Source organism: Acomys russatus, chromosome 6 (assembly GCF_903995435.1).
Source record: "Acomys russatus chromosome 6, mAcoRus1.1, whole genome shotgun sequence".
In the NCBI taxonomy this organism is placed as follows: domain Eukaryota; kingdom Metazoa; phylum Chordata; class Mammalia; order Rodentia; family Muridae; genus Acomys; species Acomys russatus.
In genome coordinates this window covers 79535509-79679687 of record NC_067142.1, presented here as the reverse complement: position 1 = coordinate 79679687, position 144179 = coordinate 79535509, and the positions used below count along the sequence as shown (strand labels likewise).

Below are 144179 nucleotides of genomic sequence, written 5' to 3'. Positions count from 1 at the left end.
GAGGACAGAGCAGCACAGGAGGAGCCAGCTCTGCTCTTCCCCACAATGAAAAAGGAGTGAAGGGCAGCATGGCATGGTCTTTGTGCCCTAGCAATGCATTCGTGAACAAGGAGATGATAGAAAGCCCTCTTGATCAAGATGGTGCTAACGTTCGCCTTCGCTTACTACACCAAGGTATGTGGCTCTTCCCCAAATTTCTAATAGATGAATCTTCTCTTTACAATCCACTCATTGCCCTTGTGTTAGCCATAGCAGCTTAATCATTTGTGAAGAATGAAACGGCCCTCTCTGCAGCAGCCCTCACGGCAGTCACTCCGGTAAACAGTCCACAACCATTTGTATTATTCCTTATGGGATCATGGGTTCAAAGTAATAAAATCTGGAAATATTTTACTAAAATGCTGCTACAGGCCTTTCTCCTTTTGCGTCGCAGTTGTCTCCACCCACCACCACATCTTGCATGGGAAGAAGTTTTTATGACAACCCACAAAGTGAACAAGCCAATTATCGCCATCAGTAGAATGCAAATGATCCCGTGGCCTCATTTCTCTACCTTATTGCCTGCTTGGCTAATGCCTCTCATCCCAGCTACACTCGTGCAAAATCCTCCCTTCCTGGCTGAGACCACCCCGCAGCTGCATGAGGGAAGGCTGACCACGCATTGGTCAGTGGAGAACAGGAAAAAGACACCTTTCTCTGAGGCAGATGATATCTTCAACATCCATGGCTGTGAGAGACCGGGAAAAGAATGCAAGCGCATGCGCATGTATGAATAGGTGTCTATGTAGAGGAACATGTGTGTGCAGGTATGTATACACAGTCATGCAGAGGCCAGAGGTCAACCTTGGGAGTCAATTGCTCTTCACTTCACTTTTTTTTTTTTTTCTTTTTAAAATGGGGTCAAACTATGTAGACCTAGTTGTCACGAAACTCACTCTTTAGCCCAGACTGGCCTCAAACTCAGAGATCCTCCTGCTTCTGCCTCCCAAGTGCTGGGGTTAATGGGATCTGCCACCACACCCGAACCCCCTCATTTTTTTTGAGATGGTCTTTCACTGAGTCTAGAGTTTGCTGAATCAGCAGGGCTGGCTAGCGAGCAAGACCGAGAACTGCCCCTGTCTCTGTCTCCCCAGCTTTGGGATTATGGGCGGTTTTAGGATCTGTTGGGGTAGAGCCCACAGCCTCACGCTTGTGTAGTTAGCACCTTACTGAGCTACATTCCCCTATTTTATGTGCATGGGTGTTAGCATGCATGTATGTGCACCGTATGGCTCTGGACTTACAGGTGTTTGTGAGCCACTACATGGGTGCTAGGAACCAAACTCAGGCCCTCAGCAAGAAAGGTAAATGCTCTTAACCACTGAGCCCACTCTCCAAGACCTCCCCTCCCTGCCCTGGGCCACGGTTTTGGAGGGTTTTTTTTTCCTTCATTTTTATCTGCATTGAGTATTTTGCCTGCATGTATATCTGTGCACTGTGTGCAAGCCTAGTGCCCAAGGTCAGAAGATGGCACCAGATCCCCTGGAACTAGAGTTACAAATGGTTATGAACTGCAGTGCAGTTCCCAAGTCCTCTGGAAGAGCAGCTAATGCTTTTAACTGCTGAGCCATCTCTCTAGCCCAGTGTGCGTTTTTATAGCTTTCTTCAATGCTACATGCACACTGGTGCCTATTGGGTTTGTTTTTTTGTTTTTCCTAACCCTTCTGTAGTAGTCACCGGCCTTGAAATTTTATAGATGCCCCACCCCACCCTCCACCCAAGACAAAAACAAAACCCTGAGAATAACAGAAAGCGGAGAGACTCACACGAGCTGAAACCAAGGAGGAGCCTTTGTATTTTGTCTGTAATTTGAACTTAACTAATTTCCCAAGTACTCATAACAGCTCCACACATTTCTGATTGCTCAGTTCCTCCTGGGCTTCTGTCACACATGTGCTGCGGTCTTGTAGCACAGGCGCTATCTCTTTGCACAGAGAAGAGTGGGTTAGTGGACAGCACACACTGCCAAAGTCAACCTATTAAGTTAGTCGTGCCCCTCTGGATTTAGCTCACTGGACCTACATGTCTATTTCTGAGTGTTTAAAAACTGGTGTGCAAAAGGTTCCTACCTCTAACAGTGTTGAGAACAAGGAGTGTTAATATGTGCGAAACACCACAGGAAATGTTCAATATTAATTCACATAACCAAAATCTTTTTGGGGAGCCGGAGGAGGCTGGGCAGATGGCTCAGTGCACAAGCCGGGGGGGGGGGGGGGGGGGGGGTGGAGGGGGTCCTGAATTTGATTCCTAGAATCCATGTGAAAAGCAGGATGGAGGCGAGTTCATTTGCAAGCTATCCAGTGGCAAAGATAGAGACAGCAGATGAGACGCCCAAGAATGGTTCTTTGACTTGCACACACACATACAGATGCACACAAACTGTTTAAGAGAAGCTGGGAATTCAGTGTCAACATCTAGCCTCTACTTATGCACAAGCAGCCACATACTCAGAAAGCTGAGTTAAGAGGACCCTAAGTTCAAACGTAGCCTGGAAACATCAAAAACCTGGTTTTTAGCGTGTGCGCGTGCACATACACACACACACACACACACACACACACACACACATACACGGACACTAGTGGTCTTCAGAACAGACTGTAAAGTTCCCAGTGCAAAGGACGTAGGAGAAACAAACAGAGGGAAGCTACAGGGAGTGCAGTTGTAAGAACAGATCCAAAACACTCATCACAAAGCCACAGCTGTACAAACAGAGGCCCCGGCAGAGAAACACAATAGTCAAGAAGAAGAAGACCAAGAAACTCTTGTTTAGACCACTGGCTCCCTAGGAGGGAAGGAGGGAGGGAGGGAGGGAGAGAGAGGGGGAGGAGCCTATGGACATAATCTTATGGCAGACCTCTTCCCTCAAAAGCACAGGATCCTAGGTTCAGTTGTCAGCCCTGAAAATAAATTAAACCAGGGGTCATTGCGAGTTCAAGGCCAACCTGAGTTGTACGATGAGATCCTATCCTCCCACATACTTGGGGGCTGGGTTGGGGGGGTGGCTACAGAGTGAGAGATATATTAAATAGGCAAAATAAATCTAAGGCTCTGCACTTATTAAGAGATTATAGAAATGCATGAGCATCCTTCATAGAATGCACATTCACTACTACTCTAATTTTGTTGTGTTGTGGAATTTTATGTGAAAGTGCTTATCTGAGTCTGATTCTCCCTATAAAATGGAACTCCTGCCTGCCTGCCTCCCTGTGTCAGAGTTTAAAATTAGGCCCCCCACCCACCCTATCCCTACCCCATTCCCCACCCTACTGATCCACAAAAATACATTTGCTCATTCTCAAAACTCAAACAGAGACATGATTCTGCATGGAACATGTATGAATACCAATTAAAACATTGTGACTATGGAAAGAGTCACACGAAGCATAGAAAACAAGCCAAAATCTTGCACTCCCTAAGGTCACTATCGGCTGCTATAATTCCATAAATAGGCTGGTGCTTGTTAATGAAAATCAGAATGCTATGCACTATTTTAGCTTCAAATAATATATCACTTTTAGAAATATCTTTAACACTGGCTGACAGAGTTTTAAGAATCTAGCTGCTGACATTCACAGAATAGCTATATTAGTCAGCTTTCTGTCAGAATAACAAAATACCTGAGACATTTACGTTATCACAGAAAAAGGTTGGCTTTAGTGATGAGTGTGACATAAAACAAAGTATACACCTCACAAGCTAGGGATCAGAAAGAGGAAAAGGCCAGGCTCTCAGAAGCCCCTCCAAGGGCCTCTCCCAAAAGCCTCACATTCGGCTCTGGCGCTTGGGGCTCTTACATCGTCTGTAAGGCCTCACTGAAGACCGGTCTGTGGACGCAGGAGCCCACTTTCAAACCACAGCCTGACGAGATCAAGGCTTGCAGGCCGAGGTTGAGATTTGTTTATCTTGCTCTTTTATTTTTTATTACAAGACAGCTATTCTAGTCAAGGTGCATTAAAGCAAGAAGAAACCTCCCTTCCTCCCTCCCATTTTGTGTGTGTGTGTGTGTGTCCCCGTCCATCCGTCCATCTGTCTGTCCATCCATCCATCCATCTATCTGTCTGTCTGTCTGTCGGATTGTCTGTCTACCTGCCTACCTGCCTGTGTAAACAAAAGCCTTTCCCAAACTTTCTCTCCCAAGCTAGAAAAGTCCCAGGTGCTGCTGGAAAGGTGAGCATCTGCATTTCCCACAGGAGCCAGGTGAGAAAGAGGGACGTGGGGCAGGGGTGGGTAAACCTGTGGTTAACCCAATGGCAAATGTGGACGCAGTTCCTATTTCTGCTATTTTCTTTTTCATTTAGCCAAGAGTTGCCATTTTAAACATGCTTTTAATTTAAGGTCACATGGTAAATAGTAATTGGTGTTTATTCTGTGGAAGCCACACCCCATTTTTCACCTTTTTTTATGTCATTCATTCATAAAACAGTTACTCTCCCCCAAACACTGGAGTTGGATTTCTACAAACTACTTAAAACTTAATGGAGGAGGGAGAGGTCTTAAAAATCACTTAGAACAGTTGAATTGGGGCTGGCAAGATGTCTGAGTAGGTGAAGGTGATTGCTGCCAAGGTTGACAGGCCAAGTTCCATTCCAGGGGACCAACAAGTTGTCCTCTGATTTCCATGTGTGTGAAAACACACACACACACACACACACACACACACAGAGAGAGAGAGAGAGAGAGAGAGAGAGAGAGAGAGAGAGAGAGAGAGAGAGAGAGAAATAATAATACATTTCATAATTTTAACTAAAATTTTTTTTACTTAAGTTTAAGGAAAGATAAAATGGAAAATATCTGATAAATATTATATATCCTCTAAAATAAACCTGAAAACAAAAAGCAAAATACAGACAACAATAACAATAGCCAAAGGGGACCACAGTGCTGAAGGTGCCAGTACTCCGCTCAGGATGTCATCACTCCCCGGCTGGAGGATGTCGCATGCTCTCCAGTTTTACAAGCATGTCCTCTCCACACTGCCGTACATTTTCCCCCGACACAAATATGGTTCTCCCACAGTAAGACTTGAGAGTGGGGTGAGCTGTAATGGCACACAGAGTTGGGAGGCTGAGGCAGGAGACCACCCTGGGCTGCACAGTCAGACCATCTGGAAACTAACTGTAGGTATTGAGTATTGACTGGGTGATGGTAAGAGGCTGATATGTAAGCTTCGGTTACCACAGCTGTCTCCTGTGAGTCTATTCCAGAGCCTTCATCGTGCTCCTGTCAGGTGAACTAGCATCCATGAAGTCCCAAGGACAAGGGTCAACTAAATTCCGTCCTTGCTTTCTCGTCCTAAAGCTGGCCTTGGAAGGGCCTCCATCCCCGCCCTGTTTCCATCTCTTCTCCTTCTAAGGCCTCCTCTACATCTCTCCCACAGGGGCCAGCACACAATGTGCACTTCCTAGACTCTAAAGTCCCCTAAGAATCAACAAATCAATCTTTCATAACTTATACCATATGAACTTGCAGTTCAGGACAGATTGACAGACTGACAGATCTCCAAATGCTCAGAGATGCTCACGATAAGAGGAAAGATGGTGTCTGTAGCCTAGACGTGTCCTACAGCTCACTTGCCAAAGCCAGGCTGAAGTTCCCCCAAGCCGTCCCCATTCCTCAGGGAGGAGCTTGCTCCATGTCATCTTAAAGTCAAGGGGGTTTGCTTGCCCAGCAATTCACAACGCAAGCCCTCTTTTACGACAAGGCAATTATGGATTCTAATGAACACTGTTTTGATAAGGATAATTAATCGGCTCTCATACTTAAATACTAATTACCAACCCATGATTCTGCAAAGTCATTCTCTCTGATTTCCTGAGCTTTAGCCTACGTCTTCCACCTTAACTTTCCATTTCATGAGCTTCTTCACCTTTCTCCCGCCTCATACAAAAAATGCAACTCTCCTCTCTAAGAGAATAAAAGGGAGCTTATTTTGGAGCCAAAGATGAATGACCATGGCCCCAGAACACAAAGTCCAGGTGTGCTGGCTGGTTTTATGTCAACTTCACACAAGCAAGCTAGAGTCATTTATAAAGAGGGAGCCTCAAATAAGAAAATACCCCCACCAGATTGGCCTACAGGCAAGCCTGTGATGTATTTTCTTGATTGAATACTGATATAGGAGGGCCCATGGTGGGTGGTGCCACCTCTGGGCTGGTGATCTTGGGTTTTATAAGGAAGCAGACACCAAGCCATGAGGAGCAAGCCAGTAAGCAGCACCCCTCCGTGGCCTCAGCATCAGCTCCTGCCTCCAGGTTCCTGCACTGAGTTTGCTCAGTGATGGACTGTTATCTGGAAGGGTAAGATAAAATAAACGCTTTCCAGGGCTGGGGATTTAACTCAGTGGTAAAGCGCTTGCCTAGCAAGCACAAGGCCCTGAGTTCGGTTCTCAGTTCTGGGAGGGAAAAAAAGACAAAATAACAAAAAGACCAAAATAAATAAATAAATAAATAAATAAATAAACAAACTCTTTCCTTCCTAAGTTGCTCTTGGTCACCGTATTTTTATTATCACATTAGAAACTCTAAGACACCTGGTTATCCTAAATGCCATGTCCCAATGTGGGAACAATTTCATCGCATTTTCAGAGTTAATAGAACAAAGAAAGTTACAAAGTTGGCCATGGTTGCAAGCACAGTGGTGGACTCAACAGGTACATATGCTACAGCAGAACAAGAGCCTCTGGTGTAGGCCACAGATGATCTGATGGGCTGGCGCAAGCCAGGGGCTCCATTTCACACTCCAGAAAGGCTTTCAGCTCATAGTCACAACAAGGTTAGATGACACAGGTGGGCAATCGATAGCTATTTGGAGGATAAACAAAGTTCAAGCCAGTTTGGCTCTGGACCGCAGCATTCCAGCTCTCTGTGGTCACCATAGTGTTCATCCAGACAGCCTTATAGACTCTTTGCACAGTTGTGTCTTTTTTCTGGGAACTTCAGTTCACCTCCCCCGCCCCCAGTGGCTTTTCTTTTTCCATGTTATAATTTCTCAAAGCCTGTGTGCTGAAGAGAGAATGCTATAAGAAGAGGTCTACCAACCCAATTCCCCCATCCCACCACACACCGGCACTCCCTGACCTTCCTGTGAAGGCTCAGAGGACATCTCTGCGCCAATTGGTGTTATTATTATTAGGATGTTGTCTCTGTTCTCAAAACATATGCTATTTACTTAAAGAGAGGAAATAACCCAGTGGCCTAGGAGTAGCAGTAAGCACCCTTGGCGTGAAAACAGGGAAGTGCAAGATCAAAGCTGATGCTATTAACTTCTCCTGAGCTCACATAAATAGCACATACTTGAATTAAGAAGCAGAGGGAGGAAAAAAGTGTAAAGAAAAAGTACTTTAGTTGGCATTAAGAAAAAAACCCACACATACATAAGTCCAGGTAATTTTTAAAGGCGGTAGAGTACATCAACAGAAGGGCAGCTACCTAATTGGTATTTCTGAAAAATGAAATATTATCTAAGTGTTAACAAAAACAGGTCCTGTCTTGAAAATGCCCAGAAGGTCCTGCTAACTTATTTGAAAATCGAGCCGGAAAGCAAAATATACATGATGCTTGCATTAAACTGTTTCCCTCTGCTGTTTGGAATCTTCTGAAATGCTTTGCACATGCTTTATTTTGTTCTATTGGATTTAGTAAGAAATGTAAAAAACACATTAAGAAAGGCTTTAAAAAGAATGGAGAGAGAGAGAGAAAAGAGAAGAGAAGAGAAGAGAAGAGAAGAGAAGAGAAGAGAAAAGACAGCAGGAGACAGCACCAACCTCCAAAACAGAACAAAGGACACTCTTATCAAATGAGCAACGGTGATGAAAACATCTGTTTCAAACTTGATGGCTTGAAAGGGATGGGGTTGTGGCAGCCTGTGCCTGGACAGATGCAAAGAGGAGATAGGACACGTACTCCGCCACACACACACACACACTGTTACCTCGAGGGAGCCCCCGCTATCTCAGTGAGCATGACTCTGGACATAAGGGGAGCCCCCTATGCATGACTGTGTCAAAAGACAAAAAACCAGAATGAAGCAAACAAGGAGGGAAGAGGTCAGCCTGCACCTTGCAGTCTGCAGCCATGCTTTCACTCAGGGGTGGACACCAGAGCTCCTGGGGGTTGAATGGGTCTGACTTCCTCCCAGCTGTGTGAGTGCCTCCACAGTGAGGAGCCCCGGCCATGACTCGTTCTGGCTTCTCCTATGTCAAACAGCCATGATGGTGTCCGCAATGGAAGGTTGAGGCATCAGGAGAAGTGAGAACAAAGGGAAAAAAATAACCTTCCGAGTCTGCCAGGTTAAAACAGTTAAAGCCCTCTTTGTTTGCAGGCTTGTTTTTTTGGTGTTTGAAACAAGGTCTCACTATGTAGCCCAGGCTGTCCTGAAACTCTATATCCTCCTGTCTCAGACTTCTAAGTACTGAATTTACAGCTATCCGCTACCATGCCTGGCTTTGATGTTATTCTTTCAATAGTTCCATAGGAGAAAGAACAGGACCATGCATTTGACCTAAGTCCTAAAAACAAACAAACAAACAAACAAGAAAAAAACCAGACAGCGGGAGTCAGAACCCAACAGAGGTGCTCAGCAAGCTCACGGTGCCTACCTATCTCTGACACTGCCAGGTACACTATCTCACTTAACTCACACAGTACCCTGTCATCTCTCCCGGCATGGAGGATATGATGTGCCAAAGTCACAAACTTCTAAGTGGTTTTTGAGCCAGGATTAAAATCTCATCACCTGCTTCACTAAAATGGACTAATGTAAATTGGCATAGGTGGCTCCGCCCTTTCTGTGAGTTTGGGGCCATAAACAATGTCTACCACTCCTCCTGACTGGAAAACCTGAGGTGCTGTTCCACCAAGGTTCCTTCTGGGCAACTAACGAGTAGCCACGGGGCTTCCTTACCGAGCACAGGGGAGAGGTCACTTACAGGAGTGTGGGTGCTCCACCGAAAAAGGTCAAGCTTGAAAGTCTTTAGGTGGCAAGGATGATTGCATTCCCTGTAGGCACATAAAAGAAGCTCCCTCCCTCAGTCATTCCCACCTACAGTCTCTAGCCCCTCCCCCAGACTCCTGAGGTGGCCAAGTACACTTAGGGTAGAATTGCTTGTAGCTGGGAGGCAGAGTGGCTGGGTACCCAGGTGTAGGTTCCACGGCCCTCCCACCGAGTCCGTCTATGAGGCAAGTAACCATCAAAGCCAGCTGTGATGACCATAACCCAGCAGAACTCCTGAAGATGGAGGCAGTGTGGCTCTGAGGATCATCCCATACAACAGTCTGGTGTGCACAGAGTGTTATAGCAGCCAGAGACCCATAGTGAGACTCTCTGTCTAAGATAAAAAAAATAACTAAGTAAAGACCACGGAAGATAGAACTAGTGACCGTGACAACAAAGGGCAAGGCACAAATTCAGGCTATAATCATTCGTGAACACAAAACAGAGCCCATGTCACCACCGGACACCAACCCGATCATGAAAAACGTGAGTGGCCACTGCCTCCAGCTGAGACTTGAGCATTTCCCTAGGCCCCCAGCTCTCCCCTTCCCAACATTTTCAGGCTTATTAACGCCCAGTCATAGAAATGGCCCCAATTGGGGCAGCATCCAAGCCAGAGCAAAGACCTGCTGTCAAGAAGCCTGGCTCACATCACCCCGCAGGAGCATGAACCCCACAACCATCCTCTGGGTTCCCTCTTGCGAAGCTGCCTCATCCTTAAGTGCTGAAACTGAACCCCAATTGTTTGACCCAGGCATGTTCCTGGTCTCTGCCTAGGACATACTAGTGAGTGCAAATTTCCATACTAAAAGCAAAAGCCACACCACAAATATTAAATAAACACCTCTCCTCCCAAAAACACTGTCCTACTTTCTTTCTGAGTGACTTTGAGGACCTGATTATGGCCGTGACTTCGCAACCCTCTGGTAGGATCCTCTTCCAGGGGCAGTTTTCTGACAGTGATAAGAGACTTGCCTGTTATCATGACCCTCAGCAGCCTGGACGGAGGCCCCACTCTTGAATGTTCCTCAGCCCCAGCTCTGGCCTCCTCTCTGGAAAAACTGAGCAGAAAAGTCTGAGTCCCATGCAAGTGTACTTTTTGTGGAGTCTTCTGGCTCTAGACTGGCGACCCTTCTTCTGTCCCTGACACATGTGGCTTTGTGGTGAAAATGTAAAAGTAACTTTTATTTGCCTGACTAACTTTACCTAGTCCTGGAAGCTTCTAGCCTCCATACACTCTAATCTAGGCCTAGAATGTTTTCAGCCTCTGAGACTCACCCTCTTACTCTTACTCAGCCTCTTACCCTTTCTAGTCCTTTCTGAACCTTGACTGGTTGGTTCAACTCAGCTGTTCTGTTTCAAACTCCTCTCTCCAAGCTGATTGATCCAAACTGGCTTCACTGACTGAGTTGCTCTGCTTGACCTCAAACTCTAGCAACCTGTTCTAATTCCTTCTAATAACCTGTCCTTCTATTCTCTGGCTCATTCTGTCTTCACCTGTGTCCTCACCTTGTTCTCTCTTTAACTTGTCTCTGTAAAACTTTCCTGGTAAAGCTGCCTCTGAATTCCACAGACTAAACTACCAAGACCTCAACTCCACTTCACTGCCTCTCAACTCACTCTCCATCAAATTGCCTTGACAGCAGAGACTAGAACGTCAGAGATCTGCATGCAACTGTGACCTGACTGCTGAGATTAAAGGTGTGTACCACCACACCTGAAACCTAAGATTTTTCCTTACTTGAAATTTGTTCTATTCCAGGCTGGCCTCTGTCTGTCCTTGTCTGCACTTCAGCTGGATCCCACGGACCTAGAAGGTCTTTAAATGTGATCTCTTGCCAGAGAAGCGGGGTTCTGAACTAAAATCCCTCTACATGAAAACAGGAGAAGGAAAAGATCCTGCTTCTTGCCTCATACCAGACAAGATATGGCTCAGCTTCCACACACAGGGCAGGGCTTGAGCAGGGGAGTGAGGCCTAATTCTGTAGTCCACAGCAGGGTCAAGGTAAGAGCTGACATAGAGGAGGAAGAGATAGACAAGAGGAAGCCCCAGAGAGGAAACAATGGGGGAAATATAATTGGCAAACACACATCCAGTAAAAATAAGTGTGCATGGCTCCACGTGTGTGCAGTGCCTGTGGAAACCAGAATAGCTCAGGTCTCCAGAGCTGAAGTTACAGGAGGTTGTGGGCCTCCACATGGGTGCTGGCAACCAAACCCTGCCTGTCTTCAGGAGCAGCAAGTGCTCTTAATTGCTGAGCCATCTCTCCAGCCCTGGTAAATGTAATTGAAAAGATGAAATGTCTTTTTGGCATGCAGGCCACAGTATCACACCTACTCCCCACCCCTCACTCCACGTTAAATACACTTAAATAGTCACCCTCCCACACACCAGATCTCTCAGGTGTCCCTGTGTGGTGTTTATCAGCTGCAGGGAAAGAAGGGGCTCAGCGCCAAGGACAGAAAGCCAGCTTTAAAGTCAATGTGAATATCTGGCTTCAGAATGGCTGTGAGCAGCTGGAGTGCAGAACTTGGTCACCCGTGAATAGAGCTCAGAGTGTCAGGCAAGGGTGGGGTAGGCTCACGTCAGGCAAGATGCTTAGAAGAATGCAGACTGTAGTGTATGCAAGTATGTGTTCTGTGTTTGTGTGTGTGTGTGTGTGTGTGTGTGTGTGTGTGCGCGCGCGCATGCGCACGTGTGTGTTTAGACCATCAGTCAATGTCAGGTGTCTTCCTCGACGATTCTCTGGTTTTTGAGACATGGTCTTCCACTTGGGAAAATCTTCCTTCCGAAGCCCATATGTCAATGCAAACTGGTACAAACTGGAAGGTGCTAGAAATATTAAGAGATGGGACCTACAAGGAGATCTCCCATCTCTGGGATAAGCTATTAAAGCAAAGAGTGAGAAAATGGCTCTTTTCCCTGCTTTTTTACTTCCCAGCTATGAGGTGAGAAGCTGCTTGGCTCCATCACAGGCTCCATCATGATGAACTGTTCCCTTCACAGGCTCCATCATGATGCCCTGTTTATCCTTCATAGGCTCCATTATGATGTCCTGTTTCCTTCACAGACTCCATCATGATGTATTGTTCCTTCACAGGCTCCATCATGATGCACTGTTTCATTCACAGGCTCCATCATGATGCACTGTTTCATTCACAGGCTCCATCATGATGCACTATTCTCTTCACAGGCTCCATCATGATGCACTGTTCCCTTCACAGGCTCCATCATGATGTCCTGTTTCCTTCACAGGCTCCATTATGATGTCCTGTTTCCTTCACAGGCTCCATCATGATGCACTGTTCCCTTCACAGGCTCCATCATGATGCACTGTTCCCTTCACAGGCTCCATCATGATGCACTGTTCCCTTCCCAGGCTCCATCATGATGCACTGTTCCCTTCACAGGCTCCATCATGATGCACTGTTTCCTCCACAGGCTCCATCATGGTGCGCTGTTCCCTTCACAGGCTCCATCATGATGCACTGTTTCCTTCATAGGCTCCATCATAGTGTACTGTTCCCTTCACAGGCTCCATCATGATGCACTGTTTCCTTCACAGGATCCATCATGATGTCCTGTTTCATTCACAGGATCCCATCAAGCAGCATGGTCAACTGTTCATGAACTAGAACCTCCAAAACTCTGAGCCAAAATGATACACAGTCTCCCCATACATTGATTATCTCAGGTACTAGTTACAGTTGCAGAAAACTAATAGATGGGCTGTAAGAGATGATGGGGAGCTGCAATCACAATCAACCAGCTAGGACCCACTTTTACTAAGTAACGAATTAGCCACATAGGACAAAGACTCCAGAAATTCATCTGCTTTGAGTTGTCTGTTTAATTTCCACAAACAGCTGACTGGCATTTCTAGTTTCCAAAACATTTCATTTGCAGCACCATTGAACATTTTCACCTGCAACAGGTAGGTATATGTACATCCACTGTGGGGGATTCTTATGCATTTAACAAGAAGTTATTGAAACTCTTTACCTTAAAGTTTTAACAACAATCCAGCCCCCAAATGTAATGGTTACCCTTTGGTAATCTTGCTCTTGAGAACAGAAGAGCATTTTTAAGCAACAAAACTCCACAATAATGTAACAGAACCTCGGGCCTCCAGGAAAGGATGGCTCTCCATTGACAATCATCTTGGATAGCACTCACTGCAATTCAGAGGTCCAGTGTCTCTGGACTAAAGGCATCAGCCCCACTAGAAGGCACCAGCCCCACTTAGCTAAGACAATTCCATGTAAGTATGAAAAGCCCGGGGTGGGGGTGGTTAGAAAAACTGGAAGTGTTGGAAAGTAATATATCTGTTTGAAATTCTAAGAACATTTTATACATTGAGGATTTGGGTCTGACACAGGTTCTGTTTAAAAAACTTCCTGGTGTGATAACCTTGTTCCCGTTTGTGGTCACTTGACTGCATATAAACTCAAAAGCACAAAAAGGTGACAGGAGATCAGGCAAGGACAGAGCTGTACAGAAGCACACCATCAATGATTACTAACTGAATTCAAAACCCAAATTTAAAAATGTAGCCAACCTGAAATCTCATGTATAAAGGCTTGACTCAGACCCACCCTGTGGGCTAGGATAACTTGACCTCCTGCCTTGGGTTACTACTGCTTGGCTGCAGGGCCAGTTCAGTGGTCAAGTGGATGCCTGGGCAGCAAGGGTCTGGCTTTGGGCCTCAGCACGACAAACGAAAGACTTTTTAAAGACACTGCTTGTAAACAGTAAATCCTGATCCAAGGGTGGTGCTGAGTGCCTGTAAGCCTGGGGCTGCAAAATGGAGCGGTCCAGACCAGACTGGGAGAGGAAGGGTATGAATCCTGCAGAATGGATGGACTTGGGCTTGGGCTTGGGGAGAGTTCCATCAATAATGTCTCAATGTGGTTACGGCTGGTAGGTTAGAAGTAGAGAGGGATGCAAAACTTCTCCCCACGGAACACACGGCAATTTCTAGAAGGTTGGGGAGATGATTTGGGATTTGTGACTAGAAACCAAGAATGTTACTAAATAGGCTGTCATTCGTAATATGGCCTGGACACACCCAGCTCAGAGTGCCAACATGTCAAAATGGAGACATTCCTGATTAACACTCACTCCATTGAAACTTGGAGTCCCTAAGTATGTCAAGAAACATCCTCATTTTAAAAGCTAAGATTAGAAGTTGGGAAATGAAGCAGAGCAATCGCTTCCTGTAACTAGTGCTAGAAGAAAGTGAAGTGTCCACAGAACAACAAAGACAGGAGGGCGTGGAAAGCCCTAGAAGGATGGAGGACAAGTCCACATGCAGGACCCCTAAGCCTGACCTACCCCATGGAGGGTGGAATGCGTGTTAGGAAAATGAGTCCCAGGGTCAGAGACGTAGCTTAATAGCAGAACATAAGCCTAACAACCCTGAAGGCTCTGGAGCTGATCACCCGGGGTTCAGGGGGAAAACACAGAAGGCAAGCAGGAGGGAAGGGAGGGCAGGAGGGAGGGCAGGAGGGAGGGTAGGAGGGAGAGCTAAGGGGTGGGAGTTCTAGAATAAACCCAGGCATGCAGGACATCAGGTGAGGGTCACAAAGCTCAAAGAAACTGTGTTGTCTTGTCCACCAGTGCACAGCTGACGTAGGGAGGGAAAATAGGCTCTCCCTTCAGAGAATTCAAAACAAGACAATCAACTTTGGCTGTCTTCAAAAAGCCACATTTCATACTGGCTGCTGTCTATACTTCACTTTACAAGTGTCAATCAAGAGGTTAGATTTCTGAGGTTAGATTTAATTATATTGGAATTAAATGTATTTTCTTCTCAGAAAAAAAAAAAGACTTCAGAAATGAAAGAATGTTATTTACATGCAAACTAAAATACACTCCTTTAGCTAGTAGTAAGAAAACTGTAAAATTATTTTTTTTTCCTTTGAGAATAAGACAGAGTGATATGAATTGAGATTTGGAATTTAGAGACAAATTTCTACTTTGGCTTCAACTAAGACATGAAACAGTGCTTCTGTGGAGGAGCCTGCTCAGGGGTCAACGCCGCACTGTGTTTCCTGGTGAGTCCTCTGCTCTCTGTGAGTCTACATCAGAGGCTTGATGCCCAAAGTAGAGGCTTTGTCTCTGCTCCTCCTCCAGCTTATAAACAACACAGAATCCATCACAATAATCTAGGAATTAGAAGGTTTTAGATACTTTCTATTTACTAATAGGTGGCTGATTCAGATCTAACCAACTTCTAAGGAACAAAGAATTTCCCATACTCCCAATCGCAGCTACCCATCAGCCTCCAAATTTAAGACTAATATTTTTAAAAGCAGACAAACAGACAAACAAACAAAAAACCCCTGAGTCTCACTATTTTGCCTGGGCTAGTGTTGACCGCCTAGGCTCAAGTGACTCTTCTCCCTCAGCCTCCAGAGTAGCTGCGACTACAGGCATGTGGCACCATGCCCAATAAAAGCATTTTCTTTGAAGTGATGCTAGCACTAACAAATGTGGTGGCCTTCTCTGTGACCGTCCAACACTTCTGACGAATCCTTTCTCAATAGGATCAAAACCTATAGTCTAGGACAAGATCACTTTCAGGCAGCCTTGGAATTTGTCAAACAAGATGCCAGCTCCATCAGTCAGGTGCCCCCATGTCATACCCATGAGGCTTTGATTTAAACAGGGATATTCAAACAAGGGGTAAAACACATCACAGACATTTCTGTACTTTCTCCTACCAATACAGTTCAGTTCTGTGTCTGAATCAGGACATGATTTCTTTAAACTCGTTAACATGGGTCACCAACATAAAACTCTAAGAGCCTCCAAACACACTAAAATCAGCAACCAAATTACTTTTCATTTCTCGTTTGGATATCAACTTTTCCATCCAGTTATTTCTTGGCATCTACAACAAGTACTTTAAAATATGCCTAATTAAAGCAAAGGCAGACTAGCTTATTTTTTGTGTGTGCCAGGAATGAGTATTCTCCTGTCCCCAGAATATTCATTTCCCCCCTCATCAATGCTACACAGATCAATGTGATCATAAAGAGAAGACCTCGAGGAAATCCGGACAAGAAAATCCCTATCAGAACTATATGCAGCAACAATCCTATCTGGAGACTCTCAGAGATGGGAAACAGTAAGAAAGGAGAAGCGATACACCACAGCTGCAGGTAAGCTCCCAGCCGGAAGTAAACATCCACCTGACCCCTCATAAAACAAAGAGTTTCCAATTTTCCCCTGCACCCTACAAAGTCTACCCCCTCTAACACTTTGAGAGCATTTCCTGCCTTAAGCAGCATTCTGGTTTTCCACCTTAATAGCTATGCATTTTGCATGCGTTTATTGGGTGTCCGTGTCTCATTGGTTTAAGAACGGACTTTGCAATATAGAACTCTGCAGAGCTACAAACAGCTGACGTCCATCTTTTATGATGAGGGGAAGAGAGGAAGCCATACTTGATTTGCTTTAATTTTTTTTTTCTACCCACTTGGGCTTTGAGCTCCTTTGAGAGTTGGCTAGAAGTTCTGATGGGTTTAAAAACAAGGACCACAGGGTTCATCTCGGTAGCACAGCTGTTCCTTGGCTCGCACGAGCCCCGTGTTCAGTTCCCCAGCACCGCAAGACAGACAAGGCTGCCTTTGAGTCCTGTGTCACAGTGGCTGAGTGCCAGCCTTCAGCACTCCTGATATATACACTAGGACAGTCTGCTTTAGGAAATTCATATCACAGAGAAGCGTGTGATGCCCAGAGTAACGGAAAGGGGTTATCCATCACATGAAGACCAGCAGGCTTGTTTCACTAGAATCCCAAACAGCTGATCCCTACAGACAGGGCGAACACCCACAAAACTCCTCCCACAAGCAGAGCCGGTGACACCACAGTGCCTTCCAGACATGTGTGAGACCCCACTAAAAATGAGTGCTGTTTTCATGATGTTGTCCCTCCCAAGTCTTGCTAAGAGTCTGTCCCTGCTCCCTCTGACATCCATCCAAAGCCATATCAATGGCCACTTCCGGAGCATCCCCTGTGCTTCGGTAAGTCTCTAGAGGGGGCCCACCATTGTGCTCTGCACAACCATTGACGAGAGCCAGCGGCAGTGACCCCGGGGGACAGCACAGCTTCTTAGCGCAGCTCTGGGAGATACAGGCGGCACTGCAAGTCGGCAAGAAGTCCTTCTGCTCCGGGGTTTCCCTTAAGTCCAGTGTTTCAAACTGGATGGTCACATTGTGGACTCCAGCATGGTGGAAGATCTCTCGGATTTTTCTGCTGGCATCCTGGTACCCAACGTCCTTCTGGCATTTGATGTGCAGGGTGGCGATGACCTTCCCAGTTATCAGTTCCCAGACGTGCACTTCGTGCACACTGCTGATTCCAGGTACAGTAGAGAGCTTGCCCACTACAACAGACAGGAGTAAACAACAGCCAACAGTGAGTGCAGGAATGGAAACTTGGAACCAAGAGAGGGACCTGTGTGCCTAGTCATGACCACCAAGGCTGCATGTTTACCAAGGTCATCAGGAGAAAGAATGGTCCCCCAACCATCCATTTTCCCATAAGCAGCCTTTCCTCTGATTTTCTAAACCACAAAGTGTTAGCCTATTACAAGTAGCTCAAGAGCCTAAAGCAGAAAGGTTGCAAGTGCAAGACCAGTTCAAGAAAGTTCTAAAGCAGCCTGGGTTACCCGTGGACTGTCTGTTCCAGTCTGCCTGATCTATATAGCAAGTTCCATGCCAGTCAGGACAGCGTAGGGAGACCCTTTCTCAGATAGGTAGATAGATAGATAGATAGATAGATAGATAGATAGATAGATAGATAGATAAAATAGATAAGACCAAGAAGAGAGGCAAGCAGATGGTAGATAGGTAGAGAGATGACGATGATAGATAAACTGATGAGAGGTAGATAGATGGATGATTGATAAATCAAGTTAGATTAGTAGATGGATCAGACAGATGGGATAGTTTAGCAACATGGATCAAAAGCACTTACCAGAAGTGCTACTTCTAGGGATACATTCAAAGTGCCTCTGAGGCACATAACTGACGTGAGAGTCTGGCTTCTCTCTGAGCAAAGCAAATGAGATGGCTTCTCCCCAGACACAGGAGCGGCCTTTTAACACTGCCTCTTTACAGTGAGTGTAATGTGCCACTAACTTCCCAGCTTGTGAATGTCACTAACTAGAAGGCATCACCTAGACCACAAATGAATGGCTTGTCTTTTTAAGGGGGAAAGAGGAGTACAAAAATCAAGGTCTTAAAAAAAAAAATCAAGGTCTTGCAGAGTGACCTTAGTAGAGTTAAAATATACCTTTTTCATGAGGTCAAATAGCCCAAAAGTGGGGTTTGCCCAAGCTTTACATTCTCAAGAAGGGGCAAGTGATTAAGACCTTTGGTTCTTGGAGGTATGAGTCTCCATGGCACACTGCACACCACCCAATGCATGCCTCCATCACACAATGCTCTGTGTGCGTCAGAGCACACCAATCAAATAGTGCTGTGATCCTGACCCTTAGACGGCACAATGGAAAATCGTTAGTGGTCCCCATCCACACATAATCCACTTACTCAGATCTTCCATGTTGACTCCCTTGGGGACCATCTGCAGTAGGATGACAGCAGTTTCTTTGATCAGTGGAAAGGCAGATGACAAAATAATGATGACCATGACAACAGTCAAACTGGGGTCAATGTAGCATTGCCAGTTACATGGGTCTTCAGGTCTCAAGGGTTGTACATAGAATATGATGGCCGTGATGACCACAATTACGGACCCCAAGGCATCTCCCATCACATGCAAAAGGACACCTGCCAGGAAGGAAGACAGACCAATAAAGCCGAGAGCCGAGTGTGGGAACCACATGATGAGCGGTGATCCAGACTTCCAAGCCCATACCATTCACTGCTGTTCTTTGTTACAACACCTAACAGGTCAGAATTTTTCAAAACAAGACCAGTATGGGACGTATGCCCATAATCTTGGCATTTGAGAGGCTGAGACAGGAGGACAGCCTAAGCTACACAGAGACCATCTTAAAACAAACAAAATAGCAATAGCAACCACTCAGAAAGCAAATCTCAGGCCAGAGCAAACTTGATGGCTCAAGCAAGTGGGGGCACCTACCACCAAGCCTGGCAGCCTGGGGTCGATTCTCGGGTCAGAGGTAGAGTAATATGACTGACTCCTGCAAGATGGCATCTGTCCTGTACGTACACACACACACACACACACACACACACACAGTAATGAAAATTATTTTTAAGGGCAAATGTTATGATTATATTTTAATTTCAAATTTTAAAAATATTTTAAAAAGAAAAAAAAATCTAACAAAAATCTCAGACCGGCTACCCAGAACCCAGGAAGAATGGCCTTGGAAGACCTGGGCTAGCTGTCACCTACTATGTCACCGTCCGATACTGCCACATCACTATCGCCTACTCCCCATCAAAGGGCGTCATAAACAGCTGAACAAATGTGTTATTCTTTCAGACAAGCACCTGTACATCGAGTTATTTTGATCTTTTGTTTCATTTGTAGTTGAGATAAAGTCTCATTGTGTAGCCCAGGCTGCACTCAGACTCCAAATCTTAGCCAGCTTCAGCATCCCAGTGCTGGGGTTGCAGACATGCACCACCATGCCTGGCTTCAAAGTTTGTGTCTTTATTATACACGTGATCAGGTGTGGGGCGGGGCTCCCCTTCAGAGTCCCTGATGAGCTCAGCATGATGGAGGTCCCGTCATCTTTTATTGCTCTTTTTATGGTTGCAGTGCCAGGGGTCAGAGCCCGCAGCTCATGCATGCCAGGCAAGCATTCTGCCACCAGACTGCAGCTTCAGACAGAACTGGGACCCACCCAGAGTTGGTCTCTTGGTTCTCTGACTTCCCACTACCCCAGGCCACGCCCCTTCTCCTTCTCATTGGATCGTCATTATCTCCGTGGCTCTAGTATAAGAAGGCCTGAAGAGCAGGATTCTGCTGAAGTTTCCTCTGCACAAAAAGCCATTTGTCACAATCACATAAAAATTAAAACTCTACATTTAAGATTAAAGCTGTAGATTCTAAAAGTCGTTAGTCAATTAATTTCAGAAAAGATTCAACCCTCAGCAAAGATCTAGAGGCTGGGCTGTAGCTATACACTAAAATTAGAAAGTAGTAAATTCAGTGGAATCTGGTCAGAGGAATTAAAAATGTAGACACAAAGTATTTGCATTCTGGAAAGGAACACCAGAATCCTGCAACAGCCCCGGCAGCAACAGTAGCAGCAGCATCTGTTAGAAACAGTCTCATCACATGGTCATCACATGACCCTGCACACCCTACAAAATCACACTAATCAGGAGCTTCCAGTCATCGTGTCCATAAGCGGACAGCCTGTGGCGCTGGCTCGGAGGGAAAGGCCCTTGCTGCAAAGCCCGACGACTGCAGCTTGATCCCTGAGACCCGCACGGTACAAAGAGGAAGAGACCTGACTCCTGCAAGTTGTCCTCTGACACATGTACACATGCGATAAATATAATTTTTTTTAAATATTTTTATTTAATTTTTAATTTGTGTGCATTGGTGTGAGGGTGTCAGATCTTAGAGTTACAGACAGTTGTGAGCTGCCATGTGGGTGCTGGGAATTGAACCCGGGTCCTTTGGAAGAGCAGGCAGTGCTCTTAACCACTGAGCCATCTCTCCAGCCCCTGACAAATGTAATTTTTAAAAGATCACCTGTAACTGGCCATGGTGGTACCCACCTACCATCAAACTACTCAGAAGGCTGAGGCAGGAGGATGGAAAATTCAGGGCCAACTTGGGCAACAAAGAGACTTCTTGGCCTCCTTAGTCCATCTCAGAAAAAAACACAAACAAACAACAAACATTTGAAAAACTATGAAACTGCCTGGGCCTTTAAGACTGAGTATCCAAAAGCCACCCAGCATTTCCTACTCCACAGAAGCAGTGAGTGACATTCCAGGAGAGTGGTAGAGGCAGGAAGGAGGTGTGCCAGGCCAAACAGTGGGCACAGAGTATTTGACCCAAAATGTGTGTGTGTGATGGAGCATGCCTTTAACTCCAGCAGTTTGGAGGCAGAGGCAGATGGAGGCAGAAGAAGATCTCTGTGAGTTATAGGCCAGCCAGGGTTACGTAATAAGACCCAGTCTAAAATAAAAAATAAGAACGCTCGATTTCTGTTATATATGCTTAGAAATGTGGAGAGCAAAACCAACCAGCAATGCCACAGAGAGCACTACGGAGCCTGAGCATTTGCATGGGGGCTCTCATCAGGGAACATGAACTTCTAGGGCTCATGGTGGGATTCAAACACCCTCCAGTACACCCACCCCAACCCCACCCCCACCTCCACCAACCCAGTCCTCATGGGAAGGAGGGAGCCAAACTTGAAGAAAACCATCTTTCAGAAGAGACAGAAACAGCAGAACGCACAGTGCAGGAATGAGCCATATGTCCAACAGTGCTAACAGAAGCCAAAGGAAAAGGGAGAGGCAGAAGGGAGGGGGGAGGGGGGAGCCCCACACCCCAAGGCGCACCTGAGACTCCGTCTCCACCCTACAGATGAGGGAATCGAGGCACTGAGTGGCTAAGTGACTTGCCCAAGATCACACAGCCATCAAATCCAAGTGGGCACTAGAACAAGATTGCCCCGGTGATCTGAATGCAAATAGAAGGTGTTAAAGGATTGCTCTAGCGCCAACTCAGGAGGCAGGGGGTACACAACTGTACTCCCAGCACTCAGGGAGACAGAGGCAGGAGGATCACTGTGAGTTCAAGGTCTATAAAATGAGTTCCAGGACAGCCAAGGCTACACAGAGAAACAAAAACAAAAACAAAAAAAAAAGAAAAAAAAAAAAAAAAGAAAGGGGGGGGGATCCTTCTAGAAGAAAACACATGGTTAATGAGGATCTGCTTAGTCACCCCAGGTATCCAAAAACTTGACTCAGTAGAATTGACAGTGATTCCAATTGCTAACTGCTCACCCCTGGACAACACTGAAGGGTCTGACCTAGAAGGCGGTTGAAATGAGCGGCTCACACTTCCAGCCTTTTACAGAGTGCTTAGTCACAGCAACAGGACACTGACTGAATCAATATATATGCATGAGACAGTCCCTCTTTTCAGCACTTTCTCTGGTTCTCCCCAGCCTGTTTCCAGGCACTGGAGACAAATGAAGAACCTTCTCAGGACTTGTCCTACCCACCTGTTCCCCTGACAGGAGCTAAGGAAGCCTTTGCTTTCTTGGGGACAGTACCCAGTGCTGCTGACCAAACAGGAAAACCTACTATCTCATCTGCACCCTTGGTATCCCTGTCTCAGGGCTCCTAGCCTCACTTGAGTCTAATGGGGGGTCACACCCTGCACTTCCTAGAGGCAGGCAGTGGTGTCTCAAAGACACACAGCTAGAGGGGAAAACCAGAGAAGTGGCTTGGGCCTATAATCCCAGTCTAAGGATGACCTCCGCTAGCTTCAGACTAACCTGGGCTACAGAGGGCGAGCATCTTAGAACAGAGACAGAATGATAGAGAAAGTTGGGGGCCAGAGAGTCTGAATAGAGAGCCGCTTGATTCTGTCCAAAGCTCCCGTTCCCATGCCAGGTTTCCTCTGTTTGGCCACTAAGAATCTCCACAACAGTGGCTCCCACACTTCTCTTCCCCACAGTCTACACTAAAGGCTTTGCTTTCCATCCCAGCACACACAGAGATACAAGTTGAAGGAAAACTGAACCCCGCCCTTAAGATTTTTTTTTTTTTTCTTTTCTATTCTGTTCCATTAGGTCCTAGTGATATTAAACTCTGCTAAGCAGAATTTAGGGCCTAGGCCAGCATGAACTTCAGCTGAAAAAACGCTGTGGGTGGGGTGAAGATTATGAGTGTACAGTGCCCATGTAGGGGGCATGAAGCCATAGGTTCAAGCCCCAGCACCCCTAATACAACATAACTGCTGAAACCACTAACACACCAAACCCACCCCTTATCTCTCCAAATATATATAACATGTGTCTTCAGTGCTGGAGAGGACAGAACTCAGGAGCTTTCTAGGCAAACACTAACTCTATCAGAGAGGCACTCCAGATGCTAACACCTTGAAATGTAAAATCCCAGTGTGTCTCTTAGTCAAAGAGAAAGTGCAGAAGGGGAGATGGGGCATTACCCTGAGGACCCCCGCTCTTTGCTAAGATAGTTTTGTTTTGTCTCATCTTAACTGATAAAAACTGAAGGCTGGGTGTGGTGGCACATGCCTTTAATCCCAGCATATATATTCATATATATATTGAACATGAACACACTCCCTGTGCTATTCTGATACAGGTGCATATAATGCAATATTAAGTCAAAGATCTACACCCTTGAGCCCTTCTTTCTCGTGTTTAAAACAAAACAAACTCGGAGTCTTTTCTTCTGGCTCTTTTGAAATGTACAGTACCTGCCTAACGTCACGGTCACCCACTGAGTGCAGTCACAAAGCCAAATCCTGAGCTAAGTATGGTAGTGACTATGTCAGGGAGGAGGAGGTCCTGAGGGTCTCTGAGGAGCAGACCGAGAGCAGGAGGCAGCCCCGGGGAGAATATGTGCCACACAGGCAGGGGTCCAGGGAGGCTGAGAGTAGAAGATGCCTTTAGGGGAAGACAAAGCAGCCTCAGACCCTGATGCTAGGCCTGTGAGCCTCAAAGCCTATGAGAGAAAAGTCTCATGCATAAGATAAGGCTGATGATCCATACCTCACTTCCCTCAGAAACTGGTCCCCATGGTGTATGTGTGAGACAAAGGCTCAGGTCCCGCTAAGCACTGACCTGGAGGTGAAAGGAATAACTGCAGAGTCCTCTGTTCACACCAGCGTGCACAGGAGCCTCACCAAAGCACTGGGAGGTGAACGCCATTGCAGGAGGCTGGTGGTGAAGGCACTTAGCCAGAGTCACCAAACTAGGAGAGGCAAAGCCTGGGACTGCCTGAGCAGCGGGTCCACCCCTCTCACATGTCCAGCTGAGCAGTGCATCCACCGTGCTCACCTGGGCAGCTGTGTTGGGATATGGGAAAGAGAGGATAGGGCTGGGGTGGGGAGCAGGCGCTGGGGTGGGGGAGTAATGTGTAGGAAAAAGTGCTGCAAAAGCTTTGATTTCCAAAGATGATCCTGTGAGGTGTCCTGAGAGACACAGGTCTCCCCAGATGCCTCAGTCTCCTGATCAGTTGCAGTGCTGCCCACAAGGGTTACTTTGCAAAGGCAGGAGACCTCTGTGCTTGACCCTCACATGCTGACATTCAATTAAAAACAACCACTGTCCCCTGGAACTGGCATATACCAATACTGTCAATTGGACCTAAATTGAAACCCAGTATGGAACCCCAGCCTTCAATGCCACTGACTTAGTGTGAAAACATTGCCACATTCACAAGGCACTGGGAAAGGATGAGAGCTTCTCTCTGGGGAAAATCGAACAACTGTGAAGAAATATCTCATCAGAGGAGATGTCTTTTCAAGTGAAGGCACACTGCCATTCCTCTGTTTATGTGATGCTGCTGACCACATCTTAATGCAGCATCCTTGATCCTATTAGGAAAACTCAGCCACCACAGAGAACTTCAGAAGGGTGTGTCCCCCCTGCTCTTTGCATAAAAGATGAACCCTGTCTCGTATCCCTATTACAATAAGAGGAGTGGTGAGCTTGAAGAAATGGCTTTGGGGCTGGGGCAGTGGTCCCCTGGTTAAGGTACTTGCCACATGTCTTAGTTTGCTTTCTACTGCTGTGACAAAGACTAAAAGCAGCTTGGTCCATCGCTAAGGGAAATAAGGGCAGGAGCTGATGCAGAGGAATACTGCTGACTTTCTCCTCATGGCTTCTTATAGCCCACGGTAAACTGGGCCCCAGTACATATCGTCAACCAAGAAAATATAGTACAGGGTTGCCCACAGGAGGGGAGGAGGGGGAGGAATTTTCTCAGTCAAGGTCTTCTCTTCCCAAATAACTCCAGCTTGTGTCAAATTGACATTAAAAACTAGCCAGCACACCATGCTAGTCAAAGCTGAGATACTCATAAGCCATGTTGTAGCAAACCTGTAATTCCAGGCTGGGAAGGCACACACAGGGACTCCCCAGAGCAAGCAGGCTAGCAAGTCTACGTGTATGGATGACCTCTGGGTTTGACTCAGAGACCCTGCCTCAATGGCCAGGATGAAGGAGCAATCTAGGATGATTCTGAACATCCTTCTTCAGCTTCCATATGCAGATGCCCCCACACATGTGCGCCCACACACATGCAAGCATGCAGACACTTGCGCACAACACAAACACAGAGTGCGCCCACACACATGCAAGCATGCAGACACTTGCGCACAACACAAACACAGATGTTCACTCACACAGATATACACATGTGTACACACATGCACAACACACACATGTACACATACACACAGAAATAATAAATTAATAAATAACTTTTTCTCAGGAAACTCCATCAGAGATAATTCCTTTGCAGATACTTGGAAGGAACCTACAGACATTAAGACGCAGCCGTTCAGTGGGAAATGCCCACTGGAGAAGCAAGCCAGCATCCATTCTGGAAGCCAGAGGCATGTGTGACCACAAAAAGAGCCATACCTGTGAAAAGAGAGCTGAGACTACAGCCCACCTCCACCACACTCTCGGAGTATGTCCCCGCATCTGCAGAGGGGAGGAACTGTCCATTTTCCCCAAGATCTTTCTCCATCTAATTCTCTGGTCCTTCCCCTGAGTCGTGGCTCCAGGAGAAAGGCTCTGACTAGCCACAAGCATCCTCAAGAGAGACAACAGGGTGGATAAATACTAGATAAAGATAGATAAATGCTAAGTGGATTGGCTGGTTGGTAATTAATAGACACGGATGATTGATTGAAGGGGAGAAACAGAGAGAGAAGAGGAGGAGGAGACATGTGTGTGTATCTAAGCCTCGAGAAGAAAGATGAATTAAAAGGATTTTTTCTTATAGAGAATCTCAAAAAATACTATCACAATATTTAGAAAGGTAAACTTCCTTACTGAATTGCATTTATTTATTTTTTTCTTTTAGAATTTTAGGGCCTCACATGTCACTGCTATATTCTGTATCTTTCCTAAAGGTCCCTTCTGGTGATCAGATGTGAAACTCTTAAGGAAAAAAAGGAAGGAGAGAGGGAGGGAGGGAGGGAGGGAGGGACAGATGGAAGGAAGGAAGAAGAGAGAGATGGAGAGAGGGAGGAAGGAAGGGAGAGAGAAAGGGGGAGGGAGGAAGGAAGGAAGGAAGGAAGGAAAGCAAGTAAGCTGGAAATTAACTAAGCTAAAATCACTCTACAGTAAAAATACCTAACCAAAAGCTATAACAGAGAAATGCTCGCTACAGGAGTGTCCAATGCGAGAGATACTGGACAGTGCTCAACACTGCTGACTTTAGATGTGGGGTAAGAAGGGGGATCCTTAGTGCCTTTCATAGGCTCATCAGAACCCCTACTTTGAGCCTAGAAGTAAGAGTTTTAATCAGGTTATAGTCTCTTTCTCAGCAAATTCCCACCACGAATAACTGTAGCAATAAAGACATTGGATGGTTGGGTAGTGGGCCGCCTTGTTTTCTTCCACCTTTAGCAAAATCAGTCAACACCAAGCACAGTGGGGAGAAAGAAGGACTGTCACAAGTTCAAGGTCGGCCTGTGCTAAATATTGATTATCAGGCCAGCCATGGCTACAGAAGAGGACCCTGTCTCAAAACAAATCATAACCAGCTAAAATAAACTGTAATGGGCCTTTAGGTATGGGCCAATGGTATAGCATGTATTTAGCATGCACAAGGACCTGGGTTCCATCCCCAGCATCATACACACACACACACACACACACACACACACACACACACACTTCATAAAATAAATAAGATGCATTGCATGTCAGTAATCATGAAAATAGAAAGTCTAGAAAGTCAAGTATTATAGTAATGTGACCTTAATAAGTGGAGATCAGACTAGCTTGGCACTGAGTTGTAGAGTTCATGAGAACATGACACATATGTGGATATGAGAAGAACATGACACATATGTGGATATGAGAAGAACATGACACATATGTGGATATGAGGAGAATATGACACATATGTGAAGATCAGGAGAACATGATATTGATGTGTGGACACCAGGAGACATGACACTCACATGTGGACGACACTCACATGTGGACGACACTCACATGTGGACGACACTCACATGTGGACACCAGGAGGCATGACACTCACATGTGGACACCAGGAGACATGACACTCACATGTGGACACCAGGAGGCATGACACTCACATGTGGACACCAGGAGGCATGACACTCACATGTGGACACCAGGAGACATGACACTCACATGTGGACACCAGGAGGCATGACACTCACATGTGGACACCAGGAGACATGACACATGTGGACACCAGGAGATATAACACTGATGTGTGGAGACCAGCAGAACATGTCATTCATATGTGGACACAGGAGACATGACACTGATGTGTGGAGATCAGACCAGCCTGGCACGGAGTTATAGAGTATGTATGTAGGGATCAGGAAAACTTGGTACATATGTGGATTTGAAGAGACACTGACACATATGTGGAGGTCAGTAGAACATGGTATTGGTATGCATGGATCAGAACACGGCACTCGTATACAGAGCTCAAGAAAACATTTCACTGATAATGTGAAGAGCAGAAGATTATGACAATGATGTGCAGATCTCAGGAGAACATGCCACATGTGGATATGAGAATAGAATGACACATATGTGGGAGTCAGGAGAACATGGCATTGGTCTGTGAGGCTCTGAGAAACATGATACACATGTTAGAAGAACGCGGCTTTGATATATGAAGCTCTGAAGAACATTTCACTGATAATGCAGAAGTCAGGAGGCCACGAACATAGTTGGTACTCAGTTGACTGCAGTACTCATATGTTGGACTTAGGAGAACATGATATGAACATATAGTGATACATTTGCAGCAATCATGTGGTTATGGTACTGTTAGGTGATGCTCAGGAGAACCCTGACACATGTGTGTAACTCAGAAGAACATGGCGCTGATCTGAGCAGCCCAGGGGCAGGCAGCTGTAACATGGCTAAATTAGAGCCAAGATAAATCATTAGCAACTACTTCTCCCTCGGAATCAATGCAATGATTAGGCAAGAGAAGAGGGTCATAGTCTGCAGGTAACCGACCTGCTTCCCAGCACCGCTGCCTTAGTAAAAGCCAAGCAGCAGTCCTGCGAGCAAGCTAACCCGGGCACGAGCCTACCTCTGATATTCAGTGCTTCCGACTTCTTCTCCTTTTTCATCCTGTCTTCTGGTTCGTTTTGGGTGTTCAGGGAATCACCTGCATTCAAAGAAGAAACCTTGTGTTGTGTATAAGTTCTACAAACAAAAAGAACCAATGAACTCACAATGCAGTTCTGTTATTTTCAATTCCTCTTAGCATATGGGAGTCCCCACCTCTCCCGCAGTCAGTCAGCCCAGACACATGCCTTTTAACCCAGAGGAAGCCAGTTAACCCTTGGACTTCACACACACACACACACACACACACACACACACACACACACACACACACACACCTTTCAAACTTAAAACAGGACAAGTACAAGGCTACACCTATCCCCCAAATCCTCAATACCTAAGGGGCAGAGGAAAGTCTTGACACTAATGTGTCTGTCTGTCTGTCAGGGCAGGATACAAGTCCAGGTAGCCCCAGGGGAGGGGAGGGAAAGGGAACGCTCTCTGTTGCCCAATAGTAAGAATTGATTTCCAGGATCAATACTGCCACAAGGAGAGGGGAGGGTAAGGACTGCAGGGTCAAGGAAGAAAGAAGGGAGGGGAAAGTGTGTGTAGGGGGAAGACAAGGAAGGAAGGAGGGACAGAAGTTAGAAGAGAGACAAAACAGGCTTCGAAGAGGATTTTTAAAAAATCAGTCAGGAAACAAAACGAAAATGAGGGAGTGTGTGAGTAAGAGGGGCCCAATGCCTGGAGAAGGGAGGAGAAAGGCCCGAGGGAAGGACAAAGCGGTCCGGGTCGGAAGGATGCAACTGAAAGGCACCTGCTACATTCGAGAACACAGTCGCGCCCTCCTGCTGCTTTCTTCCAGCCGAGCCCCCCCGGAGAGTCACTGCTGTGTCGGATCCCCGGCCCGAGGCTGGCGCGGCCCCTTGGGGACTCCCCAGAGGGCCACAAGGGTCTCCCTGGTGCGGCGGCTGCGAAGGGCGGGTCCGGCGACCTCTCGCGCAGCGGGAGAAGCAAGCTCCAAAGTCCTGGAAGATGAGCAGCCCCACCACGTTGACTGCCAGCCCCAGGGCGCCCACGATGAGCACCAGCTCGGGGTCATCGATGCGCTCGGGCCGCGCGAGGCGCAACACGGCCTCCACGAAGATGGTAAAGCAGAGCGCGGTGAGGAAGACTGCATTGCTGAGCGCGCCCACTACCTCGGCCCGCGCATAGCCGTAGGTGGCGCCGGAGCCTCGGGCACCGCGCCGCGCGATATAGCCGGAGCCCAGGCCCACGCACAACGAGATCAGGTCAGACAGCATGTTGAACGAGTCCGAGAGCAGCGCGATGGAGTTGCCCAGGTAACCAGACACCAGCTCAGCCACGAAGAAGGCCGCGGTGAGCACCAGCATGAATAGCAGCCGGCACGTTTTGCCGGAGTAGCGGCCCATCTCTTCAGCCCACTGTATCCCGCAACAGGTTGGGGGTCTGGAGCCTACCTCCCGCCGCAGGCCCGCCCTGACCCGCCGGGGCCTTTTGTGCGGCCAGCTCTCGCACGCAGGGCCAGAGTCTGCAGGAGTGGCCCCGGTATCGCAAAGGCCACCTCCCGGGGACCCTGCCCCTCCTCCCTCGCTTCCCAAGCCTGACTTGGCAGGTGGCCACAGGCCAGTGTCTCCTTCTAGGTCTGGCCAGGAGAGGGAAGCTGCTGGGAGGAGAGGCACATCGGGATGCCAGTCATCTTAAATCCCCACCTCCACCCTCTTAGAGAGGGATGTACCCGAGGGTCCCAGCTCCTCCTGCTCCACCCCTCCCCTACCCCTAGGCTACAACAGATCTGTGAATGCCGCTGATAAGGACCTGGGCTGTATTGGGAGTGCGCACCCCTGCCTACGTGCGGATATGCGTGTTGCAGGGCAGATTCCATATGAGCTGGAGCCAACTGCCCTTAAAGGTGTTTCCTGCTTTTCCTTTGCTTAAATGGTATCTCATTCGTCCCTTTAAGCCCAGACCCGAGCCTTACCATCTCTTCTTCACAAAGAGAGTGAATTCTTTCTGTTACTCCCTCACAGCACAGTAGCTCTACAGAAGAGCCTTAGGCAGGCTAGCCAGGGCGCACACTGCTGTAAGGCTAAGCATAGTGCACTGGTGCTGCACCCCAAGGCTGGGGTACTTTGTGGTAGACACAAAATATCTATCTACCTTGGCCAACCAAGAAGCCAGGCTTGGTCTCCTTTCACAATCTGTCGGAGAGAATTTCTACTGGCCCCATAGATGACCTGATACTCTTAGTTTAATCGATTGACCCAAATGGTTTTTTCAAAACAGGCTGAGCCCTAAGAGACTCTCACTCAAAGAGAACTGGTCCTGCGCAGCAGCCCCTTCAGAAAGGGTATTTGTTGGTGGTCACTTCAGTGGAGTATGGAATGTGGAGCGCTGTGCCTCACTCCCATCTCAGTTTATGAAGAGTCTGAAGGCAAAGGCTCCATCCGTGTCTCGCCATAGGCTTTAACCACCTCCACCAAGTAAATGGTGGTGTAACTATTCAGTCTCGACTGTTTTAGAACATTAGCTTGTGACTGGAATCTATTACCAAGACATCCAGCTTTAAAAATAATTTGGATTAAATTTGTTCTTGCCAATCCCATACACGCATATAATGTACTCTAATTATTCTCAATCCCCATTCTTTTATGCCCTGAGAAGCTCTCCTCTTCCCTCTGAGCTCTGCCCGCCAAATCATGTCCTTTTGTTTAGTTTTCTATTACATGCATTTATTGGGGAAGGGGTGTTAAGTGTGTGTATGGCCTGCATGCTGTATGGCTTGCTAGCTGAGGTCGAAGGACAACTTTGGGGCATTCCCTCACCCACCATGGTTGTCTCTGGGATTACACTCAGACCATCAAGCTTGGTGCCAAACACTTTCATCTGTTGAATCACCTTTCCAATCTCCCCCCCCCAACCCCCCAATCCCCCCACTTCTTTTGGTTTTGTTTTGTGACCTACTGTGTTTAACCAGGGCTGCCTATTTAACATTCTACTTTCTAGCCCCACTCATTGTCTTCATCATGAAGTATGCCTCCATTTTTTTCATAGTCTCTGAAAGTCCCTTTCAGTGGTATTAAATCTTTGATCTGGTCCTATCTTATTACTGGATAACCCCCCCCCCAAATGCAAGGAGCTTATTAATACTCCCTTTTCAGTCAGGCAGATGGCTCATGCCTGTAACTCCAACACTTGTAGGCAGGTCTATGGGGGGAAGGGAGGAGGAGAAAAAGAGAGAGCCTTAAATAAATAAATAAATAAATAAATAAATAAATAAATCCAGGATAAATATCCTTACACTGAAAACTTGAGGAAATTCTCTAAAAAATAATAAGTTATAAATTATATAATAGAACTAAGAAGATAAAAATGAAAAATTTAAGGGACACAGGCTTGGACAAATTCCTTAATTGCATGGGTCTATTTTTATTACTGCAGAGGGGAGTGATGATTGAATAGCAAGCAAAATTAGTGTGTGAAGTGCTTGTAACAGTGCCTAGTATACAGTAAGCACTCAACGAATGCTGTAATTATGGTGTGATTAGCAGTCGTGCGGTACACATGTAATAGAGTCACCACTAGTCAACAGATAAAATGCTAATATACATCAGAGATGAATCCAAGTACAATTCCCAGTATATTGCTTGTATTGTCTTAAAAATATGGAACCTCTAAAATATTTGATACGTGACAGCAAGAGTGGGGCTGGGAGTATAGCTCAGTGGTAGAGCACTGGACTAGCACATGCAAGGCCCTGGGTTCAAGTCCAGACATTGCAAGAAAATAATAAAAAGGAAACTGACAGGAGTGAGGCCTGGCAAAGCCAACGTGTTCCTTCCTTGCTAATTGTGTTTCTTACTCATTCACAGCTGAGAAAACCCAGAAATCAGCAGAAACATATCACTTGTGCATCCTGGTTAGTCATTCTCCCAGCCAAGGGCAGATAAGATTTGGGTTGCTGGCCCAAGAGCAATACAGTAGAAACTAGAAAGCCAGAGGCCGAGGACCAGGAGTTGTCACAGGTGTCTCATGTCCCTGTCCCCAGCCAGTTCCTGCCCACAAGGAAAGGTAAGTGTTCCAGACACTGCCAACAAAATGCTCTATAGGAAAGTGGGATATATATATATATGGCTGTGTGTGTGTGTGTGTGTGTGTGTGTGTGTGTTATGCACATGTTATGTTTGAATAGTATTGCCCATGTACACTCATGTGGTTGACTGTCTTTTTCAATCAGTTCCAATTTTGGGGGGCTAGGAGTAGGGAGAGAGCACAGCCTCTCAGTGAACCCAAAACTTCCTGATTAGCCAGGCTGGCTGGCCAGGAGCTTCAGAGACACTCTCAGCCCCACCCCCACCCCCTTCTTCAGCATGGAGATCACATGTGCCCAGCAATTCATAGTCACTGGCATCAAACTTGGATCCTCACAGCAAGCACATCGCTGCCTGGATCATATCCCCAGCCCCGATAAACATGTTTTGACTAACTTATATGATATGCCTGTCTAAGTGACCTGACAGACACACAGGCTGTCTTTACAATGTGTATTTCAACAGCTTTGTGTTTATTGAGCTACTGTTTGGAGTCCTGACAGAGTACTTTATAGGCATTATTTCATTCTACGCCCCCCCCCCAGTATCCTCATGCAGTATTTTGAACATATTAAATCATGTTTTATTGCTGAAATTTTTGAAGGCTGGAGACTTTAACCCACAAAGCCAAGAACCACACAATTGGAAAATGGCAGTTGCTAGCTCTGGCTTAGGCATAGAGTGTCCAAAGCTTATTTTCTTCTCTTATACCAAACTGATCTTTTTTTACAAAATAATTTTGTTCCAATCAAACAGCATTAACTTTGTTTGTTTTCATTTTGTGATGGTTCTTGCTGTGTAGCCTAGACTGGCTTCAAACTCAATTTTCCTGTCTTCACCTCCCAGCACTTCCTGATGGCCCGAAACTTGATGCAGTATAGTTCATAAACTTGGGGGTTACTATACTCAAAATTCTTTCTACATTGGCATGTTGTTTTTATATTTCAGTTTTTCAGATGTGACTTTAACAATTAATAAGTCAGCTAATAAGATAGATCAGCAGGAAAAGGAATTTGGCACCAAGAGCCCAGGCTCTCTGGAAGAGCAGACGCCGATGCTCACTGAGCTATCTCAATCCCCTGGGTTCATCTATTTTTGCGACAGGGTTTCCCTATGCAGCCTAGCCTGGCTTCAAACATTGATCTTCCCGCCTTCACCTCTTCCAGGCAGGGATTTCTGGCATGTAGCATAATACCCAGCATACTGTTCTGTTTGATAGTTACTTTAATAGCTAAGACAATGAGCTGGGCAATGGTGGCACACACCTTTAGTCCCAGCACTTGGGAGGCAGAGGCAGGCGGATCTCTGTGAGTTCAAGGCCAGCTTGGTCTACAAAGCAAGTCCAGGACAGCCAAGGCTATCATAGAGAAACCCTGTCTCAAAAAACAAAAACAAAAACAACAAACAAACAAAAAAGCTAAGACAATGAAAATGTGGTTAGATACCTTGGACTGTGTGTGTGATGATAATTATGACCAGATCATGGGCATGTCATGGAGGGCTTTGTGTGCCATGCTAAAGAATCTGAAATATACCATGAAGGCCACAGGGAGCTGGCAATGAGGAGTGAACCCAGGAAGAGCACACCTGGTTAACTTTCAATAAGATGTGAAAGGGAGAGGGAGAGGTGACTGAAAGTGGGAAGCCAGAAGAAACAACTTCACAGCAAAGCAGACAATGGAGGACAAATAGAAGAGGCTGGAGAATACAGTACACGGGGCTTAAGGAGTGGGGTGGTGGATTGTAAGGCACAGCGAGGCTGACACCAAGGACTCAGTGACTGGTGGTGCCCAGAAAAAGAGGTACCCAGAGGGAGGACTTCAGAGACAGGCCCCTCGGCACCCATCCAATCTATTTCCACCAAGAATCGGGACCTTACAATGTCTCTTCTGGGATCTCCCTTTCAGACTTGCCTCCTCACAAAGACCTGAACTCTTAGAGAGGGAAAATAGCTGAAGCAAGCTGCGTCCTTGGGTATTAAGGAGGGGGTCTGGGAGTGGGCAGATGAGATTAATTCTCCACCACACTCTGATGAAGGCAGATGAAGAGGAGTATACAGAGCCCACAGAAGCCTGTGGGGATGGAGACGATAGGCAGGAACAAGGCAGGACCAATATAAGCATAAGCCACATAGTAGTTTTGACAGGTCACAGCAGCTCACTGCTTATAGAAGAATGGCTATTTTAATAGTCTTTCTCTCCTTCTAAGACTTATTATTATTGTTGTTGTTGTTAATTGCTTCAATTTTAGCTATAATGGAAGTGAAAAGGTAAGTCCAGAAACATCCAACAAATTGAGCTAGAGGAAAACTTAGCTTTCCTGGGCCTAGAGAAATGCAAACAAGAAAAAGAAGTGTGCTCATCTCTGAAAATTCTTTGAAGGGAATTTTATCAGGTCAGCCTGGGGACCAGAGAATCTTTTAGAGAAAGAAAGGAAAGACTTCAGAGAGCATTCTGAATTGCAGCTCCTCCTCTACCCCATAAGAGAGAACCAGCCTCAGGAAGTGATCAGGAGTCACCCCCCTAAAGGTGTGGATGCTAGCTAAATAAACACAGTTGGGGCATGGCTCCAGTACCCTGTGCCTGTCCCCTCACTGCCGTGGGTAGATCTACACTGTGTGTGCATAGATCCTTTAGTTCAAGCATCTTCCAGCCAGAGAGAAACACTCAAGGAACTTCAGCTGTGGAGTCTGCAATCCCCGAGGCATTCAAGACCATAAGCTCCTGGACTTGGACAATTGCTATGCCCAGGGGGCTGTCAGGAATCTGTAGCATGGATGAGTACAGTTTGTGCGAGGTCATGATGTGACCAATGTCCACAGGGGAAGTTTGCAGAATGGTTTTTGAAGATGGCTCCTTTCGGCCATCTCTTCCACACAGCGGCTTCATGTTCCTCCACCCAGATACGGGGTTTAGGAGTTCAACACTCTCTCATGCCATCACCACAGCCTCAGGTACGGAAAGACAACAATGCTTCAATTTGTGCTCACTTGTGCTTGGAATTCTAGGCCATGCCTCGCCACGCCCCGAGGCTGCTCTAGGTGAGGATCCATGTGGAGATCATCTTTGCTAGGCTGTCTGGTCAGTCCTGAACGGCGGACCTACCAGCTCAGGTACCAGAGGTAAAGTGACTGCAACCTCCAGCCACAGAGCATCCTTAGTCCACCAGGCCTTAGGGGAGACCTCAGACATTGTGTACAAGCCAGCTGTTTGTACTGTGTTCTTTCCAAACCCCAAACTACAGAATCTCTGAGTATAAATTTGAGGTGTTTTGTTAGACATAGTAACTGGGAGAGTCATCTGGCCACTAAACAGGGGCATCTGTGGAACTTGGAACTACTTAAGGAAATTTCCATAACATATTCAAGGTACAGCAAACAAAACAAAACAGAACCAAGATTATCAGGGCGCATACAGGAAAGAATGATTGGGATCCAGGCAGGGCAATGATCGTTTGAATCAGGCCTAGGGTAGATGATGGTTTAGCTAGAAAATGCCTATTGAGTGAGAATATCTCGCTCAGGGGTGAAAGCTGACAGGATTTGTTTGGACAGCAGCTGCTTTTGGCCAACCAGTAAGACACGGACTTCATTCCTCTCCCTGTGATTAGAAAACAACAAAATCTATGTTTGAAAAACAAAAGTCTGACCCAGAAAACAACAAAGAAGAGGCAGACGGTCCAATAAAAGCTGCAGCCTTCCATATGGTGGAGCAGGAAGGAGGCCAAGTGCAGAGCTTAATTAAACTCCTGGCCACTAGCACCCAGCGGAGACTTTGGGAGAGCATAGGCAGGGCGCAGGCAGAGCCTGTTGCCAACCACAGGACAGACACGCAGTGCTGAAAAGCTATGCAGAGACAGTTTGGAGAAGTACAAGTGGCAACCAAGCTTTAAAGGTCCCAGACAGCTTTTCTCCTCACATGATGCTGAGCGCCTAACACTGAAACTGTTTGTGTGTGTGTGTGTGTGTGTGTGTGTGTGTGTGTGTGTGTGTGTGTTGGTAGGTAGAGGGGGAACCACTTCCTAAAGAAGTAGACAAACAGGACCCACAGGTTCTGAAGGAGAGGCAGATGAAGCGGACAGAGAGAGGCACAGGAGTACAAAGTAGAAGAGAAACTCAATATTCCATCCTCCCTCCATTTCTTGTTTTCGTTCTTGTGTTCTTCTTCCCCTTCCCTTCTTCTTCCACCTTCTCCCTTCCTAACTTCCTTCCTCCATTCCTTTTCTCTCTTTCACTTCCCCTTCCTGTCCCTCTTTCCTTCTTCTCTCATTGTGTGGGAAAGTTCCAGTTACACAGACGACTTAAGTACAACTCTCTGGAAAAGATCTGGGTCACATGGAGGAAATCTCTGTACAGCACCATGAGCTAACATCTGCCAGAACTGAATACTATGCAGGCCTAGTCCTTGACCAGTTCTGGCTCACATAAAACATGAGAAAACTGATTGTCTAGAGAGAGGAAAACACACACACACCTCCAATTTATAGACAAAGGCAAAGCCAGAGAGCACATTTCCTCACAGGCTGGCTGAATTGCGCTTGTATGCATGCACATGCACCTCACACATGCAGGTGCATATGACTAGAGGTCAGGGAAGATGACATTTTCCTGATCTATCATGTTCAGCTGTATTCCCTAGAGACAAGGTTTCTCTGAATCTGGGGCTAGGCTAGGTGCCAGCAACCCAGTGTCTCCAGTTGTCCTGTCTTTGGCGATCCCACAGGGTGTGGGGCAGCCTTGCCTGGTGGCCGTTGGTATGCCTGCTAGGGATTCCAGGGTCCTCCTGCTTGAGCACTGCACTTGCCTTACCTGCCGAATTGGCTCCCCAGGCCCAACACTGCCAAGTTTCTAAAATGATCCTTGTCAGCAGCCCCGAGCATCTGGCTTGCAGGAAATGCTAAACTCTGAGAAACTAAGTTTATCTATAATAAATTATCTCCCTTTAGGTCACTTCGCCAAACCTTATGACCTCAGGAGAAAAATGTGGTGGAAAATTCTTTTTAAAAAAAGTACGTGGGAATTGCGTTCGCAGCCGCCGCCGCCGCTCTCTAACGCCAGCGCCGCCTCTCGCTTGCCGAGCTCCAGTCGAGGGAGAAGGGGCGGGGGTAAGTAAAGAGGTGCCCTTACCATGGCTCGTACAAAGCAGACTGCCCGCAAATCCACCGGTGGCAAAGCACCCAGGAAACAACTGGCTACAAAAGCCGCTCGCAAGAGTGCGCCCTCTACTGGAGGGGTGGAGAAACCTCATCGTTACAGGCCTGGTACTGTGGCACTCCGAGAATTCAGACGCTATCAGAAGTCCACTGAACTTCTCATTCGCAAGCTCTCCTTCCAGCGTCTGGTGCGAGAAATTGCTCAGGACTTCAAAAACAGATCTGCGCTTCCAGAGTGCAGCTATTGGTGCTTTGCAGGAGGCAAGTGAGGCCTATCTGGTTGGCCTTTTTGAAGACACCAACCTGTGTGCTATCCATGCCAAACGTGTAACAATTATGCCAAAAGATACCCAGCTAGCACGCCGCATACGCGGAGAACGTGCTTAAGAGTCCACTATGAGGGGAAACATTTCATTCTCAAAAAAATATTTTTTTTCCTCTTCCTGTTATCAGTAGTTCTGAATGTTAGATATTTTTTCCATGGGGTCAAAAGGTACCTAAGTATATGATTGTGAGTGGAAAAATAGGGGACAGAAATCAGGTATTGGCAGTTTTCCATTTTCATTTGTGTGAATTTTTAATATAAATGCAAGATGTAAAGCATTAATGCAAGCCAAATGTTTCAGTGAACACATTTCAACAGTTCAACTTTATAACAATTATAAGTAAATCTGTTAAAAATTTCTGGACAATGCCAGCATTTGGATTTTTTAAAAATAAGTAAATTTCTTATTGACAGCAACTAAATGGTGTTTGTAGATTTTTATCATACAGCAGATCCCATCCATTCACTATACTTTTCTGAGTTGTCCTACATGCAAGTACATGTTTTTAATGTTGTCTGTCTTCTGTGCTGTTCCTGTAAGTTTGCTATTAAAATACATTAAACTATTAAAAAAAAAAAAGTACGTGGAGGCAGGTGTAGTGACACACACTTGTAATCCCAGCACTCAGGAGGCAGAGGCAGGAGGATCTCTGTGAGTCTGAGGCCAGTCTGGCCTACAAAGTGAATCCAGGACAGCCAAAGCTACACAAAGAAACCCTGTCTGGAAAAACAAAAACAAAACAAAACAACAACAACAAACCCCAAAACAACCACAACAAACCAACAAAAACTCTGAAGCCAGGATCTGGTGAAATGGTTCAACAGTGAAGAGGACTTGCTGCTCTTGCAGAGAACCCAAGTTTAATTTCCAGCATCCACATGGTGGTTCACAACTATCTATAAATCCAGTTCAATGAGATCCAATGGCCTCTTCTAGACTCTGAGGACACCAGGAAGGCACATAATGCAGATGTACATGCAAAACACCATATACACAAATTAAAATAAATTTTAAAAGCCAAAACTAAAGTAAAATTAGAAATCTAGAATGGTAAGCTGAGGCTGGAGTCTGACTTCAAAATACCTATATCAGTGCAATAAAGAAAAACATTTCACCTCTTAGTTTTGACAGCCACAGTTATACGCAGCATAAAAGATTAAGATGCATGAAGGTAGAGAGTTGCTGGGTCTCTCAATAGGAAATTCAAACTCCAACACAACCATCAAATATAGAGAATACCACTACGCTGTAAGGGCACATCTGGGATATTTGTATATATTAGCCTTTGTTGTTGGCAGAGAGAAAAATATCTGCCCGGGAGCTGAAGGTGATGTGGGAGTGTGGGCAAAATGTCTACTGTAGACAAAGTGACATTAACAAGCAATAGTGGGCAAATAGTGTTTAAGTGTATCCTAGCAAGTTTTGCACAAAGAACTTTTTGGGTTTTGATTTGGGTGTTTTGAGGCAGGCCCTAAGTGTCCTGGAACCCACTATGTAGACCAGACTGCCTCTGCCTCTGCCTCACAAGCTCTGGGACCAAATGTGTGTTTGCACTTGTACCTGCATAGAGCTCGAAAGATAGCTCAGCAAGTTAAAGGACAGGCTGCTCTCCCACGGGACCCTAGTTCAATCCCCATCATCACATGGCTACTCTCACCTCTGTAGTTGCAGTCCCAGGGGATCCAATGCTCTCTTCTGGCCTCTATGGGCACTAGACGTGCAGGAGAGACACATGTATACACACAGGCAAAACCCTTCTCTGTAATTTTTTAAACTAAATAAAAATATGCACAATCGTTTTAAAACTCTTTTTAAAATATGCTTATATTCTACACTTCAACAAAAACAAAGTCTCAGAAAGAATTTCACTGAACATTAATTTACAATAAAATTAATTTACAATTAAAAAAGCATATAAGCTCTCTGTGGTACCACACACCTATAGTTCTCTCAGGAAGCACAGAAAGTCACAAGTTCCAGGCCAGCCTGGGTTACACCAGCAAACCTTGCCTCAAAAACAGAAAGTCAGAAAGCAATACAGTTAGAAGACCAAACACAGTCAACAGCACAATCAGATGTGCAAGAATCTCAGGTGCCGAGGCACAAAGGGACTAGGTATAAAAAAAAGTATATGCTTCTTAGAAAGGAAAAAATCTTGTATATGTGAAGCCATGGATTTCACCCCCCCCCAAAAAAAAAAAAAAAAAAAAACAAAGAGGAAAAGATAAAAAAGATGAATAAACAAGTGGTTAAAATTAAAGCTCCTCCCAGCCAGGTGGCAGTGTTGAGGTCCTAATGAGAGGACTGGACTCCTGCCCCTGACAACTCACAGAAGCCCAGGGACAAACCTTGGACTTCTGCCACCAACTGGCAGCAACAGCATTTGTCACTAGCCTGTCAGGGAAGACAGCCAGAATCTCACAGCTCCTAAACGCCAGGATCCAACGTGAAATCTTTCTTCCTACCAAACACTGGGGAAATTGCAGCATGAATGTAAAAGACACTAAATCTGACGTGACAGAAGTGTTAGAACTCTCTGGTTGTTTAAATTAGTCAATCATAGCAATGCGTTGGCAGGTAATTATGGACACACTTGAAAGAAAGGGAAAGAAACCCTCAGCAGGAATACAAGGTATAAAAAGAAGCAGAAGGCCGAGGAGGCTAGCTCTCCCAACAAGTGTGGGGACTGGAGCTTCAGCGCAGACCCCATGTAAAAAGTCAGGTGTCCTGGAACACTTATAATCTGGATGCTGGCTTGGCAGAGACAGGAGGACCCTCACATTCTCTGGCCAGCCTAGAATACTCGGTAAACTCCAGACCAGTGAAAGACACTGTCTCAAAGCTACAAGATGGACAGAGCCTGGGGAACTATACTAGAGGGTGACCTCTGGCCTCCGCACACAAACACACATGTGCACCTGAACATGTGTACACACACAACACAAACACAAAGTTTAAAAAAAAATAAAACAGAAACCTTAACACTAAGAAACAAAACAAAGCAAATACCAGCTCAATGGATGGGCTCAACAGCAGAATGAGGTATCACCAAATTTGAAGATAAAATCGTAGAAAGAGTCCTACCTGAGCATTAGAAAATAGAAAATGGGGGGGGGGGGGGAGGAATGGGAGGATACAAGGGATGGGATAAACATTGAGATGTAACAAGAATAAATTAATAAAAAATAAAAAAATTTAAAAAAAAAGAAAATAGAAAATGGGGAGGGAGGGAGAAGAGAGGAAGAGAGGGTGGGACAGAGAAAGGGGGAAGGAAAGAGAGGGAGGGAGGGAGGCAAAGACCAGAGCATGGGAGTGAAAACTATAAAATAAAGGTGTGTTTAGCTTCACTCCCACTAGAAGCTCACAGACATTTAGACAGTGACACCTAAAGCAACTACTAGCAGAACTACATACCAGATCCTCAAAAATACAGCAGGCAACTCAAGGACAAAACTCTGAAAACATTTTTAAAAAGCAAAGAAGGACCACAGAGGAAAAAAATTAAAAGACTAAAAACCCAGCAATTGAAAATATCCAACGTGAGCCTTCGCCTCTGACAATTTCATTGAATGTAAGTGGTTTAATACACAATGAAAACTAGCTGAATGGCCAAGAGTACTCAACTGATTTATATGAAGGCCACTGGCCACTGATGTCTGAGCAACTTTAGTGGATCTTAAGAGCATTGTCCTGAAAGAAAAAAAAAATGCCACTTTCGAAGGCTGCATGGGGTTCCCAGCGTATTAACAGAGCATTCTTAAAATTAGGTGACTACCAAAATGGAGGTCAAGTTAACGGTTTCCATGGCAGGGAGGTGGAGTGAAGGTAGGAGAGGTGGGTGTGGCTGCTGAACAGCAGCAGTCCAGCTGTTTGGGGGCTGTAACAGTCCTAGATTGCTGCACCCCATCAGCATCCACACATGTTCTGTATGGTTTCTAGGAGAGGTGAGGGGTCTGCATTGATCAAAATACATCGGATAGCAAACAATTATAAGAACACTGGCCAAGGATGACTTGTCCACATGGTGAGCTTACTGATTTTTTCTTTCCTCCTTGTTGCTTGTATTTGCCTTTAGCCTAGAGTAACCTCAAGCTCACCATCCTCCTGCCCCTTCCTCTCGAGTGTGCTGTCATGTTTGGCTCTGCTCTTACCACTATCTCATTTATACTGTTTTCTTGAACAACCACTGCAACCTGGCACCACCACCACCACCCTTCACTGAGTGCTCTATAAATTTACGGCTAAGCACTTTGCATTTGTGATACAATTTTGTCTTCACAGCATCCATGAGGTGGGGATGTCCCACAGTAGGGGTAAAAGAACTGAGGTCTAAGAAACTTTCGGGACACTCAGCTTGGAGCTAGGATTCAACTCCCTGTATAACCCAACTGTCCTTTCCCAGTGTTCTTCTGTGACTGCTGCCAACTAGCTTTACACGCCTGCAATTAGTTCCCTTTGTTTCAGCCTTTCCTTTGGAACCTACATGAAAAACGAGAACAGAGAATGCTCTCTCTAGTTACTTGTTCTGCAAAGCACATTTCTCCAACTGCAGGTGCATGAGCTGTGTAAGTACACACTCATGGTGCCCACAAACTCTTCATTATCATTCAATTCAGATAACAGAGAATTTTCCACACACTAGAGTGACATATCCAAGAATGTGGAGCCAGGCTCCTGTTTCCCTTCCTTTTTGATGAATTTGAGCTCACATTTGAAAAGACCAACTTCCTAATCTTCCTTACATCTTTGCTACTCACCCCTGCAACTGCTCCAGAACCCTTTAATGGACAGAAGGGGAGATGAGAGGTTAGCCACATGTCAGAAACAGAGAAAGGGATGCTGAGAATTTCACCAGCATCTGGTGTGAGACAAGGAGAGCACTAGGGTGTGTGCTCACACCTGCCACTGGATCTTCAAATGAGAGTGGACTTCTCCAAACTTGTGAACATAAACAGGCAAGAGACTGATTGCTTCTAGGACCTTAAACCCCATGCTCCATAAAATAGCTGCTGAATGCCCAGCACTGCTCCCCAGGAGTGCTTCCCTTTCCAGCTTGAAGTACCAGGTTCTCCGAGTACGCACTTTTTTCTTTCCTTTTTTGTTTCTATTTCTACAACATTTACAATATAGCTCAAGATGGCCTTGAACTCACGCTCCTCCTGCTTCGGCTTCCTAAGTGCCGAGAGTACAGGGTGAGCCACCACATGCAGCATGTGAAGCTTCTTGTGTCTAACTTACTCCATAGTATTTGCTATCCAGGGAAAAGCAGGAAAGTTCTTCCTTGCTTCCCCTAAACCCAGAGCCTGACTTCCCTCTCAAGAAAGGAATCCTGTTTGCTTCCATTATTGACCGCCCGTGGGAAAGTAATAGGGCCCATCTAGAAGTTGTATAAGCAACAGATCAGAAGAACATTGAAACCTCCTGCCAAGACTGCCTTTGAGAGGCACCGTGCAGCCACTGCCTATGCTGCATGTGGATCAAAGAAAGTGTCATGCCAGGGACCAAAGCCAGGGAAGGGAAGACAAGGAGTTGGGGGTGGGGGAGGGGGTGCTGGGGGGCGGGGGAGAGAAGAGAGAACAATTTGGAATCAAAACAAAATTAAATAATTATCAAGGAAAGATATTTGTCAGAAAATAAATACTCTACACATATATAAAATTTATATATTTTTTCTGTAAGTAGTTTATAATGTGAGGTCTACACCTGTACCCTAGCCCCTGAGGTGGAAAGAAGCGGAACAGACAAGTTTGAACTGTGGAGTAAGACCCCCTCAAAAAGAAGAGGACGAGGCGAGGGAGGGCAGAACAGAGAGAGGAAGGAGGGAGGAGCTCGAGGCATGGGGAAGCCTTAGAGCAAGGAGTGATGTGTGGCCCTCACTGACACGAAACAGCATGTGAAGGACTTCAGGAGCTGCTGGAGCTATTTTTACCCAAAATGAAAGGCAGAGTGAAAATACAAACTTAAGGGAAAGGCAAACAAACTAAGCTTAAAGTCCAAAATGTTGATGGCTTTATGCATGAGGGTGGCTAGGGACACCGAGCAAAGGGTGAAGAGGTGAGGCCAGTATGCGGATCTAGACCTGAGGAGACCCAGTGTCACCTCCCTGGCTTCCTCATTCCTGCACCCCCCCCCCCACTTCCTTCCCCGATTCTTTCCGCTTTCTTCTTTTTTCTAATCATACTGGGATTATAGCTATGTACCACTATTCCTAGCTTGCAAGTTGCCTTTTTAAAGAGTTAAATTTTAATCATATATTTTTTCATTCATTTTAATTGGGTCAGGGTCTGCATCTGTAGCTCAGGCTTTGCATACTTAACATTTCTGCCTGAGCCTCTTGAATGTGTGGGGTACTCAGCCACACACTTCTCAGCTTCGAGTGTTCTATTGAAAGGTGTGTGTACCCGCGGAAGCTAGCTCTCTATACCCCAGACTGGGACTGAACATGACACTGACTCACATGGGCCTTTATTTTGAGCTAAATTAATTGTCCCGTTTACTTTCTAGTACTGGAGCTTATAGTACTCTAGATCTTTTCTAAGATCAGACTCGCCACTTAAGTCCCCCTCTGTAGTCCAGGCTGTCCTGAAATGTATGTAGCCTGGGCTGCTCTCCAAATTCACTATCCTCCTGCTGCAGCCTCTCTACTGCAAGTTTTGCAGGCATGTGCTTCTAGCCCTCTCTAGCTCAGACTCCACAAAAGGATTCCTAGATTCTGTTCACAATCAGCTCTAAAGCACACATAGAATTTTCTTCCCTTACCTGACATGGTAGTAAGCACTTGGCTGACTGAAGGAGCAGGATCACAAGTTCGAGGCCAACTTGGGCTATGTAGCCAGGTACTGTCTAAAACTTATAAAGACTTTTTCTCACCTTATAATTTATAACTCTTGTTATTTAATATGGATGAATTAATCATTGCCCTTCTTAAAATATGAGCCAACTGATACTGGGCTAATAGTTTATAAAATTGCATTAAAATGTGGCTTCCCAACACTGATAAATGCAGGCTTCTTTATGTCAATGGCAACAAACCCAGGAGGTACCCTAAAGCAAACTGGCAGGTTCCAACACTGAAATCGTAACAGAAGATTAAGTTAACACAAAAGCTAACAGAATCAGAACGATCTCAATGTCTGTGGCTCTTATGCCAGCACCGGGCTTTAGTGTTCAGCCTAGAATATGCTCATCAGAAGACAACATGGAACGAAGCCCCACGAAACTCCAGGGCCGAGTACTGCAGCAAGCCTCTGACTAGCGTCTTAGGGCAGACACACACTGGAGCATACCATTCCCAAGCGAGAGCTAAGCCAGTTAGCTAAAACCAATTTGGTTTGTAGAGTAGAACTGCATCTGTGTGTGCCAGTTTTCATACGGTCTGAGCCTCCTGTTCCTGCTATATTGTATTCCAGAATAAAAGCAAATTTAGAACTGCTAGCAATAGCTAGCTTGATGACGGTTGGATTCCCCTGCCAACACTAACAGCCTTCATGCCTTACATTTGCATACCAGATATGTACATGCCAGACCCTTAGGTGGCAGTTTCCATGTGGTGTTTAATATAGCCAAGACATACGGTCTCAAGTTAACTGATTGTCTTTTAAAAGAGATGAGCCCTGGCTGATTTTCAACATTAAAGTGGATATAGATCTAGACTCCATATTTGTTCACCTCTATAGTCAGCAACAACACAGGCGCCCTCAGAACAGGCACTCGGTCAACAGAGATGGCAAAAGGACTTAGCAACTCTCTTTAGCAGAAACGGTAGAACTCCACTGAAGAATGCAGTTACAGGAAGAGCCTCCCGAACTATTATATAATGTGACCAAAAAATAATTAGCCTTTAGCCCAGTGCTAAAACATGTAGCTTTTTTTTTTTTTTTTTTTTTTTTTTTTGGTAGAACCTTCTATTTCCATATGGCAGATGGGAAAACAATCACAGTTAAGACTCTTCCCACTGCCCTGTGCTGGACCCTGCCAATCTGCTCTGCCCACAATATAGAACCACTGAGAATCTCTCTCTCTCTCTCTCTCTCTCTCTCTCTCTCTCTCTCTCTCTCTCTCTCTCACACACACACACACACACACACACACACCCTCTCATAAGAATAAAGAAACATGGTTCCACTTAATAAAAGTGTACTCCTTATGCTCTTCCAAGAGTTAGTTTGATCTTGTGACAGATAATCCAGCTAACTTGGTACCTCCTCTTAAAGTTGTTTCAAGATTTAAAAGTATTTTCCAGTCTTCTCAAGAACAAATGTTCATAACCACAAGCAAATGTTTCTTCTTACAAATGAAATTTTCTACACAGACCTGTTCCTCTCCTTGCATTCTGTCACATCCGTCTAACATGCTCCTAACTTGCTGTCTGACACCTTGGCTTTTCTGAGTGGGTTAGAAACCCAGCATTTTAAAAACACGTTTAATGGAGACATTGACATATTAACATTATATTCAAACCTAGCCATGTCGCAGCTGGATGGCCCAAGTTGAGTCACATAGGGAGGCTCTTCAGTTGCTCTGTGGTCCCTCTCCACCTGTCTGAACACATGTTTATTTTCTGTGAGTAAAAATTAAGGAGCCACATCTAAAGCATGTAGTTCACAAGGAACTTCGGACTGAACGCAATCCTATCGTAAAGTCACAGGAAAAAGAGGCTTGCATAAAGGAAGGCCTCCGCTAACAGCGCCTTTAGAGGCCCCTCAAAGGGGGAAAGCACCTGCCAGACTCAACAGACTTGCCGCTGCATCTGCAGGGAGGTATTTACCTGCTTCGGTGTCTCTCTGGGGCCTGGGGCCTGAGCAGTAACAGCAATCTAAGAAGATGACATAGTTAAGGACATTGAAGATCAGCCCGATGACTCCAGCACTGAGAACCAGCAGGGGTTCTTCTGTCTTCTGAGGGCTGATGTACCTTTTGATGGCTTCTACCAGGATGCTGAACATCAGGGCCACTGCAAAAATGGAATTGCCAAACGCCCCTACGACATCTGCCCGGAGAAAGCCGTATGTGCTCTTCCTGTGCTGCCTGATATTGCTGGCCCTGACGCCAAACAGCCCGATGATCATTGACAACAAGTGGGAGAGAACGGCGAAGGCATCGGAGGCCAGGGAGAGGGAGTTGCCTATGTGTGCGACCACTAGCTCCAGCACGAAGAGGACGACGCTGACTATGCACATGAGGATCAGACGGAAGCTTCGGCCCGAGTATCGCCCCATGGCTGTGGCAGCTTCTCTTCCTCAGGAAGGCAAGAGCTCCTAGCACAGATTTAGAGATTACAACTCCTGGATAACTCTCTCCTTCAGCCTTTCATATTTGGAAATCACCTTTTATAGGCTTCTATAAAGCCATAAAGCAGTTTAAAGGGCAATTAAGCAAGAGATGTCACGTGAGCCTGGGTTTGTGGAAATGGGAGCCACTGGCTTCAGGTGTAGCCTTGAGAATTGTTTGTTTGGATGAGCTTAATGAAAGGTCTTCCTGTCTTTCCTTTCTGTAGGAGCTACAGCCACAGCCTTTCCAGCTTTCTGGCAGCATGCAGTGATGGCTTTAAAAAGGTAAGCCACTTGGCATCAGTGGCCATGTCGTGTCTCCTAGGTGTGTAGTTCTGAATGCAATCTGTGTGAAATGTAACGCTAGGGTTGTCAATCCAGAGCTATACCAAGTAAAAGGCCATTCCCATTGCTTTGCCCACTGGCCTTTCTCACATTTCAAACCTGCGGTACCTATTTAACATATCAAAGTAGACCTGGCCACCAGGTTCTCCCGGCATCCCTCAGACCCTGTTAAGGGAGGGGTCCTCCTGGCCACTACCCTGAACTCTGCAGTCCTGGAGGTTGGTCTATTCCTCCCTATATAATACAACCATTTTGGTTACCCATTCTTTTGGACTCCTTTGGGTGTCCTGGATGTTGCACCCGGTTCTCCTCTCCACATGGCCCAGCTCAGTCTGGTCATGTCCATTTTAGGCTCTCCCAGATGTCTCTGCCCTGCCCCTGGCTTCGCTCTCCCACACATCTATAACAAATTCTCACAATACTTAGGAATAGTCGTGTGTGTGTGTGTGTGTGTGTGCGCGCGCGCGCGCGCGCGCACACCCTTTCTGTTAACCCCCAAGTAAGTTACCTTACTTCCAACAGTCTTCATAGGAAAGGCAAGAAAATCACCCCAATGGTCAGGAAAGGTTCAGACCTTCAAAACCGGAGGAGCTAGAGACACATGTTTCAATAAGAAAGTCAAGTAATGACTTAACTGATCCAGCACGTTTGGATTCTCACTTCTAAAAAGCTTATACCTTAGGAACCTGCAGCATCTTAAAGTTTATCAGCATCTAAAGTGACAGTGGCCTATTTTTGGAATAGCCACCTACTATTCAGCCTTTTAAAATTAAAATGTTGTTTTAGTTGCATTTATTGAATGGGGGGCTAGCTGGGCCCATGCAGAGGTCAGAGGACTATTTGTGGGAAGTCTGCTCTCTCCTGCTACCATACAGGTTCTGCTAATCATCTTTAGACAGTAGGAGGGGCAAGCTAAGAGCAAAGGTTGTCTGAAAATGAAAAGGTAGCAGTGTCTGGCTCCCTAGTCATTCTTGAAGCTACTATGCAGGGTACCATTGGCTGTGACAGATGACTAATAACCAGGAGTGATTTTTTTTTTTCACAGCTGGTCAACATATGGTCAACATACCTTCTCAGCTGTTTCACTAAACATTCTTCTGTACTCAATTCCAGATTCAAATCTGTGCAATGAGTTGCTACTGCTGTCCAGTTCCCCCAAAGCCTTCATGCATGTGATCTAGAACCACCATAAATGCCTACAACACAGGTGCTGAGTGGGCCCTTGGATGAGGGCCAACAATATGTCTGCCTTGTCTTCTGCTTTTTGTGACTTTAGCTCATGTAGTCTGTCTCTAAATTCATGAGTTCCACATCTAAAGATTCAACCACCTTCAGGTTAAAAATAACTGAAAGCTGGGCACTGGTGGCACACACCTTTAATCCCAGCACTCAGGAAGCAGATGCAGGTAGACAGCTTAAGAACTGCATTTGAACTGAACTTAATGTAGCAACTATTTACACAGCACTGGATGTTGCAGATGACCTGGAGAGAATTTCAAAGTGTATGCCAGGAGTTCAGACTGCATGTGAATATTCTGCCATCTGTATAAGGGACCTAAACATTGGTGGGCTTTGGTGATGGGGTCATAGGACCAAATCCTCCATAGATATCAAGGGACGGCTATGTCTGGCTTCTGGCTGTCAATTTAAAGCAAATAGTTCTTACACCTTCTTAAGAAGCAGCAGCAAGCCAGGTGCACGCCTTTAATTCCAGCTCTCAGGAGGCAGAGGCAGGTGGATCACCATGAGTTTGAGGCCAGCCTGGTCTACAATGGGAGTCCAGGACAGCCAAGGCTACACAGAGAAACTCTGTCTCAAAAAAAAAAAAACAAACAAACAACCAAACAAAACAAAAAACCCAAACCAACCAAACAAAGCAGCAGCAGCACTTCTCGGTTTGGTAGCTTTATGATGAGGTCAGGCTAGCTTCCAGCCCACTGCAGAGCCCACGCTGACCTCAAAGTCATGATCTTCCTGCCTGAGGCTCCAGTAGTAGGGTCTCCAACAGGGTCATGCCTGGCAGATTAGTGCTCTGCAAGATATGAAGTCTGAAAAGGTTTTCATATTTGGCTGATCCCAAGTTTTAGAAACAAGCCAGTTTATCCGAGATGTCATTTTAGTAAACAATATCTTACCGTAACTAGAGTTACTTTAAAGGACGACTTTGGAAAGGGGGCACTAAACTCCAGGCTTTTCAGTGTTAGTTCTACTCATCAGAAGCTTAATAATAAGTAAATAAGAATAATGGGTTGAAGCTTTTGTGGTGGGTTGATGTTCTCCTTCCACTAGGAGTCCTGTCTAGTTAGAAGGTGGCCTGTTCCGTCTCCAGGACGCCTGCTCCTAGGAGTCTCAGCTAGAGGTACCCTCGCACCCTCCCAGGAGCCTACCCTGTCATAGGTCTCAAGCCTGTCTCAGAGATGTCCCCGCCCATGGTTTCTCTTCTCTCTGCTGGCCCTCTGCCCCTCTCCTCCACTCTCCCCAGGTCTGATACCAACCTTCATTTCTCTCCCCTACCCTGTTCCCTCTCAATCACTTCCACTGTCTATTCTATTTCCCTTTCTGAATTAGATTTAAGCATCCTCCCTTGGATACACTTACCCTGCCTACAAAATGTGCAGGGGATATCTGAGAGGCTCCACCTAACAGCTGTTCAAAACAGATGCTGAGACCCACAGCCAAGCACTGGACAGAGCACAGGAGTCTTGTGGAAGAGTAGGAGATAGGACAGAAGAACCAGGAGGAGACAAGAGCTCCACAAGACCAACAGAGCCAACTAACCACGGCCAGGGGGGCTTGTGGAGACTGAAGCACCAACCAAGGACCATGCATGGACTGGACAGGGCAGCTCAGGCGTTATGTAGGTCCCATAGTCAGGAGAGCAGGGGCTCTCTCTGGCATGGACTCTGTTGCCTGCTTTTCGATAACTTGCCAGGCCACAGGGGAAGTGGAGGGGCTCAGGCCTTATGTGCCTTGAAGTGCTGGGGTGGGTTGGTAGAAGAGGGTTCCTCTTTTCTGAGAAGTAGGAGAAGGGATATGGGGGGACAGAACCTGGAGGAAAGGAGGGAGGGGGCTATGATCAGGATGTAAAGTGAATAAATTAATTAATTTTGAACAACAAAACAAAGAAGCAAATTAAAAATAAAAGTAGCTCCAGAGGCTCACTCCCCCTCCCAGATGACCCGGGGTCACAGTATAAAATACAAAAATATGACCTTCGTCTTATGTTTTTCCATACATCAGAAAAACAAAACAAAACAATGTCATCTCTTTAGTTTCTATTAGTTTTTCTCCAAACCAACACATACGCTTTTTAAAGCACAAAACTTACCATGATAAAAGTCACATATTAGTAGGAGCTTTCAGTTGACCCCAGGTAATCTGTATCAACTATATATGAAGTGCTAAGCATTGCTCTAATGACTTATTCTACAAGTAGAGGAACCTGGAAGCAGGTGTTTGAATTCTCCCTATCTCCCAAGAAACAGTTTACACTGGTCTAAGCATGGCAGAATGGGACATAGCATTCACACTGCTGTAGTCAGTAGAAACTGACTCAGAGGACAGAATGTGGCTCAGATAAGCATGCTGTGTTTACTATCTTGCACTGAGGGTGGAGGCCAGAGTTCTACACCAGGTATCTTCTGGTGCTTACTGTTTTAGTCTTTGAGACACACAGGGTCATGCTGACACTGGAGTTCACTAACTGGTTAGACTGGTGAGCCGGTAAGTTCCAGGATCCTCCTGTCTCTACCCTAGCAGTCTGGATCACAGGAAGAGCACAGGTCTGCAGACTTATCCCACAAGCACTTGACTCGCTGAGCCTTTTTCTCAGGCTGCGTGCTGTACTTAACCTGCAGCTACCTCCCTGGAACACTTCCTGTTGCCACAGGTAACATAAGCTGCCTTTATATCATGTTCCCTCGCTTCTCTATAATACTGAGATGGTACTCACTCTTCGAAGCATGGCTCAGAACTCTCACCTTTTTAAAAGGCTTTTCTGTTCTCACCATAAGAAACTGAACTGGAAACGGTGTGCTGAAATAAGATATTTACCAAGCTGTCCGAGGAGGGCGGGGCAGGAGGATCGTGGCTACATAGTGAGGTAGTCTCAGCAGACAGACACGGGCGACAAAGCCTGGGCTCAATGCCCACCGTACATGGTAGATATAACTGACTCCATCGAGCTGTCCTCTGACCTCTGCATATGCCAAGGTAAGCACACATTTCTCCCACCAAATAAATGTTTTTAAAATGCTATAAATATATAAATGTTTTAAAATGTTAAAGAAAAAAGAAATTACTAAGTAGGCTCCAAATGAGGTACAAAAGGCCTTAGAAACAGCCAGATAGGAAATTCAGTTTGTGGTAGTATAGAGGGCTATGTTGTACTGAACAGATAATAAGCCAGATTCAGGCTAAAGTATTTACATTTTGGTCTGTCAGTGATGAGAACTATAAAATGATTTCAGGGGGAACTGGAAAAGCCAACAACATTCTTGAAAACATGAAGACTGGCTTGGTGTTCACACACCTACGAAGGTCTAAGACCTAAAGCCCATCAAAGCAACAGGAGCCTAACAGTTCTGTGCTGCAGGAGGGGCTGCCTGAGATGACTTGGGCTCCTAGGTTAGTGACAGAGTATATTTTGTCAGTACTAATCTTCCAAACAGGAAGAAAGGTGCTAGGGATGGAGGGGTGAAACGAGATTTGGGGGACATGCTAACCCAAGATGTTGATGAAACACAAATCATAGGAGAGCTCAGTGTGTAGTTTAGAGCTCCAAACTGCTGATGGAACTGGGAGGTATTAGCGTAGTCATGCAGTTTGGCAAGAGCCGATTACACATCATGAGGAGGCCAAGTATGGGAATGTGGCACACTAATACCTAAGGAAGTGGCCAGGAAGAAAAGCCAATGAAAGACACAACTAAGAAGATGTTTGGTGGGAGTAGGGTACACAACATGCAGTTAACAACAAGATCCTAAGTATCAGTGTGGTGAGACGAAAGTGAGATGTGCACACCAGGCTTACAGGCTCGTCCTCTGTGAGCTCAGTGAGGCCTGTCATGAGGGGGAAGATGGGGCAGTCAAGGCAAGCTTACCCCTGTGCTCACCTGGCTTTCGATGACCATCCTTGTATGTATGATTTTGCTATGGCAGGATGAACGACTACATAAAATAGAATTAGTTCACGGTATTTATTACCCAGGCTGTTTACAGAAAAGTATTTTCCACTGTTAATTTAGGCATAAGAATAGTTGTTTATCTCATGTGACCTCTTTTTTTAGGACTTTTAAAAAATGAAAAAGAAAAACTGCATCTGAGAAGATATTAGTATCATTGGTTTTAAAAAAGTTAGGACTGGATAGAGGCTTCTGTTTTCCATCAGTAACTCCGACCAAACAAAGTGTAGAACTTAGCAGGGTTCTTGCCACAGACACACATGGCTCCCGGCTGCAGCTCACAAAGAGGCTTGAAAGGAATACAAAGGCTTTTGGCTCCCATGGATGGAGCACCAGGTTCCACATCCTGATCCCTGGAATTAAAGAGACAAGAAGTCCGGTCACTACCGCTGCGCCCTGCGTCCTCCTCAGTGCAGGCCTACCTACAGGGAGCTATACTTACCTGGCAGTTGTCTTTTTGATCCAGTCCTCACAGTCAATTTCCCCACAGAATGGAATTTGTGCCACCTAATAAGCAAAGAAAAAGCATTCTGCCATTATAACTCCTAGAGAGGATTACTTGAGTTCTCTTTTTACCTTTCAAGCAAAAGGGGTGGGTGTCCTAGACCTGGGGCCATGGTCCTTTGCAAGCACACTGGGAATTTGGCTCAGAAGTACACAAGAGAGCAAAGAATGGTTTTTATACCATCCAAACTCCACACTCATAAAACTAGACATAAATCATCTTTCCAGCACCCTCAAGTGTCAAGATAAACTGGCTGTGACATGGTGAACTCTGCTGCAGTTCCTCTTCAGGTCCACACTGCTGCCTGTTCTACAGACCTGGCTGTCAAGGGGGTGAAAGAGAGGTGATTAAGAGTAAACTGATTTCATGGTAAAGCAACAGTAACATCTAATGGTCAGGCAGGCCTCACTCGATCCCAAATGCTTCTAACATGTTCGGGGTAAGTCAATAACTTTTATAGTACAGAAGAGGCTCGTAAAAGACAAAAATCAAAAATCAACCCTCAAGCTTTCTTCTTCTTTCCTGGACTATTTAATAATAGGCAGAATCAAGACTTGGTATTTTACTGAAATTCTGAAATTCACTTCCTATTTGAAAATCTTGAATTAGACCCAGTGTTACTGTCCTGTAGTCCCAGCTACTTGGAAGGCCGAGGCATAAGGATCACAAGTTTAAGGTCTGACAAGGTCTGTACAAAACAAGTACAAATAAAAGTTAAACAAAATGGGGCAGGACATGAGTTGAGGGGTAGCTTACTAGCAAGCACAGACATTGCGCAGTCCACAGCAGGCCTCTAAAAGGAGGGTGAGAAGAAAAGAAAGGGAGAAAGGAGAAAATCTCTAATCTGGATTTTCTTTCAGTAAGATAAAATGTTTGACAAGCCAGCATTAAGTTTGCCAGTTGTTTTGCATACTCACACGGGAACTGTTTGCAACAGCAATGACGTAACGTCTAGAAATCAATGCTAATGCTAATGTTAGGAACCTAAGAGGGAATAGAGAAGGGCTGGAGACCTGGTTGGCAAGTCAAAGTGTCTGCCTTCAAGCCAGGGAGCAACATGGTGGAAGGAGAGAACCAACCCTTGCCATGCTTCTTTCACTTCTCTGTGGCTATGGCATGCACACACACTCATACGGGAGATGTAAGAGAGAATGGCAGGGGGTTGTGAGCAGACGCAGCATCAGTGCTGCTTACCAACTTTTCATGAGTTATCCGTGTTCTGCATTCTTAAAACTAAGAGTTCACCTGCAAGGGTCCTAAGTTCTGATCTATACAGCAGAGTCAATACAACAGAACAAAACAAAACACTCCTCTGTAAAGCCTCCCATGCACTGGGGATCTCGTGAACACGGTCAATTCTCTTAGCTCACTCAGTGAATGTACTAGTCTAATTCCTGAAGTTTACCCACTGCTATTCTGATAAACTGCCTCCAAAACTACATAAGTAATACAGAAATGTATTACTGCAGGTGTGCCCTGCAGGCCTGGAAATGGATGGAGAGAAAGGGGTGGAGATCAGTGACAACACGTAATAGTTTTAATACAAAAATAGTTTGTGCCATGAAAACGAAAACAAAAGAGTCAAGATATAAGCCACAGTAACAGTTACTTCCCCATATGAGAGTTGCAAACCCTTAATATTTGCAAACAAGATGCATAAAAAGTACATTTATAATACTGTGTAATATGTAAAATAATAATGGTTGTAGCACATGAAAAAAATTGTTTTTGGACTCATAAGTGGTCCTAACAGAGCCTGGTGGCACAGGTAGGGAATTCTCACTACTTTGGGGCTGATGCAAGAGGATCCAAAGTTCAAAGATGTCTCTTCACTGCAGCAAGTAGCTTGTCCAGCATGCCTGAAGCCCGAGATTCAACCCCCAGCACTATAAATGCAGCAAATAGCCTCAAATGACAAGTAGAAAGAGTGTACTTGAAAGTCAGTGAGCAAGTTTGTGTCCCCAGCCCTTTATATCAATAAATAAGAGTAGAGAGGAAAAAAAGCAAAGTTTTACCTAATTTTAATTTCCAAAGATCCTTTTCTCTCCTAGTAAATACAATTTTATTTACAATAGCCTCAAGGGCTGTTTGATGGTCAGTTGGGAAACCTAAGATAATCTACATGAAGCAGGAGAGGAGAAGGCACGGCTACTGAATACGACAATCTATTTACTGTCCTATGTATTCTTTAAACAGGAAACTAAAATACCTCTGCTCTACTTTAAAATTTGAAATCCTTATAGTAATTTATCTAATGTTAGGACGAAACACATGGCTAACACTCGTGACTCTGTGAAAGCAATGTGTCAGCTAAGGGCTAGTTGTGTTACATATGAGCTACTACATTCGTGCTTACATAATTAGTAAGCTGCTCTTAAAGAGTGACTAATCCTATCATGATGGTAAATGAAAACTATTTCCCCCCGAGACAGGGCTTTTCTCTGTGTAGCCTTGGCTGTCTTACACTTGCTTTGTAAACCAGGCTGGCCTCAAACTCACAACAATCCGCCTGCTTCTGCCTCCCGAGTGCTGAGATTAAAGGCGTGCACCACCATACCCGGCTCCATGGAGCAAGCTTAGTCTGGTGGCACAAGCTTGTCATGCGAGCTCCTCAGGAGACTGAAGCAGAAAGATTTTAAGTTCAAGGGCTGCCTGGGCTGTACAGTGAGTTCAAGGGCCAACCTAGGCAATGTAAGGAGACCTTTACTCAATACAAAGAATGGGCTGGAGCTATGGCGTAGTGGTAAAGTGCTTGCCGAGCACCATCATACCAAACCTGAAAATCTAGTCCTTAATACTCAGGAGAAAAGGAATGAAGCAAAAAGAAAATAATGTATAAATAAACTGTAGAGAAAGGAAAGCACATGGTGTAACTTCTAGAAGCTGTATAAGTTCTACTCTTCTATTAAAAGCACACAGCATGAGTCAAGGAAACATTATAGAACACAGAAGGGTAAAAGGTCACGAAAACAGGAAACCAAAGCCAAGTATACTGCAGAAGTGGGGATCTGAGAGGGTTTTTGAGATCATCTATTTAACATTCATTTTACAGATCAATACACAGAGTGAGAGGGATTAATTCCTCAGACCCGTAACAAGAGAAACAGTATCAGGCTATCATCATAAGAAACTTAAGTCTTTTATTCTCAACAAGAAATTTTAAAAATCCGAGGTGGAAGTACATTAAACTGTTAGAAAACTCTACCTCCTGCCATCTGTCTAGTTCTATGGGCTAATTCATTTAGACTCTGGCCCATGAATTTCTCATTTGTAATCTGGAGGACTGGTTGCGTATTTAACACATATACCAGAATACTAAAGTCCATAAGTGATTCACTCCAATAATATATAAAGCTGAATAATGTGCAATCCTTTTAATTAACTGGCTTAAAAAGAGAGTAATAGAAAGTATAAGTTTAGGAACTTTTAAAATATGATTTACTAAAAAGTGGCACATGTGCAGTTCAGTGGTACAGCACAGTCTTGCACAGGCAAGACCCTGAGATCAGTCTCTTGCCCTGCAGAAAACAAACAAAGCCAAGAAAACTATTTTGGAAGTCTCTTACCTTTCCAGAATCTAGTACCTTCTGAAAGTCTTCCAATGTATTGGATACAACCATGTGAGTTTTAAGGTCTTCAGAAGCCCTACCAAAATAAATCAGAATATACATATTTTCTTACAGATATGACAGTGTTTTATTAAAAAAAAAAATTCCAACATGAACTAGGAAGTGGGAGTTGGAAGAACTCACTGTATTAGTTCTCTCACTAGCAGTGACTACACACGAGCCAGCCACCTTATTTTGGCACCATCTCAAGCCTACAGAGGTGGGAAGTTTGCCATGCACACAGTAAGCAGTGCCATGGAGACCACAGCATCTCTAGATCTCTATGGAGCGGGAAGTTACAGCAGGTGTGAGCCGCCTGTGTGGCTGTGGGAAGGAACGTCAGGTCCTCTGCAAGAACAGTACACACTGAGCCACCTCTTCTGCTATCACTGGGAAGCTTCGACACCGCACTTGCTGGCTGCTCTGCAGAACACTGTAATTAGTATCTCAGGGGAAGTGCTGATATGTACTAAAGCTTCCTGGGTTCCACCAACCTGTACCCAGCACTTAAACCAACGACTTAAGCCCTCACATTTATGTTACAAAAGCCTGGATCTCAAATTAACTCCCTAAGTTCAACAGACAGACCACAGCTTCACAGGCAACACACACATAGGAAAACCCACTGCAGGTCAAACTATAAGTAAAAAATTAAGTAGCCCCTGAGCCAGGGGTGTGTGGGGGGTTGCACAGCAGCTGCAAGGCTACTCTCAGTATCAATAATCCCCAAATCTCTTGTTTGTACCTCAAACATCAGGTGAACACTGAAGGAAGGAGACACAGTGAAGCTACAGAGCTACCTTCTGAAAAGGCTACGCTGGATGTCCTCCAAAATCTCTTCAAGTTTAGCCTCAGCCTCCTTTTCAGCAATTGTCAGCTTCTCTCCCGTATCTCGTCTGACAGCTACAAACTGACAGCTCTTCATATCACGTGGCCCCACCTCAAGTCTGACTGGAACTCCCTATAAAACAAAGTAGGCAGTTAAAATTGCACAGACTATTCATGGCTTTATCGACCATAGATCATATAACAGCCAAAAAGCAATTGTAAGCAAACAAGAAAAGGACAAGTGATATTCTTGACACACTACAGAGCTTAGTCCAGTACAGAAGCAGAGTCCACTGCATGTGTGGTCAGAACTAAGTACTTGATGGAGAACCACTTAGAGACTCTTCACGTGTTACATGGAGGAATATGGGGGCATCTTGACAACCAAGACGCTGAGAGGGGCTAGCTCACTAGTACATCCCAGACTCACTCATGCTAACCATGTGCTTTTGCTGGGATGCCTCTAGACGGAAGCATAGCATGCATCACATCACCTGCAGGGCTTGCTACAGCACGGGCTGCCAGGCCTCACCACAGTTTCCTGTTGCTGTAGGTTAAGGACAGGCTGAGACTCATATTTGAAGGAGTTACTAAGTGCTGCTCAGCCTGCTAGCTTTTGGGGGTGAAGTTTGAGAAGTACCGTGCTATCAGGTTTCCATCAAGAAACTTAAGAAGTGGTTTCATACATGTTTGAGACTCCTACATTTCCAAGTCTGTGCGTTTTGATCTCTTAGGGGACTGAAGCCCTTAAGGTCCAGGGAGACTGTGCATTTGTAGGGCCTGGAATCCTATCTGAAAAACAGTAGGTCTTAAATTTTAAGGAAAGATCCTTTAAAACTACTTTAAGAGCCAGATGTGGTGCATGCTTTTAATCCCAGCACTTAGGAGGCAGAGGCAGGTGAATCGCTGTGAGTTTGAGGCCAGTCTGGTCTACAAAGACAGTTCAGGACAGCCAAGGCTACACAGAGAAACCCTGTCTCGAAAAGCCAAACCAAACAAAAAACAAACCTACTCTAGGACTCTGACACTGTAAGCCAGGTGTTCTATACACAAGTCAAAGCCAAGGAAAACTTAAATGAATTCAAGCAAGCCTACTTGACCCTCACAGAACAGGTTTCCAGGGATAAAGAGTGGCAGAGATAAAACCACATCTTCAGAGGAAGGGAGAGAAAGAAGAGAAATGGATGAGTTCAGAAGTAGACAACACTTTTAATTCATTCTGATTAAGCTAACAGCAACAGTTTCTCCTTTAAGACTATACACCCAGACACAGTTAAACCGGCTTAGAGAAATAGCTGCTGGTATCCACCACCTATTTCTAGGTGAACAAAAAAACGACTGCCAGTAAAGACAAATTACAAAGGGCAGAACATCTGTCTTTAAGGTCTTCCTTGAAGGTAAGGGAGCATGTGAAGAAAGTATGACACACAAACAGAAGCAAAGTCAGCATCAGCCTTAAGCCCAGCACAGGGTTAGCTTAGGAGCCATTTTAAAACAGGATGGTAAAAGTTAGAGGCTTTGTAACTCGAGATGGTTGCTCTGAATAACCCAATGTATCAGGCATCCATTCTTAAGCCCTCAGCTACCGTTCTGAGGACATGTCCTAGCTACTCATATGTGGAGGTTGATATCTATTCATTTGACTCCTCTAATTTCTAGACTGAGTTAATAGTCTATCATAGCTGAAAAAAAAATGGCAAATGCTAAGTTTGTAAAAACAAAATCAAGGGTGTGCATTAGCTAATAATGAAGCTGTGCAGTAAATGAAAATATCAAACATTAAGCCAGAATTAGAGTTTGTACACACAGAGTTAAAAACAACAATGAACTGATGTGTAGCCATGTGGACTAGATCTGCAGATGTGGAAGGAACTGGTGATGACTCCATCATCATGGAAACCTGACTGTGCCAGTGACATAATTCAAGATATAAGCTTTGCAACACACCCACCAAATGATGCTCATTTAGTATCAACAAATTTCAAGATCATTTTTATTCTAACATAATCTGTCTTTCGCAACATTTAGGGAGACAAGGCACAGTGCTGGGAATCAAAGACAGGCCAAGCACACACTCCCTGAACCACCATAGAAACTAGTTAAACAAACAGAGGCTCTAGAAACCCACATTACACGGTATGAAGCATGCTCAGAACGTAGTCTAAGTGAAGAAATTACACTGCAGACATGGGGTAACAAACCTTATGTTTGCAGATCTCCGTCCACCCAGCGCAAACCAAGCATACCTTGAGTTCCCAGTGGTTGAACTTCCAGCCTGGGGAGTAGTTGTCCCGTAGATCAACTCGGACTCGGATGTTAGCGCCAAGAAGCCGCCTCCGATACTCATTGCATTTAGTCATCAGTGCCTCTCTGTCTTCTTCAGATAGGGCATTTGTGATTCCACAGGGAATGACCACCACCTGGAGGCCAGGCAAAGACACATTATATCCACACAATGACATCTACAGTAACAAGTCATTTAGACCCTACAATAATGGCCACACAGAAGCTAAACTCTGCCAATGACACAATCTTTTAAATATACCTAATTTTATTACAATTAAAAACATGGTGCTGGAGAGATGGCTCAGTGGTTAAGAACACTTACAGCTCTTGGAGAGGAGCTGGGTTCATTCCCAGGACCCACATGGTGGCTCACAAGCACCACAAGCAGTAACTCCAGAGAGTCCAGCTCCTCTTCTGATCTTTGAGTGCTCCAGCACACACGTGATGCAGAGACATACACTTAGGCATGCATGTATGCAAACACACTGAAATTAAATCCTTAAATAGAACAAAACAAAGGGGGAAAAAGCCACAACATGTAGCATCCTAAACAAGACAAGGCATACTACTGACAGGAATCCCTAAAGAGTTTGCTGCTGGGACGCTGTATTAAAAACAAAACAGAACACCACCAACAAAACCATGAAATATTTACAATTATCCTACACCACAGGTTAAAAAAATCCAACTACACACACAGTAACTTCTTGCGATGCTACACTCTGCATTGTTTTAAAAGCACTTTTTCTTCAAAGACTCTCACTGGCACATGAAAACCTGTTAGTAGTGATGTAAATTCTGAGCTGCACATGAATTTGTCCACATTTGCATCCTCTTCCTTCTCATCCTCCTCTGGCTCACTCTCCTGAGTCTGTGGCAGACCAGGCCCCTTCTGGGTCTCCCAGTGTGCCGCAATGCCCTTCCATGTCTCTCCTGTAGGGGAGCTGCTTTCTGCCCTCCTTTGTGCGTGACCACCGCCAACGTCACATCACCTGGTGTTACTTCAGCATCTCCACGGGCACCTGAGGAGCACTAGACCCTCCTCCCTCTCCTTTTTTATCATCTTTGGGGAGACCATAGATCTTCATCTCTGCCATCTTTTGTTACGTCTCCAAACTTCAACTTTCAAGACATAGTCTTCCATCCATCTTGGGAAAAACTCAGTAAAACTGAACTAACTAGGAGCTGAGGTGTCCAAATCTACATGAAGAGAACAAATGAAGACACACTGTCCTGCAGAGTCTGAGACAGAATCGCCGTAACTGATGTCTCTCTAAACTCGGTATATAGACCAGATTGGCCTGGAACTCAGAGATCTGCCTGTCCCCACCTCTAATGTTGTATATTTAAAGATGTGTGATGCCATGTACCCAGTATGGATAAAGGCACTGAATCCCCGTGGAATTGGCTTAGAGGAGGCGGTAAACGGAAGATGTGGGCTCTGAGAATTGCACCTGGGTCTCCGGCAAGAACAGCAGTATGCTATCTTACCCGCCAAGCCATCTCTCCAGCCCCAGGTCTTTAAGCCATGACCACAGCAAGCTGACGCAAACTGCTTCCTAGTCTGGTCTGGAGGTTTGGCTCAGAGACATTTCCTTCTCAGGCTCCAACATGAGCTGCTTTATTGCTAACACAATCCTCGGTCTGCTTTCCAATAACTAAATCTTACCACAAACGAATCTGTCTCCAACATGTACTAATCAGTTGAGTATCTTTTACTAACACTAAATGCATGCTCATTTAACCTACTTTATTTTATTTAGACAATTCTATATAATATTTTTAAATTATACTTAAAGGAAGTTTTGGGGCCACAAAGGTGGCTCAGCAGGTATGAGCACCCACATGGTGGCTCACACCCTTCTCTAACCCCAGTTTCATAGGATTCAATGCATTCTCCTGACCTTGGTGGGTACCAAGGATGCACTGTGGGCCACAGACAGACAGGCAGGCAGACAAAACATTCACACATAAAGTAAAATGAAAATGTCTAATAAAAAAATTTTTAAGTAATTTTTAAAATACTTGAAACAATAAATAATACAAAAGTATACATATTTATAAAATATAGTGGTCTAGGCAGTACTTTCAATTATTTTTATATCAGAGAAATCTACCCTTTCAAATGTCCTTTGTAAACATGGTCTATAATTACCCAAGAGATGATAAAGAGAAACACTTTCCTTACCTGAACACAGGCTACACGGGGTGGTAAGACTAAGCCCATATTATCCCCATGGACCATGATCATCACACCAATAGTTCGTGTTGTCAGGCCCCAGGAGCACTGGTAAGCAAACTGCTTCTCTCCTGGTGTCTTTGGATCTTCAAAAACTATTTCACACATTTTAGAAAAATTCTGACCTAAATGGTGTGATGTGGCTCCCTAAAATAGAGAGAGAAATACAGGCTTTAATTTTAAAGTATTACGCCTTTGAAAATAATTACAAAGCCAGGCATGGTGGCGCACACCTTTAAACCCAGCACTGGGGAGGCAGAGGCAGGTGGGTCGCTGTGAGTTTGAGGCCAGCCTGGTCTACAAAGTGAGTCCAGGCCAGCCAGAGCTCCATAGAGAAACCCTGTCTCGACAAACCAAAAAGAAAGTAAGTACCAGATCACAGACTTAAAATTCCACTACATGTACTGTTTTATCTCACTCTGACATTAATGCTTAAAATACAAGTATGACTGACATGTCAAGAGAGCAGAACTATTTAAAAAAAAAAAAAAAACCAAATCAGAAAACCAAACTGCTTTGCTCCAGGCGGTCCCTTTCAGCAGGGTAACTGAACGTAAGACTTATTAGGAGCTCATGCCTGTGAACAGAGGACAGAACTGAACCTCACTGATGTGGGAATGCGCAAGAGGCCTAGAAAGCACATGACGCTTTTCTCCACTGTTCTCTTCTCTCCGCCTCTTTCCTGTGCTTGGGAAGCGCTCGTGTAGTACATATGGACCTAGAACTCACTATGGAGCTGAGGGCGGCTCCAATACTTGATCCTCTGGCCTCCCCTTCCAGGGAGTTACAGGTGTGCTCCATGATGCCAGTTTAATGGAGTACTGGTGATCAAACCTAGGGCTCTGTGCACGCTACACAAGTAATTTTTTTTTAAGTAATTATTTTTTCATTCACTTTTTAAAGCAACATAATGAGGCAACATGTACAGATTTTATGTTTAAACCAAGTTTAAAATGTTTAAACCAGGTGAGGCTTTTCTCAAGAATCCACCATTTCTTTCTAACAAAGTCTTTCAAAATCTTTTGAACGTTTTAAAAATGTACAATGCTTTCTTCAAGGCAGCCAAATTCAAATAGCCAAAACACTATGAATGTAACATTTATATAATTCAGGAATAGCATTACTATCTTTAAATTTGATAATGAAATCTCTGAGCCAAAGGAGGGAATTAAAGAATATGATTTCGTGGTTCTTCTGACTATGGGTAATTTATTATATATATGTGTAACAATATAAATGTATATGTAAAAATGTTTAAAATGCCCAATAAAAAATGTCCAATGCATTATAATCAGATAGTTACCCTCCTGTACACTAAGAGGACAGATTTTTTCTCCCCTAAGAGAATCTCTTACTATGTAGCTCACACTGGCCATACATTTGTGACCCTCAGAGTGCTGTGATTACCGATGTCTGCCACCATCGTTAGTGTAACGCTCTGCTCCTAGGGAACTAAACTGTAGTGCCTTCTGACCAACTCATATTCTAAGTAAACACCATTCTATTCTCAAGTTATACACAATCACATTCTCAGAGTTCACATACAGTTAAGATCATGTGATGCCTGGTTTATTTCACTTCACACCAACAGCTCCGACTTCACCTATGGTTCTGCAAACGGCAGACTTTATTCCTTTTATGGCTAAATGGTCCACTATAGAAATGTGCATTGTTTTGTCCAGGTGATGCTGCCTCTGCTTGGCTGTGACACTGCAACGAACAGAGTGCAGATGCCCCTTCAGTATGCTCATTGTATCCGTCTCATCTACCTCTGGGAGTGATCACATGCTATGATTTTACTTTCTAAAATTTTAATACTGTTTTCTATATTGGCTGTCCAAATGAAGTAGCAGAAACTGTTGAAAGCGCTGGAGCTGCCATGAGCTGTGCCTACAGGCAGGTGTGGTCGCAGCACTGCCATACCTGGATAGCGCGCCCGCTGGCAGATATGAAGGCTTCTATTGTGGTTGTATAGTCTCCTCCTGCAAACTTCTCCTTTTCAGTCTTTCTTCCTCTCACAACAGGGATTGCCAAGAGTTCTTCATATACTCGAGCATATAACTCAAGGATCTGTAAGACCTGTAACAACATTTATGGCATGTTTAATCATTGCAGGTTGTCAATCTCCACTATCTCAAATTGCCTGTGAACTTTTTCACAAACAACAAGAAAATTAGGGGAAGTCTGTTGTAGTACGGTCTAGTGTTCTGTGTTTGTTAATTGCTGCCCCCCCCTGAGATTCTTACTGTTTATCAGCAAACTGTTGTGTTCCTAAGTATTGCTGTTTAACCTTGCCTAAGAAATTATTCCTGATGGGCTGATTAAAAGGCCTAAACCTGGGCAGAGCAAAACGGGGTAGGTGTGGCCAAAGGAGGAGAAGACAGGGTTGGGTAAGAAATAAGAGAAAGAACTCTAAAATTCCACATGAAAGACACAGCCCAGATGAACAACCTTAGCAAGCATTTTGGGATTAAGGATGGGAGGTAACCCATAAGGAAATTATTAGAAGCAGACGGCATGGGATGGAGGCTGGGAGAACATGGAAAGTAGCTTAGGGGTTAATATCTGCCATGCCCCAGGCCATAAGGCTATTCTAAAATATATCAGGTATCTGTGTCTTTATTGATTATGAAAGCAGGTTAAATAATATTGCTGTAACCGGGCAATGGTGGCGCACGATTTTAATCCCAGTACTTGGGAGGCAGAGGCAGACGGATCTCTGTGAATTTGAGGCCAGCCTGGTCCACAGAATAATGTGAGGACAGTCAAGGTTACACAGAAAAACCCGTCTCAAAAACACTAACTAACTAACTAAAATAATACTGCTGTAATAATTATAAGCCTAATAATAAAAACTTATCAGGCCATACCATTAAATTATAATGTGAGACTTAAGAAAGATGTCAAAAAAAAGCAGTAAGGCTGAGTTACATTTAAGTGTATATAAATTCAGAATGTAAGGGAGAAACACTTAATAGATATACAGTATCAGAGGGAAAAAAGACTTAAAAAATAATTAGTTTTATTCATATGACTAATTTTGCCATAGTGTTTATTATAAAAAATTTAAAATAGTAAATTTGGGGTAAATTTCAATAAATAGTCTTTAAATCTGTTTACTCTTTAATTAACATTCTTACACACACACACACACACAGGGCCTAAAGAAAGACTTGGGCATAGCAGGACTGCTCCTACCTCGTCAGCTGCCTCCTCAAAGGTGGCAAAAGCACTGTGCCCCTCCTGCCACAGGAACTCACGAGTGCGGAGGAAAGGCTGCGGGTGCTTGAACTCCCAGCGCTGCAAGACAAAGCCAGTCAGTACAGAAAAAATTGCAGTTTGTATCGGCAACTTTACATGATCAATAACCAAAAATAATTACTGTGATCCAAAACACTTCAGAAACTACTTTCACATTCAAAGGAAAGTGTGCTCTAAAAGCCACAATACGCACAGACGGGACAGGCCAACAGAGCACATGCACCTACCACCACATTGCACCACTGGTTGAGCCTGATGGGCAGATCTCGGTGGGACTGCACCCACTTTGCATATGCAGGATACATTACTGAAAGTGAAGACAATGTAGACATTTATGACTTGGTTTCCTCCTTAAGGCTGACAAGAGTTGAATTCGTGATGTGGTCAGTACGCATTAACGTGTGTGTGCTCTAGTGTCTGTGCTGGCTCACTGAGGGACATGACTCATCTCATACATCATACAGCCCTGACGACAGACAGACCCACCCCGCATGATCACGTGTGTGCGCTTCACTATTTGCATGTGAGTGCTGATGGCCTCCACGCTCTATCTGGGTGAAGACTAGTGTATACCATGTTCTCCGTCAAATTACTTTGAGTCCTCACATTCTCTAATTCTCTCCTTCGGCTCATTATCAAATTTAAAGATGGTAATGCTATTCCTGAAGTAATCTATGTGTCAGAATCAGAAATTTAGTAAGATTCATGGATTATCCATTCAATGAAGCAAACTCCTGCCATGAACAATGACTTGTCTACAATCAGAAAAACAAAACTGCTAATTTGGTATGAGAAAGAACAAAACAAAACAACTGGAGTTAAAATAATATGAAAAACACACTAGAAATATTAAGACAACGAGCATACTAACTCCAAAAATATGTAATCACCGTAGGACACCACCGAGTCCAAAGCCTCAGACCCTAGTGACTCCCATTCACTAAGTGTGACTCCAGGAAAGTCATCTGACCAAGTGATTGCTGCCCCACGGCAGAACAGCACAACACACTCACATGAATGTGTACTAAAAACCCCAGGGAAGCTGGGCATGGTGGTACAGCTTCTATCTCAGGATTTGGGAATCAGATACCTCTAAGTTTGAGGTTGGCCTGATCTAAATGCCAGGATCCAGGTCAGCTAGAGCTGGATGTGAAATCCTGCCTCAAAAACAAAACAACAACCACAACTCTACAACTCAAAAACAAAACAACAAAAACCTCTACAGGAATATAAATCTAACGAATAATACCATCAATCCCAAGAATAATTCTAATATAGTTCCTTCAGAAAAGCTATAATATTGAACAAAATAGATTAAAACAACCAACCAAACAAAACCCTTTTAGCCACGGCAGCCATCTTCCAGTGACTTGCCAAAACGACCAAGGAAAAGAGGAGAGGACGTGCTGTGTGTTCTCTAGGAAACACGCATTGTCCCTTTGACCACACACATGTGAGGCTGTATCACATTCCCTATGAAGTCATGGCTTAATGCATAAAAAGAAAGAAAGAACCTAAATTGTCAAGTGTTTTTCTTTAAAAAGATAGACTTACATCCTGATAAAGAACTCTGCAAAATCTATGACTTAAACTTTCCTTCTGTCTTCATCACCCTCCAGCAAACTCTGTTTTCCCAGGTGGAAGCTGAGCATTAGAAACACTGACACTCGACTCTAACGACTGACAACTGGGTGAGCTTTCTCCTGCATTTCAGGCCTGTTCTCACCTGTTTCGCTGGTAGGACGAATCGCGATTGGCTCTGCCAACTCTGTTTTACCAGATCTTGTAACCCAAGCAACCTAGTAAGATAAAAACAGTACTGACATAGTTTTAATGGAATTTTAGTACATATAACTTTCATGTTTTTCTCCATGTCAATTAAATAAAGTTCAAACTCTTGCTACTCTCACTAGAAGGGAATGGAAAAGTCACTGCCCAAACTTGCCATAAGGGTAGAAGAAACAGGACTTAAAAAGAAAAAGTAATAGCCACACATTTCTTTTCATTGGTTATTAAATTCTAGTGAAAATACAACTGAGTTTATAAGAGAAAACTGCAGAACACAAAGCACATGTCTTCCAGCTTACCTCAGGGGCGAAGTCAGCAATGTGGCTCTTCTCTTTCTCTAGTGCGGCCTGAGACACGAACATGGGGAAGTAGCAGTTCTCAACACCAAGCTTCTTGATCTCGGCGTCAAAGAAGTCCTTAATGCAGTCCCAAATGGAGTATGACCAGGGACGGAGAATGTAGCAGCCACTCACATCATAGTATTCAATCATCTCTGATTTTGTGATGACCTTTGAAGAGAAAGGCTTGTAAACTGAACCAGTGTTCTAGTGCAAAGGTAAGAGCATGTGGTAATCAAAGCCCCTATCTATAGAAACAGCAAACAGTCCCACTTATTTCTTTATTTTGGTTTTTCAAAACAGGGCTTCTCTGTGTATCCCTGGCTCCTAGAGCTCACTCCGTAGACTAAGATGGTCTCCTACAGGCCTACACCACCATGCTCAGCTTGGAAAGATCCTCCTTCATATGGAGGGAAAACACTTTCAGGCACGCAGAGACAACACACAACAGGACTCTCAAGTCTGCAGACTTACACCGAGCGTGGCCTTAGCCTTCTTTAATTTTTATTTCCAGACAATTTCACTAGGTAGGCCAACTACCCTGGAACTCAAGTTCTCTTGCTCTCGTCTCCCAAGTGTTGGGAGTGTCTCACCATATCTGACACGTGACAGTTGTAATGAGCATCATGGGAGATGTCATGGGAATAGGTAAAATGTCTGCCCTGCACGTATGGAGACCAGTCCCGAGACCCCTAAAATGTCAGGTGGGGTGCTGTGAGATGTGCACTTTTAATTTCCTGCTGGGGAAGGAAGGAGAACAGAGACAAGACAGGGTCTCTGGGGTGCGCTGGCCAGACAGACAGCCTAAACTGGTGAGCCCACGCCAAAGGGAGATCTTGTCTCAATGGAGGTTAATGGCTTTTATGATGGTAACACCAAGGTTGTCTTCTGGCCTCCACATGCACATATGCACATGTACACATAAACATACAACTGTTCATGCTTGAACACACAGCAGGGAGTGGCGGATCTTATCATTTATGACTACCTTTCTCCCTAGACTTTAGAATCCAAACACAAAGCCAAACTTAAGAAATGCCAACATAAAAGCTAATTGAAAGCATACTCACTTGGGAGTACCATTCAGCAAGATTTTCTTCTTTTTTTGCTTCAAGACCCAATCTGCCAACATGTAAAAAGAAACATGAATCCTTCATTTAGTAACAAACTTTTAGGTTGTTTCTTAGTTTGTTTTCTATTTTGACAACAAAATACTGAGACCAAGAAATCTAGAGAACAGAAGCTACTTGGTTGGCTCCTAGTGTTGGAGGCCCAAACAGCCAATCGCCAGCATCAGTCCTGTGGGTGGAGGGGGCCCTCTAGAGGCGAACCTTGTGCTGGGACGACACAGGAAGGACACAGGAAGCTGTCAGCTGGGCGACTCTGGCTTAAAGCCATCCACAGCGTCACAGCACCCTATTTTCTTGAACTCAGCTTATCTTAATTTAATTACTCACTGCAAAGGCTCCACCTTTAGATATTTTATCTCCAGGAACTGGGGGACTAAATTCCCAGCATATGTACTTTGGGGATACATCTAAACCACAGCAGGCTGAACTGAAAATAAGACTATCAGGTCAAAATAGAGGAGTTTTTCTTCATTTTCAGTGATTTTTATATTTGCATCTTTTATATTTAAATTACCAACTTCAAAATCCTATTGGGAACAAAATTCTTATTTACTTCTTATTAAAGTTTCATTTGGGGGGAAAAAACAAACAAATCCACAAAACAATGTGTATTTAGGCTGCACATAAAAGGAATATTTACATATATGTATAGCAATTCTCTCAACAGACACACAACAAACCTGGACTAGTTTAGTAACCCTTACTCAGTACTTCTGGGATCACAACTGCTTCAGACTTCAGAGCTTTCTGTACTTTGTAATGTTTATCTAAACTTCAAAGGCTGAGCATCCCACAGGCTAAATATTTGAAGGTTTGGTTCTCAGTTGGTAAACTGTTTGGGAAGTACCAGGGGTGGTGGCCTCCTTGCAGGAAAAGTTGTCACTGGGGTTAGGCCCATGGCAGGTTCAGTCTCCTTCTCATTCTGCCTGGAGATCAGGATGTACGCTCTCAGCACCTGCTCCAGTGCCGTGCCTGCCTTCCTGTTGCCACACTCCCTGCCAAGATGATCATGAACTCTAATGCTCTGAAACTGTAAGACCCCAACTCTTTCTTCTGTAAGCTGCCCTGGTCATGGTGTCTTTTCACAGCAACAGGACATGGAGATGGATGCTCAACCTGTGACAATGGTGACTAATTCATTTCCTTGGTGGAGGAAAAAGGTAGAGAATACAGAAACTTCTGAAAGTGAGAAGATGATGAGCCACCTATTTTTTAATGTTAACTAAAAGCTATCCGCTGACATCAGAGTGTGAGCATTCTGTCTGGTGATAATAAGCAGAATGTGTTTATTTTAAACAGAAAATCTCTTTAGACCCAAATGCATTCAGAGGCATGCTTTAATACCTCGTCTGTTTCTTAGGCCCTTGGCCTTCTCCTGCTCCGCTTGACGACAGCCCACTGCCTTGGCCTTTAGAAGAGTCCTTCCCTTGGCCATCATTTGGTTTCTGAGGCTTATTCTGCTTTTCAGATTTATTTTCTTTTTCTTTCTTCTTCTTATCTTTGTCTTCAGCCCCTGCAGCAGACACAGGCTTATACTCAACTCCTGTCAGCGACTTGTACTGTGCCTTCAGCTGAAGAAGTTCTTGTACAGCTGAATCCACTTGATCCTTCAGTGTGAAGAAGGGGGGCAAAGGAAGACGTCAGGCAACGCGAATTATTGCCCTGCACATTAACTAACACCACATACAGGTTTGCGAGGCTCACAAACAACTACTTAAGGGCAACAGCTGTAGACACAAAATGTTAAAATACACTTAGAAAATAAATGAAAGAATATAAAAGGAACAAAACTAGCCCAGAATACTAGAAAACAAATGATCTATGCAGTGCACTGTCTTAGCAGTAGTCACTAGCTAACATGGCTACATACATTAAGTAAAACAGAACCACACAAAGAAAACCCCACACTGACCTTAGAGGCCTTCTCAGCTTTCAGTTTTCGTACTGCTTCTCCTTGACAAGCCACTCTGTCAAACAGCACTTTGGCTTCTGGTGTGTCTGGACCAGCAGGACCAGCATTGCTGACGGGATGTGAATGTGAGCTCTGAGATGATGGGGGCTGGCCAGGTACGTACTCCTTCCCAGTTTTTTCTTTATATTCAGCTTTTAGGGAGAGTAAACATTCTACAGCTTCATTTACTTTAGCCTGAAAATGAAGAGGAAGATAAATATTTCACAAAATGTATGAGCATTTCAATGCCCTCCCCCCTCTCATAACAACAGTAAAATAAAGTTTAAATATTCACTTGAGTTTGAAGTTAAATGGTGGTTTCATAAGAAAAATTCCTGTTTGACAACATATTTTGAAATATTATAGAAGAAAAAAGTAAACAATCTACTACATTATTGAAAAGATAGTATATCCTACCAAGAGCATGTGCATAAATACATTCCAAAGTAAGAGCAAAACTCTACCAATCACTATGCAAGTTTTCCTGATGACTTAGAAAGAACCTATAAATCTCTCAAGGGAAACTAGATTAACAAAAATATTTCTCACTTCAAGGTATTCTATGCCAGAAGGAGCAAGCTTTAGAAACTACACACTGTATCCAATTACACAGTAAGATTAAGACAGAAGCCATGTCTTGTAATCTTGACTACAGGGCTCCTAGCATCCTAAATGCACAACACAGTGATCTGAGTGTGCATAGGGCTCAGCAGCCAGACATTCCAGCCAAAACAGTCTGCTCCAGCTCCAGTGAGACCCTCTCTCAAAAAATGAGGGAGACACACACAAAGGAGGCTTCCTCAAGCCAAAATCTGGCAAGCACACCTTCACACACGCACACCATGCATGAACACATGTTACACGTCACTTCCATTTGCCTCTGGCAATACATATTGTACAACTGAAGGATGAGGAAGCTTTTAATTTTTTCTGGGTTAAAAGCAATTTGCTAAGTGAAACTATATGATGTACTTACTTCTTGGAACAATAAACAACACCCAGAGCTAATACATGTTAAGTTCTTAATGGACAGAGACTTGGCTTATGAAAATGGACCACATGAATAGCTTTAGATAGTCATCCATGTGGACTAATGATGATGAAAACAACCCACACAACATTTCTCTGAGGTATGCAAAAGTGGTCTTAAAATTATAATTCAAGATTTGGAGGTGACGAACATGGAGAAAGATCCGTGCTTATCTGGTCTCATTTAGAATGTTAAATATGTGGCATGCTATTTCTGCAGCAGCCACTAGATGGAAGCCTTTCAACATGGAGAATGGTGAAATCATCAAAAAAGAGAAACTAGTCCTCTAAACTATTTAAATGCTAAGGAGAGAAGTTTTCAAAACAGCTAGGACATGACAAATTTGTTCCCTAAAAAATTCACCTTTTCTCCTTAGCACATGTAAGTGAGCAGTACTTACAGGTGTTAGTAATAACCACTCCCCAAAGCAGAGGTTTGCACTTGGTGGGTAGGAGGGACTAGGAATCAGAGCCAGAGATGTGTCCAGCTGAAGCTGTGGCCCATGTTTACAATACCTAGAGTTAGCGAATTAAAAAGAAAAATCCATAGGGTTTTTTTAAAAAGTGTCTTTTAATTAGAAATCTGTGTTTAACTAAATTACCAAAGCCTGTAAGAAATAGCTCCAAAGTAGTCATGACTCTACCAGTAAATACAGTACAGCATAGCTCAGAATTAGTTTGCAATACCTATTAGCAATTTAAGTCTTCAATATCCTCTGCTCTAGGAAAGGAATCAGGCTCTGTGAGTCTAAACTTCTACTACCCAACTCCACTTTTACAGCGTGGAGACCACTGATGTGGCTCACAGTGTTCCAATAACATTTCATCACTTGCTGAACTGGGCTGTAGAATCTCAAGTTCAGTGTTCATAAAGCCTTTGCAATTTTATGGTTGCTGACTTAAAAAAAAACCATTCAGACACTAGATACGCAAAAAATAAATCTAATTTAAAAATGTTTTTAAAGAGCCATTTGTGCTGGACCTAGAAGGATCAGGCATAGCCTCAACGAACAGAATGATGGGCTGCAGCAGCTGGTCTATGAGTGGGGATAAACCGCTCCCTCTTTATACTGGGAGATCATTCGGTCAAAGATGAGAAGCATTAACTAATGACAAAAGACACACTGTCTCTCTCTGCATACCCTGACCTTGTGAAGCATAAAGGAGAGAGGCGTGGTGCTTGTGCTCACACAAGACTTCTAAAGCACAGAGGGCTAAGCATCACAGTCCCACAGTCACAATGCCCTTTTGTAAACTGTCATCTGTAAAAGGCTTCTATTACTTCAGGGATGTATGTGTGCACGCTATGCTGGGGACCAATCCATTCACACCTACTGAACATAGACTCTAAATTGAGTGATATCCCATGCATGGTGGCCTAGACATTTAGTCTCATGACTCTGTAAACAGAGGCAATCTCTTGTCAGTTCAAGGCCAGCCTGATCTACACATGAAGTTCTAGGACAACCAGGGATGCACAGACAGACATCATTTCAAACAAACAAACAAACAAACAAACAAACAAACCCAAGCTATAATCCAGCCTACAAGGGATAGTTCAAATATCCCTTCTGAATTGCCTTCTCCCCATCAATCTCGACTGCAAACATATCTCACACCAACTCAAACACATCACACAGGTTACACTCATGTCACAATGTCCCTCATCTCTACTAACTGTGAGGTTTTTGAACATTTAGATGTTTCCCCCCTTTTAAAAGATGTCTCTCTTTTTAAAAGATGCATGTCAGTGTGAGGGTGTCAGATCCCCTGGAACTAGAATTACAGACAGTTGTGAGCTGCCATGTGGGTGCTGAGAATTGAACCCAGGTCCTTTGGAAGAACAGTCAGTGCTCTTAACCTCTGAGTCATCTCTGCCGCCCCAAAGATTTTTTCCTTAATTATATGCATGTATCTCTGTATAGGTTATGTGCACATAAGTGCAGGTGTACACTGAGACCCTGGGATACTGGGTCTTCCTGGAGCTGGACAGGGGAAGCTGTGAATGGCTCGACCTGGGTACTGGAAGCCAAATTTGGATCTTCTGCAAAAGCAATATGTACTTAACCACCAAGTCCTTCTCTCCAGCCTCAACTATGAGTTTATTTTCAGTCTTGGCAAACAACAGGCTGTAATAATGTATTTAAACAGGTAGCCAACAACCTGTTTCCTGGGGAGAGGTGACTATGTTCAAATACTCAGAACTCACAGGCTGCTTATGATGCACTCCTGACTCCAGCATACTGACCTTAGGAGCTTTTTCAGCTTTCAGTTTTCGGACCACCTCCCCTTGCGCGGCAACCTTGTTGTATAGAGATGTATTCTCCACAGTGCTTGACGGTGACTTAGAAGCATTCTGTACTGCTGCAGTGGAGGGATTTCCAGGTTTATACTCCTGCCCAGTTTTCTCTTTATATTCAGCTTTCAAAGCCAAAAGCTGTTTCACAGCTGCATCTACATCTTCCTTTGGCGCTTTCTTGGCTTTCAATTCACGAACCACGTCCCCCTGAAGCGCCACTCTGCTGTACAGCATGGCGGCGTCCTCAGCTATAGCACAAGTATTACTCAGAGCAGGGGCTGGCTTTTCTTTAGGAACAGAACCTGTCTATGGATGCAGAAAGCCGAAGGTAAAGTATTAATTCATATACATACTCACAAGCTTATATCAAACATATTTCATATTATTTTGTAAAAGCTTTTCAATTCTTTCAAAAGCTCAGATGAATCAGCTAAAAGCCTTGTCCCCGCAGCAGGCAATGGGAGAGGTAAACAGTCACTGTTGCATTCTCACCATTGAAAACCTGAGGGAGCTAAGAAGTTTCCATAAGAACCTGTATCTTTATCTTTAGAAGACCAAAGTATAATACATCCATTCAGGTCAAGAATAAATCACCATTACAACATGGGAGATTCAACATAAAATAATTATGTATGGTGGTAGAAAAGCTAAGGATATTTAACCCATTTAAGCTGATAAAAAAAAAAATATAAACAAACGCGTCAAAAGTCATCCAGCAGACCTTCAGCACTGTCATTAATATTCTTCAAAAGTTGAGATAAGTCTCAATTACTTATCAGCAAAGAACCCATTGAGACTATACAACCCCCCCCCCCATACACGCACACACACCACGCATCAGTAAGCCCTCAATTCTGACAATAACAGTTTCTACTGGGGACAAGTATCTTCAAGGATCCACACATCAAAAGGAAACCATGAAGACTACAAACATCTCTCACTATAATACTGAGTAAAAATAAATGCTGACCAACTGCACTTGAATCATTCAGTGTTTGTTGTTTCAGAGCATACCCATACATACACTCTTCAAAACTCCTTCCACCTAGAAGTGGGTCTCTGTTGGTCTGAATATGGATGCGCAACCTTCTAATTGTCTTCCCAACAGCGTACAGCCGACCTGACTCTGACATCTTCCAGGCCTATCATGAAGGCAATGTTACTTCTCCTTTGCCTACTGAACACATTTCTTCCACACCCTTATTTCTGGAGGTCTAAGCTGTTCACACAAGTAGCCTCCCTACGTCAACACTGCCGAACTAGAGGTCATATCTACCACAGAGCCACCATCACCTGGTACCCAGGTGAATGAACCACTTTGGATGTTCAGCTCAGTTTAGCCTTTGGTGGTCACAGCTATGATCTAAATGACATCAAGTAAGAGCATCAGTGGTTCGTATTAAGCGTAAACTCTTTAATATCAGCCCTATAACTTCCATTATGGTAGACACTCAAAAGCACTTATAACAGTGGTATATCTCAGAGACTGTAGGTAAGACGGTGGGTGCCACATGGGACCAGTGAAGGACTGGTATTCAGATCTCAGAGTTCCTGAGCTCCTTCAAAGAAGGCCTGGAAGGTCACAGCTATTTCCATTGCAAAATTATACTAACATGTAATTTGCCTTTTGTGATCTCATTCTCTTAATGAGTGTTCAGTTCAAGTTTTCAGAGGCACTTAAAGAGATTTACAAGCTGGGCATGATGGCCTATGTCTTTAATTCCAGCAGGAAGATCACGTTTGAGTTCAAGCCAGCTGGGTTTAAATAGCAAGTTCTGGGCCAGCCAGCACTAGATAGTCAGAACCCGTCTCAAACAAAACAACTGCACCCTACCCCACCACCATGGAGAGGAGGGGCACACAACATGAGACAGACAGACAGACAGACAGACAGAAAGACACACACACACACACACACACACACACACACACACACACACACACATACACAAAACACTAACAACAAAAGGATTTGTATACATTCAAAATGGCACCAGTCTTCTAACTACAAGCTCTGTTCTGGAACAGTTATTTTTCATAAAAAGACATTATTTTTAAACACGGCATGGTGATATATATCCCTGTAATCCCGCACTCAGGAAGCTGACGCAGGATGACCAATTCAAGAGAAGCATGAAACTACTTAGCCTGGAATACACTGTAAGATTCTGCAGTTCGCCCCGACCCCTCAAAATTTTTACCAACTGGATTTTAATTTTAACTGTTATTTTGAGTGAATCAGCAACTTTTAAAGACTTCCCCATTTCATCAAGCCAGGAGGTCACCCCCTCTTACAAACATGGCATTAGGAAGAAGGGTAGAGAATGGCAAATTCTAACACCACCTGGGCCACATGGCCAGATCCGGCCACATGGCCAGATCCTGCCTCAAAAAGAACTTAAACAAACAATTTTAATTTTTAGTTTGATAACTATTGATTACAAAGTTATGGGGGCTGGAGAGATGACTTGGCGGTTGGTTACAAGCACCAATTGCTTCTCCAGAGGACTTGGGTTCCAGCACCCACAGGCCGCTAACAACCATCTGTAAGTTGCAGAGAATCCAATACCTTTGTCTGTCCTCTGTGGACACCAGGCAGAGAAGTGATACAGACATACGTGTGAGCAAAACAATCATAAAAAAAAAAAACCATAAATTAAAAAAATATATAAGCTACACAAACAAATCATTTTTAAACATCTCAGGGATCCAGGGCTCAGGATACATAGCTCACTTACCTAACATTATGAGGCCCTGAATCTGACTCTCAGTATAGAGAAAGAGAAAGAGAAAGAGCATGGGGAATAGAGGAAGCCAAATGTTTGAAATTGCTGGTGTCTGATCAATTCCACAAAATAGTTAGAAGGATGCTGCCACTGAAAATGTTGTTTCTCTTTCCTTCTGGGTAAACTCAGATTTCAGTCTGTTCAAATTAGCTCAAACTGCAAAGTGTGCCATTTTCACTGTAAATAGTTCCAAGCTCTCCTCTTCTAAGGAACTATGTGTTTGTCTTCCCAGCCTAAGGTTACTTATTTACCCAGTCAACCCAAAACAAATCTCGAAGTTACTGTTTCATCCTAGTTACACATCCTGAAAGCACCTTCTATTTCCTATCTATCTCCCTCTCCTTGCCTAGCTCTGGCTGGATCAAGCCTGCTCATACCACCAATATAACCTTCTGTCATCACACCAGTTTTCAACAGATCCCACCTGTATTAGGATATCCAAAGGTGTCACCAAGTTTACAGCAGCACTATGGCACCTTTTAAATATTCAAGGAAAACAAAACAATGCCTAACATTTGTTAAACTCTGTGCTACTAGCTCACAGCAGTTCAGTTATAACACAAGTGCTACATTCCCTTTGATGAGACAACTCAGGAAAAGGTTCTGCTTTGCACAGCTGCTGTGTTTAAAAAGCAAATACTGTGCAAAATCAACATGGACAGGAAGTAAGCACAATCCAAGGTTCAAGAAAGAAATGAAAGCACATTTTTTTTCTTTCAGTTAGTGTATCATTTTAAGAATAAATAAAAACCAGTATTTAAAAACAAAACATTTTCAGAATGACACTTAAACATCTTCAAGTTATATGTATAATTTCTTTCAAATGGCTACTAAACAATTTAGACATAAGTACTTTATTGTTTTGCCTTGTTTTTAAACTTAGTCATCTGAGATTAATGAGTCTTGAATAAGGACATCTGACAACTCTGCCCTACAACTCCTCCCTCCCTCTGTCCATCTGTCCCCATCTCCACATCCGCAGCCTGGATGAAGAGAACAAGGCACGCATCTGCATCTGCAGTGGCTCTTACCTAGCCGGCCAGGCAGCTTTACTACCTCACTCCCGCAGAGATTACCAACACCAGCTCCAAGGTGAAATACTCACATTCACCATTTAAAGGTGAACTATTTCCCACTACAACACTACAGAACTTCCTTCCCTCTTCCCAGGACTTTAAAGGCTGGAGGCTCTTCTGTACAGGGTAGCACGTGATAGGAAAGGACAAATGACAAGAGCCCTGTTTTAAAAAAATAAAAGGAAAGAAGAGGGAGCGTGGGGAAGGAGAAGAAATACAGCAGGGGTGGGAAGAGTTCTCCCAAAATGTTCTATCTTAGTATTTTGGTATAGTAAAATAACTTTTTAAAAAATGGTGATCTCCAAAATGTCATAAAAATCTTACCAGAAAGGATGATGGAAACAAAGAACAAAGCAAAAAGCAGCACATAGTGTCACCTTGAGTCCTAGAATCTCAAAAGCAAGAAAACAACCTTCTCTAAAGAGACGCAGTCTATGCCCTGGGACATACAATTCACAAGTTTCAGAGCTCTCTGAAAAAGTCAGTATTTACCTCCTTTTTTGAGGTTTCTACTTTGGTCTTTTCCTTTGATCCAGATGTTGGCATTTCCTTTGTGTGCCCATCAGGTATATATATCAAGATACATGGGGCTTCTCTGCAACTATATGGGCTAAAAAGAAAATAGCCAAAAGTTTATTTGAACAAAGTTAACTAAATAGCAATTAAACCTGAATTACTAGATAAATTCAGTGATACACAGTTAATGCTTTTCAAACTGTACCACATTCTTGTGGCTTGTGGCAATGCCACTTATCTAAGGCCTGATTTACTCAGTTTTGGTGTCTCCTGTAGAAAGCGCTGGTCTAGAGTCATCTTGTCTGACAGTCTAAAACCTAAGCAGTCCTGAGCAAGATTGTCCTCTGTTTAGTGAAGAGAGGAAATGGTTTTCTGGCCCTACTGACTCAGGGCGGCACAAAGCCACATCAGGTGTCAACCTGTACGCACAGGCTACTTCCAACGGTTTTGGGGGAAGGAGGGGCATTGCTTTCAACTTCTCACTGCTGCCAGCACTTGGTCTTAGACCTAGTCACATCCCCTGGGGAACTGCAAGTTGTTTCACTTTAGAAATGAATGACTTAATAGCACCCAGTGTACACTGCTTATTAATTAATCAAGTCTGAACTATTAAATATAGAAGATCTAATGAGCCTAAGCAGAAATTACTAAATTATTCACTTTGAGAACTTCAAACATTTTGTTTACATGCTATATTCATTTATGTAACCGGCTGCTTGTGAGACTGCACGGTGAAACCTCAGGACCATAAAAGAAACACAAAAAAGGACACAGATATTTACCTAACAGGTTCGTATGGCTGGTCACATATAAAGAATCCTCTCCTCTGCAGTTGTATGATGTCTCCTTTCTTCAAATCCTTAAGGCAGGGATCCCCTAGCATTAGCTCTTCATGCTATGAAAATGATACAGAACCAAATGTACTTTTAAAAAGTAGAATAAGCTGGGCACGGTGTCGCACACCTGTGATCCCAGCACATGGGACACAGAGGCAGGCAGTTCTCTATGAGTTCAAGACTAGCCTGGTCTACATACACAGAGAAACCCTGTCCCAAAAACCAAAAAAAAAAAAAAAAAAAAAAAAAAAAAAAAAAAAAGTAGAACTTAAGAGAACTATAAAATGCAAGCAGTATTCCAACAACTGGAACATGCTCACTTAAAACAGAAGCTTACTAGTTGAGGGCTGGGAAACTGGCTCACTTTGTAAAGGTTTCGCTTTAAAAGCATGAGAGCCTGAGCGAGATCCCCATAACCCACATAAAAAAGGTGGGTGTGGGAATGTATACTTGTGGGGCAGGGAGAACAGGACCCCTGAGCGCTTGAGGCCTCTCACCACAAAGCCAAGGCTAACCTGGAGCAGGCACTCCGCCTGCCCTAGCTTCAGGAATGCTGGGGTCACAGACCAGTACGCTCACCACATTTTTAAATGGTAACACTGATGAGCTAAAAAGCTCTACAGAACCTTGCACATAATTTAACTGGCAGTCGTGTGAAAATAATCTCCGATCATAACTATGAAATACAGTTGGAAGGTACCATAACACTCAAAGGCTCTGCATACGGCATTCACAGGTTTTACTGCACCTCGACTTTTTACTGTCTCTTCAAGCAAGTTACTTGACTTCACTGTATTTCACCTGCCTTACAAAATGGGAACATTATTTTTTGTACCTTTTTTGTTTGTTTGTTTCCATTTCTTTTGTTTCAGTGTAGAAGTTGAACCCAGGGCTTGTACATGCTAGGCTAATACTCTATCACCAAGCTATATATTTGTTTTTGAGACAGTTTTAGTATGCCGCCCAAGCTGGCCATGAACTCATAATCTTCCTACCTCAACTTACCACATGTTGAGATTACTGGCATAAGCCCAAGTACATCTTTACACTTAAATAAATTCTACATGCCCTTTCAATTTTATCTAAGAAACTATCACATTAAAAATTAGCTTTCAAAATGCTAAGTTTGCATAAGAGAGGATGAGATCTGGTTTCGTCGGGTCACCTTACTGTCCTTGTTGACATACTGCTTGAAGTCCTCTTCTTTTCCTAGCACTGGCTTTGTGATCAAGTGCTCGTAGGTGACACAGATGGCTGGAATAGGGGGAGCATGTGAGGTCTCAGCAAGCCAAGTGATCTTGGTGGTTTTCTTGTAGTCTTTATTTTCCAAATTCAATTTTGCATCCAGAGATGTAATTTTCCCATCCGCATTTCTAAATAAAAGATTGAAAAGTATCAAAAGAGAGCAAACTGCTAGAAACGCATTGCTATTCTGTAGGAAGTGGATAGCGAACTCTCTTAGGAAAATTCAAATCAAACATCCATTTCAATTTTTTTGTAAAGATTTATTTATTTTGTTATGTATACAATTCTGCCTTTGTGTGTGCCTGCCCAACAGAAGGGGGCACCAGATCTCATTGTAGATGGTTGTGAGATGCCATGTGGTTGCTGGGAATTGAACTCAGGACCTCTGGACAGTGCTCTTAACCTCTGAGCCATCTCTTGAGCGCCATCTATTTCAATTTTTAACATATATCTGACAGACATTACTTACATGAATGTAACAAATGCTTTCAGAATGCTAGTAATTCACAGAGAGCAGATCTGTACACACCCATTGAAGAACATACTCTTAGGACCCTGAAGTCACCCGGACTATGCTAAGCACTACAAACATGCAATGCTACAGTTAACAATCACAGGCAAGTATATATTAATACTACATAACTAAGACTTCAGAATTTATATAAATCTTAAACATAGTACATTTAATGAATCTAAAAATCTGTTACACACAATTTTTACTAGAAAGTAAAATTTTCCACTAACATTGGCCAATCCACTTTAAATGTCTGGCTAATAATAAACTACATAAAGATTCATATATAAATCCTATCCAAAAGACCCTTCAGGAATTACTGAAGGAGATGCTATCGAACAAACAAACCAACAAAAACCCATAACGTTTGTATATCTAAAGTGGTTCCCAGCACACACACAGCAGCTCAGAACTGGCCACTACTCTAGCTACAGATCATCAGGCGCCCTTTCTGACTTCAGGGGGGACTAAGCACCCACACAGGGCACAAACATTCATGTAGGCAAAATACTTATACACGTAAAATAACAATGCATCTGTGTCAAGGACTTCAGTGAGCGTCTAAATTAGATAATGTTTAATACATAAAGAAAAATGGGAGACTTTTCCGCACATAGTTGAGAATAAACACCAAACTCTTACCTGTGTATTTTAGTAATGTTGATGTTGCCCCAGTTTATAAATGTGACCGTCTCACCCTCGGAGAAAGTGTCTGCATCTGCTCCTTCTATGAAAACCCTGGGACTATACCACACAGGCTTCCAGCCAACATCAGGGTTCTGAGTGATCAACAGACAAGCAGGATATGAGTTAGCTAAGCAACACTGAACTGTTGGACCCTGAGGGCACAATGCGAATCCTTCCATTCCCTGATGTATTCTTTAAACAAAGAGTTCTCTGTGTTAAAGGTAAAAGCTGTGCTAAACTAGGAAGGGCAAGTTTTACCTGAGTTCCCAGTTCCATTCTCTGAGTTTAAACACTCACACTCGTTGCACAGGCACACATTCACAGCAAGAAGACCCGCACCCGGAAGGCCATCTGACTCCCAAACACCGTAACAGCCTACACCAGGGGCCTGTCCCGATGCGTCTTAGTCTGAACCAACCATTAATTTCAGAGCTAAAAGCATAGTTATTTCCCCCACAACTGGACTGTGCCTCAGTCTCACTACTTTTGTATCAAAAGAGAAAACAGTCACTCTCACAGAACACTATCAAACAGCAGGTGCCGCCTTGGCAGAGAAGGGTGAAGCTTTGTGTTTTAGGAGACAAACCTTGAGAAAGTACTATGTATATATATATAGGCAGGCAAAATGCCCTGCTTTACACTGTGGATCACATGAAGAAAGAGATTAACACTAAAGATGCCTCTCTCATTTGAGGCTCCTACCTCCAAGTCTTCAGACATAAGTACATAGTCTGGAGTAAACTGCAAAAATCAGGAAAAATAAAAGGAACCATTGTAGGAGTGAGGGAACAAGAGAAGGCAAAAGCACAGTACAAGTTATCTGAAAGTGGAAATGGAAAACGGGGAGAAGGCTATAATGAGGGGACGTGGGGAGAGAAACACAGATGTCTGAAAAGAGCCTAAGTGATCACACTATATAACTATCTACCTAAGAAAAACTGAACAGCAGGCACGAGACGCCACCTTTTGATTTGTTGCTCAGAGTTGTCCAAGGGACTTTTGCCATTACACATTATTCACTACTGCCCCTGACTGCCCAGCCCAAGGTACCAGAAGGTGCCATGCAAGCAACACTCCTACCCAGCTATGGTACCTACAAACCACAGTAACAACCAGTACGCCACCATAATTCTCAGGGTGCATCAGTGGCATACATACTTTGGCAGTAACCAACAGCTCTCTAATTGGACGTAAGGCCCATTCAACAAAGAGAGAAATTGTTCTGGTAATGGAAACGCAACCAGCCACTTGGAGACACTGAAATCATGGGTCTTGGAGGGGAACCTATAACTGATACTTTAGTAACTTAGCATAGTCCCTAGGTATATTTTAACTGTTTGTTCCTTTGCTCACAGATAAGTTAGCTCACTCTTCATCCAGGAAACTTCTTGTTGCAACAGACAGAGATCACTACAGAAAACTACAACCAGTCAAAACGCAGAGCACAGTCCCAACTGACTCAGTCACCCAAGACTCAGAGTTCGCTGTACAAGAGAGGGCTGCAGGGCTCTAAGAGCCAGGGCAACAGGGAGCTTGCTGTGCCATTGTTTCTCCTAGAAACATCAGAAAAGCTACACCTTATGAAGTGTCACCAACACTACTGTCTAAATACGAGCTGACCAAGGATGCACCAACGGACTTGCTGACATGGAAGAGGGAAAGCTCATGAGGCCACAAGCATAGACAAAGAACTACAGGCAACTAGGGGGTGCTGAGAGTGGGAGAAACAGTCTTCCCTAGGAAAGAGCACACCGACTGTATACACACACACACCCAAGTGACATAATACAGACTGAGGTTATATTTATGTATTTAGAAACACAGACATGCACGCACACAAACATTTAATGAAAAAAGAGGCCATAATTTGAAAGAGTAAGGAGGGATTTATGGGAGGCTTTGGAGGAAGGAAAGGGAAGAGAGAAATGATATAATGTCAAAAAATAAAATACTAAAAAATATTTGCAAACATGCATAAGTAGTCCCTAATCCCTTTTGGAGAGGAAAAAGGAGCATGACGTATGTTTGCTTAGATTTAGTCTTGTCCTATTCTCATTTTCATCCTGAGTTAGAAAAGTAACAATTTACAACAATAAAGTTTAGTTGATGACAATGAAGGGAAAAAAATGCCTTCTTCATTAGTTCTTCAACTTTCAAAATAGTTGGTATTTTATTACTCATTTATTAGACTGACAACCAAGTGTGTGTGTGTACATGTTTTTGGGTCTAAAGGTTGAGAGACAGCAGTGTAATGATGAGAGGAGATGACCAGAGCTTCCACACACAGATAGGAATATCAACAGTAACATCTCACTTCAGAGTGACTCTAAGAAGGAGAGGAAACATCTCTCCAACATTAAAAAAGCTGTGTCTAAGCAACAAAAAGTGCGTGCTGACTGAGTCTAACAGTCTGTCATGTGCTGGGTATTACAGGTAAAACAAGTTCCTTCCACAAGAAATCCACACAAAAATTTGCTCCAATTGTATCAAATCTTGACAAATAATAGGAAACAGAAAATATCACATAACTGTCCTCTTCTTTGACAGAAGGAAACAGTGGTCACAATGCAAGGCAACCTGACCTTGGGGTGTCTGGCAACTTCCTTCATCTCCTCCTGTGCATCTGGGACATTCACTGGGATCACTTCTTTCTTCAGTAACGCAACGTATCTTGGAGCCACCGGGTCAATGACCTGTAACAGACAGCCTCATGTACACACTGAAATATGCAGTAACACATCATAAATAAAATACATAACAGCACAGGAATACTAACTGGTTTTCTTTGTTACTGCATTTACTAATTTTTTAATCTGCTAACTCTTTAATATTTAGTTTATCTGTTCATTTCTTTACTATTTAACTGTCATATAAAATTTAAAAATGAAAAATGAAAAACTAATTACAAACCAACAGACACAGAAGATTTAAGATTTACTTTCCTTCCAAAAATGTTTATACTGGCAGGTAAAAAGAAACTAAAGAAATCAAGTCAGAAATATTTTGAAAATACTCTTTAAATCTAGCATTATTAGAAATGAGGAGAAGTCCTGTGAGGGTTATAAATTAAGATCTAAAAGTAACTTGGGTTTAGCTTTGCAATGCTGGAAACATTCGATTGAAGGGATTACGAGTTTCAGTCTGGTTTCTATAATCAGGTAAGTAGCATGGCACCATCTACAGCAGAACAGCGTCAGGTCACTATAATAAGGCAACTCTGTGTAAAAGAACAAACAATCCTCTTGAGCCTCATGCCACACACAATGTGGGTCTCTACCCTGAAGTAAGAAATCTGAAACACACTGGTCTCCAACATTTTGGAAAAGGGACACTCAATGTGTATATACACAGAAAAACCACTACGATACCAACTCTAGCACGTACTTGACATAAACAGGCACTCAGTGAATATTTGCAGATTAACTGAATGAGTAACTGTGCTACGACGCATTTGAGCTCCAAAATACTAGTAGCCTCCTCTTCTGGGGCCAGTGAAAAGCATCCAATGATCAAGGACAAGGGAAGTGCTGGACACTAAATACCAGGGAGAAAAATGAGCACAAAGCAAATGCAGAGCTGGGCCTGGTGTCCTTGTACAGGGAGGCTGGTTGGGTTAAGAAGACCCTTCCTCAAACAAACAAAGAGATGGATGCATGAATGGATAACAAATATATATGTTTTTTTTGAGACAGGGTTTTTCTGTGTAGCCTTGGCTGTCCTGGACTCACTTTGTAGATCACGCTGGCCTTAATCTCTCAGCAATCCACCTGCCTCTGCCTCCCCAGTGCTGGGACTAAAGGCGTGCGCTACCATGCTCAGCCAGTCAGATAATTTTTAAGCCTCCAAAATGTCTTATAAAAAGCAACACAACTCTGAGAAGCTTAATTCCATCGTTCTCTGTAGCTATCTTCCTCACTGCAAAACTGCCAAACGTGATTTCTAGCTGGTTATGGTGCCATCAGCCTTTAATTCCAACATACAAGAGGCAGTAGTAGAATGATCTCTGTGAGTTCAAGGCCAGCCAGATCCACATAGGGAGTTTAAGGCCAGCCAGATCCACATAGGGAGTTCAAGGCCAGCCATGGCTTTGTAGTGTCTGCTAACTTCCCGCCCAGTGGGAAGGGCATTTCCGTAGCTGGCTAATCTCCTGGAGTGGCTATCTGCACAGATTCTCAGGCTACCCTAGAGAAACATGATTCAAATGATCTAGGCAAAATATAGAAATTTGTTTTTAAAAATCATTCTTCAAAATGTATCAAGTGAAGATTCATGATTTTTTGTAAAAAATTAGAGTTCATAGCCACAAATAGTAGATCACAACTATTAATTTTAGGGATTTAACTTAGGCCACTTCCATTTAGGAGCTGAGACCGGCCTGGGCAACCTTGAGAGACCTCATCTTAAAAAAAAGAAGGAAAGAAGCAAGGAAGGAGAGAGAAGAAGGAAGGAAACAAGGAAGGAGAGAGGAAGGAAGGAAGGAAGGAAGGAAGGAAGGAAGGAAAGAGAGAGAGGAAGGATACTTAAGTCCCTTTCAACTCTAAAATTATTTAATTCTCAGGGTCTGGATCAGTGGTTTTCAAATAACTCCAAAGAATCTAAGGATTTGCAAGAGGGGCCTAAAGGAACCCCAGAAGGCCATCACAGGGTGAATCTGAACCTTCCCAGTTTTATGCTTAAGCACTTGCTCAATGGAGCTGTTATGATGGCTGTAGAGTATTTAAGAGATGGGCCTGGCTGTAAGACACAGGCCATTAGAGGTTATAGCCACAACTTCCAGAAGAGTACCACCAGCTAGGAGCTGAGTGTCCAAACACATGAGCCTGTGGAGGATGCACACACAAAAGACAAGAACTGAGGGAGAAGAGGCGTGGATGAAGATGGTGTGAAAGTCCTTCTCATATTAGCTCTAGAGGCCTCACAGCCAGGACTTTCACATTCAAAGAGTAACAAAAAACAAAAGCAAACAACAACAACAACAATAAAAACTCCTCTGGAAAAACTGCTGGCTGAGATTTCAAGTTTGAAGTCACTACATGGGAGGAGAGATGGCGCAAGGCTTAAGAGTACTAACTACTCTTCCAGAGGACCTAGGTAACACTTCCAGCACTCTCACGGTAGCTCACAATCAGTCCTGGAGGGTCTGTGGGCACTAGGCACACACGAGGTGCACATACATACATAGAGACCAAATTATCTGTGCCCATAAAAATAAAATAAAAATTTTAAAGTGAAAATCTTCCAATAATTTTAAGTTACATGAGGGTTCTTGTCACTGGCCCACCAGCTCATCCTCCAGGAAAGCTCAGCTCCTACTCACTCCCGTGTACTCCGATAGTAAACATGAGCACATAACTCAGAATGACATCACACGTCTACTCATGCGAAAACCATGAAGCATGAACAGAAATCTATTTTGAAAATCTTTGAAATATGACAGTAAAAATGAGAAATTCAACAGAAAAGTTACATAGATCTACCAAAAAGTATAGGCATAAATCAAGGGAGAAAATAAGATAAGACTAGAGGCCTATGTTTGCACACGTCCAGAGAGAAGGCTGAGCTCACTGGTGGAACATGTACACCGCATGCCGGTGTGGGAAAGACTGGAGGGAGCATGCATGCCTATGGCCCCAGCTCCTAGGCAGACTGAGAGGCTCCCAAGCACCTGAGACAAGCTGGGCACCACAGAGACCCAACACAAACAAAACAAAACTTCCCAGGGACTAGGTGTTCCATCACAGACTGACAGAGAAGGGGGTCTCAGGGATGATGAGAAGAGATCTGGGTACAGCTCTGCCTCTAAACACCAGAACAACAGTGGGCACCATCAGTGCAGCCCAAAGGTCCTGGCAGAGGTGACTCCAAGAGTGAGCTACAGAGCATATGAAGTAACTGAGCGCTGGAGGGAACGTGGGAACCTCACAGAACCTCCAACAACCAAGAGTCAATAAATCTGGGAGCCTAGAGTATGGACAAGCACCACAGGGGTCATCTGAAAATTTAGCAACTTCTCTGCTGGGAGAAAAGGGAAAGGAAGAGCCCAGAGAATCGTGTGACCCTGAGAAATACATTTCACATATTATAAATAAATACATAGATATAATTTGATTAAGACTTAGATCTATAAAGGGTGGGTTTAAAAAGTACACAAATACTAACTTCCTTGTAAATTCTACTGTTATTAGTAACTGCAGCAACAGAAAGAACCAATTAATAATTCCTTAATATATAAAAAGTTAAGAACAAAACAAAACAAAAAACCTAAATAAATTCAAGACACATGCGAGACAAGCAACTACTTGAGGCAAGACATCAGCAGCACAACCAAGCAGCAATGTCAAGGAAGAATTTACAGACACAATCACAGAAGCCGCAGTGCAGAACATGCATCCTAATGATTCGCCTTATTATAGTGTCCAAGCATCTGCTTCCAATTAGGGATCAACAGGGTCAGTATGCATGATTCCTGGTTTGATTTTCCAATTAAGAAAGCTTTGCTGTTTTTTCTTAAAGCTGAAGCGCAGCAATTGTAGTAAGTAAACCTTCATTACAGCTTAATACATTATGTAATTTTAAAACTCTGATGTCCTCTCAGCAGACAAGGAAACAGCTAGCCAAGTCTCCCTTTGCCACAGGAAGAGAGGCCACATTTGCCAAACTAGGGATGATGCACCGTCAACAGGTTTGACTGAGCAAGTCTTTACAGAAATGCGGTTGTGCTTCAAGGCTGTGTGATCCCTCGGCTTGTCACATGTACGATGCTAAAGCCATGTTTAAGGCAATACAAGTATGAAGTGATACCTTCTTACAGAGAGCTCGCAGCTTGAAAGCAGAAAAATGAAATGCAGAGTGTTCATAAAAGGTTTAAGGAAAAACTACCACCATTTCCCAGAAGTTTGAGTTTGTTGCTTTAATAATTGTTCCTTGCTGGAGCGATTAATAGGCTTAGTGCCCTTATCCACTAAAGGACCACACTCCACTTTCCTACAGACTGACAGTGGTAACACTGCTCAGAGGGCCTGCTCTGTCATTAGCACACCAGTGAGTTTGCAGAGGAAGAGGGCTATGTACCTTTTTGTTAAACGCCCAGATTTTGTCCCATTCCATGTTCACAACAGACCTTGAGGAGCCCTAGAAAAGCAATAAAAATAGTTTAAGAATAAGAAATGCCAAGTATAAGGTTGGCAAAATGGCTCAGTGGGTAATATTGTATGCCTCCAAGCCTAATGACCTACGTCCAATCCCTGGGACCAACATGGTGGAAGGAGAGAACAATGCCCTATAAGGTGCCCTCTGACCCCCATATCCATGCATGCGCACATGCATGTACACATGCCTGCCCACCTGCTAAATATAAACTAAAAAAAAAAAAAAAAAAAAAAAAAAAGATTTTGCTTCAAGTCAAGCATGCTTGGAATATCAAGTAAGACAAATGCTTGTGTATTTACTTCCACTGAAATTTAAATCTTGGGTGTAGTCTTAACAGTTTTTTGTTGGAAGTCATTCAGTAGGCTGGCCAGAGTATGCACTCAACCTCCCACTGCATGGAAATACTTCCACTGCTTTTGTCCCAATATTTTATTATCATAAACATGAATGTATTCCCTTCAGAAAAAGCCTACTTTTAGGCAGGCACAGTGGCATGTATGCTAGGGAGACAGAGGCAGGAAGACCTCTACAGCCCAACCTGGTCTACACAGAACTTTCCAAGGGAGCTAGGGATACATGGTGAGAAGGGAAGATGGAGTTAGGTAATCCATCCTTGCTACACATGGAATTACACATCTTTAGTCTCTATACCCAGAAACCTAAGTTAGAAAGGTCACCAGGAGTTCAAGGTCCTGGTGAGCTCAGAGTGAAGTCTTATCTCAGTAAGAACAAACCTCACAGTGAACCAAAACGCAACACAGGCAAACATGAACTAGGAAGAACAGCAATAATGACAAGAGAGATCTTACTAGGAACTCTTGGAAATTCAGAGAAGCTGGAAAAGAAACAGTAACGCACCTGAGCAGCAATGAACTGCTTGAGCCCCTCAACTGTCATTCCCCTTCTGAGAACCCCACGCACTGTGGGAAACCGAGGGTCATCCCTAGGACATTGTTACAAAGATACAGTTAGATACATCCCTAGATACACAGAAAAGATTCCTAATGAATAACAAATTACATTTAGAACAAAGTGTGGGGGGACAGGCTTGTAACAGCAACACCTGCAAGCTTGAGGCAGGAGGATCACAAGTTTAAGGTCAGCCTGAGGTATACAGTGAGTTCAAGAGCAACCTTAGCTATACAAACCCTATTTCAAATTAAATAAATGATATGCCTTAGGCAGGCAGATCTCTGTAAATTCAAAGTTAGCCTGGTCTATACAGCAAGATATAGGCCACTTTGTTGCAAATAAAATAAAACCAAGCAAGACATAAAATCATGTCAACTTTTTATGAATGTATATACAAGAATATACATTAAAGCTATTGATTTGACAGGAATTTGAATTTTTCAGTACAGCTGCAATTATATCCTTTATACAAAAATAATGCCCAAGATAAACCTACCTTTAATCAAATTTAGCTCCATAATAAAACTGAAAAATCTGAGCATATACCTAATACATAATATGTCTTTATCTTTTTTTTTTTTTTTGGTTTTTCGAGACAGGGTTTCTCTGTGTAGCCTTGGCCATCCTGGACTCACTTTGTAGACCAGGCTGGCCTCGAACTCACAGCGATCCACCTGCCTCTGCCTCCTGAGTGCTGGGATTAAAGGCGTGCGCCACCACGCCCGGCATGTCTTTATCTTGATCACTATTTGTGTCTTATTTTTTAAAGAGGATAGCCTTTAACTCAGGATCCTCCTCCTTCATGTCTCCAGTGACAGAATTATAGGTGTTTGTTCCTGGCAACCATTATGCTTATAGTATAAACCAACGTACACATTCTTAATTCAGGCAAAATAACCATTAAAATCCAGATATATCAGCACCATTTATATAAATACATGACTACAGGTGATTTCCAGTTTTTTCCCCCCAGAGTCAGGGTACTTCTGTGTAACAAGCCCTGGCTGTCCTGGACTTGCTTTGTAGACCAGGCTGGCCTGGAATTCGGAGATCCTCCCACCTCTCCCTTCCAAGTACTGGGAGTAATGGCGTGTGCCAGTGCACACAGCTGATTTCCAATTTTAAACTAAGTTTCCATACAAAAATTTCATGGACTTTACTCCTATCTACAGAAATGTTCTGATTCTTTCGGGAAAATGTTCTGGTAATAAGGTGGGCCCTGAACTCTGAGGCTGAGACCACTGCACCCTCACCTCAACTCAGAGCCATTGGGACCTAAAAAGCATGTAGCTGAGAGGAAAACCTCACAGCCACACCTCTGAGTGTAGAGTGGAGACTGATGGTAACCAGTTCTATAAAAGACAGTTATAACCACTCCATATTAATGCTAAGATCTACACCCAGAGGATGTGGCTAAGTGCATTTCTCATTTCTTGATGCCATGGTTTATAGCAGGCAATACATATTTACAGCATGTAAAGCCAGAGAGAAGGGACCCTAAGGCCCTGGCTGAAACAGAGATGAACTAGAAACCTTTTAGGCCTACAGGCCTATCCACTACACCATTTCCTAGTCAAATCTGACACCTACATATAGTTAAAAACAAAATCAAGAGGCTGGAGAGATGGCTCAGTGGTTAAGAGCACTGTCTGTTCTTCCAAATGACCCGGGTTCTACTCCCAGCACCCATATGGTAGCTTATAACTGTCTATAATTCCAGTTCTAAGAGATGATACCCTCACACCAATGCACATAAAATAGAAATTAAATAAATTTTAGAAAACACAAACAAAACGAAAAACCAAGCACCAAACCCCATGCCATGCTAAAGCTGTACTGCTCCGTAACTCTAGGTGCTGCCAGACATACCATCCATCTACTAGCCCTTCAGTGACAAACCACGTGAGTTTTCTTTTGGACAGCACTGTGTTGTTGAGATTTAAGCGACTGTATTCCCAGATGTATGGTTTCCTTATGCCTAACGCTTCAATGATCCAATAAAATTGCTCATCTCTGTCGTGATATTCTGTTGTCCGCAAGGCATGAGTAACACCTTCAATGCTATCCACGATAGGGCAGGCAAAGTCATATGTTGGATAGACACTAAAAAGAAAGAGAATGGTTTTCTGAATAAACATAGACTATTTTATCTTCCCCATCTTAAACATTAACACCCATACTCATTTAAAATATAACTCTTTACAAATTAAGAGTTGATTTTTTTTCTTTTTCTTTTTTCTTTCTTTTTTTTTTTTAATGGATATGGTAGCTTACTTATAATACTAACATTTGAGAGGACAGAAGCAGAAAAATCACTAGATTCCAGACCAACCTGGCATATATAACACATACTGTTTAAACACACACACACACACACACACACACGCACACACACACACACAGAGCCAAGGGAAAAGAAAGTGGAGAATGTTTTGATATACTTTGTTGTTTTTTAGCTATCACTTTTATGTGTCTTCAGGGTTTTGCTGGCATGTATAGGTCTGTATATCTGCAGTGCCTGCTGAGGCCAGAAGGGAGCGGTGGATCCCCTGGAACTGGAGTCACAGGTGGCTGTGTGGGAACCCTAACCCTCTGCAAGAGCTTTCTATGCCAGAACCACGGGGCCTCTCTCCAGCCCCAGCTACTTTTTACGACACTATCTCACTAGCTAGCCCTGCTGGCCTGGGATTCACCATATAGTCCAGGCTCGCCCTGAACTAAGACCACTTCTTTCTGTCCAGCATACTAGACATTATAGGTTTGTACCACCATGCCCAGTAAGTCAGCAAATTTGCAATCCAATACATAGTTCAGTATTAGTTTGGCAAAATCTATATATTATTTCTGTTATCACCAATATATATTTTAATAGCAAACAATACATTATACATAGAATTTTCAAGAAATCTAGCTTTAAAAAAAAACAAACAAACTAGCTTTTAAGTAGCCTTAGTAATTTCCAGGGGTCTTACAGCATTGTAAGTTAAATGCACTCAAGGGACAACAAGAAGGCTCAGCTCACAGGATAAAGGCATCTGCCACCAAGCCTGACGACCTGAACTGTATTCCCGGAACCCACACAGCAGGAGAATCAACTCTTTCAAGCTGTCCTCTGATTGGCACATGTGTGTTGGCACATATGATACACAAGTGTTAAAAAAGAAAAAAAGAAAAAGAAATATATTCAAGAACAAAGTGTATATGGCACAATCGCAATCCCGCACTTAAGAAGCTACAGCAAGAGAATCAACAAAATTAAAGCCCAGTTTGGACTACAGAATGGGCAGGCTGCTTCAAAGAAAGAAGGAATCAACTGTGGTAGGAAGGAAGAAAGGAAGGCAGGCAGGCAGGCAGTCAGATAGGCAGGCAACAAAAAATGTCATTTAAGATGAAGTCTTTTGAACCCCGTGCTATGGACTTAACTGAGGTCTTCTGAATGCTAGTTAAGTTCTGTACCATGCATCTGCCCAGCTGTATTCCAGCAGGACAGCATTTCCTACAGCAGCTGTAGAGCACTTGCCTAGCATACAGAAGAAGGTCCTTGGCATATGCCAGCACCATCAAGAAAGGGAGGGGGCCAAAAATAATAATCATAACAATAACAACAAAAGGACCAAAAAAACCAAAAAAACAAAACAAAAACAAAACCCCAAAATAGAAAAAAAGAACAAAACCCCCCAACCAACCAACCATTAAAAGAATTTCTGCTCTGGGCGCATATCGATAATCCCAGTACTCAGGGAGGCAGAGGCAGGCAGATCTCTGTGAGTTTCAGGCACCACCAGCCTGGTCTACAAAGCAAGTCTAGGATAGCCAAGGGTACAGAGAAACCCTGTCTCGAAAAACAAAGCAAAACAAAAAACAAGAAAAATCCAATCCCCTCCAAAAGAAATTCTGCTTAAAATGAAGTGCACATATAGTGTCAAGTTGAATTATAAAAACTATATTATTATTTATGCCTTCTAATTTTTTGTTTGTTTTTTTGCCTTCTAATTTTTAAGATTCAACTGAAGATGCAGTTATACCGGGCAGGGCAGTGCCTATCTGTAATGCCAGCTGCCTGAGAAGACGAGGCCGGAGGACAGTGAGCTCAGGCCAGCCTGAGCTATACTATGAACCCTTGTCTCACAACAAGCAAGCACTACAAAAAACAATATACCCCCCAAACCAACTACCTAGTTGCTCAGTTCCATCTGCCAATCTGTGCAGACGTTACTGTATAGAAGTACAGAAGGTACAGAACATAAGAAAAAACAAAACCAAAGTGGCTCATGATTATAATCCTACCATCAGGTCTGAGGCAGGAGGATTACTGTGAGTTCAAGGCCAGCCATATTACAAAAACGAGGTATTTTCTCAAAAAGCCCAAATGAACAAAAAGAAAAACCTTTGCTGACTATACTTCAGACAAGAGGCTAATAGCCAGAGTTTACAAAGAATCGCAGAAATTAAATTCCAAGGGAAAAAACCTGCCAATCAAGAAATAAGCAAATTAACTGAATACTTTTTTTTTGTTTTTGTTTTTAAAGTCAACAACTATTTTTGCAAGTGTTCAATACTCCTATCGTAGGAGAAATGCAAATTAAAACTACTGTGAGGTACCACCCCATTCTAATCACAATGACTGACAACAAACGTCAGAGAGAGTATAGAAAGGAAGCCTTAGTCACTGCTGGTGGGAGTGCAAATTTAGACAGTGTTGTGCAAATCAGTCTGGAGAGCTCTCAAAAAATTAAAACTAGAACTACTGTATGACTAGGTGTCTCCCTCCTAGGCATCTACTTATTTATACATATTTATACTCCATGCTTATTGCTGCCTTACTCACTGTATCAAAGAACTGGACTAACCTAGTTGCCTAGCAACTTTATCAACAGCTGAATAATACAAATTTAGTGTATATGTAAGAAACAAAACACTATTCATCTCTAAGGAAAAATATAATAAAAACTGCAGAGAAAATGGATTGACTTGGAATGTATGACTATTAAAGAAGGGGGTCACACAGTATCAGAAGGGAAGAGCTAGATATTCTTCCTCATATGAAGACTAACCAGTAATGCATGTACATATGAAAACAAGTACACACATGAGCACATGTGGAAAGGAGAACAAGAACGAACACGTATTAGGGGATGAGGAAGGGCCAAATGCATGTAATGAATACAAGTTAAAAATGGGGATATAAGACAAATTGTTTTTCTAGTCCTAGCTCTTCATATTTTTGTGGTTTTGGCAGTGGATAGGCACATAAAAATGTATTTAATAGTGAAACTGCAAAATCCAATGTGAAGCTCCACAGCTTCAGAACGGTTGTTCTAACCGTAGAGATTCAGACGTATAGACCTTGGGCCTGGTGCAAGTTTTCTATAATAAAGTTTATTAAAAAGAAAAGAAAGAGAACATAGTCTACTGCTGGTGCTTTGCATTTGTTAACTGCTTGCCCCCAAGATTCTTATTGTTTTTGAACAAACTGTGATGTATCCCAAATATTGCTATAAGTATTGCCTAAAAATTATTCCTGATTATTGGCTGAATAAAGGCCTACAGCCTGGGCAGGGCAGCAGGAAGGTTCATGTGTGCTGGGGGGTGGGGATGGGATGTGTTTGGAGAGATGGGATGTGTTTGGGTAGGAGACAGGTACAGAAGAACCAGGAGGGAAGCAGAGCAGCTGCAATGGGTAGTGTGCAGAGAAGCACTTGGCTGGGTCAATGTGGATGGGGGAAAGCAGCCCAGATGCAGAATATCAGCTAGTATGTTGGAAGTTTCATAACCTTCTAAAACTGCCATCATGGCAGGCATTTCACATTACAACAGTCAAAATTTGTTTTTTCAAACAGCTAATAGAAAGGGTACTATATAGCCCAGTCTGACACTGAGCTTGCTGTCCTGCCTCAGCTTCCCTGTGCTGGGGTTACAGGTTGTATAGATTACACACCTCACTATATCCAGCCTAGGACACTGCCTTGCCGTGTCTATCTTTCTATCTACCTATCATTCTGTCTGTCTATTTATTATGTATACAGTGTTTCGCCTGTGTGTACACCTGCACACCAGAAGAGGGCACCAGATCTTATAGATGTAGATGGTTGTGATCCACCATGTGGTTGCTGGGAATTGAACTCAGGATCTGGAAAAGCAGGCAGTGCTCTTAATCTCTGAGCCATCTCTCCAGCCCCGCCTTGCCTTTCTAATTCATGACTTCTCCCTGAGCTTACAAAGGCATTGGCTTCTCAACTGTTCTGCATCCCCTCCCCGCCCATGTTCACACAGGAGCAAAGCAAAACAAGGCTACCAACATGGCAAAGGGGTGCACTTACTTGTATTTATTTCCAGTTCTAGGATGGGGCTGGATTTTGCAGCGGTAAAGGGTTGGGTCCCTCATGCATCCATTGTTACTACTCATGTCAATTTTTGCTCGTAGGCAACAGGACTGACCAAACGGGCTCCCTTTTTTCATTTCTTCCCACATTTGTAGATTCTTCTCAACAGCTGTAATATAACAGGTATGTTTTTATTTATCTGACTTACATAAATTTTCTTTTTGTATTGCAGACATGTTCCATTAGTTTACAGATACTGTGACATAATATGTTAGAACACTGTGCCGGTAACCCCTAGCACTCAGAATGGTGAGGCAGGAGGAAGGAATATTAAGATCAGGTAGAGCTACTCAAACTGTAAGAAACAGACAGACAAACAGCAAACAATCCTCAATACATTTGGGAAATATTCTCTATGACCGTTGCAGAAAAGGTAAAAGCAATACGTTTCAGTAGTAGGGCTTACGAAAAGGACCGCCTTCCTTCTCATATGCTGTTCCCATCAAGGCACAAGTAAATGGTCAGCCCTTCTGCCCCTCCCAGGTCTGACACTGGGTCTTTAAAACAGAACCATTATTTTCCTTTGCTGTATCACAACCAGGGCAGAGCAATTTGGCCTGGCCTTGGGGCTCCCTGACTGTCTTTTCAAGCACCCCAGTGTGGCACAGGAAATGCTTGGCTCCAAGAAAATAAAAGATGACAGTAAACAGATGGTAAGCTCAGTGGCCTAACATGTGCAGACTTTGGATTAGATGCCCCAGGTGAAAAAAGGAGAAGGACTGCAGGCAGGACATGATGACACATCCCCTAATTCTAACACTGAGGAGGCTGAAGCAGGAGAATCTCAAGTTTGAACCCAGCTAGGCTACATGCAGCAAGACTGCCTCAGACAAACATAGAAATACATAAGAATAAGACAAAGAAATAGCCTTATATGTGCCTTAAGCAATATTGATTTTAAAAAGAAAGGAAGAAAGCAAGTTTATCAATTACAATCTGATACAAAACGCGCCTTACAGTTTTGCCTGTGTTTGGACTCTGTCCTCTGCTCCCGTTCCACTTTCATCTGTTCTGCGGGAGTGTCATCTACATAAGCCTTCCCTTCTTGAATTAATTTCTCCGCATATTTCATTATAGTTTCAAAATGATCTGACGTGTAAGTAAACTGATCTGGTTTAATATGCAGCATTGCAACATCTTCCAAGATAACCTGCAGTAAAAAATAAAAGTAACCATCATTGTATCTGCCATTTTCTTATACACTATCAACCCATGATACTTATTTTGAGCAAATGTAATAACACACCATCAGTCTTAAATAGCTGAAAAGATTGTAGATGATGCACAATGTTAGGTCGAAAAAGAAGAAAGCTATTCAGTGCACCAGCGTCCAGATTTCTAACTGCGAAAGCAGATCTCAAGGTGGAGCTGTGTTTACTCTGAGAGCTGGCTCTGCTGTGACATTGCCACCACCACCCTCAGTGCATATATTACAAGCCCTTCAAAGACAGACGTCTTGAGGCTAGAAGCCACATCTTACAATACCTGTGCAGTTTTTATTTCATTAATAAGCTTAAGACTATAACAAGAAGGAATCCTGCTTCCAGTTAAATTGGTATTCAAAGAAAAATGCAGTATTTAAGTAAATGATACAGTAACTGGAGAAAAAAAAAATAAACTGAAGTTTTTGGTACGGTAGGTCAATTATTTATTTATTTTTTATTTTTTGGCTTAGATCTCAGGCATGAAATATATAGATGAGGAGGGAAAAGGCAGCTATGAAACCAAATTTATTCTCATACCATGAAGGTATCAGATCACATTGTAATTTTAATCAACTTTTCTGAGAAAAGGGTCATCACTACACTTTTAATTACCTTCTCAAAATCTTCCTTTTCCTTTTCAGGATTTGTGTCATCAAATCTCATGATCAGTTTCCCTTTAAAGTTAACCTGGTAGTGCTGGTTCAGAAGAGCAGCTTTTGCATGCCCAATGTGTAAGTAACTAAAACAAAAACATTTCACAGAGAAACTCATTAACATGCTTAACTAGATTCTTACCCTTAACCTCTTTGAGGAGCTAAGAACTAGACAAAGTGTCCAATACTCCCCAGTCATTTTACTTTCTCCTAACAGATGCTGTAATAGAAAACATGATGACAGAGACAACAGACTAGAACATGGACAATGTAACCATGAGGTACAACTCCTTACGTAAACCCTATTATAAATATTTATAGATATTACAACCCTAAGAACAATCTGTTTTTTCCAAGAGGAATGGTCATTTAGAAGAAACTGTTACTGATGCAGGCCAGTAGTGTCCCTCTCAGATTTGCTGGGAGCAACCACCTGACGCTATGAGAGATGCACCAGAGACAACCGTCACTGTGATGCTAAGTCAGAGAACTAGAATAAAAATTAATGTGACAAAGAAAAAGCCATGAGTTTTGACTACTTTCCTTGGTTTCAGCTTTCTCAGATGCCAATGAAACTATTTTAACTAAATGATCTCAAAGGTCCAAATCCAGCACCAAACTCCACAAACCAGAATCTTAATACTATTTGTTCCCATGGGTAGGCAGCTAATAATAAAAAACAGCAACAGAACTGCACAGCAGTGACCTCCTCCATCAATGCCATGGTGGGAAGCAACGCCTTACATCAATCGTGGTAAGACAGTGGCAGACGAAGACAGGAGGATCCCACATTCCAGAGCAGGCTGGGCCACATAACCCTGACTTAAGAATATGCATCTGAGATCTTATTGCTAAAGATACTGTCAACTAGGCAGCAAGAATAAACCCGTATGAAGCAAGTTTAAATAGCTCTCAGCAATGTTTATTAGTTTCTAGGGTAGCTGCAGTGAATGCTTTAAGGCAGTCACCTAGTTTGAAAACACATCTTTCATCTCAACTAATATACCAATATGGGAGGAGAAAGTGCAAACCTTTATTACATCTTTGTACTATTTTACATAGAAAACAAACAAGCCTTTTTGTAGTACTAGAGGTTGAACCCACTGTTTTGCCTGTGTCAAACAGACATTGTCTCACTGAATCATATCCCAGATCTAAATCAGACAGTTTTCTTTACACTCACACAGCACTCCAGACTGATGAGTCAACTCCACATAAACCAAAGAATTGTATAGGTATCCTGGGCAATATTCATGTATCAGAAAAGAAAGAAAATTTAAAAGCCCCAAATGTATAGAATTTAGTAACATTAAGAAAAATTGCAGCCAGGCTTGGTGGCACATTCCTGTAATCCCAGCACATGGGGAGGCAGAGGCAGGCAGATCTCTGTGAGTTCAAGGCCAGCCTGGTTTACAAAGTGAGTCTACAATAGGCAGGGGTACACAGAGAAACCCTGTCTCAAAAAACAAAAACAAATGTTAAAAAAGGTAAAACTTTGTGTGTGTATGTGTGTTTACGTATGTGTATAGATAGATAGATAGATAGATAGATAGATAGATAGATAGATAGATAGATATAGATATAGATATATGAAACTTTCTATTCTTGCAACTTTCTATATATCTAAGACTACTATAAAAATTAATTTGTGTAAAATAAAAGGGCTATTTTTGTCTGGGCTAGAGAGATGGCTCAGTAGTTAAAATGCACTGTCTGATCTTCCAGAGGACCCAGGTTTGTTTCCAGCGCCCAGATGGTGGTTTACAACTTTGTAACTCCAGTCCCAGGGGGATCTGACATTCCTCTAGTATCCACGGGCACCTGAGAAATACATGTGGTACACAGGTATACACGCAAGCAGAGCACCCATATACATAAAATACATATGGAGCACAGGTATACACGCAAGCAGAGCACCCATACACATAATATACATGTGGTGCACCCATATATCCATACACATAAAATTTAAAATATAATTTAAAACATAAAAGGGCTGTGAGTTCCCAGAAAAAAACTAAGACACTATGAAGATGTCATGAGTGTGCTGCATTTAGTAACACTGCTGTGACTGTTGTCCAGAAAAGAAACTTGTATAGGGCCTCAGAGATGGTTCAGTGGGTAAAGACACCTGCTACAAGCTTGACAACCTCAGTTCAACTTCTAGATCTCCCATGGTAGGAGAGAATTGGCTCCTGCAACCTGTCCACTGACTTCCACATGGGGCACATGTGTGCCTACATATGCATACACATGACAAATAAGCAAATAAATGTAATGTTTAAATTTATTATATTTATGATCACTGATTACCTATTATTAGTTAATGTGCTTCGCTTTATTCACGACACTTGAGGGTCTACCTCCTGCTTATATGGAGTAAACAGGAAAAAATTCTTATGTTTTAAAGACAGGAATCTGGAACAGTGGGTGAAGTCCTAAGAATACAAATATCATTAAAAAAAAAAACCAGGACTCTTAAAATAGTCACAAGATTAACTTTCTCAAACAGATTTACGATGCATACTTGGCAGTGATCTGTATTACATCCTGCCATAGTTTTGTCTCCCCCCCCCTCTCTCTCTCTCTCACTCTCTCTCTCTCTCTCTCTCTCTCTCACACACACACACACACACACACACACACACACACACACACACCACACACACACACCACACACGGGGACACTTTTTTAGTTACTAGGACTCTAAAAACAGATGACAAAAATTTAAGTATGGCATATTAGTAACACATGGTGTGAGGCAGTTTCTGAAACCACATATAAAACAGATAGTAACAGTGCCTTTGTTCACAGAGCTGCACAACTGTGGGCTACACAACACTTGGGAGGCTGAAGCAAGAGGATTGTTATGAATTCAAGACTAACGTTGTCTACATAGTAACTACCAGCTCAGCCAGGGGAACATAGAAAAGGGCTAGGGCTGTAGCTCAGTTGGTAGAGTGCTTGCCTAGCATGCACTGAAGCCCTGAGTTCAATTCCAGCACTGCACGAAATGAGTGTAGTGACACATGCCCATAATTCCATTTCTATGGAAGTAAAGGTAGAGTTAGGAACATGAGGTCATCCTCAGCAACACAGTACGTTCAAGAGCAGTTTGAGGGTGGCCTCAGATAAAGAGACCTGTCTCAAAAATAAAAACATCAGAGAAATAAACAAAAGGCGAGGAGGAAAAGTTTTCATGCTTGAGCTGGGCGTGGTAGCACACACCTGTGATCCCAGTACTTGGGAAGCAGAGGCAGGCGATGGCTGTGAGTTCAAGGCCAGCCTGGTCTACAAGGAGAGTCCAGTACAGCCACAGCTACAGAGAAAACAAAGATGTTCATGCCCACAGAAAAGAAATTAAAAGGCTTTCTAACAGCATCTGGGGATGTGATCAAAAGCAAGAATGCTAAGCAAAACTGGACTCTAGCTCACATTCCAGTCCCTACTCTGTATTAGAGAACGGCCTCTGAGGGCAGAGTGTCATAAAAGTCAATGACGAGAAACCTAGGACTTTAATAAATGACAGGCTAAAAAAAAATAAAAGTATAAATGGCATCGTTATAAATCTTATCTTAAAAGTATCTTTTACCAAGCTATTAAGGTCACTACTTACAACTGTGACCCCCTCTCACAGAACACAGTAACAAAATACCAGGGATCTAAAAGTACCTGGAAATTGAACCATGTACAGTGTTATTCATGGCAAATTTCACTTTGTCAACTATCAATCAATCACCCCTTGATCAAATCTGTAGATCTTTTTAGATACTGTTTCTCCTTCATTTCTATTTTTTTTTAATTATTTCTAGACTACCTGCTGTTCTTGCAAAGGACCCAAGTTCAATTCTCAGCACCCACAATGCCTTGGGCACTTGCCTGAACAATGGGACCTTACAGACAAACACACACACATATACATACAATAAAAAAATTTTAATAAAGTAAAATTTACTTGTATGTATATGGGTGTTTTGCTAGCATATATGGCTATGTGCCTGGAGCTGCAGAGGCCAGATAAAGAAATGAGAACTCCTGGAACTGAGTTATAGTCAGTTGTAAGCTGGCACGCAACTGCTGGGAATTGAACCTGGGTCCTCTGGAAAAGCCATCTCTCCAAATACTTTCATTTTCTTCTATATAGAATTCGGTTTAAAATCTGAACTGACAAACTTAGAAAGTGTGTAATACTGGTTGGGGTAGAGGCATATGCCTGTTATCCCAGCACTCAGGAGGTGGGAGCAAGATTAGGAGTTCAAAGCCAGACTTGCTATATAGTGAGTTCAAGATAAACTTTGGCTCCCTCAGACTTGGTCTCACCATCACCCTACCATCCCAACGTAAAATTTCAAGCTGGTATTAGCAACAAATTGTGAATAAAGAACTATTAAACAGAAAATGGGGAGTTATTATCTGCCAGTAAGGCAAGATTTGACTTTAAAATCCAAGGTCTGAAATTAAACTTAGGAGCCCACACATCTCACTTACAAAATGATAGTGCAATGCTCTCCTAACACTTCTGAGGGAGGCTGCTCTGGGGAGATTTACTTTTGTACTAGTACCTTTGGAAGGATCCTATCACAAGCCTGACTAGGGCAGAAAGACTGACATGCAAAGGCAGAGGTTCCACTCAGCCTGAGGAAACACAGGACGGGGCCAGTGGGCTCTTATGAGTTAGTCAAATACTATTTTCTGTGGGTGTCAAGAGCTAATAGGTTTGGAAAACCTGGAAATTAATGGAAAGAACTAAATAGGCTTTTCAAAATTCTCTTCGCTTTATTTTAGAAAAATAAATGTTATTGTAACATCTACTATAAATAGAAAAGACTGAGTATGTATAAATACAAATCCTTACCGAGAAAAGGCTGCCAAAATCTCAAAATACAAGCAAAACCTAAGCTTTTCTATATATGGACACCTTATTGATATTTAGAGTTTTCTATTTATGGATATTTTATTTGTTTTAAAAATTCCTAATAAAATTTAGACATTGTCTCTCCTATTGCCTTAATGAACCAAAACTACAAATTACCATAAGCTGTAAATAATTAAACTGAGGATTTTTAGATTTACCCTTAAAATTGTACACATCCTTCTAGATGAGCCTAGGAGCAGTAAGTAATGAGAACTGCAGAAGCTTGTCACTAGGTGTGGCTGACTGTGAGGAAGTGGCGCCTCCTTACCCACTGGCCTCCGGAGGGAATCTGACTGTCACCTTTCCCATCTCAGCACCTGGAAGCTCAACGAATTTCCCAACATCTTGTTTTTTGTCAGGTACCTAAAACAAAACATACACAGCAAAAACTTACATGGCTAAATGCTTATGAATACATTCATTTATCAAATCCTGGTCACAAGCAGAATGATGAATAGGTCATCCTCACAGCCTGATGACTCAGAATCTAGTGGGGAACATGAATAAAGCCAAACAGCAGTTATCAGAGACATTTAACGGGTGCTGTCAGAGCGTTCTGTTACAAGTTATGAAGCAGGAGCTATGTTCCCAGGAAAAATCACAACAGAATGTAAAACCCAAGCTGAATCTTGAAAAATAAGTAGAAATGCCATTTAAGAGAAAGACACAAAGGCATGTAAGAGAAAAGTGGTATAAAGTCCACAGGTGCTGGGTGCATGAACACAGAGGCTGAAATAGATTGGAACCAAAACACAAGGGGATGTTTAATGGCTTGGAAGTCCCTGGTGGCAATGACTTGACCAGGTGCTGCCTTTGCAGACATCTGGGTTTGATCCCTGGCATCCACATGGGGGCTCGTGCCATCGTGCCATCTGTAACTCCTGTCCACAGGCACCAGGCAAGCTGTACAGACAAAACACCCATATACCAGTAAAATATGTTTTATATATAAAAAGATTATGGTATTTAATAAAGCAGGAGCTACTGGGGCCTCAGTAAAATCAACAATAGTAAGAAACTCACTCAATATAAGAATAGAACTTGCAGATAGATTGTTTGGGAAAAAAAATGAAGATGAGTAAAGATTTTTAGTGAAATCAATTGAATATACCATGACCTCTACATCCAAACTAGCGGTGCTCATAAATCTTATTACACCAGAAAACCCTCACTGAATCAAATCTGACTATGCATGCCTAATGTCTTGCTTTGGTTGCTATTTTGTGATATAGACCATAACCAAAGGTAACTTGGGGAGAAAACGACTGTTTGGCCTATATGTCCAGGTCATGGTCCAATGCAGGGCGGCAGGATGGAGCTAAGGCAGGAACCTGGAGGCAGGAGATGACACAGGAGCCATGGAGGAGTGCTGCCGCTTACTGGCTTGTTCCCTGTGGCTTTCTCCGCTGCTTTCTTATACAACCCCAGAAAACCTGCCCACAACTGCCAAAGTACGGCACCATACAGGGGGGCGGGGACCTTCCATATCAATCATCAATTAAGAAAATGCCCCAGAGGCTTGTCTATAGGCCAATCAGATGGAAACATTTTCTCATCTGAGGTGCCCTCTTCTCAGACTGACTCCAGGTTGTGGCAAGTTGGCAAAATATGCAACAAGGCTATCCAGTAAGCAAAGCAGATCAAAACAGAATACTGTCATCTGGTATAAGACTGAGACCTCTAGAGAGACCTCTAGTCTATTCCCGGAGTTGTCAATGCAAACACATAGGAATAGGAATTTATTGAGTGGACACGATGGCGTCTGTCCAGCTCTGTCAAGCTGCAGACCCCAAGAAGCAGAGGCATGGGCCTTTTATAGGTTTTAGACAAAGAAGTGAGTTTTACAGTATGCGATTGGTTGAAACCGTTACAGGGCCGTTAGGAACTTTCTTAGTTGGGAGGGTAAGTACATTCCTGGGAAAGTGAAGTTTTAAACACAAGCTGTAACACAAACTCGCTGTCCTTGAGTTACACTGGACTCTCCTCACAGGCTGGCTGTCCTTGGGACAAAATGGACTCTCCAAGCAGGTAAGATTTACAGACTTTGGCCTTAATGGGGATGCTTAAGGGTGGACTGGGTAGGCCAGCTTTTACATTTCCCCAGACTTTGGTCTTAATGGGTGTCCTTAAGGAGGGGGGCTGGTTCCTTCACTGGGAAGAGGACCTCTGCTGCTGAAACGTACATGAGATCCTCCTATGGAATTCACCCAGATTCAGTGATGATTCAGTGTGGAGGAAGAAGTACAATCATAAATCAGGTGACTGGGGTATCACTTGGTAGTAGGACACATCCCTAGCATCCAAAACAAGAACAATGCATAAAAAATGTGATACTCATCGTACGGAGTTTGGATGAAGAGCATACCCTGGGATGTCATCTTCTAGACGTACGTTCATGGTTTATGTAGTTGGACAGTTAAAGGCATACTAAAACTGTACCAAAATAGGATCTAAGCTTTTTTTTTTTTTAAGTGGAAATAACATTTATTGAATTTTTAAAAAGGCAATGTCATGGATCCAACACCAGGCTCTGAGCATGCCAACCAAACACCCTGACCCTGAACTACATTCCAATGCCCAGAAAACAAGCTTTCTGTAGAATAATAATCTTTTCAGATCTAGAGTCTCACTTAGGCTGAAACATCAGCATTTAAAAAAAAAAAAATTAGGGGCAGTGAGATGGCTGAGCATGTAAAAGCACTTGCTACCATGCTTGAAGATAGGCAGTAAGTCCCCAGGATCCATAGCTGGAAGGAAACCTAATTCCCATTAAGCTGTCCTCTGACCTTGCCGTGCTCGTGGGCATGTACAAACACAGACAAATAAATAAAAATGTGAACACTTTAAAGGCTTACCACTCTAGCTTTGCTTGCTGAAACATCCCACTTGGTACCGACTGAGCGGAAGGCCTGCTGCGCTTCAAGAAAGCCAAACCAGCGTTTAACATGGACCAGAGTTTTGTTCTGTCTCAGCTGTTCCTGCCAGGCAGCATTCCCTATAAGTGAACGTATTCGTTTAAATCTTTATCAACTAGGCAAATCCTAAAGCAAAGATACAGTACAGCTATGTGAACAGATTAGCTTCCAGCTGTGCTTCTGCAATGAAACCGTAGTAAGTTAATGTCTTTTGTATGATGGAGGCCGGCTGTGGTGGTGCACAGGTGTCCTCCCAGCACTCAGGAGGCTGAGGCAGAAGGGAAGGGCACAAGCCCACAGCATGGGCTACCTAGTTGTGAGAAACAGAACAGAACAAGCTAAAACACTTTCCTACTGACTAAGTCAATTTCAATGCTAGATCCTGTGCTCCTACCACCAATGTTTCATTTCACAGCAGAGCAACTAGACAAAACAATACAAGCTAAGGAAACCAGGAGGCAGTTAATCTCTAAACCATCAGTGTAGAATGGGGTCCTCAACTCCACTGCTTCCCTACTTTGTAACCTTGTTGGTATACAGAGACGCAGCTCAGCCCCGGTCAACTACGCACTGACCATTCTGTTCACAGTAAGCCGTAGACTCCTAGTTCTTCGGCCAATGCATGCATCTTAAGCTTTTAATAGGTCCACAGCTCCCACAACACAGGCTGTCTGCCTACATCATCTTAAGTAATCTTCAGCAGTCCATGTTTTCTTATATACTGTACACTTTTAAAAAGTACAGCTCTCAGCCGGGTGTGAGCTTTAATCCCAGAGCTCAGGGAGGCAGAGGCAGGCGAACCGCTGTGAGTTTGAGGCCAGCCTGGTCTACAAGGGAGTCCAGGACAGCCAAGGCTACACAGAGAAACCTTGTCTCAAAAAACAAACAAAAAAAAAACCCCAAAAACTATATATATACATATACACACACACATACATATATAAAACCAGCAATCAAATATAAGCTATACAATCAAAATTACACTTTTAAAAGCTGACTTTTAGTCTTGTGACTTCAGTGACCTCGTGTCATAAAAACCTACATAACTTTACTCCAAAATGACTGACTTTTGTATCTGCCTCCATGACATGTGAAGTTCAGCCTCTTCCTTGCTACTCTAGGTGAAACTGGTAGACTGCCGGAGTCTGTAGCTTTCTACACATTCTGTGTTGTGAACATTCAATCTTGATTGTGATGAAAATACTATAGCTATAAATTATATCAAAACATTTCAAACTATAAATTTTAAGTACAGATTTCAGGTATCAATTATATCTCATCAAGTTTTTCATTTTTTTTCAAGTTAACTGTTTCCCAGGTTGTTGTAAACACCATCACATCTGTTGTAAATGAATTGCACAAAGGGAAAAAAGGGACCCACAAAAGAATTACACTCCAAATACCTCACCAATTTGTCCTTTACAATCCTACTGAGCAAAAAGAATTCCCAAGTTGGAGACAAATGTGGGAGGTATAAGGGAGTTGCTTAGGTAGGAGTGCCAAGTAGGACGAGGGTCTCTTTAGCAGGAATGACACCTCCAAAGGTAAGAGAAATCAGGGAGAGAGATGACTTCCAGGGCCAACAGAGGACACAGAATCCCTGTGACTATGAACAAGAAAGCCAGATTAACCACCCCTCAGTTACTACATACATACATACATACATACATACATACATACACACACACACACACACACACACACACACATACACGTTCACTTCGGGACTGGTGAGATGGCTCAGCAGTTAAGAGCACTGACTGCTCTTCCAGAGGACCCAGGTTCAATTCCCAGCACCCACATGGCAGCTCACACCTGCCTGTGACTGCGCTCCAGGGGAACTGACACCCTCAGACAGACATACATGCAGTCAAAACACCAATGTACATATTTTTTTAAAAGCTCACTTTTCATCTATTTTATGACCAAAAAAGAATGCAAGTTGTTCAAAGTGATGCATTCCCTATAGTCCTACTCACTTGGGAGACTGAGGCAGGAAGGCTACTTGAGCCTAAGAGTTTGTGACCAGCCCCATTTCAAAAATGAATCCTTCCTACCCCAAACAACAACAAACCTTAAAAACTAAATCCCAGTACTTTAAGAGGAGTTACTGATACCTTTTAGAGTGGCCCAAACACATAAATCTGCTAAGGTCAAGGAGTTTCCGACTAGGTATGTTCTCAGAGACAGGCAATGATTAAGCTCGTTAACTGCAGAAGTCAGCAAGTCACACGAAGACAACTTTGTAGCACTAAACTCCAACCAATGGTCAATCTGTGAGCAAAGGTAGAAAAATGAACACCAGCGTTAAGGCTTGAAAGAAAAGTGATCACACTAAGAATGCCAGTTAGTGGAGCAACAAAACAGCCTAAACATTTCTTACCTGAAATTATACAACTTATCACTACATGGGTTCAATTCAAAGGCAGCACTTAGGGAGATTCTAGTGCAAAGTTTTTATGCATTTTCTCCAGGTCCTTTTCAGCTACTGTAACTTCCACTTTGAGGGTGTGAAATTAGAAGTTAATTCTTTCTGATTTGTGCTTTAGATTTTCATGGGTTCAATTCTGGTCATTTGGGTCTAAAATGTCACCTAAATAAATGCCATCTCTGCAGTTTATTTTTCCTATGATTTCTTTTTTTTCTTTTTTTCTTTTTTTTTAAAACCAGGTCCACAGAGGTCACATATCAAGAATGAACAAAAAAAAAAAAAAAAAAAAAAAAAAAAAAAAAGTTTGATAACTGACAGTAGAAAGGACTAGCTAATTAAGCTACCTAGACAGACAAGGGATTTAAAAGTCAGTAACTAAAGCCTATTTTCTGCCCTGCATGTTGGCACATGGCTGTAACCTGGCAGGGTAAGAAGATTGAGGCTGGACACAGTGGGCTACACAGTCAGACCTTATCCAAAGAAACCTAAAAAGAAAAGGCTTTTTTTTTGTTTTGTCTTTTGAGACAGAGTTTCTGTGTGTAGCTTTGGCTGTCCTGGACTCCCTTTGTAGACCAGGCTGGCCTCGAACTCAGTGATCTACCTGCTTCTGCCTCCTGAGTACTGGGATTAAATGTGTGCACCACTCCACCTGACGTAAAGGCATTATTTATTTCCTGAACTGTGATATTTTCAAAAATTAGAGTAGAACATGCACAGGAGAAAAACTGCATCTGCAGAATGGCACTGAAAAATGATCTGTTTTTGCTGTGATTGATCATTAACTTAAGAAAATGAGCTCCCACATGTGTGTGACCCTAGACAAATCTCTTCATTTTTATAGGCCTGTAAATGTCAAAACTGAATGGCATGAGCTAGACAGGACAATCTAACCCTGCAATTCTTGAAAATCAAGAAGGTGAAGATAGCACTTAATACTCCAAAACAGACTTGGTTTGGACAGAGACAGGGAACCTTAAAAGCTGAAAAGTCTGTTCCTTTGTAGTGCTGGGGATCCCACCCAAGGCCCTGTGCATGACAATGTAAAAAGCCTACTCAAACTATGCCTTCAGATTATTTTTTCTGAAAATAAGCATGCAATCAAACTAGGCAAGGTGGGACACAGCTACAATACACTCAGGAGTCAGGAGAGTCACCAATTCTAGGCCAGCACAGGCCATAGTAAGTTGACAGGCTAACTTGGACCACATAGAAAAGAACTGGTCTCTGCTTTAAATCACAAACCAAGCACAAACATTCCTTACCTCAGGGCCATGATTAAGTTCTGTTCATACTCTTATAAGGACTAATGTCACAGGTCAATGCACAGGAGGACAACACTGCTCCCCTATATCAGAAAGCACAAGACAAAACACTCACAGAAAAATAAATATTCCTTGCTTACCTCAGTGTGTTCCATCAGGTTAGTGCCATACAGACCAGATGTGGTTGCAACTCTAGCCAAGTAGCGCAATATTGAATTGGTATCAGTGAACACCACATTCCTAGAATTTAAGCATTATGTAAATTACAGTTGCTACAGCAAAAGTTGTAAGAGTCACAAATGTGGAAATGGAAATCTTAACATATTTACCAGATTTTTCTTCCTTCATAGTAAAAAAAGTGGTAATTTGATCATACTGTTTCTATCAAATTCTTTTGTTGTTGTTGTTGTTGTTGTTGTTGTTTTTTTTTTTTTTGGAGACAGGGTTTCTCTGTGTAGCCTTAGCTGTCTTAGACTCACTTTGTAGACCAGGCTGACCTCAAACTCACAGTGCCACCAGGCCCAGCTTCAAATTCTAATCTGTTCTGAAATCCCCACTTAAATTTAATTTACTTCGGGTGGTGGTGGCGCACACCTTTAATCCCAGCACTTGGGAGGCAGAGGCAGGTGGATCTCCATGAGTTCAAAGCCAGCCTGGTCTACAAAGTGAGTCCAGGACAGCCAAGGCTACACAAAGAAACCCTGTCTCGGAAAAAAAACAAAAAACAAAAATTTTATTTACTTTAGAGCAGACTTTCTATGACATACTTCATGCTTTAGGTTTTTGTTATTTTAGTATTTTTTATTGTATTTATTTATATGTTTGAATACAAATTTGCTTGTTTTTAATTATACACATCTATTTTGAGTACCAGTGTACCTCAGCTTGCATATGGAGTCAGAGGACAAGTTGGTTCTCTCCTTTTCGCATGTGGGTGCTGAGAAATGAACTCAGCACATCTGGCTTGTCAACAGTCTTTCAGCCAGGAGCTAACTCACAGGCTGTTCTGCTTTTTTGAGACAGGGTCTCATACATCCTGGGCTAGCCTTGAACTCAAGGTCCTCCTGCCTGGGGCTAGAGTATTGAGCCTATAAACCTGCACCACCATACCTGCCCTCCTCACTTTCAATTTTTATCAGTGGTGATAAAAATGTAACAGGATTTAGAATAACAGAGTAAAATACAGGATGCAAAGACGCCAGGGATGCACTGCTGTTTAAGGGCCTGGTTTTCTCAACTTTCAAGGGAAGGAAGCATGTCAAATCAGAACAAAATGCTAACAAAGCCAGACAGTGGTGAGCCACTGAAGACCAGCTACCCGGAAACCTGAGGCTGGAGGAGTGCTTGAATTCAGGAGTTTCAAGGCCAGCCTGGGCAACACAGCCAAACCCAACATGTGAAAGAAAGAAAGAAAGAAAGAAAGAAAGAAAGAAAGAAAGAAAGAAAGAAAGGAAGGAAGGAAGGAAGGAAGGAAGGAAGGAAGGAAGGAAGGAAATAAATCATTGCTGTAAAATAGCAAAGTGAGAGAGTGAGGGAGTCTTTAGCAAAACCAATTCTTTATAAGATACAAAATCATAAAGAAAAGTAAAAGTAATAGCAAGGAGATTTCAGAAGGTAGAAATAAAAAACTTTACAAGGCCTGGGAAAACAGAGTCTATAGTGGGTGAAACCGAACAGTAAGCAGATTTAAACTTTTAATGTCAGAGAAACCTTGGCTGACAGCAGTCTTGGGCATCATTTAAAAACACACTGCCCACAAGGCTGACCCTGCTAGGCCATCCCGGATACCTATTTTAGTAAAGCACCCTGCGAAGGCTCAAGCTCATCACCTCCACACCTGGGGGCAAGACTGTGGTGAGTTCAAGGTCAGTCTGGGTTACTGAGGGAGGTCATGTCTCGCGCCTGTCCACTCCATCCCGTTCCCAAATAAATGAAAACATCTCCTCTAGTAAGTAAAATATAAAGTCTTTTTTGGATAATTTCATCCACCTGAGAAAGAACTGTGAATTCTGACATCATGTTCACCAAATGAACAGCGGACAGAGCACTGCTGATACAGCTCACAGCTAACAGGACCAAGATTGAGACCGTTAGTCTCCCACCCAGAATCACAAGGACTTGTGAGGGCTTGAGGGTCTAATCTGGTATTTGAAAAAAGCCTCTAATTAACTGATTGATTGATTTTGTGGTGCTGAGAGAGAACTAAGGGCCTCAAGCAAAATATAAGTACCCTCTCACCACTTAGCTATATCCCGTCCCCTTTAACATTAAGAACAGTGACCAACCTGGCACGGTAGTGCAGGCCTATAATTCTAGCATTCAGGATACTGAGGAAGAAAGACCTCTAGCCTACGCGCGTGCACGCACTTGAAACACACACGCACACAAAATGAAACATCTTTCTAGGAACAACCCACATAATTAGCAAGTACAATAAGCCCAGAAAAATTCAGTGCTCTATGTTTTAAATGCTGTTCAGAAAAGAAAACACAAATGTAAGTAAGCACTTACTCAGACACCCGAAGAAGATTCTCTTTCCCTTCTTCCACAGAAATGCTGACATCACCTTTTACATGTTCCACTGCCAGCAGAGCCTCTAAAAATGACAGCATGGAAGTTTCTCTTTAAAAACAAGGTAGTATTTATAACCCGAGTCACAGAGCAGTAAGGATGAATCAATAACCCAGTATTCAATCCTGTAAGGTGTGGTGCCCCAACCCCCAGCACAGAGGTTAATCTTGGGTCTTAGAGAAGCAGCACACCAAAATCCATTGCTTATAACTGTGTTCAGCTTCCAGCTAGTGACACTAAAATTATTCCTTTCCTCCCCTAGAAGAAAGGAAGAAATTAGAACAGTGGCTTCTGTATCTGAATACTACGTGTTGTGCATTGTGCCGAGTGCTTCACGTTACACAACTTTTCATCTCTCTAGCAACCCTCTTACAGAAAGGAAGCTGAGGCTTGCAGCGATCACACAGCAGGCCTAGCGCAGCAGTCAGCATGTGAATGCAGGTCAAATGGTTCAGATCTCAAATTCTAAAACAGCTTGTAGGACCTAACACAGTGAGTAAATTCACCACCAGTGCTGACCCTTACTTTGGCTAGGATGGACAACCAGCACCAACACTCACTTCTATGGAAATTGTATGTTCCACTGGTAACAGGGCCCCACCCAAGGAAAGCGCATTAATCTTGCAAGGCTTGTTATAATAGAAAGCAAGTGCACTGATTTGAGTGTTTGTCTCCTCTGTAAGTTATGTTGACTATTGTCTGTAGGTCTGCCTCTCTCTTAAAATGTATGATGAAATTTAGTTGCCGGTCACAATATTAAGAAATGGGTCCCGGGCTGAAGAGATGGCTCAGAGGTTAAGAGCTGCTCTTCCAAAGGTCCTGAGTTCAATTCCCAGCAACCACATGGTGACTCACAACCATCTATGAGATCAGTGCCCTCTTCTGGTGTGCAGGGGTACATGCAGGCAGAGTACTGTATAAATAATAAATAAATAAGTCTTAAAAAACAACAACAACAACAACAAAAAACGTGTCCTATAGAGTGAAGCCTGCATTTACTCCCAGCACCCTGGAGACTGGGACAGCAACATCAGGAGGTCAAAGCCAGCCTGGACACACAAGATCATTTCTAAAGCCTAAAGACCAAGGCTCGTCAAGGGTGCCTGGACCCTAGATTCAATAATAAGAAAAGGGTGAAGGGGAGCAACACAGTGAAGAGGGTTTGTGCTGTCTCCCCAACCCTCAAAGATCTATGACACAGCAAGACCTCACTACAACTGGCCCGCTGAGTCTTGGACTTTCCATCCTGCAGAACTGTAAGTCAGTAAACATCTGCCCATTACACACTACCCTGTTGGAGGTACCATCTTAAATCTGCACAAAACTGACTAAGACAACAAGAGATTTCATAAAGGTAGCCTATTTTAAAAAGACAGACAAATCAAGGCAATCCAAGTAAATGAGATACATTTTAGTATGTCCATAATGGAGTCCTGCCTAGCATATAAAAAGAATGACCTATTGCTACAGGCAACAAGATGAATCACAAAAGCTCTATCCTGTGCATAAAAAGATGCATATGGTATGAGTTGATGTATATGAAATATTAAGGATAAAGCAAAAGCAAAATGAAAAAATCAGGTCACTGGCTACCAGATGCCAGGGACAGAGAAAACTATTTGTAATGGAAATATTTGGCATTATTGTTATGGGTTATGGATGTATAACGTATATATGTTTTATATATATATATATGTCACATGTCTGTACATATATGCCATTGCATATTAAAACATACAATTAAATTAGTATCAGTGAACTTAGATAAATGCAAATTTCAGGTCAAACTAATTCTCAAAATTAATTTTAAATAGAAAATGGAATATTTCACATTTATTTTGTTATGAATTTAAAATGAGAAAAATGCTGACAAATGTAAAAAGAAATGTCAAATTGGAAGGTCACACACTTTAATAACCAAGTGAAGCAGGATGCACTAATGGAAGCTGAAACCAGTAAGTACATTAAAAGAGAAATGTCTGCACAGCTCCAAGTTCTCTCAATTAAAATGACTTTAATTGCAAAGGAAAGCTCTACCAGGAGTGGGGTGCGGGACAGACAGGCTAGGCAAGCAGCACCACCTTCAGTGATGGAGACGAGAACGGGAAAATTAAATTACACACCAACTGCTGGGCTGTAGTGTAGAGCAGGAATAGTTATACCATCCCTGCCAAGGATGGACAGCCTAAACCCAACCACAGGGAAACATCTAACAGCCCAATTAAGAGAAACACAAGTAAGAGGCTTGTCATCTTCACAAGTCAAAGCTATTAAAACGAAGGGAAAGCTAATAAATCATTGCACATTCAAAGAAACCAGGCAAACAGGACATGAAGAAGCAAAGCATGGTCCTTCCTGGTTGTTGGGCACCACTGTAACAATTAACAGTAGTGAACCCTGTGCATTAGGCAGGCAGAAGAAGTCTATCCATGTACGGTTCCTGTAGGAAGTCAGGCAGGGAGACTCCATACGAAGCATTCTGGGTGCAAAAGCACCAAATCTGCTATACGCTCTTAAGCAGGATGGAGGGAAAGGTCTATGTACACTTCTTTAAGTTCGAAAGTATTTTAACACACACAATGTGACAAGCTAATAATCCATTTTTTCTAAATATTTAATCCAATTTTATTGCTTAAAGAGAATATATATCTGATTTGAATAAGTCATAAAAATTTAAAATGAGGGAAAGAGGTGCAAGCAGAAAAATATTATATATCTCTAGCTGGCTTAAGTTCAAAATGAAAGAGCCGGGCGTGGTGGCGCACGCCTTTAATCCCAGCACTCGGGAGGCAGAGGCAGGTGGATCCCTGTGAGTTCGAGGCCAACCTGGTCTACAAAGTGAGTCCAGGACAGTCAAGGCTACACAGAGAAACCCTGTCTCGAAAAACCAAAAAAAAAAAAAGTTCAAAATGAAAACAAAATTTAAGACTCTCTTCCAGAATACTAGCAGAATGTGGTTCTGAGTTCTAAGGACACAGACCTAGTTAATGGTCCCCTGCAGTAATTTTCAAGGCAGTGGCAGTTTACACACACACACGTCCTGAACATCTACAATGTGAAAGAACTTTTCCTGTAGTCTCACTCAATTCTGGCAACCAGCACTGGATGGGTTTCCTCCTTCCTTACAGGATAAAACAAATCAAGGAACCAGTCAACCTCACCCAAGTCAGCAGCCAGGGTTGGACTCAGGCCTCCAGGATTAACCAACATCGTCTAGTGCCATTTCAAACCAAAATTCAAATTTACCTCTTTTAGAGCTTATGCGTTTGCTGTCAGGTTATCATACTGGGACTGGAACTAATATGCTAAAACGCTATCACTTTAAAACATTCCAAAATGATTACTACATTCTATTTTTAGGGTTGGGGGGTGTTGCTTGCCTAAAATTCAAAGTGCCTTGCATTCTATCCCAGCACATTAATACATAAATAAATGTCTTTTCATCCCAGTTGGTTCAGACTGCTGTCAAAGTTGAGATCGTAAGAAATTTCATCTGCTGCACACGGCCAATAGTATTTAAAGGGCTGAGTTTTGGAACATCAGAAAGTACTTCGGAGTCTACACCGTGCACCTCATGGTTAAATGATTTTGCGTAATTTCAGAAAGTAACGAAAAGGCAGAAATCTTAAACTATATAGCAATAGAGATGGCCACTTTGTAAAATCAACTCTGAACGGAACGTAGGACGGCATTTACTCGAGCCTTCACTAGGTCCACAGGGTGTGTAGTAAAGCACCCGGTCGCATGGGTGAGCAGCGTTCCTTCGGCTTTCCGTAATTACTACCTTCAACCATCGCAAAGGCAGCCTCAATTAAAATTCCAAGTGCTGACAGGAAAGTCTACCTCGTTCCCTTTAACTCGACAGCGCATGCATGGGGGCAACCGAATTAAGATCTTCTCTGAGAGGCGAGGAAGGGATGGGAGGTTCCCGATGAGAACTGGGGAGACAACGCAAAAAGACATTCTGCGGCAGGCAGGGTTTCGATTCCACTTTAAAAGCCGCGTGGGACCCCCACGGAGTCGTGTCTGGGAGAAGCCAAGCATCTCCCAGCCAGGGCTGTCGTCCTGTCCCTCCACGCCCGGGACGGCGGGCCTCGGAGACGACACCTCGCGTGGACAGAGGCCGGGACCACGCGGAGGCCAGGCTCCCCGCAGGGCAGGCCCGTCCCGGGGCGTCAGTCTCCCTCGGCGTGACCGCCACTGCACCTGCCCCGCACCCTCGGGATGATGCAACCCGCGCAGCTCAGCGGCGCGGCCCTTACCCAGCGGAGGATCTCCGGCGTTCACCGTAAGGCACAGCGCCGCCATCTCCCAAAGGCTGCGGTCTCACCCGTCAGGCTGCCTTCCCCGCGCACGAAACCCAAGGTCCAGCTGGAAGCAAGGAGATGCGACGTGTGCGCGCGCGACTTAAGCCACCGCAGCCTTCGCCCCACCCCGCAGGTCGCGACGGCTGACGTCACTGCGCACGCCGCAGTGCGTCATAAGTATGCATCCTACTCCAAGGCAGCTCTCGCTCCGCTCCGTGCGCCACGACGGCTGGGGTCAAGGCCCGCTACTTTGTGCGTCATCACAGCGCGCCCAACAATGCTTCAGCCTTCGATCGGTCCGGGCCCCTGAAAATTGATGTCATGGCGAACGCTACTATTCGCCACCATGGTTCCGCCTTCAACCGCATGCTCGAGGGGTGTTACAGTCTCTCTTGACAGCAGGTCAGGACCCACGTGAGGTGCCACGCCGCTGTTGAAAAAGCAACGGACTTTACGACACGTCGTCAAGTGAGGGTAGCAGGCTAATGAAACTAGTCTGTCCCAGGGCAGTGTCACATATTTGTATAAAGTAGACTATTTACACTGGGGATAGGCGAAGAAGAAACTGCCCTTTCTTCATTTTTTTTTCTCTGAAAGAAGATATTTTCAGGGATTATTTGGTATGGTGCATGTCCAATCCCAGAACCTAGGAAGCAGGAGAGAAATACAGAAAATCATGGGGTTAAGGGAAGAAAAAGGAGCGCTCGCTGGGCTTCTCGTCCCTGACAATCAAGAATTCCAGCAGTTAACATCTGTAGTGAAGGCTGCCAACATTTACAGTGTTTCTTTTATAGAAATATCTTCAAATAAGAGTGTTAAAATAACAATTCAGACTCGGGGCCTGCGTGTGTATGAACTTAAGTATGGTCTGCGGCAAATCTCACGATACTATTAGCTTGTGTTTACGGTGGAAACAAAAGCACAATTAAGCACCCTGTGACAAAACTCCTTTAAAAATAGTGTCAGTGTCATTGCTAAGACCATGACGTGTTCCAGGATGGCCAAGGCTACACAGAGAAACCCTGTCTCGAAAAAACCAAAAAAAAAAAAAAAAAAAAAAGACCATGACGTGTGACTACGGTGGCGTTTCCTCTCTTGGAGCACCTCTCTTAACTCCCATGCTTACGTGTGTATCTGAAAAAAAATCACACGATAAACTCCAACTCGGACTCATATCGGCTTCTCCATGAATTCTTTTTAGGAGGAAGCCGAGGTTTCCTCTGTGGAGGTCCTCAGACCACCAACAGCAGGTACAGGCTACGTCACCTGGTGATGACAGCATCAAGGGTCAAGGACCCAGCTCATCTGCCACATGTAGAGTTCAAGGTCTAGTCTCAGAGAACTAAAGATTTAAAAACATTGAAGATCGTAAGGAGTGATTAGGTGCTAGGAAGGCAGAGCACTTAGCACACGTGACAACTCGGCCTCCAAGTGCTGTCACTACAGGGTCTGCTCAGCTTCGTTTGATTTTTAGAACCATAAAGAAGTATTGGCCCACTCCAACCTCATTGTATAAGTCTCACGTTCATTTTACTATAGTCATCCTGGCTTGCTTCCTGCCTTCTTTCTCTTAGAGATACACCGGTATTCCCACATGAAACCTTAGCTCAGAGCATGGCTGAACCCTTGTATTGCTCTTACCTTCAGCCGTTGCTCCCTTAAGGAAGGCATACTTCCTAGAGAAAACTCCTTCCTAGCCTTCCCACTACACTTTCTCTCTAGCACTTTCCTAATCGTGTTTTTTTTTTCTCTACAGAACTTAGTGTAAGTTGAAATGGCTTACAAAGGAACAGCCTCCTAGTCAGTGCTATGGCCACTGTTGAGGGTACCGTGTCTGTATGACGTGCTTAACCTACAGTGAGTGCTGCATTACTATCTGTTAGGTTTGAGAACACATAATTTTTTTGGGGGGGGCATCAAATAGTTGAGCATGGATGTAGTAGCATATAACCAGAGTTTATGCTAGACAAGGACGATGCCATGACATTAGAAGCTTCACATACCGTTATAAGAAACCCCAACTTTATTCTGAAGGCAAAAGCAAAGCCAAGCCGACTTCAAATACAGGAGCTAGATTTTTTTTTTTTTTTTTTTAAGATTTATTTATTATGTATACAATATTCTGACTCCATGTACACCTGCATACCGGAAGAGGGCACCAGATCTCCTTATAGATGGTTTGTGAGCCACCATGTGGTGACTGGGAATTGAACTTTTAAAAAGATAATGTGTATAAGTGTTTTTCCTGCACATATGTCTGATCTCTGCATGTGTGCCTGGTGCCTACAGAAGCTACAAGAAGTCATTTGATACCTTGGAACTGGAGTTACAGACAGTTGTGAACTGCCATGGAGTGCTGGGAATCAAACCCTGATCATCTGGAAGAAAAGTCAGCTTTTCACTGCTGAGCACCACTCCAGCCCCCGGACTTTTTTTTTTTTTTTTTTTTTTTTTTTTTTTGGTTTTTTGAGACAGGGTTTCTCTGTGTAGCCTTGGCCATCCTGGACTCACTTTGTAGACCAGGCTGGCCTCGAACTCACAGCGATCCACCTGCCTCTGCCTCTCGAGTGCTGGGATTAAAGGCGTGTGCCACCACGTCCGGCTGTCGTCGTCTTCTTCTTCTTCTTCTTCTTCTTCTTCTTCTTCTTCTTCTTTGAGTTATTTATTTATTTATTTATTTATTATGTAGACAATGCTCTGTCTGGATGTGTACAGGCCAGAAGAGGGCATCAGATCACATTATAGATGGTTGTGAGCCACCATGTGGTAGCTGGGAATTGAACTCAGGACCTCTGTAAGAGCAGTCAGTGCTCTTAACCTCTGAGCCATCTTTCCAGCCCCCAAAGCAGCCTTCTTAAAGCACAAAGAATCAAAATTAGTGTGTTGAAAATTCTCAGGCAATTCTTTTGTTTGCTTTTTGAGACAGTGTTTCTCTCTGTAGCCTTGGCTGTTCTGGACTTGCTTTGTAGACCAGGCTGGCCTCGAACTCACAGCAATCCACCTGCCTCTGCCTCTGCCTCCCAAGTGCTGGGATTAAAGGTGTGCGCCACTACACCCGGCTCTCAGGCAATTCTGTAATGCAGTTGTTTGGGGGAACTGCTGCTCTAGTGATAAAGCCTAGGGCCTTAAACATATGGTGTGTGATTCTACTTGCTTCAACCAAACCCAGAAATTTTATTAAAGGAATAAGCAGAGACCAAAACAGTTTTTAAAAAAAGCCAAGAGTGGGGATACAGCATGGTAGATAGAGCGCTGGCCTGGTTATGTACAAGGCCCTGGGTTCAATATCCTGGACTGAAAAAATGTGAAACTCATGTATAACATCCAAGTAGGAGTGTGTTAGGGCTTCTGTTTAAAACTTCTGAGCGAGACTTCGGGAGCATCAGAGACAAACAGAACCTCTGCTCTCAGAGCTCACAGCAGCCATGGCTGCCTAAGACTCCAAGAAGATGAAGCCAGTCAATATCCCAGCAAGGTGGGGTGGGGCTGGGGGAGGCTCATAAGCTCCCACCCTGAGCTGAGGAGCCGCTGGCAGCTGCTGGCTTCTGGGGAGTACAAGAGCTAGTTTTCTTTAAGGATGTAGTGTCACGACCCCTCCAGTGGAGCCTCCTGGAATGGGTCTGATGTTCCTGCCAGGGGTAACTGATTACAGCCTTTTTTTCTCATTGTGTTGGCATATTCTGTCTCTATTCTTTCTCCTAACCTTACGCCCATACCAGGACCCTTCAAATATGATGACATTTCAATGAAACGCTCTAATATGGGACTACAGCCAGGGACCGTTCATGTGGGAAAGATTAAGCCTTGTCACAGGTGGGAGCAGTCTTAGCGGGCTTTACCCTTGGGGCACCCCATGAATACCTTGTGACAGACTGAGTGGAGCTATCCTGGGTCTGGAATTCAGGAAGCAGACCTGAAAACCCTACCTGGACTATTGTCTTTCTAATTGACCCTCACCAGGAGAAGGAGACGGCCCTTCCCACGTGACTCAGGCAGTTGGGGAGGAGAGAACAACAAGTTCAGCCTGGGCTGGAGAGCGTGGGGAGCAGCGGACTGGCTGGACCAGCACATGGGCCAGAGAGACACCTAAGGACCCGTCCCGGGGAACGGATACCGGAAGTTTCACTCTTTTGTCCCTTTAACCTTTTTTCCTTCTTGTGTAAGCTAGTTGGGTTGTATAATAAAGTTTAATTATTAAGAAGCAGAGCCAACACGTTCAGGTCCAGAGTTCACCGCCAAGGTCTGCTGGTCGTCTCCACTTATTAAAAGAAACATGGCTAAAAATTATTCATTAGATAGTAATATATATATTATGGCTTACAAAGAATTAAAGTGTTTCAAGAAGCTCCAAATAGTGGCGCTCATATATTAGAAAGGAGAACTTAAAAAAAAAAAAAAAAACTGTCTTGGTTCCCACACTCCCTGCACATGAGTGCTGGGCAAAAGTTAATGAGAAAACGTTGATCCTTGACAAAGCGAGCACATGCGTACTGATACCAAGCCAATAACTTAAAAATAATGACATCTTTACTTTGCATTCTGTACCTGTATTGTTTCACTCAAGTCGGTAACTCAAAAATGACAACACTGTTACTTTGCATTCTGTACTTTGTACTGTGTGTGCCTGACTGCTTCACTGACTCCCTTGAATCCACTCCATGGGAAATGTAGCCACAAAACACTCCCTGTTTCAAAAATGTATATAAAAATCTAGACTGCTTGCCTACAAAAACACACAGATTCAAACTACCTCTGGGTTTGATGCTGTCACTTGCCAAACCCTTGCCCACCAATACTTTGAGAACTGCCATTCCCAAGGTCCTCTACCGGACTGAGATGGCCATGACAGCGTAGCCTCTGGGAGGCTGACCACACTCTAGTGGATGGCCACATGCCAAAGAGGACAAGAGCAGCACAAACTGGACTTGGTAGATGTTTAAAAAAAAAAAAAAAAGGTGGGGGGAAGGGCAAGCGGGCGGGAAGTGGCAAGAAGCCCAGGTGGATCTGGGAGGAGCCATAGGAAGAGTGTGTTTGTGGGAGGGAGTGGTGACTATGACCAAAACACAACATTTGCCTCAGTAAAATTCCCAAAGAATTAATACAAAGTTGACATTTACAGAAGGCTCTTGTGTTGCTGTTGACAAGTGCCGGAGGGGAAGATTTCAAGAGGGTGGGATGGTGGCCTCAAGGGGCATGGTGGGACACTGCAGCCCACCTCATGGCAGCCAGGCAGCAAAAACAACCTGTGACACTCTTTCATTCCATCCACGCCCCAGCTTAGGGGATGGTGCTGCCCACACTTCCAGCTGGTTTCCCAGCTGAGTTCATGCGTTCTCCATCTCCTCAAGGTCACAACAGAGCTAAAGCACGGTACATTCAGTGGAAGGAACAGGCAGCCACTCAACTCTCCAACCATGGCTTTTAAATGATGACAAGAGAATAAATTAATCTCCACAGTATTTATAATTTTCAAATACTTTTGAAAAAATCTGATATATAATATGACGGTACATGACTAAATATTTTAAAGAAACTTTCCCCATAAATCTATCAACATAAATAATATCATATGCATTTTCAGTTGGAGTCAGAAATTTAAAAAATTACTGTGAAAAACAAAACAAATTCTAGAATATCTTAAGATTCTGTGCCCTGAAGAAATATGGTTTATAAGCAGGAATGTTGATCATTAATCAATCATTTGGAACTAACTCTTTCTCATTTATCCACCTAAAAACAATAACATTTGAGCCAGTAGTGGTGTTGCATGCCTTTAATCCTACCACGCAGGAGGCAGCTCTCTGAGTTTAAGGCCAGCCTGGTCTACAGGGAGAGTTCCAGGACAGTCAGAGCCACACAGAAACCTCTTCAAAACCAATCATCGAACCAACCAACAAACAAACAAAAACTAAAACACAAATAACCCCAACAACAAAGATAACAAAAAATAAAATAAACAATAACAAAACAAACAAACAAAAAAAAATCCCAAACAAACAAAAACACCAAGACTGCTTAAGACATCAAAATTGAAAGATTATCCAAATGTCAAACCAATTGGTCTGGATAGCTAACTAATAAAAGTGAATTCTTTTTTCTTTTCTTTTTCTTTAATTTTTTAGGCCCTGTCTTCCTGTGTAGTGGAGGCTGGCCTTGAGTTCTAGCAATCCTTCTCGCTCAACCATGAGACTATCTATGACTACCACAAGTGCCACCACACCTGCCTAATGTTTTTTCAGGCAGGAGAAACAACAAATAAAATGTATAATATGCCTAAGTCATGAGAGTGTTAGATTACATAAAGTGAAGTTCTTTAATCCCATCTTCTATCCCTCACACTGATCAATGACAAACGCAGCTGGTGCTCTAATCATTCAATTAGTTAATCAGTTCTAAGACGCGCCACCCCGCGGACGCAGAGGAACTCCCTTCAGGGGATGAGCGCGCTTTTGACGGACTCCGGCACTCGGCTGGCGTAGTACTCGTAGTTCCTGAGTGCGGCCAGGACGCCTGCCGAATTCATGTGTTTGACCTCCTTGTTGTACTGGAGTGCGTTCCCGTGGATGTCTGTCAGCTTCCCTGCAGAAAATCATGGCACCATGTTAAAGGACCACTGGATCAGGACCTTTCGGACATTTCTTTGGGGATTGAGACTGGGGAGTATTGACCCTCAGGGCTCACGCTAAGCACATGGTTTACTACTGAACTATGTCCTGAACCACTCTAGTTATTCTTAAATGACTTTGTACAGTTTTTCGCACTGGAGATTAAACCTATGGTTTCATGTACACCAGGCAAGACTACCATGGAGCTACATCTCCAGCCCCCTCTATTGTTTTCATCAGTGATGATTGTTGGCACTCTAATTACGTAGTTCAGTTAGCTAATCAGTCCTAAGCTGTGTTACTTTGAGAACGGAGTCCTCCTCGGTAGGCAGTGAAACACTGCTTCAGGGGATGAGCGCCCTTTTCACGGACTCTGGGTCATGGCTGGTGTGGTCATCATAATTCCTCAGTTACATATCATAATTCCTCTTTTATTTTTGAGAAAAAGTCTAAGTTGTCCAGGCTTATTTATTTATTTAAACAAGATCTTACTATATAGCCCTGGCTAGCCCAGAGCTTGCAGTGATCTTGCCTGTACAAAGGCCTGTTCCTGTCCAATGCCTTGTTGCTTCCCTCCTGTCCTTGGAACTAGAGACTGATGCCAAATGTGAGCCCTACCACTGAGCTATTGCCCGATGCTCTCAAGTTGTATTTCTTTTTTTTTTTTTTAAAGATTTATTTTTTATTTATACAGTATTCTGCCCACACGTGTACCTGCCTACCACACGAAGACACCAGATCTCACTACAGGTGGTTGTAAGCTACCATGTGGGTGCTGGGAATTGAACTCAGGACCTTGGGAAGAGCAGACAGTGCTCTTAACCTTTGAGCCATCTCTCCAGCCCGTATTTCTTATTTTTTAAAAACATTATTAGAGTTAGGATTAGGAAAAAAAAAAGGAAAAAAGTTTATGTGTACAGTGTTTTGCCTGTGTGTGTATACTGTGTACCACATGAGTGCCTAGTGCCCTTGGAGGTCAGATGAGAGCTTCAGATCCACTGGAATTGGAATTACAGATGATTGTGAACCACTATGTGGACACTGGGATCTGAACCTGAGTTCTCTGCAAGAATAGCCAGTGCTTTTTTTTTTTTTTTTTTTTTTTTTAAGATTTGTTTATTATTTATATACTATTCTGCCTGCTCACCAGAAGAGGGCGCCAGATCTCATTATGGATGGTTATGAGGCGCTATGTGTTTTCTGGGAATTGAACTCAGGACCTTTGGAAGAAGAGCCAATGCTCTTAACCTCTGAGCCATCTCTCCAGCCCCCAGCCAGTGCTCTTAACCATTGAGCCATATCTCCAAGGATGTAGTTGAATATCTTGGTATCAATTTCTTTTATTATAAAGTGCACTTTTCAAAATGTTTTGTCTGTCTGTCTGTCTGTCTGTCTTAGTCAGGGTTACTACTGCTATGATGAAACTCCAAGACCAAAAGTAACTTGGAGAGGAAAATGTTTATTTGGCTTACTTATCCCAAATCACAGTCCACTGAGGGAAGCCAAGGTGGGAACTCAAACCAGGCAGGAACCTCTGGAGGCAGGAGCTGAGGCAGAGGCCATAGAGGGGTGCTGCTTACTGGCTTGCTCCTCATGGCTTGCTCAGCCTGCTTTCTTTCTTTCCTTTTTTTTTCTTTTTTGTTGTTGTTATTGTTGTTGCTTTTCAAGACAGGGTCTCTCTGTGTAGCCTTGACTGTCCCTGGACTCACTTTGTAGACCAGGCTGGCCTTGAACTCACAGCAGTCTGCCTGCCTCTGCCTCCTGAGTACTAGGTTTAAAGGCATGCGCCACCATGCTCAGCTGTTCAGCCTGCTTTCTTACAGAACCCAGGACCACCCAGCGATGGCAGCACCTATGAGTTGGGCCCTCCCCCATCAATAGTTAATTAAGGCTTGCTATAGCCCGGTCTTATGGAGGCATTTTCTCCACGGAGGGTCTCTCCTTTCAGATGACTCTGCTTGTGTTGATAGAAAACTAGGGCCTCATACATGCTAGCCTGTGCTCCACCTCCAAACCTGGTCCCATCATCTACCTTCTAATGTTTAAAGATAGGGTCTCATCTTTAGAGTACTGCCTGTTTTTCCAGAGGTCCTGAGTTCAATTCCCAGCAACTACATGGTGGCTCGCAGCCATCTATAATGTGATCTAATGCCCTCTTCTGGAGTGCAGGTGTACATGCAGGCAGAACACTGTATACATAATAAACAAATCTTAAAACAAATTATTCTCTGTGCGCGCGCGCACACACACACACACACACACACACACCAGCATGATTGAAAAAATAATCTGGAAGCTAGAGTTACAGCCAACCCTGAGACAGCAGACACAGGTGCTGGGGACTGAATTCATGTTCTCTGGAAAACTAAGAAGTTCCATGAATTTCTGAGCCTGACTTACAAAACAAACTCCAGGCCAGCCAGGGATGCAGTGAGACCTTGCCCTAATGAAACAAATAGCAACAAGAACCAACTATTAAGTTAACTGTATGAAGATGAAAATCCACTCTTCTCAAAGACTAAAAACTAAAGAAAATTGTTTGTTAAAATTTTTTCCTTGCTGATGTAAGAATGAAGGGCTTGGAAGGGCTTGGAAGGGACCGTATCTAAGCTGCCCTCCAGTATTTGCATTCTAGGAATCTAGGTAAGGCATTTTAATTGAGGGCTGTATAGACGGTTCAGCAGTTTGATTCCCAGTAACCTCATGGAGGCTTACAGCAGTTCTAGTGACCTGAGACCCTCTTCTAGCCTCCAAGAGCACCTGGTATGCACGTGGAACACAGACAAACATGTAGACAAAGCACCCTACACATAACATACAATGCCCGAGTACAGTCCAAAGCCACAGTTCTCCAAGATAACACGGACTAACCTCCCACAGCATGTAAGATCACTTCTGGGGCACAAGTATCCCATTTCTTACATCCAGGACTCGCAAATACATACGCAGAGGCTTTGCCTTCGATCAGCTGGATGATCTGTAAGGGTGAAAACAATTATCCTCCATCCATCATGTAATAATTGAGCTGCCAGCAAGAAAATTGCATGTCTTATTAAAGACATTTCACCAATTCCTGTCAGGCTTAGCTGAAAGCCTGAAACAGGTTAAATAACGCCAGTGTTATAAAGAGAGAAAACAGGTGCATAATAATGCACGGTAACCGAAAGGGGAGAGAGATGATCATTTAAGCCACTATCCATAGTTTTCTTATTCACATGGCTTTTCTTACTAAAAAGGAAATACATATTCACTACTGGACAAGTAGTGTTTTTAAACTTGTAAAAAAAAAAGGGGGCTATTACTAAGTAATAGAGAAATAATTCAACAGCAACACAGCGTACAAGTCCAATGGGTGTGCAGTGCTGACTAGCCTAATAGCTTCTTCCAGGGACTTGGGAATCCTCCTCTATTGCTCTTTCCACTACTCAATTGCAAACCATTATTACTGATTGGTATTATTTGGTTTCTCTGAGACAGAGGTTCCTGTAGCCCAGGCTGTATTCAAGCTTGACTTATAGCCAAGGATAAGATAACCTACAGCTCCTGTTCTCCTGTCTCCATCTCCCTAGTGTCAGGACTGCAGGAATGCAGCACCACACTTGGCTTCCTTTTGCATTTAATTGTCTTCCTGGTCTCTGTGAAGACTGGGCGGAACAGAGACCATTTAGAGGAGGCTACCGCAGTACTTCGAAGGATGATGACAGGTCTCAACTGGCCACTTAGGTAGGTGAAAGGGAAGGTATCGGGGAAGGAGTAATCAATGTTATGTATTTGGGTAGGGCCAGGCTGACGGGAGACTCAGCATCTGGCTGAGACAATTAGGAAGATGGCGGCCTCCCTCAGGTGGCATGTGGGGGTGCCCCTGGAAGGATGATGAGCTCCCTCTGGGTATGAGGGGTTTGCGGTGGCTGCTCAGTGGTGTCGAAGGGATGATAGGCATGGTGCAATGACATGAGGAGAGCAAGACTAGGGCGTACATCACAGTGGGTTTCACTTCATGATGTTCTGAGGAGCCTGGAAGCCTGGCTAAAGGAATGGGGCCATAACAGAACAGGCACCGGTAGGCACGTGCTCAGAGTCTAGAGAAGCAAGGTCTAGAAAGAATCCAGGAGGGCTCCTGGGAGCTAAGCTCCTTGGCAAGGAGTAGGGGTTGTTATCCCATATGAAAAAGACTGAACCTTAAACTTTTTCCTTTTTTTTTTTTTTTTTTTTGCCATATTAGGTTCCAATCCAAGGTCTTGTTCATGGTAAATTGTGTTGTAAAACTAACATATACCTTTAATTCTTTACCGTGTGTGTGTGTGTGTGTGTGTGTGTGTGTGTGTGTGTGTCTGCCTTGACACTAAGCTTTGTTTCCAGCCCTTTTTGTAATTCTCATTTTGAGACAGTCGCACTGAATCGCCCAGGTGAGCTTTAATCTTTATTCCTCCTGCTCAGTCTACTTCACATTTTCATAAGCTCAGTGTTTCCATTAGTGATGGTACACTTCAGAGCCAATGGCATGTGTTCTCTGTACCTTGTTTCCTGCTCCCCCGACTCGCAGCACATTGTCAGGGTTCATGGCCGTAACACAGTCTGTGACCAGCTTGTTGCTGTGGGATCTGGTAGTTGTGATAATGTGCTTCCCAGCAGGCGCCTCTTTCAGCTGAAACCCAAAGGCACCCAAGCCCAGAACTCCCCAGATGGTCCTGCCCAGCACAGCATCAGGTCCTGCCTGCGTGAGATGACAACAAAGCTTATGAGATGACAACAAAGCTCACCGTCACTGGGGAAAGATGTCAGCCACAGACGGAACAGTCAGCTAGCTACACTAAGTTCAAGTAACCAAGTTTGCAATAGGAAATATTGTTTTAGTTTCAAAAGTTAAAAACACACAATGTTATAAAATGAAAGGACAGTAAATTGACTTTCTTTATTCAAGGGACAACAGGAACTGTGTTACCTAAATGAGCAACCAAACAGGCCGATGCTGAGGAAGGCAGTGGGCAGTGGAGGCAGGGCTGAGATTGTAACAAGTGCTCTGATGGAAGGACAATGACAACACAATCTTAGAAGCTGTACTTTCCTTTGTGGAGTTCAGAGAGTTTTGACCACATTGCTAAGAGTATACTTCATGTACAGAACATATTTTAGGAAAAGTCAAATTGATGTTAAGACAGCAAGTCCAAACAACACAGTATCATCTTAGCCTGGGAGGTGTACGGTGAGACCAGGCATGGGAGTTGCTCAGCACAGATGTGTCAGGACCACACCAAGTTCTCCATGCATTGGCCCAGCTGGTCCTCAGAGATAGCTAATAAGCTGGCTGAGGAGCCTAGAATGTTCCTGTGAAAGTCCAGCTCATCTGGGTTCAAAGCCCCCGTTGTTTCATTTTATTTTTGGAGACCTGGTCTCAGGTCTCACTGTGCAGCCTCGGCTAACCTGGGGCTATGTAGACCAAGCTAGCCCTGAAAAGACTTTGTTTTAACTTATATGTAGGTATGTGCATCGTGTGTGCCTCAATCTAGAGTTCCAGGTGGTTGTGAGCAGCCATGTGGGTGCTGGAAACCCATCCTGGGTCGTCCGCAAGAGCAGCAAGTACTTCCAACCGAGCTCTTGCTGCAGCTCTGAAAACGCGCTCTGCCTTTGCTTTGCATTGTTGCTTTTGAGATGGGGTCTCACTATATTGCCCTGGATGGCCTTGAGAGGACTCTGCTGCCTCAGCCTCCCAAGAAGGTGGGACTACAGGTCGCTGTCACCATCTTCCTCAAAGTGGACACTGGGCAACTTGAGCTAACTTGTCTAGATGTTTTCAAAGGCATCCCTTCTTTGTCCTAGAGAAGTGCACTAGTGCATGCAGGCAGAATAGCTTAGTCAGGCTGAGCATCCTGAGAGGCAGAGTCTGGAGCAGGGGGATGGTTGGCAAGGAGTGTGTGCGGGGTCAGCACCTGTAGAAGGAAACAGTGTGGGCAGAGGGGAAATGGGCTGCAGTGTGGCTAGGCGGAGCTCCGGCTGTGCCTGTGGGATACACCAGAGCTCAGGAGGCCTTTCAGAGTGGCCCCAAATCAGAAGGAAACGCCAGGCCTTTATATACTGGCACTTTCTGGTCACGGGAAGCAGGCTGGGGTAGGAAGGCTCTGCAGAGGGAAGGCACTACAGAGGAGGGAAAGCCAACTCTCAGAGGCTTGGCATGACAGGGTGCGTGCTCTCTCCTCCTGACCATAGCGCAGACCTGGAATCTGGAAAGTTCCCTCAGGCTCTAGATATTCATGAGGCTCTTGCCTGTAATTCAGCATGTGGGAAGCAGAAGCAGGCAGATTAATCCTGGGCAACAGAGTGAGCTCCAGGCCAGCATGGGAAACACAAAGAGAGCCTATTTCAGAAGGATTTCACACTCCGTTTGTGAACGACTTGGAAGACAAGAGACTGGCCTATGGACCCTGGTGTCCTTAATGGACTCCCATGCCCTGGGCTCCTGATCTCAGCTGCTTCCACTGGGAAGGCCCCACATGAAGGCTGGCATTTGCCCTTCCATATGGTGGCCACTGTTAACTGAGGTTGAGAAGCTAGCTCCAACACAGACTGACTTACTAGTTAGTACTTACTAGAATCAAAAGTAAGCTTTCGGTTGCTCAGTTTTTTGTTTTTTGTTTTTTTTAATCTTACTCAAGCGAGCAAGAGAGAATAAGAATGGGGCTTGGAACTCACTTAGAATACCAGCTCCGCTGTTTCCCCAATGGTGACATCGACAAGTTCAATGCTTCATTCAGTGCCCACCCCTCTGTGTGTTCATTCCTAGGAATTGAACCCAGGGCCTCGCACTTGCCAGGCAAGCTCTCTGCTGATGAGCTGCATCCTCAGCTTTCTTGTCCCTTTCCTTCTGTGTCAGTCTGACTTGGCCGCTGGCTGGTCTTAAGCTCGCTCTGTAACTCATGACTCCCCTGAACTTGCCATGCTCTGCCTCCAGCTACTCGAGGGTCTGTACCACCTGGCCAGTTGGTGCCCCTTTCTTTAACACGGCAGGTGTGTGGTGAGTGCACAAGCGCTAGCGCGTGTGAGTCCCTTGAGCCTGGCAGCACAGCGAGTGCCTGGTAAATGTCAGCAGGGATGAGGACCATGCGTCTTCAGCCTCAGACACCAGTGCAGCCAATCTCCCCGCTTCTACTCGTTGCAACACAATTTAAGGCATATGCAGAGGGCAAAGAGGACAAAGAGGACACAGCACAGCACAGCACAGCACAAGGCAGCGCAGCTCAGCACAGCGCGGCACAGCACAGCACAAGGCAGCGCAACAAAGCACAGCACAGGGCAGGGCAGCACAGCACAGCGCAGCACAGCGCAGCACAGGGCAGCACAGCACAGCACAGCGCAGCACAAGGCAGCGCAGCACAGCACAGCACAAGGCAGGGCAGCACAGTGCAGCACAGCACAGCACAGCACAGAGGAAGGAAGAAGATGCTCAGAACAGGAGGAAATGAACCACAGGGCGGACCAGGTGCCACTGTGCCTGACGCTTTCCTCCCTAAAAGTGGAACCAAAACTCTAGCTGTGCCTCACCTTTGCTTCGTTCCTGTGCTCCCTTAACTTCTCCTTCTCATTGTTCTGTGGAAAGCGAATACAAGTTTCCTAGTCTCAGAAATAAGGGATGAAAATCATTAACAATTCGTAAGCACTTAACATCTCTAGTGTAGACAAAAGGGGCCATGCATACCCCCTTTCCTATGAATTAAATACCCTTCTTTTAAGGAATATTGTTAAAAATCCAAACCTGTGCCCATGTGTACTCTGTGAAGCCAGCAGAGCCACGCTGTAAGGACTGACACCTGAACACTCCAGTCTGACTCTCCTGACATGCAGAGCCACTCTGGGAAACTCCAAGAAGTAAATCAAATTTCTAATCATATAAGCAGCAGGAACAAATAAATTTGCATTACACCTAAGCAAATAGGAAGCCTGCTGTTGAATCAGACATTCAGAAGTGATAGCCCTGACTCTGGTTGGTCTGTTTTCCAAAGCTCATTAACTTCACATTAATATGAAAACTCTTAAATACTTCACTCAGTACTTTCTTTAAAATTTAACAATATACTCTTACTCTGAAATTATATTGATCTCTCGTTTCTAAAGGAGACAGTTTCTTTAAAGTACAGCAGGAAGTCAAAGCAGCTGGAAAAACAGTAAGAAGGAGGGGCGACAAGCATCATTGGCAGGCTGACTGTACTGACAGCGGCTGAGGCACTGTGCAGCAGCATTTGAGAAGCAACATGGCTAGCATCTGTCCTTTGTTGACACGGTTCGTTTCTTCAAAGTGCTTTAAGAACTACCTGTAAACCAGGTGTTTTAATGACCATGCTAATCAAGAACCAAATGGGTAATTTCCAAACTACTGCAATTGGATCATAAGTACATAAAAAACACAATGCACCCAGTCCATTTAGCCATATCTACACTCCTGGCCCCAACATCCTCAGAAAATTCTAGTTGAGTAGGTGAGGGGCAGCCTGGGAAGCCATACCTGGAGAAGCCCGTCCCCTCGTAGCTGCTTGTACAAATGGGCGTGATAACAGCTAGACTGGATGGCGTCTGGGCTCCTTAGACACTAGATGTATCTAATATTTTTGTGCCATTGGCAGCAATACCTGGTAATTGTAATACGGCTGGTTGATGATGCCTGCGATGGCCTTTCCTTCATAAGCAATCCCAATGAGAACTGTTACATTGTCAAGAAGACCTGTGAAGGAAAGAATTAAGCACGTCACTCTCTCACGTTGTGGTTAACCACCGGTACATCAAACGAACAGCTGCTGGACTCATTACTGCTATTATTATCTTCTTATTATTATTTTATTGTTTTCCAGGTACAATTGCTCTGTGTAGCACTGGCTGGCCTGAAACTCACTCTATAGACCAGGCAGGCCTCGAACTCAAGAGGTCCACCTGCCTCCACCTCTTGAGTGCTGGGAATAAAGGCGTGTGCACCACACCTGACTGCTAGTTAGTTTTGCTGTAAAGGCGAGGGATTTGCAATGATTCACCCAAGGACAACTGTACTGGAGACAAATTCACAAGCTCTAAAGAGCCGCTCAGGGACAGAGATGGGGATTGGATGGACAGCCACAACCACACTCTCCTTAGCAGTTTGCAAACCCATGGAAGCCACAGTGGCAAAGCCAATACTAGATCCTTCTTGCTCCTTCTACCCCATCCAGTGTGCTCTGACTGCTGGATCAGGCTACTGCTCCTGAGTCCATCCCCAGAAATAATTCTCTGCCTCTGACAGGTGTTTCAATGCAGACTAGGGCTCATCCTGCAGTGCTGGGTCACCCAATCACTATGATGGGCAGACTCCCCTTCTGTTAGTCAGGGTTAATCAAAGCTCTAGGGTGGATTTTCTATTTCTCAAAGGCTTCAGAGATGTTTTCAGTACACACACACACACACACACACACACACACACACACACACAGTACATATGTGCACTCCCTAGAGTACCTACGCATGGGCCATACTCACACAGACACACACACAAGTATATGTGTGCCACACACACAAATATATGCACACACACACGAACACACTGACTTTCACACATACACTTTCATACATACCCTCACACTCACAGTTCATATATGCACATTTCACACACACACACACACACACACACACACACACAAAGACACACTCTCACACATTATGTATGCACATTCCATACACAGACACACACACACTCACACACTACCCCACACAGTCACATACACCCTCACACAGTATGTATTCCTCCTCCACACACTCACAGTATATACACATGTCACAAATACTGACACATTCAGTCACTATCACGCTGTCCCTTCCATGAGCTGATAACATTTTCTCTGGCAGTTATAAGAAATATCCGCGAGGGGTGGAGAGATGGCTCAGAGGTTAAGAGCACCAGCTGTTCTTTCAAAGGTCCTTAGTTCAATTCCCAGCCAACCACAGGATGGCTCACAACCATCTATAATGACATCTGGTGCCCTCTTCTGGCATGCAGGCACACATACAAGCAGAATACTGTAAAAAATATAATAAATAAATCTTTAGAAAGAAAGAAGGAAAAAAGAAAGAAAAGAAAAGAAAGAAACCCACAAAGTTCGGAACCAATTGAAGAAAACCTCTGGAGGTCTTTCTGGAGGTTTTGCTGCTGTTTTTAGACAGTCTCACTCTGCCCTTTAGCTCTGGCTCATCTGGAACTCACTGTGAAGGCCAGGCTGACCTTATAGTCTTCCTGCCTCAGCCTTACAAATTCTTGATGTACATCTTTACTTCAGAAGTACAATTTTAGGCGTTTAAAACCCTAAGTCTGGCTCTGAGACCGAGTTCTCATGACTCTTTTGCTTTGCTTTGTCTGGACACAGTCTCACTCTAGCTCAGGCTGACCCAGAACTCACAGTGTACCTCAGTGAAGCTGGCCTCAAACACAAAGCAGTTCCCTGCCTCAGTGTGCTGAGATTACAGGTGTGAGCTATCACACAGCTCCCCTTAACTTTTAGGCCTCTGGTTTGAATTCGATGCTTTCTGGTTTTCCTCACCCCCTGAAAACCTCAGAGGACGAGCAGGTACTGTGTGACTGAGATGAGGGGAAAGCGGGATGCGGTGCTGCGGGGCTGAGTGGAGAGTGAGAGGTGCTGTAGGACTGAGATGAGGGGAGAGTGGAGGGATGCTGTGAGACTGAGGGCAGAGTGGGGGATGCTGGGGGACCAGAGCGTGGCAGAGCCTTTCTCTAGCCCACTAAAACCAGGCGTCAGCACTGTCCCTCAGGTAAGAAGGTTTACACCAATGGGTTTTCCAATGTAGGACCTCAGAACTGAGCTGGGAGAGTATGTGAGGTGGATCTGAAGATGAGCTCTTCTAATTACTACTCATGAATGACAACAGACAGATGCGACAGCAACTCTTCTTCTGCCACAGGAAATGTGTCACAGCCTTGCCTCAGTGCTGTACATGTAGATGAGAGATACTGACCTTCAGTGTATTCCTTGGTGCCATCTAAGGGGTCAACCCAAACCACAAGCTGCAAAAATAAAAATGGGGGGAAAAGAAGAAATGGTAAAGTATGTAAAATTCAGAGGTAAACAGATTAAAAAGCCCCCCTTTTAAAGATATTTGAACACATTATTATGGAAGGCTTAGGCAACACCATCAGCTTTGTAATTGTAAAAAAAAAAAAGCTTCATAATTATGGAGTATGACCATTTAGAGTAACAAAAAGCTGATTTAAGAACCCTTGCTATAGTCAGGTGTGGTGGCACAGGCTTTTAATTCCAGCACTCAGGGAGACAGAGGCAGGAAGATCACTGTGAGTTCAATGCTATCCTGGCCTACAAAGCAAGTCTAGGACAGCTAAGGCTACACAGAGAAAATCTCTGTCTCAAAAAACAAAACAAAACAAAACTACAACCTTGTCAACTTAGCTGATAAATGTCCCCTGTCACTTGAACACTAAACACAATGTCATGAACTAACTTAGCTCTAGATGGCGCTACAGGAAAAAGTTCAACAAGGCACTGACCAATGGAAAGTGGTTACTTATTTGTATGTATATGCTGATCTCTCTGTGTTTTTGTTTTTGTTTGTTTGTTTTTTGGTTTTCTGGACTCACTTTGTAAACCAGGCTGGCCTCAAAATCACAGTGATCCACCTGCCTTTGCTTCCCAAGTGTTGGGATTAAAGGCATGTGCCTCTATGCCCAAGTGTGTGTGTGTGTGTGTGTGTGTGTGTGTGTGTGTTTCTTTTAAGATAGGGTCTCTCTGCATAACCCTGGCTGTCCTGGAACTCACTACATAAACATGGCTGGGCTCAAACTCACAGATCCACCCACTTCTGCCTCTCAAGAGCTGAGAGGCAGGGCATATGTCATCATCGTGGCCTGTACTTGCTGATTTAAAACATAAAGAAAAGGTTTGGTTATGTTAAGGACACAAGTCATAGTCACCTAGGAGTATGGAATGGCTTACAAAGTGGAAGGTAGACTAAAGAGGCCCCTCCTGCTTAGGACTTTCAGCATGACTCAGAATGCCCTCCCATCCGCTCTCAGGACACTGGGGAGGAATTTCTGAGACACTCCTGACATCATGTCCTGTTATCTTTTTATCCTTTTTTCCACAGAACAGAATTTACTCCTCTTAATAATTACTCTGTAAGTGCAATATTGAATAATTTAAAACCAGGATGCCCTGGAGCTGGAGCTACAGGCAGCTGTTAGCCTTCCAGTGTCATTGCTGGGAACCAAACCTGGATCCTCACCACGAGCAGCCAGTGTGCTCTTAACTGCCAACCCACCTCCAGCCCACGTGAGAGGACTTCTATGGTTTTCTGAAAGGGCCAGCCTCAACACTAACACAATGCTTTGTTACCAAATCTACTGAACAGCAAAGAAGACTCTTACTAAAACTTTTTTTTTTTTTCTTTCTTTAAGACAGGGTTTCTCTGCATAGCCTTGGCTGTCCTGGACTCGCTCTGTAGACCAGGCTGGCCTTGAACTCACAGAGATCTGCCTGCCTCACTCTGCCTTCCAAGTGCTAAAACTGCTTTTAATAATGTTTTCTGAAGGCAGAGGAGACCCACAGCAGACAGTGCGCTGAGGGTTGGTCATGTGTCCATGTGGTTCCTGCTACTTCCTCTGCCTCTGACAGACTCAGTGTCTGACTGCCCCTGTTTTGTAACCATGCACTTTCCCTCTTGGAGACAAATTGCGTTCCCTTCACAATAGCAAGACACCAACAGAGGAAAAGCATAGAGATGGGCCGTACATCTTCCTCCTTAATAGCACTGTACTGCGATGGGCAAGGTTGCCTCAGGATCTCTTCCCATTGGCCGTCTTCAATCAGCTCTTGATCCACTTCCCCAGGAGGCAGATCCTGGAACAGAAACAAGGTGACACTGCTGAAGCCATTTGTTCCCACAGTGCATTGTGTCCCTAACAGGAAATGCAGCAAGTGGGTTCCTAGTCATTCTGTTTACCTCATGTCTTCTGATCCTTTATGGTAAACCTAGTGTAAGACTGACAGGAGGTGGGGAACATGAAGCGAGGATTTAGGACTTCCCTAGTGCTCCACTCTGAGCTGGAAGTGTGGGCGCCAAGAAGAGCCTCCTCACAGAAAGTTTCTCTAACTTCATGGCTGGGTCCTAGCTTCATTTAAGCCCTGTCAGGAACATCTAGAAGGAACCCAAAGCCTTTTTCTCTTCCCTGCTTACCTAAAATTGTAAATAAATGCACTTTCTTTACTTCACACATTTCTGTTTCCCATTTTCCTTTGGAATGCTGGGAGACTGAGGCAGTGGGTATGAACTTGGTTTACAAAGGGTTCCAGGGCTCGGGATGCAGCTCAGTGTGGTTCAGCTACTGCCCAGCAAGCACCTCGGTATGATCCCCAGCACCACAAAACAGGCAGCGTGAGTGAGGAGAGAAAAGATTGTTTAAAAAAGATCTTTTTATGGAGCCCAGTATATCTACTTGATTGGCTGAAGCAGGAAGAATCCAAGGACAACCTGAGCTACATAATGAGACTCTGTCAAAACAAAATTAAAATTAGAAAGAAGACAGGGTCATCAATATGGCATTTTAGTCTTAGAGCAGTAAGAACAAGGAGTGGAAGGAATATAATCACAGATGAAGGAGTCGCCATGTTCCTATCTGGAGAGGATATGACCCTGCAGGAAAGCACTAAGACTCCACCAGAAAACTTCTGGAATTACCAATACTTTCTGCAAAGTGTCAGGATACAAACATGACGTGGTTTTTTATACCAATGGCAAACAATCTGAAGAAGAAATCAACGAAACAATCCCATTTATAGTAGCCTCAATAAATAAAAAAAAATATTTCAGAGGAAAGCTAAGCAAGGAGGTGAAGAAGCCCGATGGCAGCTGCCTTTAACCCCAGCACTCAGGAGGCAGAGGTAGGTGGATCTCTATGAGTTTGAGGCCAGCCTGGTCTACACATTGAGTTCCTGGCCAACCAAGACTACATAGTAAGATCTTATCTCAAGACAAAAAATTCTAAAAAAGAAATCAAGGCAGAGACTAGTAATGAAAGACCTTCAATGTTCATAGAGTGATAGAATTAATGATGTAAAAATGACCATCCTAGCAAAAGCAATATACAGACTTAATGTAACCTCCATCAAAATCACCATGATTTTCTTCATGGAAAAAGGAAAAAACAAAAAAACAAAAAAACAAAAAACCAAGACTTAAAACTCAACAAAAAAGGTCCCAGACAGCCAAAGTAATCCTGAACAAAGGCATCACCATATCTGGTTTCAAATTATACTACAGAGCCATGGTAACAAAAAGGTACTGTTTTCATGTAGGGTACAGGCACAGAACAGATGTGTAGGTCAATGCAACAGAATGGAGAAACCCCAGACTAATGTCAAACAATTACAGCCACCTGAGTTTTGTCAAATACACCAGAAATGCACACCAGAAGCAAGAGCATCTTCAAAACCTGGTGCTGGGAAAACTGTATGTCCATATGTAAAAGAATGAAAGTTGACCCTTCTCTCTTGCCTTGAACAAAAAAAAAAAAAACAACTGCAGGGGCTGGAGAGCTGGCTAAGCAGGTAAGAACAATGGCAGCTCTTCCAGAGGACACAGGCTTGACCTCCAGCACCCACAGGGCAGCTCACAACCATCTCCAACTCCAGCTCCAGGGATCTCATGCTCTCTTCTGGCTTCCACAGGTACAAGGCTCACAAGCAGAGCACAGCCATCTAGGCAAGCAAAACACACACACACACACACACACACACACACACAAATAAATAAATAAATCTGCATTCCTATAATCCCAGCACCTGGGAGGAAGAGGCAGACAGATCTCTGAGCTTTGAGGCAACTATGATCTACATAGCAAGTGGCAGGACAGCAAGGGCCACCTAGAGAGACCCTGTATCAACAAAATACAACAAAAATGGGCTATAGAACCGAACACAGAATTCTCAAAAGTAATATGAATGCATAATGAACATCGTAAGAAGTGTTCAACATCACTAGCACAAAGGGAAATGCAGATTAAAGCTACTTTGGGATTTTACCTTGTCCCAGTCAGAATGCCTATCATTAAGAAACCAAAAATTATAAACTCTGGTGAGGATGTGAAAAAGGAGGAACTTGTTCACTGTTGGAGTGTAAACTAGTGCAGCCAATATAGAAATTTGCGTGAAGCTTCCTCAAAACACTAGGGATGGAACTACCCTGTGGCCTAGCTGTTCCAGTCTTGGACATGCCCCAAAGCTTGACATTTCACTATTGAGAAGAGATGGGTTGCACTTTTTAAAAGCTGGAAGGGAGACACTCATGGCTAGAAACTGCTCTCCCTTGACACTATGGTGCATTAAAACCCCCAATACGGTGTGTGTGTGTGTGTGTGTGTGTGTGTGTGTGTGTGTAACTCCTCCTATGTTGGCCAGGAGGTCCTAGTGGTCCTTAAAACAATACCAATGCTTGTCATTGTTCTTGGCTGCCACTAGAATTAGCTGACAAGACCTTACTGCTGGCGACACCACACACCTTGGTTGCATGATATAGAGAAATCAAGCTAGAGATGATCGGGAAACATCTTCCCGCTGGCCAGCTTTCATGGTGCTGGAAGGTACTATGCAGGCTGGTGGGGAGGAAAACACTACCCAGCTGTAATCTCACAAACTACAGATCTGTCAGAGAAGTTGTGCCCACTTTTACAACAGTGGCATGACTGTCATGAGAGGTAACCAAGTGCTCTTGATTGATTCTGAAGTCTACTCTGCTGGGGGAAACCCATGCTATTTATTTATTTATTTATTTATTTATTTATTTATTTATTTATTTATTTATTATGTATATAGTGTTCTGCTTGCATGACAGAAGGGGGCACCAGGTCTCCTTATAGATGGTCCTGAGCCACCATGTGCTTGCTGGGAATTGAACTCAGGACCTTTGGAAGAGGAGCTAGTGCTTTTAACCTCTAAGCCTTCTCTTCAGCCCCCAAAACCCATGCTTAGTACTGTAAACCCACTAGTCTCTGTCAGTGTATAGAAAAGGAGGTCATCAGCCCCATCAGGGAATTAAATTCTATAGCTTTACTAAATTCACACAGTGTCAAATAATGCTTTAAATACACATGTTTATTCCCATATCTAATTCCCACTTAATCAGAGAAGACTCACTTTCTGGTGGACTATGATGAACTGAGAGAGACATGGCGGCGTAAGAAGACCAAGTTACAGCTGACTGCTGAGCTCTAAATAAGACATTTACACCATGCCCTCTGAGGTTCACCAAGTTACAGTTGACTGCTGAGCTCTAAATAAGACATTTACACCATGCCCTCTGAGGTTCACCAAGTTTTGCAGAAGAGGGGGCAGAAAGATGGTAAGAGCTGGAACATGGGGGGTAAGAGCCACTGCAATCATGAGCTCCCAATAAGCACAGATTACTGCTCTGGGTCTGAAAGAGAATGAGTTCATCAACAGCTAAGCAGAGATGGAGGAGGGACGCAGATGGGACCGCTCCTTCACTGCTGAACTGTTCCCTACAGACTGATTCAGAGAAAGGGGAAGCCACAGCCTTCGGTTATGTGCCACTGTTGACTAGGCTCCAGTGGACAGTCCCCGGCAATGGTTACACAGATGGCTCTGCTTAAACTAAATGGGACACAAGATAAAAGCAAACGTCATGAACTTGGGAAAGGGACAGGGAGGGAATGAGGGGGTGGGAAGGAATGGGAGGAAAACCCAGGAGTATGGGGAGTGAGTAACCAGAATGCATTATACACATGTGCTAAACTGTCAAAGAACTAACTTAACAAAACCCAAAACATGCTCTGTTGTTTCAGGTATAAGTATGCAAGTCTAATTTCTGAAAGGAAGGACAAGTAAACAAACCAAGCAAGACTCGGTCTATCTCAAAGTCCCAGAAAGTTGCTGACTCTTAAACTTTAATTTAAAAAGTATTTATTTATTTATTTATTTATTTATTTTAATGTATATGAGTAATCTGACTTCACACACACACCCAGAAGAAGGCATCAGATCCCATTACGGATAGTTGTGAGCCACCATGTGGTTGCTGGGAATTGAATTCAGGGCCTCTGGAAGAGCAAACAGTGCTCTTCACCACTGAGCCATCTCTCTAGCTCTAAAATTTAACTGTTGATGCTGGGGCTCAGACCCAGGGCCTCACACATGTGAGCCACGTGGTCTTGATGCTACGCCTCCTCCCACATTAGAGTCTCACATGCAGTAGGCAATGTCCTACCACTGCCCTCTCTGATGGTTTTAAAGCTGCATATTCATTACAATGGTGACCATGTCTCCATTACTAAGAATGGAGACTTAGCCTAGAAGTGGACCAAAACACTATAAAATCAGATTGTTTCTTCTAAGGACTATGATCTTTCCTGTTCAAACACTAGCTCCAATGCTAAGACTGTAACCATGGCATGTGACCAATGGCACGTCAGTTATGCATCTACCTGGGATGGCCACTCTTACCTCCTCCCCTATAATTGTCAGCTTGGGGAATTTCCGTGCCAGGGAAGAGCATATACTCATCTGCACCAAGCGGTCTGCCTTGGTCTGCAGGTCTGTGGCTGAGGTCTGTAATGAAAAATGCAAATCTCAGTGCAGGTACAACTAGGGAGAATTAGTCTTTCGACGCCCAAGTGCACAGTAGTCATATCATTTACATTTTATTTCCAGATTTTAAATTCACAGAGCTTAGCCCCAAATGAATCAGATAGTCATGTGCCTGCTGCTTCTCAGAGAATTAACAGCAGTTAAGACTGGGAAGTGAAGCTGGGTGGAACTGCATGACTGTAATCTCAGCACTTTAGCAGGCTGAGGCAGGAGGATTGCCATGTACTTGAGATCAGCTTGCACTACAGTGTGAAACTGTATGCCAATAAACAAGTATGCTTTAGAAACACAGGCTGCGTATACGCTTGATAGAGATCAAACCTGTACCTGGCCCACATGGAGCGAGTGCTCTACCACTGAGCTACATGCCCAGCTCCATAACGGTTCAAGTTGGCAAAGGTGCTTTAAAATTACTTGGAACATTTTCTTCTCTAGTTGAGAAATTATTTTATTAGATTTGAGATACCAACCTTCTTTAAACAGGTTAAGGGACAGGAAACTACCAGTGTGGTGGTGCTACACGCTTTTTATAATCCCATACTTGAAAGGAGGAAGGAGCAGGTTCAACAGAAGTCCTAGGCCAGTCTGGTATACACAGTGAGATCCAGGCCAGCCCCGACAAGTGCTGCGCCAGCCTGCTCTATATGGTAAGATCCAGGCTAGCCTCCATAAGTCCTATGTCAGCTTGGTCTATACAGTAAGATCCAGGCCAGTCCCCATAAGTCCTGGTCTACACAGTGAGTTCCAGGGCAGCCAGGGCAGCACAAAAAGACCGTGACTCAAACCCAGAACCAACCAACCAACCAACCAACCAACCAAAAAAGGCATAGACTTATACTGTTTCAAAGTGAAGCTAAAACTCCATTACCAGTGTATGAGGAACACCTTCTACAACTTCCCCTCACTCATTCTTGTAACTCAAGGGGTCCTGAGGATGATGCGCTAATATATTAGAAAGAATTCCTGGGTTTTTATATTGGGGGGTTGAGAATGGAGATGAACTTGAGGCAGGTTTCACAGGGCTCAGATTGCCCTGAACTCACAGGATAGCCAAAGCTGGCCTTGAACTTCTGAAGCTCTTGCTTTCACCTCCCAAGTGCTGGGAAGATGAGTGTCTGGTGGCCTTCATAGCAAGCACATCACTTGGGCAGCACAGTAGGGCTGACCCTGATGGGTGGCGGGGGTGCAGGTGACCGGGCCCTGGGGACGTGAGCACAGGAGAGCTAGCTCTGCAACTTGTTTGCCCTGTGTTGACATGGGTGAGGGAGAAATGCTCTCCCAGACCCTTGCCCCTTGCCACCTACGGCAGGCAGGAAAGATGGCCCTGGGGTCTGGAGAGTGGGAGAACTGTCCCTTGCTTGCTGCAGCGCTTGGGAGAGAAGCCCTGTACCTCACTTGGGCAGTACAGCAGAGCTGGCCCTGATGGTGCGGGTACGGATGAGCCATCTGGGGTAGGGCATGAGAGCTCGATCCAGTGGTGTGGGTGCGACAGAGCTGGCAGGCTGCTCAGATACCTCTCCAGCCCAGTTCCAGGGCTTTAAATTGGCCCACCCCAACATCTACGAGCTGCTGGAGTGTGGTCCTGCAGAGCCAAAGCTGCAGGATCTCCATGACACAGAGCGACAACTGAGAGAAGTTCCAGTAAGGTTCCAGTACTGATGCGGCAGAAGCCAGAGGCCTTGAACCAGACCAATGACTCATTGCAACCAACATTTGCAAGCAAAGAAATGTGGACAAAAGGGCATACTGTGGAGCATACTGTGGCACACTACAGCTTCCACAAGAAGATTTTTCTTTTCCTCTGTTGGGGGAGAGGTTGCAAAGGTGGAGGTCAAGTACAAAGAGATGGGGAGATGAGTGGAATTGGGGTACATGATGTAAAATTCACAAAGAACCGATAAAAAGTTTTTAAAAAGAGAGAAATATTTATCTAAACATCACATTTTCACAAACATGTCACATGTTCTAAGGTTGCATGGTTTTGTATGAAATAGATTATAATCTGTTCTGGAGGTAAACTTCAGTCAGAAGACCCAGTCATATACACAAAGATCTTGGATGACGTCTGGGGTTACTTAAAAAGCAGACGTGCAAACTAAGGGCCTCGGGATCTCCATTATTTCCGTTGTTACTTGGTCTCGACTATGACAGTCTTCACCTACTGTGACGAACAAAGACCATGACTGCACAAATGGACAGGATTTCCAGTACCTTCTGCACAATTCCCAGGTCTCCTTCAGCAATGACACACCGGACTATGGTTCCTGCCTTCTGGGCGATAGAATACGCTGAGGCCACCAGCCGCATCAACACAGTGTTGCTGGAAGCCATGATAAGCCCTGAAGGAAAGGAGAGAACTGTTTTGTTACCTTAGAGCCCAGCTACCAGTTTCAATAATTGAATTTGAGCAAACACATGGCAACTGAGGGCTTGGGTTGCCTCAAATAACTGCACAGGTTAATAAATACATACTAAAAGACTTGGAAAAGATACAATTTTGGAAATAACTCTCTCAAGCCTTATAACACTCTTTTGTAGTCAACAAAGAATTTCAAAGTCTGGAGAAATGAACCCAGCAGGTGAAGGAGTTTTGAGTGTGAGTTGTGTGAGGGGAAGTCTTAGGAGCTAAAAACATAATATGTAACACCAGCCTTGGTGAGCTGATGTTTTGAACGATAGAGCTGGTAAGGGCAAGGGAGGGGTGAACAGCCGACTTGAGTTCACACAGGTGAACTGTGAGAGGAACTGCACTGTACCTCGAGAAAAGAGCGTTTGCCTTGTAGTCCAGTTTACTCAGGGCCCTATGTGCAAACCCTAGCACTGTTTAAAAACAAACAAACAAAATCAAAATAGAGGCTGGGCGTGGTGGTCCACACCTGTAATCCCAGCACTCAGGGAGACAGAGGCAGGGGAATCTTTGTGAGTTCCAGGCCAGCCTGGTCTACAAAGTGAGTCTAGGACAGCCAAGGCTACACAGAGAAACCCTGTCTCGGAAAAACCAAAACCACCAAATAAGCAGACTCAACTGCATGTAATTGCAAGTATGTAGCCCTGTCCCTATGTAAACCAGGTGGCTTTGAATTCACAGAGGTTCACCTGCTCCAGCCTCCTAAGTACTGGGCCCCGTCCCAACTCTGTTTATGTGACAGTCTCACTATGTAGCCGAGGCTGGCCTCAAAGTACTAATTCTCCTACCTCAGCCTCCTGAGCACAGGTATGACAAGTATATGCCACCACACCTGGCTTCAAGAGAAAGATTTAAAGGACACTGAAGGGCCACTCCAGTGGGGCCAACTGAGGTGTTAGTGGACACTGTATCACAGCTTGGTATCTTCCATCCCGTTTCCTTCTTTTCCTTCTACAAGTGATTTATACAAAGTTCCCTAGAAAGAAAGACTGCTGTACTGAGGCAGCCAGGTGGTGGCACATGCCTATAATCCCAGCACTCAGGGAGGCAGATCTCTGTGAGTTCCAGGCCAGACTGGTCTATAAAGCAAATCCAAGACAGCCCAGGTTACATAACACAGAGAAACCTTGTCTTGAAGAAGAAGAAGAAGAAGAAGAAGAAGAAGAAGAAGAAGAAGAAGAAGAAGAAGAAGAAGAAGAAGAAGAAGAAGAAGAAAAAGAAAACAAACCCCTCCATC

The 144179-nt window shown here is 43.8% G+C and overlaps 3 protein-coding genes and 1 pseudogene across 5 annotated transcripts; 1 reads left to right on the top strand and 3 right to left on the bottom strand.

Annotated features, from left to right (window-relative positions):
* Positions 1-16914: 16914 nt before the first annotated feature.
* On the bottom strand, positions 16915-30000 carry Slc30a10 (solute carrier family 30 member 10). Its single transcript, XM_051148095.1, has 4 exons — positions 29101-30000; positions 28306-28383; positions 18595-18834; positions 16915-17426 (listed from the first exon to the last, which is right to left on the bottom strand). Exons 1-4 carry the CDS (start codon positions 29714-29716, stop codon positions 16939-16941), a joined length of 1422 nt encoding a protein of 473 aa, XP_051004052.1. The 5' UTR covers positions 29717-30000; the 3' UTR covers positions 16915-16938.
* A 7466-nt stretch (positions 30001-37466) lies between these two features.
* Positions 37467-38319, top strand: LOC127190833 (histone H3.3A-like; annotated as a pseudogene).
* A 14423-nt stretch (positions 38320-52742) lies between these two features.
* On the bottom strand, positions 52743-116435 carry Eprs1 (glutamyl-prolyl-tRNA synthetase 1). Of its 3 annotated transcripts, XM_051148092.1 has the most exons (33): positions 116250-116435; positions 111928-112012; positions 109557-109656; positions 107841-107997; positions 105664-105803; positions 103077-103171; positions 97852-97978; positions 96992-97184; positions 95972-96143; positions 91521-91754; positions 89598-89682; positions 88662-88721; positions 88392-88412; positions 84173-84283; positions 81546-81682; positions 80310-80517; positions 79091-79203; positions 78285-78402; positions 73880-74236; positions 70564-70797; positions 69996-70258; positions 68592-68643; positions 67483-67692; positions 67122-67194; positions 65623-65702; positions 65333-65434; positions 64058-64213; positions 62084-62281; positions 59856-60029; positions 57582-57742; positions 56740-56818; positions 53111-53175; positions 52744-53021 (listed from the first exon to the last, which is right to left on the bottom strand). In XM_051148092.1, the coding sequence occupies exons 1-33, from the start codon at positions 116293-116295 to the stop codon at positions 52871-52873; spliced, it is 4557 nt and encodes a 1518-aa protein (XP_051004049.1). In that variant the 5' UTR covers positions 116296-116435; the 3' UTR covers positions 52744-52870. The 3 variants fall into 3 exon arrangements, with proteins under 3 accessions (XP_051004051.1, XP_051004049.1, XP_051004050.1); XM_051148093.1 differs by lacking the exon at positions 88392-88412; XM_051148094.1 differs by lacking the exons at positions 97852-97978; positions 105664-105803; positions 107841-107997; ... (1 more) ...; positions 111928-112012; positions 116250-116435 and having other exon boundaries at positions 52743-53021.
* Positions 116436-122724: 6289 nt separating this feature from the next.
* Positions 122725-142894, bottom strand: Bpnt1 (3'(2'), 5'-bisphosphate nucleotidase 1). The gene is made up of 9 exons (XM_051148091.1): positions 142747-142894; positions 140392-140496; positions 135667-135774; positions 133880-133928; positions 131518-131609; positions 130436-130480; positions 127416-127613; positions 125771-125876; positions 122725-122873 (listed from the first exon to the last, which is right to left on the bottom strand). The coding sequence occupies exons 1-9, from the start codon at positions 142864-142866 to the stop codon at positions 122725-122727; spliced, it is 972 nt and encodes a 323-aa protein (XP_051004048.1). The 5' UTR covers positions 142867-142894.
* Between the last annotated feature and the right edge of the window lie 1285 nt (positions 142895-144179).

Bases quoted from the DNA above. Each gene is read 5' to 3' on its own strand.
- Eprs1 (XM_051148092.1), bottom strand. From the start codon at position 116,295: ATGGCGGCGCTGTGCCTTACGGTGAACGCCGGAGATCCTCCGCTGG. The intron at 78,403-79,090 runs GTAAATATCTGT...TTTTCTTTTTAG, and splicing joins CAGCCATACGAACCTGTTAG to CCCATATAGTTGCAGAGAAG. The intron at 70,798-73,879 runs GTCAGTATGCTG...CTTCATTTTCAG, and splicing joins AAGCTGAAAAAGCTCCTAAG to GCTAAAGTAAATGAAGCTGT.
- Bpnt1 (XM_051148091.1), bottom strand. From the start codon at position 142,866: ATGGCTTCCAGCAACACTGTGTTGATGCGGCTGGTGGCCTCAGCGTAT. The intron at 133,929-135,666 runs GTACGGCCCATC...TTATTTTTGCAG, and splicing joins GTGCTATTAAGGAGGAAGAT to CTTGTGGTTTGGGTTGACCC. The intron at 122,874-125,770 runs GTTAGTCCGTGT...GATTTTCTGCAG, and splicing joins GATCTTACATGCTGTGGGAG to GGAAGCTGACAGACATCCAC.
- Slc30a10 (XM_051148095.1), bottom strand. From the start codon at position 29,716: ATGGGCCGCTACTCCGGCAAAACGTGCCGGCTGCTATTCATGCTGGTG. The intron at 28,384-29,100 runs GTGCCTTTCAGT...CTTTGAATGCAG, and splicing joins TGTGTTCTCGAATGTAGCAG to GTGATTCCCTGAACACCCAA. The intron at 17,427-18,594 runs GTAAGTGGATTA...TGTCTGTTGTAG, and splicing joins AGTCAACATGGAAGATCTGA to TGGGCAAGCTCTCTACTGTA.